At 45.8% G+C, this 143,430-nt stretch overlaps 2 protein-coding genes across 3 annotated transcripts; both read left to right on the plus strand.

Moving 5' to 3' along the window:
- Positions 1 to 2,917: 2,917 nt before the first annotated feature.
- Positions 2,918 to 23,757, plus strand: ARGLU1 (arginine and glutamate rich 1). Of its 2 annotated transcripts, none has more exons than XR_009246363.1 (4): positions 2,918 to 3,280; positions 10,043 to 10,268; positions 12,054 to 12,620; positions 22,927 to 22,964. XR_009246363.1 is itself a non-coding variant. In XM_004577359.3 (4 exons), exons 1-4 carry the CDS (start codon positions 2,934 to 2,936, stop codon positions 23,089 to 23,091), a joined length of 822 nt encoding a protein of 273 aa, XP_004577416.1. In that variant the 5' UTR covers positions 2,918 to 2,933; the 3' UTR covers positions 23,092 to 23,757. The 2 variants fall into 2 exon arrangements, 1 of the variants encoding a protein (XP_004577416.1); XM_004577359.3 differs by having other exon boundaries at positions 12,537 to 12,620; positions 22,927 to 23,757.
- Positions 23,758 to 30,897: 7,140 nt separating this feature from the next.
- On the plus strand, positions 30,898 to 73,711 carry EFNB2 (ephrin B2). Its single transcript, XM_004577360.2, has 5 exons — positions 30,898 to 31,157; positions 52,509 to 52,792; positions 70,199 to 70,291; positions 71,060 to 71,173; positions 72,477 to 73,711. Exons 1-5 carry the CDS (start codon positions 31,036 to 31,038, stop codon positions 72,860 to 72,862), a joined length of 999 nt encoding a protein of 332 aa, XP_004577417.1. The 5' UTR covers positions 30,898 to 31,035; the 3' UTR covers positions 72,863 to 73,711.
- The last annotated feature ends 69,719 nt before the right edge of the window (positions 73,712 to 143,430 follow it).

Consider the following 143,430-nt stretch of genomic DNA (forward strand, 5'->3'; position numbering starts at 1 on the left):
AAGTAAAATCGAACTACAGACCTGTGAATGACACAGCTTAGAAACCTGCCCCAAGGAGAAGAATCTGATAACCAGAAGTACAAAGACCAAGAGCAAAAGAAGACACAAAGGCAAAATGAATATCACTGAAGACTCCCCTGAAAAGGACCAAAAGCTCAGAGTTAACTGAGGAAGACATTGAGAAAATGGGGGACGCAAAGTTCAGAAAACTCATTATAAAGCTTCTGATCAACAATGAGAAGCACATACAATAGTTCAAAGAATTTTAAAAATGTTACACAAGAAACAATAGCAATAAAGCAAATCAAGGCTGATATATCAGAAATTAAGAACAGAGTAGAGCAAATTAAAAGCACAGTGGAGAGTCTCCAAAATAGAATGAAGCAAGCAGAAGAAAGAATCTCATAATTGGAAGGTAATTCTTGTCATAATGGTGAAACAATCAAATAGCTGAAAGCAAAGCTGGGGCAAGCTAAAAAAAAATATTCAAGAATTGAAAGACACTACTAAGAGGCCAAATATAAGAGTTATGGGAGTCCCAGAAGGTGCAGAAAGGGAAACTGGTTTTACAAATGTATTTAATGAAATAATAAGGGAAAATTTCCCTAATCTAGAGAAAGAATTAGGAAACAACATCCAGGAGGGGCACAAAACTCCCAGCAGGCTTGACCAAAAGTGATCTTCACCATGACACATGATAATCAAGCTCTCTTCAATTGAACATAAGGGAAAGATCCTTAATGTGCACGTGAAAAAAATCAACTGACATTTTAAGGAATGCCAATTAAACTCAAAGGAGACCTCTCACAGGAAACTCTATAGGCAAGAAGAGGATGGAGCAACATATTCCAGATTCTAAAACCAAAAAATTGTCAACTCAGGATAACATATCCATCAAAGCTTTCCTTTGCCTTTGAAAATGAGATAAAATTCTTCCACAGTAAAGAAAAGTTAAAAGAATTTGCCTCTTCCAAACTTGCCCTACAAGTGATACTTCAAGATGTTCTCTTGACAGAGAAGAGGAATAGCATCCAACAAAACTAAAGGCAAAGTGAAGAACACCCCAGTAAAATAACAACAGAAAACTAAATCAATGAACAACCCATTGCTAAATGACAGTACCGAATTACCACCCATACATATTAACCCTGAATGTAAATGGCTTAATCTCAATCAAACGTCATAGTAATATTAGTAGACTGGATTAAAACACAAAACTCATCTATTTGTTGTCTAGAAGAGACACATTTCACCAACAAAGATCAGCAGAAACTTTATCTCATGGATTTTGATGTTTTTGTTTTTGTTAGTTTCATCTCTTCAAAACACTTCCTTCTGATTAAATTATTCAGTGACTCATAGATCATACAGTAGCATCATTTTGTTCAAGAAGGTTCTTGATTTTCTTTCTCATTTCTTCAGCAACACATTAGTCATTCAGTAGCATGTTATTTAACTTCATGTGTTAATTTTTTTTCTTCCCGTTGATTTTGTTTTGTGGCTTTTCATTTAAGGGATGTATAGTAGCAGTGTAATGGAGACTCTCATATCTAACAGCATGTTATTTAACTTCATGGCATTGTAAATTTCTACTTTTCTGTCTATTGTTGATTTTGTATTGTGGCTTTTCATTTAAAGTTATGTACTGTAACTGTGAAATGGAGACTACCATACCCAGATGTGAGGATACAGTAAAGTATGCATCTGTACTTCCAGACAAAGATGGACTCCCAATGAAACTGTTCACCCAATCTTGACAATAGGATGCTGGCCTCTGCCATTGTGTATGCCTGCAGTGATGGACAAACAACTGTGTATGAGGAACTATACTTTAGTAATGATACAGGGGAACTCGGCGGTGGTGGGGCGGGGATTGGAGAGCGGATGAGGGAAACCCCAGAAGCCTATGCAATTGTGTCATAAAATAATAATGATAAAAACATTTTAAAAATAAAAAAGCCTGCTCCAGTTCTTGCACTTTATCCGTGATTCTATTTCGAATTCTTTACTGATCCAGAGATAAGAACTTGGAATAAACACAGCCCAGAGATCCACTCCCCACATCATTTTTTGGAAGAGGACAGTGACAGTCCCTTGTATGGGGTAGAACACCGCTTCTTCCCAGCTAGAGTTTCATGAGGTTCACGCCACGTCAACCTCGCCCTGACACCTACCAGGTGTTTGGCCTGGGCACCCCACCTCTGCATGGGTGCTCACTGCCCTCCTTAACCCAGGATGTCCCCTAGACTTGGCTACTAGGACATAAGGCGTTTAGAAAGCCCTACAGTTACATATACAGTTAATATGTATAGCCCTACAGTCAGCATTAGCCCATGTGAACCCGTGTGGGCTGCACCCTTCATCTCTCACGCCACAAGTGAAGAAATATTAGCTCCAACAAGCAAGGGATTCGCCAGGGTCATGCTAATAAAACTGAAGGCTGCCTGCCAAAACCAGCTCCTAGAAAATAATGCACCCGAGCAACCCCTGTCGACACGGGTCTCAGGTCGCACTCGGTCCTTCTCAACACGTGCGGCTGCCACCAGGACACCAACGAGCCCGGCGCCGAGGCGCCTGCGCGCGCACTCCCGCCCCAGCGGCGGAAAGGGCCGAGTGCGCTCGGGCGCGCCCGCCTACCTTCGGTCGCCGTCGTCGGGGGGCGGGCTCTCGCCTCGGCACGCTCCGCGCAGGGCACTGTGGGAAGGGCGGCCGGTGCAGCCGGATCTGCCATCTTAGGGCCTGCTCGCCTGGCGGCCTTCGCGCTGAGGAGCCGTCGGGGCTGCCGGAGAGCTCGAGCAGCGGCGGAGAGGCGGCTGGCCGGCAGCATCTCTCCCTCCGGCCTCGTCGGGAGCGGGCAGCCAGCGTCCGAGGGCCGGGGCGAAGCGAGAGGGGCCCGCGGCCGGCGGTGAGCAGTCGGATCCCCGGCCGGAAGGATGGGCCGGTCCCGCAGCAGGAGCTCGTCTCGCTCCAAGCACACCAAGAGCAGCAAGCACAACAAGAAGCGCAGCCGGTCGCGGTCGCGGTCGCGGGATAAGGAGCGCGTGCGGAAGCGCTCCAAGTCCCGGGAGAGCAAACGGACCCGGCGGCGGGAGTCGCGCTCGCGCTCGCGCTCCACCAACACGGCCGCGTCCCGGCGCGAGCGGGACCGGGAGCGCGCCTCGTCCCCGCCGGACCGCATCGACATCTTCGGGCGCACGGTGAGCAAGCGCAGCAGCCTGGACGAGAAGCAGAAGCGGGAGGAGGAGGAGAAGAAAGCCGAGTTCGAGCGGCAGCGGAAAATGTGAGCGCCCGCGGGGTGGGGGCGGGGAGGCGGGGAGGCCGGGGTGAGGGGTCCCGGGAGTGGGTGGGGTGCTGAGGACACCGGGGTGAGGGGTCCCGGGAGTGGGTGGGGTGCTGAGGACACCCGGGGTGAGGGGTCCCGGGAGTGGGTGGGGTGCTGAGGACACCCGGGGTGAGGGGTCCCGGGAGTGGGTGAGGGGTCCCGGGAGTGGGTGGGGTGCTGAGGACACCCGGGGTGAGGGGTCCCGGGAGTGGGTGGGGTGCTGAGGACACCCGGGGTGAGGGGTCCCGAGAGTGGGTGAGGGGTCCCGGGAGTGGGTGGGGTGCTCAGGGACACCCGGGGTGAGGGGTCCCGGGAGTGGGTGAGGGGTCCCGGGAGTGGGTGGGGTGCTCAGGACACCCGGGGTGAGGGGTCCCGGGAGTGGGTGGGGTGCTCAGGGACACCCGGGGTGAGGGGTCCCGGGAGTGGGTGGGGTGCTGAGGGGTCCCCGGCAGTGAGTGAGGGGTCCCCGGCAGTGAGGGGCCGTGGAGCGCCAGGGCAGAGTGTCTGAGGGGTGAGGCCGAGGTGGGAGGCGTGCGGGGCTGGAGCGCGCGGCCCGAGCAGGAAGCCGCAGGGACTGAGAGGATTTTGGCGCGAGCAGCGAGAGCCGGAAGTGGGGGCGGAGCCGGAAGCGGGTGGCCCCTGCGTGGCTGCAGGTGAGCGGTCTGGAGGTGACTTCTGCTTGGTTGAGTGGCGCTTTCCCAGCAGCCTTGCACTCTTAAGAGACAGAAGTGGACGGATACCTGAGTTCTGCTGCCTGAGCCCTGCCCCTCCCCTTCGTATTGCTTTAGGTGCTGATTCTTTGGAGAAACATGGACAGCCCTTCCTTGCTTGTCCTATAGTACATTCTTTAAGACACTGCAGTATGTGCTTACATTTTTGCGTTACCCATTTGTAGAATTTTTATACAGAGAGAATCAGAGTAAGAGTTTTTATTTGAATAAATCACGAGTTTAACGGACTTTTGTTTGTGCAGGATTTTGTTGTTGTTTTGCTTTACAGTCAGCATGGTCTGGTGTCCTCAGATGTGCTGTTTAACCACAGCCATCCTTGTGTGTTACTCTGGTGAGTGTTCAGAAAGTGCTCTTATGTTCCTGAAGTTAGGTGAACCAAATTGTCTGGATGTCTTGGTGATTTTTCTGCAGTTAGATTGGGGTTATGTATGTTCCTCAGTACACTTTGCTTCTTTTTAAAAAAAAGATTTATATATTTGAAAGGCAGAGTGAGAGAAAGATCTTCCATCTGCTGGTTCCCTTCCTGAATGTCAACACAGGGCTGGGGCGGAGTTGGGTCTGTCTGCCGCCTCTGGAGCCAGGAGCTTATTCCAGGTGTCTTGTGGGTGCAGAGGGCTAAAGATTTGACCCAGCCTCCACTGCTTTCCTACCACTTGCAGGGAGCTGAATTGAAGTGGAGCAGTGGGGACTCAAGACTGGTGCCCTTACAGAAACAAAGTTAGTAAGAGTTAGGGGGACTAGGGGTTGGGGTAAGCAGAACCTGTAGTTTCCTTGTTTTTGTTTTGCCTTACTTGAACTCAGTGGTGCTGGTACAAATGATTTAAGTAGTTGTTTCACAGTAGACTTTGTGTTGAGTCCAGCTTTTCGATTTGCAGCAAGGCAGTTGGCTGTAGAAGTGCTGAAAGATGAGCATATTACCTAAGGCATCACTGGGTTCATTTTTCCAGGTGACAACAAAGGAAACTTCCAGAGAGAAATAACTTGCCTTTTACTAGGAAGCTGAAACGGGGAGGTGAGATGCTAAAAATAATTAGAAGCATTTGTCAAGCTACACATAAATAGTGGAGAAGAAATCCAGAGGTGAAATGAAGGGAAACAGAGCAAAATGTCCTTGGTTAAGGGAATAAGCAGACTGCCATTAGCATGTGGGAGGGGTGGAAGGGCTTGCAGCCATGTGCTGCAGCTGTCACTGCTTCCTATCACCTAATGCCTTGGAAGAAAATGCAAAGGAAAGGGCCCGGCACGATGGCTTAGCAGCTAAAGTCCTCGCCCTGAACGTGCCAGGATCCCATAAGGGTGCCAGTTCTAATCCCGGCAGCTCCACTTCCCATTCAGTTCCTTGCTTGTGGCCTGGGAAAGCAGTTGAGGACGGCCCAATACTTTGGGACCCTGCACCCGCGTGGGAGACCCGGAAGAGGTTCCTGGTTCCCGGCTTTGGATCGGCGCAGCACTGGCCATTGCACGGTCACTTGGGGAGTGAATCATCGGACGGAAGATCTTCCTCTCTGTCTCTCCTGCTCTCTGTATATCTGCCTTTCCAATAAAAATAAATCTGAAAAAAAAATGCGAAGGAAAAACATGGGTGTTTGGACCCTTAGGAATGGTGGGGTAGAGGGAGTAGTGGTCTGAGTCCATGATGGTTAGTGTATTCATTTAGCTAATTTTAATTTTGAATTTTATCCAATTTGGCAGGGCACTGTGCAAGCTTCTGTTGGTAATGAAGATGCTCATCTCCCTCAAGGAGTTTTTTTCTTTTTTGAGACGGGGAGCTCTTTGATCTGCAGGTTCACTCCCAGGTCTAGATCAGGCCGAAGCTAGAGCTGTGACTAGGGCTAGGGCTCGCACAAAATACCAGAGACCCAAGGACTTTTCCCGTCTTCCAGATGCTTAAATGGGTCATGATACAGTATAGGCAATTCAGTGGCAGTGTTGTAACAATAGAAACTAGATCTCAAATGTTTAGAGTGGCTTTACACCAGGGCAGCAAGGGGAGTAACAAATAGTATCTGTTGTTAGTTAAAATGTTGGAAACTTGATTTGTGGATAAGGGTAAGGGAAAAGCCCCAGAGTTTCCATTTATTGCCCGTGTACTGTGGATTTCTGATATTGATTATGCTAAGTTTGTCCAGTGTCCATAATTGAGGACTGAAATCTAGGTTAGAGAGCCTCCTGTTAGTAAAACCTGGAGAGCAGATGGAACAGCCCTGAGAAAGCGTGGAGAGGGAGGAGCACTTAGTTCAAGGAAGTGAGCGACCTTACCGAATTATTGGTTGATTGCGTTTGAGCAGATAAAGAAAAGACCAAGACTGAAGCGTTGGAGATGCTGGGACAGGAATGGGGAAATTACACTTGTGAACGTTTTAAAAGTTGTTCATTTTATATGGCCCAGGAATTATAAGTGCCCAAATGGCTGTTGGCAGAAAGTTCTGTACTCCTGTAGGATCAAGTGTACTGTGGAAATGTCAGTAAAATAAGAATAATCAATTGAGTTTAACTGACTATGAAGTCTGTGATCCAATTGGAAAGCTGGTTACTTTATTGCTCATGATTTGGTGGTTGTTGCTTTTGCTTTTGAATTTTATACTATTTGAAAGAGCAGATACCTCTCAACTGCTGGTTCACTCCCTATATGCCTGTGACAGCTGGCTCTGGGCCATTCCAAAGCTAGGAGCTCGGTTCTCCCGCATCGGTGGCAGGCAGGGTTCCAGCTGCTGGAGACATCCCTGCCACGCACAGTGTGCAGTTAGCTGAAAGCTGAACCACAACTCAAACCTAGGCCCTCTGTTGAAGCCAATGTCCTAAGCATCATTTTCTTTTCTTTCTTTCTTTTTTTTTTTTTTTTTTTTTAGGATTTATTTATTTTCTCTTGGAAAGTCAGAATTACAGAGAGGAGAGAGAAAGATCTTTGATCTGCTGGTTCACTCCCCAAGTGGCCGTAAAGGGTGGAGCTAAGCTGATCTGAAGCTAAGAGCCTTTTCTGGGTCTCCACATGGGTTTAGGGTCCCAAGGCTTTGGGTCATCCTTTACTGCTTTCCCAGGCCACAGGCAGAGAGCTGGATGGGCAGCGGAGCAGCTGGGACATGAACCAGCACCCATATGGGATCCTGGAGCATGCAAGGCGAGCACTTTAGCCACTAGGCTACACCACCACGACCCCCAGCATCATTTGCATCAAAGCATTTAACCACTATACTTAAATTTTGAGGCTTCAATTTGAAGAAATTGACCCCTAAGTGTGTGTCCCTCTTTTACACGGACATGTTTGTCTGGCTTACTGTGAAGAATGGAGGAGGTGATATATACAAGGTACCTAGATAATGCTTGGCATATAATGGGTATCAAGTTAATGTAACTTACATGCTGGCAAACAGCCTGCTGGATATAAGAAGTACTCGTAGGAGTCATCTTACTGCAGTCAAAAGTCTTCGTTTTTTCTTTTTGAGTAGCTAGTTCATAAGATTCAGTACTCTAAGTTCTTATTCCTGCGTCTGGGTCACTGAAGGTTTCTCTTACCTCCTGCTCTAACTACTCTATTACCGTCTTCACAGGTGCTTGTGCAGGTGTTACGTATTGACTGAAGAGTCGCTGAGCATTCTCCTCTAATTACTGAGGAAGCAGTGTCATAGCCTTTCTCAGTTAACCTTGTTAACACTTGTAGGGAACAGTTCTGCTAGGCTGCTTGAGCGTTGGCCTCTTTACCCCACAGGACAAGGTTCGGTTGCAGTCATGGTGGGACCTAAAGGAGAAAAGCCGGAGAGACGGTCCTGGGCCCTTTGTCATCCTCCACTGTGAGTGGAGTGCAGAGCTGCGCATTTGCTCCCCTCTTTGTATTACAGAGCCCGCCGGGCACGGGAGGATTGACCCCTTGGCAGCAGAGCACCCTGCCTGTGTAGCTCACTGATCCTTAGCCCTGTGACGTGGTGGTGATGGTGCTAGACACACACACACGTAGCTGACACCAGGCCCGTGTAGCTTTTGCTGTAATTAATAAGTTTATTTGACTTATTTTGCCTTAGTGACCAAATCTGTGGAAATATATACCCTGTTGGTTATTGTGCTATTGCTTAAGGATGGTGCAAACGCCTGCTGAAAGCCCTGACTATAGGCCAGGTTTGCAGTTCACCACACTCCTACGCTGGAAACTGCTCTAGTGATAAGCCAACATATAGCCAATTCTTCCTCTTCCTGAGGAAAGCTGTGATTGGGAATGCTTTACATTATTATTTGGCAATAATCAGTGCTTTGGTTGCACTTTTAAGAGTTGGGCTTTTTTCCTTGAAACGTTTAGTGATTCATACAGGGGGAGTTGCACAGTGTCTTAACTATGGAGACGTGTTCGGAGGTAGAATGTTTCTGTACCCATCGAATTCAAGTAGCTGTGTCATCCTTACTTGCTTCATCTTGGTTGCCTCTTTTTGGATAAACTAGTGCAAAAACATTTTATATTGGAATGTGTGATTCCATTCAAGTTAAGGATTTCCTTTGGATGCTCCTTATTCAGTTTTTTAAAATTTTTATTACAGAGTTATTATAGATAAAGGCTTATACTAATGTGATTAGAAGTTTTTGAAAAGGTGGGGAAAGCAGACAAGTGCTAAATTTTGTTGGTGACTTTTTACAACATCATTGTTTTTGGTTTTAGGGGGGAAGAAAGGGAGATATTTAAGAAACAAATAATTGTGTTATCAGAATTGAAGTGAAAAATAATCCAGGACCCCAAGAGAATGTTTTCTTGACAGGTAAATGTGAAGGATGAAGAATTCCACATACAAATTAGTCAATGTGAATAAGTAATCTTGGAATTGAGGATGAGAGCCATGGGGTCGGAATTCCATCACCCCACCAACACTGAGTTGCAATGATTTAGCATACTTAGAGGTTCCTCAGAAACTGAAGGCTTGGAGCCAGTGTTATGGCACCCCTCATTAAGCTACTGCGCACAGTGCCAACGAGCAGGGCTTGCGTCTGATCTAGCTCGCTGCCGATTGGCTTGGGAAAGCAACAGAGGATGGTTCAAGTGCTCAGGACTCAACACCCCCCCGGGAGACCAAGATCCAGTTCCAGTGTCTTGGCTTCAGCCTGGCCCAGCCCTAGCAGCAGTCTGTGGAATGAGCTAGTGGTTGGAGTGTGTGTTTTTACCTTTTTCTCTGTGAACTTTGCCTTTCAAATGGATGTTGGGGACCAGCATTGTATTGTGGCTTAGCAAGTAAAAGCACGCAGACACGGTGCATCCCATATGGGCTCTAGTTTCTGTCCCAGCTGCTCCACTTCTGATCTAGGTCCCTGTTAACAGCCTGGGGAAAGCAGTGGCAGATGGCCCCTGTCCTGTGGGAGACCCGGAAGAAGCCTCTGGCTTCTGGCTGTTGCAACCATCTGGGATTCCAGCGAATGGAATCTTTCCCTCCTCCCTCTGTAACTTTTCAACTTAGAAAATAAATCTTTTTGTATACAAGTATAGTTTTTGTAAAACGTATCAGTTGAGTGATTGTAAATGCATTTCAAACCAGAAAAGGTAAGGTTTTGGGGATCTGCTTGCTTTTGTGGGTTGTGTGAGGAAGTTGAGGCATTAGGAAATAGATGCATGGAGAACTCTGGTCTCACCAAGCACAAGGTACTGTCCAGGCAGTCAAAACAAGTGCAGAATGTAACAAATAGACACTTTAAAAAATTTATTTACTTTCATTGGAAAGGTAAATCTGTGGAAAGAAGGAAAGCTTTGCCTTTGGAGCTGTTGGGGGAGTGAACCAGTGGGTGGAAATCTTTGTCTCTGTCTTTCCTGTTTCAAATTTGCTCTGCTGCCCCTTTTTAAATAATGAATTAGGTTGTTTGTCCACCCTAGGGTGTGTTTAGATAGCAGCAAGAAAATACTAACTTTATGCTTTTATTTTTTTTTAACTTAGCGATCCGTAAAATCAGGCTCTTGTTTGACAGACTTGTAAGTAGCTGAAATTCCTGTTTTTAAAAGTCATTGTTCTACTTTGTCTGCTAGTCGGCAGCAGGAAATAGAAGAAAAACTCATTGAAGAAGAAACAGCACGAAGGGTGGAAGAATTGGTGGCGAAAAGGGTGGAGGAAGAACTGGAGAAGAGGAAAGATGAAATCGAGCGAGAGGTTCTCCGCAGGGTGGAGGAAGCCAAACGCATCATGGAAAAGCAGTTGCTCGAAGAACTCGAGCGACAGAGACAAGCTGAGCTTGCAGCACAAAAAGCTAGAGAGGTAACGCTCGGTCGTTTGGAAAGTAGAGACAGTCCATGGCAAAACTTTCAGTGTTGGGTTGTGTCTCCTGCTCAGTTCAGAAAGAGATGGAATACAGACTATCTAATTCCTTTCTCATCTAAACTTACATTACTGGAAAGTTGATTTTTTTAGCCTATTTCAGAACTGCTGACTGATACTTTAAAGTTTACTTTTTCATAAAACTTATTCAAGGCTACTTTTTGATTTTCTGGAACTGACTTACATATTTGATAAGTGTTTGAAACTTTTGCCATGGCTGCAGGACTTAATCTTTTTTTTGGGAGGGTTGGGGAAGACCGGGAGCGGAGAAGGGAAAAGGTTAAACATCCACCTGTGGTTGTATATTCTTTCCTGTTGACACTCTTACCTAGACTGTGAGAGGCTTTTTGCCTTCAGTCAGGTTAAAAGAGCAGGGCCTCCCACTGAGTGACAGCACCTGCTTTGGATAAGTAGGCTTTCTCACCCTTCTTTTTGTCCTCCTTTTATCCTATATTCCCTTCCCCAAATCCTGCTTCAACACGATGGACTAATTCTAGCATTCTGATCATAAGGCCCTCCATTTCCTAATGTGTTTCAAAGAATCTTTTTAGGAAAAATGTCCAGATTATTCATCCACTTTTTTAGTATCTACTAACAACTCCTTTTTTTCTCTAGAGAGATATGAAGGAACAGGTTGTCCTTGTCTGGAGTCAAGCTAAACACATGATTTGTTTTATCAGCAGCTGGAGCAGAAGTTGAAAATGTCTTTCTGTGAGACAGTAATTTGCTACTGAAGCTTTATGGCTTGTTTGCACTGATTACTCCAGGATCCTAAAACTTGGGGAAAGTCACTGAAACACTCAAGGCAGATTACTGTACAGCGCTGAGTGTCCATCTACATAGTTGGCGTGACGAACATGATCCCGCTGGTGTGTGATACACAAAATTCTGTAGTTCTATTTTCTTGAACTGAAATATTGGCTCATTATGACTCATTGTCATTTTTTTGTCTTGTCATTATAATGGACAAGTTGGCATACTAAATCTCTTTCCAGTAAGCTTAGCTTTTAAAATGCATTTTCCCTTGTCCTGTTAACTAGATATACATGTCTATTATGGATTTCATAGACTGTGAAATTGAATGTATAAAATCTTTATATGCATGCTCTTATTAATGAAGATCTTTTTGGAGTAATGGTGCTGTCTTGTAGCGAGTTATTAATCATAGTAAGATTTTTTTCTCTTCATTTGCTTTTTGTTTCATATTAACAATTTTTTTTTTACACGGACACAACCCTGTGACAATCCTTCCAAATATTATAATCATTTGATTATGTATGCTGTGATCTCAACACTGCCCAATCCATCAAGCAATCTTCATACAGTTTGCATTATAAAATCATTAAATTCTCCAAGAAAAAAGAAATTACAGAATTTTATTTCCTGACCATGCATCCCCTGGATTCCTGAATTTCAGTTCAGACCGTAGCTGACAATATAAGCTGCCTTTAGAAATTGTCACCATCTGAATGTTAAGTCCATTTTCCCCATGGAAGAAGCCCTTAGCTCCATGAAGTATGGATTACCATTTGTATTTTTCACTAACAGTAAATGTATTTTTCTTATTAATTGTTTGCCTTAGGAATGATGAATTACATTTTTTGTTCCTTCTTACCATAAACATCTGCATTCCTCAGCTCAGCCTTCCTTGTATGTTGTTTCTTTATAAATGGTTGAGCTGCCGATGCAGGTATTGCCAAGCTAACAGTACAAATCATTTTAAAGAGGAAGCTGGCGCGTATGGCAGCCGAGGAGCACCCTCTGCAGGACACTGGACAAGACAGTAAATATCCAACTTTTAATGCTGATTAAAGGAGTATAGGTAAAGAATACGTAGGTATACATAATTGGTGAGACAAATATTCACTTTATTTGTATTTTATATATTATTTTTTAATTTGGTAAATACTATCCAGTTTTGTAGTTGTCCTTGTTGATTTGTGTGATATTAAAGTATTAGTAATAATTGGCAGGAAACTATCCTTAGGGAGGGTTTAGTCGGTTGCTGTTTGGACTGGGAGGGATGATTTGAATTTAGTGCTAGAAACCAATTGTAGTGGCTGCACAGTTTATCATTGTCAGACAGAAGGTAGCTGTAAAGCTGCCATGTAAGACAGATGAAAAAAGTTCAGAGGAAGATTAGTAACTATTTATCAGTAAAAATAAACATTTTATTTTTCTAATATCTTAACATGTCCTCCCCTTTAGGAGGAAGAACGTGCAAAACGTGAGGAGCTAGAACGAATACTGGAAGAGAATAACCGAAAAATTGCAGAAGCACAAGCCAAACTGGTGAGCGTGAAGCGTGGGCTGAAGCTGGGTCCGTTCTGTGTGATGCATTTCTGTCAGCCGCAAACCACAGGGGCGAGGGTCCAGGAAGGTCAGAACAGCTGGCGACTTGGTGTTTGAATTTACACCAGTATACTTTATGGAGTTCTCACAAGCAAATAACCTGTTTTCTCAGAACTTGTCCCTGAAAGTGACATAGCTATAGTTTTTGTTTTCCATCTCTTTTACATTTTATGCTAAAGTGACTCTATGATTTGACCTGATTTTTTTCAGAGTTCTCAAGACTATAGGTTTTAAGTAGTTGTCTATGTGTTTGATCTAGAGAGAATTGCAGTGGCTTTTAAAACGTGTGTTAGGAAATTACTGCAAATGAAGCCCGTTTGAGTATGCCGAAAAGCATGCCGAAAAGCATCGTGTTTTATAGCATTTTAGGAGTGCTAAACTTACTAAAAATTTTCAAAAGTACAAAATTCAAAAACTTGTGAAATCTTATATACTTCTGAAGAATTCCAGAGAAGGAATACTTAAACTGTGCCCCATCCCCTTTTTTGTTATCCTCAGCTTTGTTCACATTTTTCTCGAGTCTTTTAGAACTTAATAAACAAATTCTGCTGTTTCCTTTTGGTTTTCCTGGTTTGTAAATACAGACTTCAGTAATTGCAAGCTAAAGAAATATGTCAAAAATGAGTCAGAGTAATTTAAAAACTAATAAGCCAGTACAGCAGCATTGAGGGATTTTTTTTTTCATTAATGAAAAAACTCTTTTTACATTTCCCTCTGATTTTATTTTTGCCCTTTTTTATTAACATATCTAATTTGCTGATTAACCTCCGCACTCCCAGGTGATTACAACATCCAAGTTAGAACCAGCCCAAAGCCAGGACCTTGACCTGCCATTATTGCCAAGGCGCCAAGCATGTGGGCCACTGGCAGGGAGCTGGATTGAAAGCTGAGCAGACAGGGCCCAAACTGAAACTTGACCAGAAAAAATGAAATGTCAGCATTGAAACTGCCCACTTGACCCAGGAGGCAGCTGTTTATTAGCACGTGTTCTTGCTAAGAGACATGATTGAAACGTAGGGAGTGTGGTCTAGTGAATTCTGTGACTAACCATGTCCTGGTTCTTGTGAAGGCCTTAATAGAATCTGAGTTCGATTTCAGTGAAACACCCTGAAAATGCTGTGTGAATGAAAGTGGATGAAGCATTGTGTCTGAGTCCGTTTGAAATAATGCTTCTTCAGTGGTTCCATATGAGGAGAGAATTGCATTGCAGCTCAGGGGAAGTAACAGGAAGTATTAGTTTTGACTTTGGGGAGGCATGGCCATTGCAGAAGAGAAAAAACATAATAGTTAAGACACTGAAGTTAAATTACTGAGCAGATGAGGTTAGATTTCTTCTGAGGCCGTGAAAAGGGAGATTGGATAGTTGTGTTTGGGTTGTGAGCTGCGAGACCTTGACCCTTTTGACCTTGAGGTAGCTAGGACCGGCTTAGCTTGTTGTCATCCTTGACACAACCTTGTTTGTTTACCCTCATGAAAGATAAAAATGTAACTTCTTTGGGTTACTGCTGTGAAGAGATTGGTAAATATCCTCTGGAGGAATCTTTCTCAGTGGGAATAAAATAGCAAAGTACAGTTGAGAGGGAATGCGGAAAACAGGCGATCCTGTTATTTTCCATTATTTTGTTTCCGTTTGCAGACTCTTGTGTGTCAGTGATCTGTGCTTTAAATAAGCGTGTGCAAGAGCACACATTGAAGTTTGTTCTGACGCACTAGAGTGTGACACTGTTGTGACAGTGTGTTGTCTGTGCACTGCACTGTGTTGAAAAATACCTTGGGAAAAATTGATGCTTGAGTTTGCTGTGTTGGATGGTAGGATAGGACCTCTGCGTAGGCCTTGCTACACGAACATGGCCAAGTGTGCATCGAGGTTTGTTCGGTGTTTGTTACTCTTTTCCTTTCCTTCCTCTTAATTCTGAGCACATATCTTAAACATGTTTATTTGGTTATGTAAAGTAAGTAAAATTTATATATTTGTAAGTTATAATTATTAATACAAGAACTGCTTCAAGAAAAATTAGCTAATAACATGCAAGATTTTCTCAGTCATATGGGTGCTATAAAATAATTGACCAGATTGTCCTGGGTGGCCTGGGAAATCTTCAGTGGTTCCTGGAAGTGGACCTTGACAATTAGGAAATTGAAGTACGGCAGAGACAGACCTTTTTTGTGGCAGAACAAAGGAAAGAATCTCTTGAAATAGTGTACTAGGCAGTGGTGGATGTAATAATGAGTCATTATGTGTGGTGAGAAATTCGGATTTTGCAAGCAAATTGAAGAAAAGACAGATTGAAAAAGAAATTTCTGTGAAACTTGAGTGATAGATTTTTAAAATATAGCTGTGAAGAAATAACATGGTGATCTCTCTCAAAAAAACCAATAAAGAATGTCAACGTCCCAGTTCTTCCAGTGTGATTTTTTGAGAGAGGCCTAAGATCTGTTGGTTAATATACCAGATGCCTCCCAAAGCTGGGAATCATCCAGAGGTCTAACCGAGGTGGCGGAACCCAGCTACTGGAACTGTCACTTGGCTCCCACGGTGCGTGCACCAGGAGGAGTCTGGAGTCTGGTGCAGAGCCCAGGACTCAACCCATGTACTTGCAATGTTGTCTTAACCGTTACACCAAGTGCCCACTTTTCCAGCTTCCTGACTTACAAAAGGAAAAAGAAGTAAGAGATTGCTCACTAGAATAGAAAAATTATGCTTATAAGATTTATAAGGTCACCTCGAGAAATTGTTTTCAAATCTTTTATATACAGAAGTATTTTCTGTGTATTTAGAATGAAGATTGTCCAGATAGTGAAATAAATTTTAAAAACGATAGCTAGACTTTTCTGTAGTCACTACGTATTTGATAATTTAAGCGCGATAAATAGGTGATAATGCTAAACAGAAAATAGCTTTCTTATTGGTAGTCTTATGTGTGGTTATGCTTTGTATTTCTGTATCTCTTTCTGTAAGGTACATATATGACTTATATAACAAGAAAATACTTCTGAGTAAATTTCAGTCTAAGATTAAAAGGTAGAACTGAGAAATATGGTTTAAAAAGTTGAGCTGAATGGTAAGAACAGATAAGAACATGAGCTTTGTAGTCTGACTTGAGTTTCACACTGTACGTCTCGTGCTGGGTTTGTTCAGGAGACAGTGAAGTATGACCAGTGCATTGTAAGGTGGAGTGAAAATGGACCTAAATGTTGCTTGACATTTTGGCAGCTTGGTTCCTAGTTTTTGAGTTCAGATTGTTAACACACAATTATCCTTGTGTATTTCTAAGGTTATTATTTATACAATGGAGCCTTTTGGGTGATAGGCCTGAATAAATCCCAGTTGTTACTCTGAGCATATGCATCTTATTTATTTGGAGAGCGGAGCAGACTAAATACAAGGTGATAGATGTTGCTGTAAAATAAACTGTTCTTTCGGGAGATTGAGTTTGTAAGAACCCCCAGCTGAGTCTCCTGAAGAGGACAGTAGTAAGACACAAAGGAATAGGATCTGATTAGCTAATCTGCAGAGTCACACTGGCAGTTTTTAATAAAATTATAAATAAATTACATATTAGAGGAAGGACAGATACTTTCCTATTGAGAAGTTTCATCTTTATTAGAAAGGGAGCTGGAAGGGAAGTGGAGCAGCTGGGACAGAAACTGGTGCTCCTGTGGGTGTCGGTGCTTGTGGGCAGAGTAGCCAGTTGAGCTGCCATGCTTTTGTACTTCTCCTTTCCCAGTGAATCATTCATTACTACTATTGTACCTTGCTAGTTAGAGAAAAATAATAACATGTTTGTAAGTTGATTTTAAATGAAAATAGTTCTGAGGAAATGCATTTACATGGTAGAATGAAAATGACCTTCCCCAACGTTCTGTTGTAATTCCTATAGTTTGCCTCGTTTGTGGTACTGTTTCAACATCAAAATTGCTTGAGATGCTTATTAGCTGAAACACTGCCGAAGCGTACTGATGAGTATTTTGAGGATGTGATGAAGAAAGGTGGTCAGATTCGAGTGGAAACACAGCTGGGGGGTCACAGGAAGAAAGACCAAAAGAGATGGAAGGATATTGGTATTGAGAATCAGAGTGTTGAAGGTGCGGGGAACAGGTGTTTATAGTAGTGTGTAAGTTGAAACAGCACACTGCTTAGGATGACTAGTAGTGTATCCTAAGAAGTGAAAGTGAAAGACAGCAAATGAGAATGTCAGATACGATGGAGTAGTGGGTTATGTCGGTGAGAGGTAAGAATATCAGATACAATGGGGTGGTGGGTATGTCGGTGAGAATATTGGATACGATGGGGTAGTGGGTATGTCAGTTCAGGACTGAGTTGGTGTGAGAGGCGCTGATTCATTGCCCTGTGTCTGGGTTTTTGGAGCCACCTTAAATCTCTTTCTGTGGTCTGTGGTGTTCATCCTGACTTGGAGGATATAAACTGAAGACAAGATAACATTGAAAGCTAAATAATGGGCTTGAGTTGATAATAAACTTTAAAGAGAGTTGGTAACTTTGCTGAGGAAAGAGGAAGGGGAAAATGTATTACAAGAACCAAAGAAGACCTGCTGCGGGAGACGTTCCTGTGGAATGAATTTCAGAAGTCACCCGGCCTGAAGAACTGAGCACATGAGAAGGGAAAGAATGGCCCAAGATACATGAAGGAGGAGAGTGAGAGCACGTTATGTAGTGTGTTTTTGAGGAGTTTTCAAACGTGTGCAGAAGGTTCTGAGGGTTAGAGTTCTCATGCAGTAGTACAGGGTAGTTTGTCCCGAGCTTTAGAGAAGTAGTGATTTTTTTTGTCTCTGGTATCCTGTACCAAGCTTAATTGTCAGTTCCTTTTTGAAACAATGTCTCACTTATATTTAACTTGAAACTTTAAATATTACTTCAGGTGATGAAAGTAACAAGAGTGTTTGAGAAGAAGGGGGTGAGGCAGGAATGCCAGCAGGGTGGCTGCAGGCCACTTACCTTGGGGACGTGGGACATATTGTGATGAGGTTGCTCAGGCTCCCCAGCCCTTGCGATAGGTTTGGAATATTGTGTTCCTTAAGGAGGTAACCTGTCAGTAACTGCCTCAGGATAGAGAGTACCCCCTTGTGTTTTATCTTGCAATGCTGTTTAAACCTTATACATAAAGATTTGTTTGTTGAATACACTCTACTAATGGTCAGACTTAATTGCATCAGCCTAAAGCATTTGTTTGTAAGGCAGAGGGAGACATGATCATCAGTTCTGTGGTTCGTTTGCCAAATGTCACCGTGGCAGGAGCTGGGTCAGGTGTCCCGCTTGTAGGCAGGGGCCTAAGTACTTTTTACTGCTTTTCCAGGTACATTAGCAGGGAGCTAGCTAGACCAGACATGGTACAGCCAAAACTTGAACTGGCACATGTATGGGATGCAACAGCCTTACCCAGTTTGAAAAATATTTTCTTGCTGATTACCTAACCTGGAATAACCAGGAGTTATGGTAGAGTAGATAAGTTACAGATTTAAAATTACAATGACTGGGCTAGTTTGGATGTCTTTGAAATTGTGAAATGCAGAAACCAACATTTCTGAGTAGTTAGGGTTCCTAATTATGTTTGTCTTTCCATTTGACATGATTCTGCAGACACACCTTACAGAGTGGATTCTGATATCCCTGGGTGCTGCAGGAATGGTTGCGAAGGACACATTGACCACAGACAACATGGGAACTTGGAAGCTAAGCCAAGTAGTATTCACAAAATCAGTAGACCTTTTGGGGTGAGCAGTAGGCAGAGGTGCAGAAGGCCAGGCCTGTTTTCCCTCTTTCAGTTGGGGAGCATGATCTGAACCACAGCAGTTAGGAAGGCTGCCCACTGTACTGACTTCACTGTGCAGGTTTTAGCCTTCTGCTTGGTCTGCAGAATGTTCATGACACAGTCCTTACTGCCCTTACTCCCTAGCACAAGCCTGAGTGGAACAAAGGGACGGACAAGAGGAAGGACCAAGTTACTGCGGAGGAGGAGGCTAGGGCTTCAACAAGTACCTGGCATATGGCACGGTGCACTAACCTAGTGGCTAAATCCTTGCCGGGTGTGCGTCAGGATCCCATATGGGCACCAGTTCATATCTCAGCTGCTCCACTTCCCATCCAGCTCCCAGCTTGTGGCCTAGGAAAGCAGTAGAGGACGGCCCTGCACCCATGTAGGAGACCTGGAAGAAGCTCCTGGTTTCAGATCAGCTCAGCTCTGGCCGTTCTGGCCACTTGGGGAGTGAATCGGTGGTCAGAAGGTCTCTATATCTGCCATTGCAACAACAACAAAATACACTAAATCTTAAAAAAACCTGGCAAGTAAGTATAGGGTCCTAACTCCGTTAAAAGGGAGTTAAAAGGTCCTAACTCCGTTAAAAGGGTGGAGGGCAGGAAACCACTTTGTCATTATTAAATTAGGAGGAGACACATCTTGCTGATTGGTGTTGGAAAAGTCCTTTTTGGGAATGGGGAGGAGTTTCAGGTCTGAAGTACATTTATGTTTACTCTAAAGCGATAAGAACAAAACAAAGTTGTATGGGAAAGCATATTTGCTTGGTTCATTTTTTAAATAATTGCATTATTAAGAATTGTAAATCAGTGCTTGTCTATGTGGATGGATCTAAATGGGACAGTTGGGGTACGCAGTGTATTGTACACTGGTGTAGGCTGCTGGCAGTCTTGGCATCCCATTCCAGAGTGCAGTTCAAGTGCTGGCTGCTCTGATTTTAGTCCAGCTTCCTGCTAATGCACCTGAGAAAGCAGCTGGGAGTGCCCCAGGGCCCTGGGTGGCTGCCACTTCCCCCCCCCCCCCCAGTCCAGTGGTCACGTGGCCACAGCCGGCTGGGCACTGAAGCAGCAAGTGGAGACACTTCTGCCAGACTCTGCTTTAATTAATGATTTTTTCTTTTTTAAGTTTTAAACAGTTAATTTCTCTGCCCTAGCTAGTGATAATTTCATTGTAGTAGAATTGTAATGTATTTCATTTATGTAAAGAAAAGCCCCTTTTATTTAGTTTTATTTTTAGTCTTTAAGTGATACAAGCATATAATTGTATTTTGGAAAAAGTGAAGCCTCAGTTTTCCACCACCCACCACTCTATTTCTAGAAATCGCATTCAGTTGGTGTTTTTATTTTTGTAGAATTTTGAAAATACATCTTTCGCAGATATGTTACATCTTTTATTCTCTCTTTCATCTACCATAGTGGACACCCTTCCCCTCATTGATGTATCTGAGAGATGGACCTTCCCTCTGCTGGTTTGCTGCCCAGATGGCCACAGGTGGAAGTCAGGGTCAGAAGCGCATCACAGGCTCTCACAGCAGAGGCAGGAGCGGAGCCCAAGCACCTGGGCCATCTTCTAGAAAATAAGATTGCTACGTTATAGGCATTACAAAACTTGATACTTAATTGTATCAAAGTGCTCATTATACAGTGGTTCATACTATCACTTTTGTCATTATAAGAGAGTTAAAATTGTTAGTTTCTCAATTAGATTTCCCCTAGAAGCTGAGGTTGTGATGCTGTGCTCCTCTTACTCCTCAGGGTTCTAATAGTTTTCACAGAACTGAGGGACAACCTTTGGGAAGAGTGAGTCTTGGTATTGATTGTATTAACACACCCAGACAAAAAAAACTGGATGCATTGATGCAGTCGCATATACCAAGCACTCCAAAATATTAGAAATATAAATAAATCGACAAACATTAAAGATGATCAAAAGCAGATCATCGGTTTTGTTACCAGTGAAAGTATCAGGAAGTGGCTATTTGAGATAGCTTCTAAAGTACAGATAGGATTGAGTGAGGAAGGGGTGAAGACGGTGGAAAGCTGAGCAGAGCAGGCCAGCTTGGAAGTCTTAGTGAAGCACTACGGTGTAGCATCTTGAGCTGTGCTCTGTGGACAGTAGAGTCACTGGCCGCTGGAAGCCAAGGAGCCAGGTCAGGAAAGCCAACACGAGCAGTGTGATGTAGGAGATGAGAAATTTGAAGAATATGCTGGAAGCTGGGATATTATAGGCATGTGTGATGGATATGGCTCTAAACTATTATGATGACAAGAAAAAAATGAACTCCCAGTGAGAGAATCTAAAAGAATTAGATAACTTAGTGGTGAGTTTTGGGGCAAAAGAAGAGACTAGGACAGAGTTGGGGTGACAGTAGAGGTGGTGAAAACTAGATTTATTTGAAGGATTTGGTCTAAATATGTCAAACATTATAAAGGAACCACCAGGTTTCCTAGTTGGGTGCTTAGCAGTGAGCTATAAATGTATTGTAGAAAATGTTTTGAGACAGATAAGGTATACAGCCATGCATCACTTACCAATAGGGTTATGTTCTAAGAACTGCATCGTTAGGCAAGTTGATTGTGTTAACTGCCTTGGACACCATAGGCGTTGTAACAACAGTAGGTGTTTTCTGTTCTAAATGTATACAGTAAAATATGCTACCAAAGATTTTTAAAATGATGTGTCTGTATAGGGTCCTTGCATGAATGGACCTTACTTTGCTCTGGGTGAATCAGTGAGCCAGTGAGTGCATATGATGGCCAGGACATCACTGTATACAACTGTAGGCTTTATAAATACTGCATACTTAGACTATACGAAATGCATCAAACTTTGTTCCATAATTTAAATCTTTACTCCATAAGATTTTTCCTGTTTGCAAAATTAGGTTTTTACTCCTTAAGCTTTGGTGTTACAACAGGCAGAAACAACCCTGGTAGAATGATGGGTGCCTTTGTCTTCCCTGTCCACATTCTGTCCTTCTCACAGGTCAGCCCTGTCCATCTCCAATGGAACAACACCTCCTTCTAGAATAGTTCATGAAGGACTTACCTCAGATTATTTATACTTATTTAAAATTCACTCTAAAAAATTGAGACAAAAGAGATTTATTTTTTGTCTAAAATATTTCTAAAATCTTTGGTGGTACATAAATAATAGTAATTATCAATGCCAAGTAATAGGCACTATACATAATTTTATGTGATATACTTTCACATGACTGGTAACACAGTCGTTTGTTTAAGCTAGAATCACCACAGACACATAATATAAATTGTGGTACTGTTCTAGGAAGGCTGTGATGTCACTTGATGATAAGACTGTTGGATTCATCATAAAGTTTTTGTAGGGCCGTGGTTGTATGTGTATTGCATCCTTAGCTGCAGTGTCCTTTAGGTGGGACAAGACTGTTGGGCTTTCAACTGCTGGATTTTTTTTCCTCCCTGATTGCTAGGTAAAATTTGAGCGTTTGTTACATACATACCAGAGCTCACTCCCTTTGCCGTCTTTTGCTCTAAAGACAAACCCAACATTGCATTGTAATTAATACTGAAAAAAGGAGCGATTGCGTGGAGAAACCAAATGTTTTATAGTAGGGTCTGTATGGGAGGAAAGAAGTTTTTAAAAACCTTACTTGCACAGAAAGGTTTGAGTATAAAGAAAGGTTGCTGAGTTTCTTTTTGGTTGTCTAGGAAAAAAAAAAGATTTAATAGAATAATGGAAATGGAAATACTGAAATTTTGGCTTTGAATATAAATAGGAAAGACTGGAGGGAAAACAGCTTGATAATATCTGAAAATAAAAATCCAAAGTTTGTGACAAGATTTCCGAAATTGGATGCTGTTGATGTTTGGGGTTGGCTGAGTCGTGCTCTGGGATTGTCTTCTGCATTGCAGTCTGTCAGCAGCTGTCCTCGGTTTTGACAGTGTGGACATAGTGCCTAGTGTTCCCTGGCAGAAGCAAGATGATACCTGGCTGGGAAATAAGGAAGAGGATGTGGTGTTTGTGGGAGACTGATAAGAGTGCATGAAACTGACTTGAATTTTCTTGGTAAATGGGGAAATCATCTGTGGCTGAATGGGTAGAAAGTTGGGTTGCTTGCCACTTGCCTGTGTGCATGTGAAATTCAGTAGTCACCAAGCTCAGAAAAATCCTCTTTTTTTCTCTCAGTAATTGGGCTTGTAGGATTTCTCAGTGTATCTTCCTAGTTTGTTTATGTGTAGATAATTAATGTACTGGAGGTACAGATAATCAAAGATAATATGTAGGAATCCCCATTTTCATTTCCTGCAATTCATTTGTTTTTCATAAGAAAGTACAGAAAGTACAAAAATAATTGATCTTTTCTAACCTCAGTTGTTTCCCTGTACCAACCACTTTATGAAGCATGCTCTTACTAATTTTATCACCAGATACCAGAAATACGAACCAAACAGAATTCACATAAAGTTATAAACTTATACTTTTAATTTTCAGGCTGAAGAACAGTTGAGAATTGTTGAAGAACAAAGAAAGATCCATGAGGAAAGGATGAAACTAGAGCAGGAACGGCAGCGCCAACAAAAAGAAGAACAAAAAATTATCCTGGGCAAGGGGAAGTCCAGGCCGAAACTGTCGTTCTCGCTAAAAACCCAGGATTGAGTTGGAAACTGAACTTTTTACGAAGAAAATGGAAAAAAACTTTGTATGGTAGCTTCATGTTGAAGTGGTTTTTCAGTTTTTTTTCTTTTTCTTTTCTTTTTTATTTGGAAAATCTGGAAAGTTAGCTGTTCTAATAGGGGCTATGCTCTGCAATCCCCCTTCTCCTTCCGTGGAGTCAAGTCCTTATCAGATCATTGCTGTCTTCTAACACAACGTCTGCTGTTGGCCTGTGCGGGCTCTGTCCTGGTGGGCTGAGGGAGAGCAGGTGGCCTGCGTGCTCCGGGTGGTCTGATAAGGTTTTCACTGGTCCACTGACTTCAGAGGTAGACTCTGTTTACTACATACATCACAAAATGCTGGTTTTGCTGACTTTTTGTTTTTTTATATATTTATAAAAAAAGAAAAAGTTGGTAATTGCATTGGCAAATTCCCAGGGTGGTGATGGAGCTGTGTGCGTGTGTTGTTAGATCAGTGTCCTTGGGATTCTGTTGCTCTTGGTGTTCCTGATACAGGTAAGGAAACAGTCGGTCACCCTGATGACAAAATACAGATAACCTTTCAGTACATCTGTGTTCAGTTTGTTTTTATTTCATTGACAAAATTAAACCAGCATTCCCCATTGTGTAAATAAATGATTTTGCTGAATAAAGTCAAGTCTTAAATTCATATGTTTAAGTAATTTTTTTAAGTTGTGTTAAGTCTTAAAGAGGGTGGTTTACTTTTTGATGGTCAACAATTTAGAAGTCTTAGAATAATGCAATATTTCCTCTCATTTATACTTTAACATAAGATTGATGTGTACATTAGGCAAAATTGCATATTGGTATTTCATGGCTATTCTTTTTACAAATGCCTGCTTCATGCTGACTGAGCAGTCCTGGCATCAGGATGCCCTTTCTGAAAGCTGCACCGAGCTCGAGTCCCAAACTGCCTGTTGATCACCACAGCTTCTGCTTAAAGACTAGAAAAATGCTTAGAAAAATTGATAGAATCTTAGATCATTTCCAAAGTGGGCCATCAGAAGACTTAGCTTTGTACTTTCAACAAAGGTTTAGGTAATTATCATTTTCAGTGTAGTGTGCTTGTATGTTTATTTTTTGGAACAAATATTTTAACTTTCAGTAATTTGTTTTGGCGTGAAATCTTAGGGTTGACGCTTTCTTTGATTTTATGCGCTGGAATCTGCCTCATTTATCCTTATATTATGCTTAAGTCTGCTGGTGTTAAAACATTAATTCAAGAAAAGGACACAGATATAAAAACATCATCAACATAGAGAAAATACTCCCAGTATTTTGAGACAGTTGAATGGTTCTGTAAAGCTGACGCTGTAAGGTAGTGAGATGTCTTCTTCAATGGTAGATTATTTTGTATGTGCATGCTAAGAAAAGTGCTGTTTCTTTAGTTTGAGCTCTGCAATGAGTAATTGTAAGGAAAGATAAAATCAGCTTAAGCTTTAAAGATATATTTTAGACAGGCATGAAATGTAGTGAGAACTTTCAGTAAATATGCACTCTAAAAATGAGTGTTCATTTTATTTCCCTAAGGAATTTAAGTTACCTATGAATTTTTGTCCCAATACAGTTAAAAGTCATTATTCTTACACATTTTTCAATGTAATGTTTTGGGGGTACAGATTTTGTTCCTAAGTTCTGTATTCAGAATTTTAGAAATGATTATTTAAAAATTGTTCTGCTATAAAAGTATTCTAAATATTGTATCTAAAGAATTCTGGACTTAAATAAGCTCATGCGTGCTTTTACATTTTTTTAATTTCTTGCTGCCATATGCAGTGTGAAATCACAGCAAGTTGCTTAATCCCGTGCTGCACTGCGCGCCATTGGAGGCTCGCAGCGGACGGTGAAATTGTTCCTGTGCACTGTGCTGACTTCTCAGGCTGCAGGAAGCAGGATGTGGTTGGCGGTAATGCACACTCCATCTTTGTGCCGCAGCAATGTAGTGCTTTGTTTGCATCGGTTTCTGTTGCCTTTGTGTATAAGTTAAAATATCCACCCAATTTGCAGTTCAGATGTCCCCTAATTTAATTAATATGCTTTTTCCCCCAATTTCCTTTTTAGGTTATTCTTAATGCATTATAAATCTAATTGCTTGTTTTTATTGCAGTATTTAAAGTATGTAGTTACTTCCATTTATACTGTGGAGTTTGCAGAATTATCAGTTGTATAAGCTGTAAACCTTTCAAGTCGCTTGATGTGAGAACTCTGGTGCTTCAGGAGAAGGGATTTGTGGTTGAAGTACATTGTGTAGGTTTTCTTTATGAAGGCGCAGCCATTAGACTGTCCTTTGATAATTTACTCATTTAATCGTTCTTTTATTGCCACCTTTTCCAGAAAAGCAGCACCTGAAGAATTTTCAGAGGTTTTGTATTTCTTTGTAATTTTCCAAAGGAAAATAAGCACAGAATTCTGACTAATTGAACTTTGTGTGTCCTTTCTAATAACTCCTTTAAGGGGTCTTCGAGAAGTGCATGGAACTTTCCAGCACATTTTTGAGATCTCACATTATTAAATAGCCTTAGTTTTCCTCTGCAGGACAGTTCCTGTTGAGCTGTTACCATTGGAGACTCAGCACTGAGCCGTGTCAGCCTGCTTTACACCCCAACTGCCCATCATTTGGCACTGCTAGCTATAAATGCTGGAGACAGATTATCTTAACATTTGGGAATCTTGATTTTCTCCAGGAACCTTGTGAAATACTAGGAGCATTATTAGTTTCCTAAAGTACCTAAGGTAAAATCAAGGGCTTCAAGCTAGCAGTTTGGACTGGGGGACCGAAGCGCCTCAGCAGGCCATGTGTTTCAGTATGGTTTGGATTGCAGCAGCATCTTTGCTCTACAGAGTCGGGGAGGGTGCAGTCACTTAGAAAGTTTACCCTTTGCTAAGCGACTGCATCACACTCACTCCACTCAGCATTACTTACTCAGGAGGATTAGGTCATGTTTCCTGATAGGTGATTGCTACAGTTGGTGGTTTGGAGCTGGGAAATAATGGCAGAGGGTATAGAGACTTCAGGGAGAGTGTGTGGGAGGGGAGGGCGGGAGGTGGGGGTTGTCCCAGCCGCCTGCCCAGCAAATTTAATTCCTTGAAACTTTGTCCTGATTTTACAAAGTACTATATGTCAGATTGCTTGCTTTTTATATCTATTAGGCTGTACAACACATTCAGCAATAAGTGCTTTCAGACCTAAATTGTTACTGGGTTTTTAAGTTGAAGTGGACGCCATTAAATGATTGCAATTTTCTTGAGTTCCCAGGAAGGTGTAGTAATAATTCAATATTTTTGACTTAAAAAAACTTTACAGTGATTCAGCAGTTTCACTATGATATAGTTGTGTGCTTTTAATTGCATCAGTGTGTTTGCCAAGATGGATAGATTTCCTGGATTGTTAGAATAAAATAGTTTTTTCCACTTACCTGTTCGTTTGTTTCCTTCTCATTTGTCCACTTTCATTATGGATTAAATGACAGGTAAAGTAAGGAATTAAAAGATTATGTGGTTGCAGTTGGTTCCAAGAACCTCATTGTCAGATGGGATCAAGGGAGCAAGCATGTTACTCCCTTGGTGAAGGCCGTCTGGTCGTCCACCAGCATTTAGTTTCATATATGCTGTCTATTTTGAGTAAATCCAAAAGTGGAAATCCTTTCAGAGGTTCAATTAGAATAAATGATGGACTCCAGACACACAGCTTGAGGTCACCTGTCCTTTCATCCCTGCCACCCTGCCCGGTCCGGTTGGTGGTAAGGAGGGCTGGGCGGATGCTCCAAGCCTTTGCACCCCAGGTGCCCTAGTTCCTGGGAGCTTCGTGTGCCTGTCATGTGTACCATTTGCTTAAAAGGGACTGAAGTGACGAGTAGTGGAAAACGAGAGGACACAGCAGTGTGCCCTGAAGAGTATTTTGGTTTTAAAAAGCTCCGTAAGGTGAAGAGGCTGCATAAGGTATTTTGTTTCCATAAGGAATGCTGTGTGAACTGGAAGGGCTTTTCACCCAACTTCCAGAGGAGAAAATGATGCTCTTGCCCAAGATAACTTAGAAACAGGCTGGTGTGCAGTAGGTGGAATGCCAAGCAAACAGGAGCTTGCATGGCGAGCTTGATTGTAAGAAAGGGCTTTGATTTGTTTCCATTCTTCAGGATCATCCTCATGGAGGTAAATTGTTCAAAATGATTTGCTGGAGTTGTAAAAACTTGAATGACCCGAATGGAACAGCAAACACTGCCAAGGAACAGCATGTGGTTCCAGTAGAGACTCGCCAAAACATTCACAGCTCTGACACTGAGACAGCAGCAAACTTCCTGTGCTTACTGGTCATAAAATGTGGCAGGAGACCTTCCCGGGAACAAGCGAGCATCCTACGGCCAAAACCCGCCAGGCGTGCCAAGGACCTCGTGTGCCTTTTAGGAAATGACAAGTACCCAGCCAACTTGCGTACTTGCCACGTCGCTACAGCTAACTTCCAGAACTGACTTAGTGATTTCCAAATGCTCATTCATTTGATTACAGTTTAATCTCTTCCCATCCTAATGAAATTAGATTGAAGTCAAAATGCAAGGAAGTATATATTGTGATTAGTTCTTAGTGACTTACATTTTTGCTTGGTACATGGTGATGTGGCATATACATTGTTTGGCATATGTAGGAAAGAGATGGCTTCAGGGGATGTTTTTAATTACTGCAACTTGCAATGAAATAATAGGAAACATCTCAAAATCGTTTGCTGTTGCTGAAGCTATTATCTGACAGCAAATAGTTCACGTCCATCTACGCGTTCTTCAGTAGTAACCTGTGAAGGACTACTTTCGGTTATACACTTTGTTCTCAAAACAAGTGATTTTTTTTAAAGTATTTACATTTTCCCCAAGGTAAAATGCTTTGGATGACAGAGTACCTGCTCTGTAAACAGTGTTTTTGGAAGCTGGGCTATTTTCAGACAATGCAGATTTCCTTTATTTGCTCTGGTTTCCTTGCCGAGAGGATGTAGTGAGTTAAGAGGTCATAAATAAATTCCACAATACAAATTTTAAGTATGAAACCCTCTTCCAAAATCCCGTTAGTTCAGCTAACACGAGGATATCTTAGTACCAAAAAATAAAATTAAGCTGCTTTAGCTGCAAGTATATTTTAAGGGCATGCATAGCTTTTGTATAGTACACATTTGAGTTAACCGTAAACTCTCTCAGATATACGAATTTGAGCATTGTTTGCAATAAAGTTTGTCTTTGAATCCCATTCTCTAGAAAAAAAAGTTTAATTCGCTGGTATTAGATTTCAGTGAAGTTATATATATATATATATATATATATATATATATGTATATATATATATATATATATATACACGATGGAAGCGGTCCATTTGTCCTCCCATGAAGTTACAGATAATGGCGCCAGCCCCTTCCGGTTTCCTAAGTCTTATTGGAGATCTGCCGGTAAATTAGAATCGATATCCCGTCTCTCAGCTTTTTTTTTTTTTTCATTCCAAGACCTATTTGAATTTGAGTGCACTGCGCACTCCAGCCTTAGCTTGTTTTCGTGCTAATGAACCAGTCCGACACAGACTGCTAACACAGCGATGGAAACATTTAAGTTCTGTTAAAAACACACACTAAGGAAAGCAATACAAAGTATTACAAAGAAGGTGGGGAAACTAAGTTAATAAATTTAGTTTCGCTATAGGCTCCTTTATTGTCTCCCACCGAAAGAATAAACTGGTTACAGAAGCTGTAGGACTGCTCTGGGGTTCGTGCAGTTAGGCACACCAGGACACCGCGGTGTGGACCGTAACCCACAAGACGGGAACGTACCGCGTATTGCGAGTTGACTGATGGGACCCGAGCTTCGCGGGACGCCATGATCCGGTCGGGCAGGGCAGGGCCAGGAGTGCGGGCACCGCGGCCGGCCAGGGCAGGGAGGGCAGGGCCAGGCATGCGGGCACCGCGGCCGGCCAGGGTAGGGAGGGCAGAGCAGGCAGGGCCAGGAGTGCAGGCACCGCGGCTGGCCAGGGCAGGGCAGGTAGGGCCAGGAGTGCGGGCACCGCGGCCGGCCAGGGCAGGGAGGGCAGAGCAGACAGGGCCAGGAGTGCGGGCACCGCGGCCGGCGAGGGCAGGGCCAGGAGTGCGGGCACCGCGGCGAGGGCAGGGTAGGGCCAGGAGTGCGGGCACCGCGGCCAGGGCAGGGCAGGGCCAGGCGTGCGGGCACCGCGACCAGGGCAGGGAGGGCAGGGCAGGGCCAGGAGTGCGGGCACCGCGGCCAGGGCAGGGCAGGGCCAGGAGTGAGGGCACCCCGAGCTCGCAGGGCGCCGCGCGCCGCGGCCGGCCGCTAGTGGGTGCTGTGGGTCCGTGCAAGTGCCGGGAGCGGCGGATCCCGGAACGCGCAGTCCATGGCGAGAGGAATTCCAGCCACCTCTCCACCTGGGTCTTCGGGGCGCTGAGCAAGAAGCACGGGCGTGGACTTGAACCTCCGTGGACCCTGCAGAGGGGGAGTCTCCCCGCGCGTGCGTGGGCCTGGGCGCCGGCGGCGGGAGCGCAAAGCAAGCAGGCTGCAGGAGCGAGCCGGAGTTGCCGCTTCCCCCGCCGTCAGCCGCCGACTTGGGCCGCCTTCCCTGGCCCGTGGACTCTGCTAGCGCCTGAATGTCCGTGCGGGACCTCCGTTAAGTGAGGACCCCTCCATCCCCATCCTCCGCACCACCACCAGTGCCAGCGGGCGTCGGAGGGAGCGCGCGTGTGCTCTGTGCGACTCGCACCCCACAGACGAAAGCCCGAAGGAACCCCGGGTCTCCGACTGCACCCCGCGAGCCCTTCGCCCCCTCGACCGTCGGCTGCCTCTGAAGGCGCGCCGGAGGCCTTGCGGGCACAGGTGACCGTCGCGGCCTCGCACGTGGCCGTTCCCGAGCACTGGGGAGAGTGCCCGCAGCTCCGGGGCGTCCGCTGCTCCGGGGCGCTCTGCGCGCTCGCGGGGCCCCCTCTCCTTCCCGGGCGCCCGCTGCTCCGGGGCGCTCTGCGCGCTCGCGGGGCCCCCTCTCCTTCCCGGGCGCCCGCTCCACCACGCTCCCCTTGCGCCGCCCGCTCGGAGCCGGGGGCGGGGCTCACCTGTCAGCCCGTGCCCCGCCTCGCGGCGCCCAATGTCGGGCGGGGGCGGTGGACGGACGGGCTGGCCGTCCAACCGGCGCGCGGCTGTGGAGCGGCGGGCCAATGGACTGCGCGGCTCGGGGCGGGGCCCCGCGTTTATAGCGCTCTGACAGCGCGCCGGCCGCGCTGACTCTCCTCGGCGGGGACGGCTTCGCCCGCCGGATCGAGGAGCTGCTCGCGGAGCCGGTCCCGGCGCCCTCCCCGCACACAAAGGCCCGCGCGGGTTCGGCGCCCGCGGCGGGGACCGAGCGTCCTCCCACCTGCTCGGCGGGCAGGGAACCCGAGGACCGAGGCGCCCTTCACAGATCCGCGCTACGGGACATGGAAACGCGCCGACGCGCGCTCGGGCCGCTGCCGGCGCCCCTGGATCTATAGTCGGAGGCAGCCCCGCTCCGGGCGCAGCGCAGCGCCCGCCGTCCCGCGCCGAGTCGGGTCTCTGCTTCGGGCCTTTGTGTCCTGGCCCCGCGACCTCCCTGCCACCCCGCACCCGCTCGCCCTCCCGGCACGCTGGAGCCGCACGAGAGCCGTCCATCCGAGCTGCGTCCGGCGCGGCGCCCCGGAACCCCGAGCCCGCCAGGCCGCCGCGCCCCGCGCGTGCGCTCCCGCCTCGCGCCCTGAGGGCCCCGCAGGGCGAGCGCACACCTTGGCTCCAGCGACCCCGCGCGCTGCTCGGCGCGCCCCGGAGCCGCCTGCCTGCGGGCGCCTGCGGCCTCCCTCGTGTCTGCCCCGGAGGACTGCGGGTCCCGGCTCTCGTCTTGCCTCTCGGCTGCCCAGGGTGCCCGGACTGGGAGCGGCTTGGCCATGGCCGTGAGGAGGGACTCCGTGTGGAAGTACTGCTGGGGAGTTTTGATGGTTTTGTGCAGAACTGCGATTTCCAGATCGATAGTTTTAGAGCCTATCTATTGGAATTCCTCGAACTCCAAGTAAGTGGCCTCCGCGAGCCCTGGCGTTGCCCGCGCCGGGGCCGCCGCGCCGTCCGGGCGGGAGGAAGGGGTCGGGCCGCGGAGCCGATACTGGAGCCTCGGTCCGCTGCCTGCCGCCTGCTGCGCTTTTCGCTCGCACAGGTCGCCTGAGTTGGCTTCCCTGCCCGAGGACCGGCTCGAAGGGGCACCCTCTCCGGCTCTGGTCTTCCTGGTTCCCCTAGCGGCCCGGACCGCTGGGAAGCTCCCGTGGGGCTCGGGTGTCGCGTCCGGGGAGAGGCGCGTGGTGACCCTCGCCGCTCTCCGAAGATGGAGGACGGGGCCGCCAACGGCGCTGCGGGCGTGCGGGCACCGGCTGGCCCCGGAGCCTGGCGGGGATGCCGGTGTCGGCAGGGCGCAGGCGGCGCTGGAGCGTCCCTCGAGCCGGAGCCCGGCGCTGCCTTCAGCGCCCCGGAGCCCGGGCGCCTCCGCGCCGCCGGCCGAGGAAGCTCCGGGGAGCTCGGCGGCCGAAATCTGGCGGCGTGACGCGGGCTCCCGGCGCAGGAGACCGGCCTGGGGCCCCTCCCGGGCGGCTCCCGATGCGCCGGCCTCTGCCTTGCCTTCCTCTCTGAACCGGTGCCAGGAGCTCGGATTTTCGAGAACGGTTTCTGCTGCACCTCAGGGCCCTGCCTGCTTGGCGCCACTCCCGAGAGCTTTGCCTCGCATTGGGGGTACCCTGGGTGGGAGAGGGCACAAAAATCTGTGGCCCCGACTTGCTGGTACTAAAGGGTGCGTTAGGGAGAGCGTAGGGCGTTGTGGGGAGACACAATTGTCGGTATCGGCTTCCGAGTAGATTCAAGATTTGGAAAACGCCGCGCATCCCTAAATGTGTGTATGTGGTCCTGCCTGTGGTGGTTGTGCCTTTGGTATTGCGTATTACCTCGTCACCTCGTTCTCGGGGTGCATTTTGGATCCCAGCAAACAAATAACGCTCAAAATCGTGGGTTCTTAACCTGGAGAAACTTGGGTAAAGTGCGCAGATGGCGGCTGCCTTCCAGAGAGAGGCTTTGCACCCTCCTCCAAGCCCTGTCGGTGGTCTGATTGAAGTTCAGCAAGTTGGGGTGTGGGGGAATTAATGGAGAACGCATCTCAAAAGCGGTCGGTGTTACCAACATGTGAACCCCGAATTTCTCCACTAAAAGATCAGAAACATCGCGATTAGAGATGGCTTTGAACGAGCATCCTCTGGTGATGCTGGGTGGCACCTCCAAACCATGTTGCAATTTAGAAGTTACTCAGGCCAGCCGCCTGCCAGTTCTTCTGGTCTCGTAGCCGACCAAACTGTGGCGCTGGCGCCTTCCCAGCGACACCAGGGCCGGAGGCACCAGGTGGGGCGGCGGAGCGCAGGGCTGGGAGCGCGCGGAGCCGGCGCCGGCGGCCGCCTCGCCGAGCGCCTACAGAGGTCACTCTTGGACGCCGAAAGCGCGCCCGCCCGCCCCGCCCCCGGGCCGCGGCCCGCCGCCCGCCGCCTTCCACTTTCCCTTGGCACGGCCTAGGGCCCACCCTCCTCCCCATCCCCACGGGGACTTCATATCTATATTTAAATCTGCTTGCAAGACATTTACGTTAACCCCTTCAGCGTTCGGGTCAATACCTGTATCCTTGCATTCTGGTTAGCTAAGAGGAGGGTTAGAAAGACTTGCAGAAGGGGTAGAAAGTCGACTACAGCGCTTTCAGCCTGAGGTTTGGATAGGAAGACCTTTTTGTCCTGTGCTGGGGAATGCTGGAGGCTAGAGAGACTTTACCCGGGTCCTAAGGACTTGGGTTAACGTGCCCTTACCGGGCGAGGCCACCGGTTAGGGACCAGCGAGAGGCCCTTGGAGTAGGCGGCGGTGCACCCGCACTGTTCCCGGGGCTGTTGCTCCGCGCCCTCCATAGTGAAATTTCCTGGAGGATTGTGATGTAATGGCTTGCCCGCGGGCCTGGATGCCGCGGCCCTGGAAAAGGAGCTGCTTGGCAGAGTCCGCCGCCCAAGTGGCTGGCTTGAGAGACCAGGGAGGTTTCTGACTGGAGGGGTGAGACAGAAGAGTCTTTGCCAGGGTTCAGAGTGGGAACACACACACACCAGTCCTGGTGCCAGTGAGTTGCTTTACTTGGGGAAGTTACACGTTTGCTTCCAAAAGAAAGTTTCGGTCAGCAAGTAGGTGGCAGACAGGTAGTCCAAAGCGTTGAAGTTTCCCACCAGTTCATATGAACTGTGGACAGTCCGTTTATGATGAAGCCACCATCAGATGTTAGGTCTGTTTCTTTTGGGGGGTCAGCCTTTTCAGCAAGTGGTCCCCACGGGGAACACACAGCGGCTGTTTGAGTGAGAGAGAGGTTCAGAAACTCTCTTCCAAGTTCTGTGTCTCCATAACTACTTTCATCTTTTCATTGCTGCTCCGGGGCCCGAGTTTCTGGAACAATCTAAAGGAGTTGTGTGCACTGCCACACAGGCGGCTGTTCTGTTAGGTCACCCCTGGCACACGTGGGTCAGACACAGCCGCTTAGGTCAGGCTTTTTTTTCCCCCCCTCATTTGGGAGAGATTGGCAAAGCCTAGCTTCCATTTCTAATTGACAAAGTGACAATTTTTTGCCCAAGAATCATGTTTTTGTCAGTATAAAATAGTTGACTCCTCTAGAAAAATACTGACTTTGTTCTAGAGAGCGCGAATGAGTGTTGGGCTGATATTCTGGAAAGAGTGAAGAGAGTTTGCTGAAATAGCGGTCAGGCCTTCAAGGCTGTATGGAGGGTTGTTCCTGCTCCGTGGGCAGCATATGCTAGTTCACAAATGGCGGTCAGGCCTTCAAGGCTGTATGGAGGGTTGTTCCTGCTCCGTGGGCAGCATATGCTAGTTCACAAAGCGTTTGGCTTGCCCCGTGTAATTTTTCCCCCGACATAATACTGAATTCCTGGTATTGATTGACTTGATCCTAAAGAATGGCTGGAAAATATCCAGATAACCTCCAATGCAGGGGCTTCCCCAGAGCCAAGCTCTGAATAAATACAGGCCTGTCAGAGATTGATAAAATAAAGTACAATGGATAGTGCTGTTTAAACAGTGTGGTTCAATAACATATATAAGCCAGCCTGCCTTCCATTGTGTCTGAAATTCTTATTTTTGTAAGTAAACAAATGTACATTCACCACTGATTGAATAGCCCCTTGAACTATGCTCTGCAGTTTGTATTTGGGTTAATCTTGTCGGTTTTAATAGAAAGAGGGGAAAACGCACAAAGCACCAGGGCTGGAATTGTTAGTGCTTTCACATCCACATTCCTCACATTTTGTCAGGATGATTAACTGTAGGTAATAGACTGTCCTTGTTCCGCTGGAAGGCCGCGCCAGGCCAGGCACAAAGACGGAGCTGGAACGACACCTCCCACCGTGCTTGCCAGCCTGCTTCTCAGATGAGAAGTTACCTGGGAAGCCTGTGTCTCAGGACGGCACTTCTTAACCTTCAGCATTGCAGCCTGGAGCTTCAGGAGCCCGAACCGCAGGTGAAGATGGTTGGAGAAGCACTTGCTTCTGAATCTCAGGCCGAGCTGCTGACAAAGATGCAGATGGCCGCAGTGTTCCAAGGCTTTTCCAAGTCAGGTCTCTGCACAGGTGGCGCAGCCCTCAGCAGGGGGCCGCGTGGAAGCCGCGCGTGGGAATAGCCGAGGCGTGAGCGGTGTATTTATATTAATTATCCTAAAACCTTGTCTATACACTTACTGGGTGAGTCCTCAGGTTGGTGGGCCACATGATAATCACTTTCAGACATTGGAATCCTTGCTGTCTCTTTCCCTGTGATACTTTGGGTGGCACCCAGGAACTGAAGTGTGACACCCCAACTTTGAACACTGCTTGAGAGCACGTGCACCTGATGAGAGCCAGTTTGAGATCCCATGTGACTGCAGCCATGCATCAAAGCAGTGGGAGTGGCAGGGAACGGGAAAATACAATGTGGACCCTAATTTTTTAAGACATGTTTTAGAAAAGATGTTTCAGCATCTTAGAAAAACTCTTCAAATCTTTAGTGGCAGTGTAGAAAGAAGCACCCTTCTAAGGAAGCTGGTGAGGACGACCCTCAGCAGCCTACCTTGGCTGCTGATTCAGGAACCTGTTTTTCAGGCCACCTGCTTCTGCATCTACATGGGTTTGCTGATGAGCTCACCCTTTGTGTAGCAGAGCAGAACCTTAGAGAGGAATGTTGACTGTTTAAAATATTTTGATTGAAATATGCAGGACCCGCTGAGCTAAGGGCTCCTGGTCAGGAATTAGCTCCCTTGGACAGGAGCAGCTCCCCCTTTTCAGGGGGAAGGCTGGGAGGGATTAAAATGGAGCTGCGGGGAGGATACAAGCAAGGAGGGCTGGGTAGGGAACGGACGGAATGGACGGTTCCGAACAGCTTGGAAAAACTCCTGTGGCTTCATTGTCTCTCTAAGCCAACGAATACAAAGCATTTCAGCCCTTCTCCCGTGATGGAAACCGTAAACCCGTGACACGGCTCCCCTGTCTAACTTGTTTAATTCTCATTTTAAATTCAGCACTATACGGCCCGTGTGAACTCTGAAGATTTCTTTAGTAATCCATTTTGTAGTTCCGAATCAAAAACAAAGTGAAAGGGTCTGACACAATTTGCTTTTATTTTTAGGCAAATCAACCCTGGTCATAGTTAATAAGGGGATTACAACCCAGACTAGGTCTTTACAGATGTAATGTAATTCAAGGGCAGGACATAAAGAAACTGATCCCTTTTGATTGAAGTATGGTAAAAAGGCATAGAGAAACTAGCAGCAGTAAGCTGATTGTATGGCAATAAAACCACCATTTTCTGTCTTTCAGATAAAAATAATGTGGTAAATCCATGCAGTTCATGAGATGTAAAGGGGAAGCCATGGCAACATATAGATTAGCTTGATGTTAGAAATGACACGTCTCTGAAAAGGGTGCCAAGGCCAAGGCGCCCGTTCCAGGCTGCCGGGTATTATGTGAGAACCACACAGACTTGGTAACTGGGATTAGAAAGTGTCAAAGCTCCACTTGGGGTCTGGGAGGGGGAGGGCAGCAAAGAAAAGCTGCCCAGTTCTTGCTCATTGGTGGTGGATAATATGGCCAAGGTAGATTTCATTGGCTGCCTTTTTATAGCTTGTGATGGGCTGATGAAAACTTCAGATCACTGTAATTGTTAGGGCAAGGAAGATCTTTCCTTTTTAACTCCTGGCCTAACAGCGGCTGCCATTCTGTAGGATTAACCCCGCAATTTCTCAGTGCTTGCCTTAATCTATTTGGGCTTCAGGCAGGGACCTGCTGGGAAGGAACAGAGACCAGAGGGATAGGTAGGGCTGGGGTTATCTGAAAACAGAGACTTCAGCTTGCAGCATCTTTCAGACCTCTGCTTGGGGAGCAAAGGTACATCAGTGCTGCCCATGCTTCCTCCGGCAGAGAGCTCTGCTGTGAATTTTGTCATTTCCACCCTGGAAAAAAAAAAAAAAGAGAGATGATAAAGTTTTGAAAGGTGGGACAGAGAATTTGCCTTTCATTCAAATTAGCACTTGCCCTGTATGCCGGAGCCAGAAGGTTCTATCTAAAGAACAGGCTACACCTCAGTGCGAGGCTTAGCCTTTGAGGCGGATGGGACAGACCCCTCAGTGTAAACCAGAGGGTTATAAAGATGTTTGTGCTGCCCGGCTTGCAAGTGGAGAACATCTCCAGGCTGTTGAGTCCCACTGCTGTCTGTCTTCAACAATCTCGTAAATAAGCCAGCGTTTTGTTTTTGCTTTCCATGCTTCCCATCTTAGCCATTAAACAAAGTCAGCCATTGAGGCCAGGAAGGGGTTCCACACAGAGCGACATCCGCACTTGGGTCGAGCCAGAGAGGAAAGACGCTGCGTTATTGCCCGCTATTTGGCAATTGCAGAAAGGCCTTGGCCTTTCTTTAGGCGTCTGGACTCTTCAGCTGGAGAAAACAGCCAAGATTGCAAACACCCCAAGTGTCTGTTCTGATGGAGTGGGTCCTGGGGGGGTTGTTTTACAAAGGGGAATTCAGTCCTGTTTTTGTTTAACAACATGAGGCTTTTAGACTTCTGCTTCTGTAACTGAATGATGAAAGATTGCCATTAAATCCCAACTAATTCTTTTTTAAACCCATTTTGTTGATTGTGTTCCTGATTCTCAGCTGACCTGACCATCTGTTTGGGCTATAGATACGTTATTGCGTTTGTTGTCTGGTTTTCTCATTGCTATGAGAATGAGTAGAGTCATTACCATGTAGTTTTCATCAGCTAGGTTTCAGAATGACTATACAGGGACCTGCAGCATACCGGGGCCTGCTTGTCTCCTCTCTCTAGCGTAATTCGGTAACCTGTATCAAAGGATCTATTTCATCTGTCCAGATTCATCAAAAGAAGGGACCCCCGCCTAATTTACAAGCTGGTCACATCCTAGCACCTTGCATTCTGCATTTGACAATGATTGCTAATGGCCCATTCAACTAAAGTATTTGCTTGTTAACAGGGAACAGAACATGATAAATGTCCAGCAAGCTTGCGGGCCCCTTCAGCTTTTCAGATGCACACTGGTGCATATTTATGGCAGACATGGACAAAAGCAGCAGCTGAATTGCCCTGGCCTGCAGCTTTCTGTTAGGAACAGGGTTAAAGTGATTAAAGAAATGATGCGAGAAAGGCCTGCTATTTGTTTACTAACCCTCACCCAGCTTTTCGTTTTGCCTGCTACTTGGGTGAACATATTTGAGAAGTGTGCTAGGTAAGCCAGCCAGGGAAAGAGTAGGAATGCACACCCAGGCAACCTGCTTCTGTGATCCTGCCGGAGTATCAGCAGTGCCTCTAAGCCAGTAAAACATTCTCCTTTACAAATATAAATATGTAATCTTGATCCAAAGCACTTTGTGAGTGCATCCTTGCTGGTCCCCCCAACCCTTCTCCCTAAGAAGGCTCTATTCAAAGACAAATAGGTTGCTTCTGCCCTCGAGGATTCTCTACATAAAATAAGAGGAAGAAATTGGCTGAGGAGAAGTGTTCCTAGGTTGTTCTGTCCAGTCTGAATGTGGGCTCCATGAGGGGTGGGGCTTCAGAATCAGCTGGCCTTTTGTGAAGCTGTTTGCCCCTGTGCTACAGCGTTTCACACTACTGTAGAGTTGACTCGGTAGGAAGTGCTTAAACAATGCACATTCTTTAATTATGATTTGCATTCAGTTGTGTGCAGCTTTAATTACAGTATGACTGGTACCTGTGCCATTGTCCCAGCGTCCCAGTGCTTGCTAGTGATGTCCCCATGGCCACTGAGTCCTTAGTTGGGACCTTCCACGTACACCACTCCCACATCACCCAGAATCCAAGCAGTCATGAGCATTATCACATTTTTGAAACCAGAAGAGTCAGTGTGTTTGTGTTGCACAAAAGTAGGTGATTACAGCAACTGTGGGACCCAACTGCCTGCTGCTTCCCAGTCCACACCTTCTGCAGGCTGCTCGCGCACATGCGTGTCACAGGATTGTTCTCTCGAAGCCCAAAGTGGCTTTCCAGTGATCTCTTCCAGCCTGATCCAGTGCAGCTGAGGCATGGCGTGCTTTTGTGACCTGAAAAAACCTTCCAAATTTCAGTGCTTGCCCGTTCCACCAACCTCCTGAAACAGAACTGCAAATGAGTGAGTGTCAAGTTGAGAATCTGCCTGACTGGAAGAAGTTAGAAAATGTTTTTCACTGAACTGCCAAAATTATATTTGGGTGCATTTTAGATGAAAACAAAAAACGAGAAGCTTCCCCGGGCCTTGAGTCCTTTGTACTTTTTTAGGGGCAAATGGGTTACAATTTCTCCTAGCTGAGTTCTGTCTGTATGACATGAATCAAATGTGACTTTGTTGTGGGGTGCAAGCGAGATCACACCAGACATGTCTAAGATTTATTAAGGAGTCTTTCTTAATCAAGCTTGGTGCTAATAGAGCACAATAGCAAATCACAAGTCCATACGGCTATCCAACCAAACATAATCCCAAAAGGAACAAATGGTCATTACCCTTAAGTCCATCCATTAAGCTGAAGACCTATGTCCCGGCTTCTCCAACAATGTAAATCATCCTGAGAGACATGCAACGGACAACCTGGACACACTCACAAAGCTGCAGACATTCATCTTTTCCTGGCTTCTCTGCCCACATTCGACTACTGCTAGGCCTCACCTCTCCTGGAACTCCTGACAGCACACAAACCAGAAACAACATTATTATATCCATTGTCCCACCTAAGCAATACACAGGGACCATGCTCAGGGGATTACCTGTCCTGGGTCAGCCAAGATTCAAGGTGCCAGAGTAACGGATGCACCTGGCCAGAAAGAGAGAGAGCTCCTGCTTTATGGGCCTTTTAAAGGGGCTTATGAGGAGAGTGGTTACACAACAATGCAATACTGTCCCCTCTCAGTTGATAGGTGAGTCACAGGTGGGCTAAGGAGTTGATTAGTGCTCGTTGGGATGGCAGGAACAGGAGCTGGGCTTGTAGCTAAAAACACCTAGACTAATTGGACTTCCAATATCCTGGCTAATTTAGGATGTGGGGGGTGGTTGAGGATGGAATTAACATTCCATTGCTGTAAGGACCCACCTTCAGGACAGAGGGTAGAGAACACAGCCAAATTTCATCTGCCCACTGTCAACGGGTGCTGGCTGTCACTGACTGCACCCATAACACCTCTCCTCTTCCTTCTCTGTGGCGTTGCAGTTCAGCAGAAAGGGCAGAACTCGCTGGTGGGACAGCTGGTTCCTATCAAGTCTACACCAAACACAACTTCATCTCAGCAGGCTGGGGACATCAAACACACAGCCCAGGTCCAGGTGGCTGCCTACTCTCCACTGCCAGAGGTCTACCTTCCTCTTGAACTTCAGGATACACAGTCACCTGCCAGGCTTCTGCAAATATGGATTCTTGATTTCTGAAGTCTGAGGGCAGGTCTGGGGAATTTGCATTTCTAACAGCTCCTAGCTAGTGCACGTGCTGGGAGATCACACTTTGAAAACCATTGCCCTAGATCAACTTTTTTTTTTAAAGATTCATTTATTTTTATCACAAAGTCAGATATACAGAGAGGAGGAGAGACAGAGAGGAAGATCTTCCGTCTAATGATTCACTCCCCAAGTGATAGCAACGGCCGGTGCTGTACCGATCCGAAGCCGGGAACCTGGAACTTCTTTCAGGTCTCCCACTCGGATGCAGGGTCCCAAGGCTTTGGGCTGTCCTCAACTGCTTTCCCAGGCCACAAGCAGGGAACTGAATGGGAAGTGGAGCTGCCGGGATTAGAACCGGCACCCATATGGGATCCCGGTGCTTTCAAGGTGAGGACTTTTGCTGCTGGGGACAGCGCCGGGCCCCCTAGATCAACTTTTAAGGAAAACAATTCAATGTGAGGTCATCCCAGTTTTAAGAGCTGTTTGAGGGTCACTTGCTTTGCTGCTCCCTGTCCCGTTGTTGGTTTGCAGAGCCAGGAATAAGATACCTAGACTACTGAGGGGAGATAGTTTGACCTTGACTGTGTTAGGCCTTTACTACACTTTGAGAATATGTGGTATCTTCTATAAGTTTGTTGGAGATTGCATATTTTGAAAAAAAACTGTGCATGAACTGCAAACTTTTTTTCCCAAAGTTTTATTTATTTATTTATTTATTTTGGAGACTCAAATATACAGAGAGGAGGAGAGACAGAAAGGAAGATCTTCCGTGCACTGATTCACTCCCCAAGTGGCCGCAATGGCTGGAGCTGAGCCAAAGCCAAGAGCCAGGAGTTTCTTCTGGGTTTCCTATTGGGTGCAGGGTCACAAGGTTTTGGGCCATCCTCCACTGCTTTCCCAGGCCACAAGCAGGGAGCTGGATGGGAAATAGGGCAACTGGGACATGAACTGGTGCCCATATGGAACCTCAGCTCGTGCAAGGCAAGGACTTCAGCCGCTAGGCTAATGCACCAGATCCAAACTTTTTTTTTACTTGCCAGAAATATATACTTTTGAACTAAATTTTTGTGCACACTTTAAAAGTGCCCTTTTACAAAGCTCAACAATCTCTATACTCCAGAGATAAACTCTGAAACTTGTGGAGAGAAAGCCAGGCAGAATCCAGCACCATACAGACTCGGGGGCCTAGCCCAGGGCCATGGCAGTATACTGAGAGGAAGGGGTCAGGGGCAGGGCCAGGAGTGCCTGCTACTTATCTTAAAAAGGCTCCCATGAACAGCCAGGGAGGAGAAGGCATCTCTGAGCAAAGCAGAAGTAACTGAAAGAGAAACTAGTTAAGTCTTAGGCTCAGGGCAACATGTGTCCCTCAAGTGTCCGTATGCAAACAGCACCTCTGCTCCGTCCATCTGGCCAGAGCACAGAACAGAGCTGGCAGACAGGACAAGTAGGCCAGTGAGCTCACAGACCACTGCCTCACTGTGGGAATTATTGGGACCTGTCGCTTTTTTAAAATGAGTGTGATAACGGATAGGTTTGGCAGTTCAGTTTAGTACAGGCAGTGGGGCAGGGGCCCCTTCAGTTTAACCAGAAGCACATGCTCTAGAATTTGGCCGTGAGGGTCCAGGGCAGGTTGGCCTTTAACAAGCTGTGCATTTGGGGAATAATACTCTGTCTCTCCATTGTCCATCTCTAAAATAGAGATGACACTAAACAGTGCTGAGGAAAGAGTTGTGGAATTGGGCTGATGATTGAGTGTATTCAAAGAGTTTAGCTCTGTGCTTGATACAACAAGCTAATAAATGTCAGATATTATTAATAAAAATTAATTGGGTGTCTACTATGTGCCTGGCTTTGGTTCAATTTGCCTTCCACATCCAAAGAAGAAAGTAAAAATACTCCATTAACAAAGCCACTAACATGAAATTTTCAACTCTTTCGTTATGTTCTATGTTGTTACCTGCCACTGGCTCTTGAAGCCTTCCTGCTATATAAAGCATCTTTTTATTTCCCATCTGAATTAAACTTTCCTGTACATACCCATTCAGCTATCTAACCACACTCTCACATCTTGGAGTTCGTTGGTTTATTCTCATAAAAGGCATAGCAGACATTGGATTGTTGAATGAATACATGCACTTAAGCTGTAGGGATGAAAAGGTACCATTGTTGCATTAGTATCTTGTGTTTCTTGGGTACCTGGTAGACATCATTTATTCCAACTAGCAGCAATTGTGTAAGGCATTTACCAGGTACCAGCTGTTCTAAATGTTCCTGAAACTTCATGCTAACCATAAGCTCCTTTTATCATCCCCATGAAACCATCAAGGAGACTGAAGTCAAATGGCTTAATGAACTTAACTATATATAGTTAATGGATGGATTTGAACCCAGGTTTCTGGGTGCTGTGTCCCTCTTAATTCTCTACCATTTTATCCTGTGAAATAATGAAGTTAGGGTGTAAATAAATTAAATGTGTGCTTCCTCAAAGCAGCTGTTCACAAGATGGGTGAGAAGAAATATTGGGGTATAATTCTTCCCTTATCCATTTTGATTTGTAGTTGCTGTTACAATGGACATGCCATCTTAAGTAAATCTTTGAAAAAACAAGGTTGTGTGTATCCAATGGAAACAGAATAACGATCAGCCCACTTAAAAGAGACAGTTAATGCAGCATGTGTTATTTATGGTTTTCTTGAGTATTACTCCTTTGTTAATATTTTCCTCTTAAGAAATTTAAGCATTTGACTACTTCTAGCTGGGAGAAAAAGAGGTCTGATTTTGGAGGAGGGTTATTTTGGTTAGATACTGAGATGTCAGGCTGAGGGGAGAGTAAGACATCTTTTTCAGAGTCTAGTCACAATTAAATGCCATTTTATTTTGGATTTTGGGATCCATGCCAGCTTCCAGCTTGTCAGAGCTGAGAAGACTCAAATCAAGTCCAGGCCTATTTCTACAGCAAACTGGGATTCTGGCACCTTGCCTGCGGATTCATTCAGTACAGCCCATCTGGCTTTTGATGTTCTGCAAGTTTGGAGCAGTTTGTTTAAGGAAGCTGGGGCTGCGGGCGCTGGGGGCCTGAGGTGCTCTTGACTGGGTGGCGCCTCTTGCCCTGTGCTTCTGCTGTGCCCATTATCTGCTCACCTGGGAGCCACGTGGGCCGGAGTCGGCAGCTCCCAGCCGTCATGCCTTGGAGAACACGGGCCCCAGCACATCTCCTACTTCCCTTTCGTTCAGCCGCCCCCTGCCTGAATACCATAGAGCTTTTTAACTCCTGGTATTTCAGGTTTCTGGCCAGAATAATTTCAGACTGTGTGTGGTAACTGAGCAGGAAATAATGCTAACAGTGGCATGACATTCACATTTCTATAAAATGCCCAATTTTGGGGTGATCTGTACTGTAAGAAGGCCACAGCCCAAACCTGTCATACTCTTGAAGTTTCAATTTTGTAGCCTCCTCTCGCTCTCTGCTTCTCTGTCTTCCTCTCACCTCTCTGTTTCCTTTCTCTGTCTCATCTCTCTCCTTTTCTCTCTTTCTCTTCCTCTGCCTGGGCTGTAGCAAAGTCACAGAAGCTCAGGAAGATGTCACCTGTCATTTGTCTTTATCACTCTGGCACTCACGCCTCTCCTGCTCAGGTGAGGGGAGTGTCTGGGGGGCAGCCATTCACCTGCCTGGGAAGCACTTGCACCCAGTCTCCTGAACTGGGTTGAAGGCCTTGCAATGATAGCCTGGCAGGGAGAGGCCCGAGAGATTTTATCTCTCATGCTTTCCTTACTAATTTATTCACTTTCATCACACAAACAGCTACTGAGCTCCCAGTCTGAGGGGGAGGGGAGACAGGCAGCAGAGGTCCACAGTGCTGGAGCAGGCGGGCGTCTCCTCCGTGCAGACTCCCTCAGCGCTCTGCCCCAGCAGAGAGCAACACCTTCATTTTCACAAAATGTGAATGAATGGACAGCATTCCCTGAGATTGAAAACCAAGTGTGGCAGTAGGCGAGGAGGGCTGGGCAGGGCCGATCTGCAAGGCGCATGCTTCCTGACTCCGTGTGGTGATGTCGCTGTGCACCCAGCAAGAGGTTCATTGCATCTTTTCAGGTTTTTAAAATGCCACACCACTACCCGTATGATTTCCATATGCCTTTCATCTGTACGTGGTTTTCCCCTCTTGGGTAAATGCGCAAATGAATGTGAACGCCTGTTGTCTAAAACAACACAGAACCAGCCAGCAAGGAGCTCAGAGCTTCCTTCTCTGTGAAAGCCCTATAAATAACATGGGTCCCACCTTCCTTTATAGACTCTTGCAAAAAGCCTGGTTTGAAACAAGACTGTGCAGGTGCAGACAGATTACTGTTGGGAAAGGAGCCGGCAGTGTCTCTTGTCTCCAGGCTTATGAAACCCTCGCTTCGAGAGCGGAGCTTGCAGGACAGGGCCTGGCATCCGTGACATCACTCCCTGGCTCCGCTCTCCCACTGCATGGCCCAGCTTCAACTTTACAGGAGGGCTTGATACAGATTTTTTGTTTTGAGTTAGGTTGTTGACGATTAGTTTTAATTTCCTAACAGAAATCTGTCTGGTCTCTTTTAACCTGTGAACAGAAAGGCCAGAACAACAGCTGCGCATCACTGAAATTTGGCGTGTAGATCGTGGAAGTGTCCGCAGGAGGGCTGTGTTCCTGCAGATCAGGGAAGTGTCCGTACGAGGCGCCTGTTCATCCTCGCTTGTTACAGGCCTGCCCCTCTGTGAATGACCGCAGCAGTCAGGGTATAGATTAAAATGAAGTAAATATTTGTGTCATTTTCCTAGGGAAAAAATGCATAAACTATGAAGAATACTTTCCTAGAGCATTTTAAAATAAAATTCGCTTTAGTCACCACCAGTGTTTTGAGCATGATATCACAAATAAAAAAACCAGATTAACATCAAAAGGAGTCAGTTTTCATTCAATTGTGCAGCACTGTAGGCTGTGAAATTTAATATTATTTTGACTGGTACAGTAACTGTAGAGTGACAGAGGGAAATGGATGAAGTTTAAATGCAAGTGTGCCCACCAGCACACGGAGACTCAGTGCACGCTGAGGTCGTCGTGCCAAGAATTGGCCCTGAAGTTCTGTCGTTACAGATTAGTATTTGATAAATAAAACTTTCTGCGGACTGTGGTTTAATTACCCTTTTTGCTGCATATGTGCATGCGCAGGTGGCGAGACACACAATGGCCTCACCTTGCGGAGTTGTTTAACTGGTTTGTGCACTGTGGGCTCCCCAGGTATTTGGGTTTCTGTGCTTCTCATCTTGCTTTTTCTTGAAAAGATTGGCCTGTCATTGGTGTGAAGTTTGAAACCCACACGCCCACTGCCTGGCTCCTGGGCTAGAATACCGTAATGGGCCCCCATTGTGTGGCTCACTTTTAGGCCCCTCTGCTTGTCCCTGAATAAATGGGGTTCATGTTGCAGATGATATTTGTTTTAGAAAAAGTGTAAAAGAAGGGGCACCTGTGAAAACAGGCGATTGTTCCAACACACATATATATTCAAATTAAAGCCAGGAATGTCCATTGCAGCCTCCAGTTACTGCCTTATTTTGGGAGGCAGTTAAAGCCGCAGAGAAGATGGTGGTGCACTTGCTTCAAGTTTAATGGTAATTGCTTGTTACTCTAAGCCTTGGTGTCTGGTAACCTCATTCTCTATGAACCTGACACCCCCTTGCTACTCCCCACGATCTCTCCAGTTTCAAAATTAAGTCTGTGTAGAGACTTGTTCTGATGTTACAGTGCAAAAGGGGGCAGTAAAGTGCCATCCACCAAAAAAGGGAAAAAAATTTACCCAGCATTTCTTATGGGAGCTATTGCTCCTATCTTTCTGGGGCCTTGCTTTTATTTACTTACATTAAAACAAAGCTGTACTGTTTGGGACCTGTGAAGAGTATCCTACTCAGGTGCAGCGCCACCTGATGGTGTGTGCCATCGCATTCACGTGATGTGTGCCCTCAGCTGCACACGGCACTGTAGGGAGGAGCCAGTGCTGTTCTGGCTCCGCAGGGATACACAAGGTTGGCTCGCGCTGATCCAGGACAGGGCTCTCTCCTCCAGGAAGAGGGGACTGGAAAGACCCCGGCCGACTTTCTTCAGACTGTCCTCGGGCAGTGTCTTGCTCCCCAGTTCTCACACTGACTGCTCCTCTTCCCTGTTGGTGTTCACTAGAAGAAATAGAAGCATTTGATAGGGAAAGTGCCCCTTTTCCAGCGCATGATAAACTCAGATTGCTGTTAAATCACAACAGTGGCTTGGGAATACTCATGTGACTTGCTGACTGCTGGGAAGAGGCAGGGATTCAGGTTCCTTTAACCAGTAGCAACTCCCAGATTTAGGCATTGTGAGTAAACATAAAATACAACTATCCCACATTTTTTTTTTATTATTTGAGTAAATAGGTTGTATGTTGCTCTAGCTTTTGGAGTACTCATAAACTGATATCTTATATAGGCCCAGTTCAGACTGTGCTTCCTAAAGAATTGCATCAAAAGTTTAAAAGTCTAAAGGACTGAACTATTTGAAATGCTTCTTTATAAAGTCAGACTTAGGAAAACTACTTCAAGAAACTGGTACAATTTTTTTCCTTTGAAGCTGTACATTAAAATAATAATAATAATAATTTGACCTGCTCATAAAAGCATTGAAGGCTTATTGTTAAGAATTTTGAAAGCAAAAATGGTAAAATCTTACTCTAAACCCCCCATGCAGGGGCCGCAAAGCAGTTGCAGATGCAAACCCGTCTCTAAAGTTTGTCTCTGCAAGCAGTAACATGAGCTACATGCATGTGGCTGCTTTCTACCGAGTTAACACACACAGTCCTGTGTCAGTGACAGGTGCATTTTCTGAGATGCCTGGTCAAGGATTTCATCCTTCATTCAGCATCAGAGTGGATACACACAGACTGAGCTGCCTGTGATGTCACGGGGTGAGGTCAGCAACCCTTCCACAGTCCACATGTCCAGCACAGGCTGAAATGTCATCATGCCCTGCGGGGCTGTACTCTGAGGATTTATTCTGGAAGGAAAGACAGCATAAAATTAGTTCTCTGTGGAAAAGTAAAGTGCATTCTCCCCTGATTCATCATGTCGTCAGCTGTTTGCTGCACACAGAGCTTCCTGCCCCACCTCCTGCCCACCTCCCTCTTCCCCCCACCAGCTCCCCTTCATGTTCTATACATCATCACAGCACAGAAACCACCGTGTCCAATGTGCGAGTGGCTGGCCCTGTCTCCCAGGCACACGGCACCTGCTCAGATGATGCAGCAGCATTAAATATGTCATTCCCTTAGATTCTGCCTGCCCTATATCAGGTGGCAGTGGCTGTGCCTGAATTGACACTTAGTGGAAACTTTTACACAGCATTTCTGAGCGACACCTTCATCAGGCTGTCAAGAAGGGCTTCACCTGGCCCTGGTGTGTGTGTGGTCACAGACACTGCTTGTTGCTGTCTGTTCCTCTGTGTTCTGACCTATCTGTCTCAGCTTGACGTTTGCATTCGATTGCTGACATTTTTACCCGCTTTTGGATGGTAACTTGTCCACATGCATCCTTTGACCCCCCTCCAGCCCCACTGGAAGCACTGGAAGTGTGCGTCTGGCCAGAGAATAGTGCAGATGTGGCGTCACAGCGTGTAAAGGGCTGGGCACTGAGCTCCCATTGGCTGGGTTAGGGATCACTGCATCATGCCAGTATTTTAAACAAGCACTGATTTACAGTGGGAGTGAGAACTTCTGCTGAATTCTTCATTCTGCCATGTTCTAGTTGATTAAGAATGCTTTCTCACAGTATGACTGTGAAGAATTTTACAGTTATGAATGCAAAGTTGAAATGTTGAATTTTTCAGAGATCTAATTTAGATTACTAAAGACTAATGTCTAATTTAGATTATTAGATTTATCCACAGTATTCCACACAGAGGTATTACAGTCTAGTGAATAACCTTTTAAAACCAATGGGCTAAGTTCGATGGGTAGTCCATGGGTAAAAAATATGATTGTAGTATCAGATAATTTCACTGCAGGCCTGTTAGCTTTGGCAAGCCTGCTGCAGAATGTCTGGATTTTTTCCACATCCTATTGTCTCCATGTCGGATTCAAAGTCATGACATCTATTGTTGTGCTTCAGAATGATTAATTGGGAAACACCATAGGAGTTGCCTGTTTCTGCTCAGTGTAGCTCGCTTCCCATAGCATCAGCCCTGACTCCCAGAGCAGGCACCAGTGCCCCGGGGGCTGTCCTGTGGAGTGTGTCCCTTCTGACCTGGGAGCCTGGCCCCAGGCTGGCTGTGTTTCTTCTCTTCTCTGCAACCTGAAGCATTGTTGCTTGTCTTTGCTTTTCATTTGGGTTACATATCAACAGACTTTGGAACACCTGTCTCTAACCACCTTTTGTTTGGGTATTTTAGCAGTAGCCTTCCCATGTACGGGAGCCTGGCCCTATGCTCTCTTGGGTTGCAGGATGAATATTATCCCAACACCCAGAAGAAATCTATGTCTGCATGCACCATGAGCCAGTTGTCATCACACTGTTCTGCTCTGAAAACGTTTTCCATGCCCGCGTAGAGTAAGTGTGTTGAAGAGTACAAAACATTCAGGATGTAAGTATGCTATGTCATCTAACTTGTCCATGTTTCTAAACAATCTCAAAGGAACAACAAACAGACACTCCCTGGTTACAAAAGCAGAGCTCTGCTTACTGACTTGCTTGTAACATATAGGACTCACTGTGTGTCATTAAAAAAAAATGGCATTACTAAGAAACTCACCATGTTGGATTTTCATATACCTTCTTCTGTTTACATAAATTGTATGAAGTCCATCTGTAATTCTCAATGTAATACATAACATAAACATGTAGTTGGCCTGTTTCCTTCTTGTCTTCTGGTTCTTGGCCTCCTGGGGGCAAGGCGCAGACACCAGGTGGCCCCATCATGGGCCATGACCATTTCAGAAGCAGCCGGCCTCCTGTGGCACTCGCGTGCCTGCCTGCCTGCCTGCCTGGGTGTTGGCTTTCTCTTGATGTTCTTTCACTTCATGGCGTATCTGTGTAAAACTTGATTTAGAGAAACATGTGTTGCACAAAGCCATGTTTATGCTTTAATGTGATGCAGCGAGAACTGAACGTGTGCAGGAAAGGGGGGGTTTCCTGTCTTGCCCACAGGGCCCCAGCGTAGCATCATCTGTTTTGCGTGTTAAGTGCCACGTGTGGTGCTTACCCGAAGATAACATGATGGAAGGTGCTTTGATCCTGGCTTAACCAGTAAGGGCTTAAAAGCAGCAGTGTTCTGAATGCGGTCAATTCCTCTGCATCTTAAGCAGGGTGAGATTGTGGAAGGTTTGATACTAAGAAGTTCTTCAGGAAAGAGTTGGGCTGACCTGAAACACTACCATGCCATCTGAGGCCACTTCAAGGTCCTGGCCATTCCACCTCTGATCCAGCTCCCTGCTTCATGTCCTAAGAAAAGCAGCAGGAGGTGGCCAGTGTTCTTGGGTTCCTGCCACCCTATGGGAGACACAGATGAAGCCCCTGGCTTGAGCCTGGCCATTTGGAGGATGAATCGGCAGATGGAAGGCGTCTCCCATTCTCTCTCTCTCTCTCTCTGCCTTTCAAATAAATAAGTAAATCCTTAAAGAAGAAAGTAGTGTGAAACACTCCCTGCATAGCTCCTTGGTCTCTACTTCTCAGTACACACTGACCCCCAGCTCACAGTAATTCTCAGAGTTCTGTCAAGCCTGTGTTCAGTACTGAGTTGAGATTTCTGCAGATGTGAGGGTCCCCTTGTTTGAAACCTGCATGCTCTCAGAGAGCTGCATTGCTGATTCCTGCTGGTGGTCAGAGAGGCGGAGGCTGCACGCAGTGCTGCCCTGGGCAGGAGGCTTACAGCTGGGACTCTTGGCTCGGTCACATTCTGTCCACAGGGAAACCGTGATGTGCCATTCAAGTAAACGGTATGTTGCTTATAGATGCTTAAAACGTGGGTATGTAAGTAACCCTATAGGACCCTTTTACATGGACTTTCATAAAGAAGCCAAGATTTTCACAATTTCTTTCAACACTTGTCAGTGGCAAATGATGAAATTCTTATATAATTTTTTTTGTACTCTGAATTGTGAAAGGTGACTTGATAACTGTGACTCACTAGGAATAGTGCCTGTTGTCATGTTTACTTTTTACAAACATAGGGAATAAGCTTAGTTAGCTGCATGTTAGGCACAGGGGTAACCCTGAAGAGATAACAGCTTGGGAAGGGCTAGAGTGCGTTTTCTTCAAACAGGCAAATGGGTGGGAAAGGAAGTGGGTGCATCTGGCCAGGTCAGGATCCTGAATTCGGAGGCCTGGGAGGCTCCCAAAGAAGTTGGACAGCAAACCTGAGTACCCAAACGAGGAAGAAAAGGGGTTGCTTCAGCACCCTGACCACAGCCATGCGGTGTGTACCAAGCAGTCCTTGCTGTCGCCAAGACTCACCAGATGACATGTGAATGAGCAGACAGCATGGGAAATGTTGGGGCCGGAATTGCCCCCTGGATATTCTAAGCGCTGATGTCCTGAGAAGGCCAAGGAATGAGACCCACGAGAAGGGAAGTGTCAGGACGGGGAGGAGTTTCATGCTTCAGCAACTTAGTTTGTGCTTGTGTGCCTCAGTCCTGGCGTGTCCATCTCTGGCTGGGCAGGCGGGTCACTGAGGGCAGGGCAGCCACAGTTAGAGACAGCCACAGACTTTCTTGTGCGCCCTTCCTCGACAAACTGGCCTGTGTTTTCCTCATAATGTTGAGAGATTTCTAGAGACAAAGCTTGGCCAAGTTCATGAGGCTGAGCAAATGCCCTGGGGAAGAAGTTCAGATCCCAGGAGTTGAACTTTGGGAGTCTCTCTCCATAAAACTCTGACCAGAAGTGTTAGAGTGAGGCCCTTACGAGTGAGCAGTGATTGGCACCTGTCAAAAGTTCTAGAGAATTCAGCAGTACACATGTGAATGCTCTAAGTTTGCTGTTGTTGCTTTAAAATACTCATTTTGAGTTCTGTCTCAAAGATTTTTATGCGAAATGACTCCCCCCATTCAGTGCTTGTTCTTTTTGAACGAATGTTGTATCTTGATTTAAAAACCAACTCCCTCTCCATGGAGTTGTTCAGTAACATTCCCCAGAAAGAACAGCAGAACCGCAGAGACTGGCTTTTCAACATGAACCTACGATACAGTTTCTGGTAGGTTTTATCCCGCTTCAACCACTCTCATGCACTTTTCAGATAATTAATTCCATTCATTAGCATAAACCATAAGATCTTACCTTAGTATGGATTCAAAATTGGGGGTGCCTGTCCCCCAGGCTTTCTCTCTGGGGGTGAATTATGATCCGCAGTCTTCACGGCTGGTGGGCGTCCCCAGTAAAACCAAGCTTTGGGTTGGGAGGGGGTGTTTTGTTCTCCAGCTTTAGTGTTTTGATGAGCCTGCAGCTTGGCTGCTTGGGGGGAGCTGGGATTTCTGACAGTGTGAGTGTGTTCATCGGGAAGCTCTTGTTTCAGTTCGTCAGAGAAACTCCCCATTAAGAAGGATCTTTCAGCGGCTTGTGGAGCCAGGAAGAAAAGGAGGAGGGAAGCTCTCTGCCATAAGCACTAAGGGTATATTGTATCAGTAGTCTTCAGTTCTAAACATTTGCTTCTAAGAATTAATTGGAGCAAATACATCTCATGGGAGGGGGAAGAGGAAGAGTTGTGGAGCAAGGACAGTAGCTGTTGTCCCTGCAAGTCGAGGACTCTTCATTTTGCAGCTGAATCAATACTAAGACTAATTATTTCTGGTTATCCTTTATGAGTTTGTAAGACATTTCTTTTGTTCTTCGTAATAAAAAACCCATTGTTTGATCAGTGACTGACTAATTATGATAAGTAATTCGAAACATTCTTGATGAAACTTGTCTGTTAATTAACATCCACAGCAAATGGAAACTAACAGGACAACAACGTGTTATTAGTACCTCCCCTGTTCCCTGGAATTGACAAGATCTCTCTGTGGCATGCCCAATAAACTAGAGCTGCCAATGGTTAAAAAATAACAAACAGGTGGGAAGGGCTGACTCACCATGGAGGAAAAGTCATTGTAAAGTTACACAAAGGAGTACTGAAATATTACAAGCAAGGGGGCGGAAAAGAAATGTCAGCAGGTTGCCTGATCCTATTGCCTAGAGGGAGGAGAGCTGCTGCTTTCCTTACTTCTTTACAAGTCTGATTCCTGAATGCCGTCATGAGCCAAGAGAATTGGTAAATCAGTGTGGTGGTTGGGAATGCTGGCACTGTCTGTTGTCTGTGTTGTGACTGTCGTTACTACTGTGAATTTTTATCAACTCAATGGCGCTTTTTTTATGCTTTTAGATTTCTACCTGGACAAGGACTGGTACTATATCCACAGATAGGAGACAAATTGGATATTATATGCCCAAAGGTGGACTCTAAAACTGTCGGCCAATATGAATATTATAAAGTGTATATGGTTGATAAGGACCAAGCAGACAGATGCACTATTAAGAAGGAAAACACTCCTCTCCTCAACTGTGCCCGACCAGACCAAGACGTAAAGTTCACTATCAAGTTCCAGGAGTTCAGCCCTAACCTCTGGGGTCTTGAATTTCAGAAGAACAAAGATTACTACATTATATGTAAGTATAGTTCTGTTCATTAGTTCTATTGACATTAGGATAAACTAACTAGGTTTGTATGGTTTTTGTTTCCCTGAAATTATTGGTGGCAAGAATCTTTGATGAATAGTTGCCCATTTTTTGGTTGTTTTTCATTGAAACCTTGATAGATTTTAGGACTCTATATTAGTGATGTTGATTAAATATAAATACCCCAAAGCGGAAAAACTCTTAGAATTCTTGTAGTATTGAAATGAATGGATTATGTGAACATGCTTAGCATCTCTACTAACAAAACCATTTTTAAAGACCTTTGGTGAGATTTTCACAGGTGAATATTGAGCAATGCCTTTCTCTCCACCCACCCATCCATTCTTCATCTACTCATCCATCTATCCATCCATCCATCGTTGCACCGCCCAGTGTTGATTCTGTATCAGAAGCTGTGCCTTAGTGGGAGGGGTTCCACAGCAAGCAGTGGTAATGGGGTGTTTGTCTCATAGACTTACCTGTCCAGAGAGGATGGAGCCCAAGGGTTAGAAGGATGAGGGTTCCAGACAAAGCAGCATTGTACAGGGTCAGTTAAAACCACAATCAAAAGAAGGTAAAACTTGGGTTTGTTCAATGAATTATCCGCCCTCCCCCAACCAAATGATTTGATACATTGTTTCAGGACCAGATGATATGTAGCCATTGGGTGGAGTCTGAAGCTAATGTCAGGGCAGAAAAGGTCAATGGTGTGCACACCCCTGGGTGCCTACTGTGTGGTTACCACCTGCTGGTGCCAAACCAGGATTATTGGCAGGGCCCTGGGGTGTGTCAGAGTGAAGTCTGAAGGTCTGAGAAGTGCTTGTATCATCCCAGCAGTAGAAGCCTGCTTCTTAATTTTATTTTATTTTTTTTTCTTTTTGGTTTCTGGTTATGCTCATACTTTAGTTGGGATCTCTGTTGTTTCTGTAGACTTTAACTCATTAGGGAACTGCCAGCTGCCGGTCTGGCTCCCCTCCCCCTTGGTGTGCAGATTGCAAGTCTAGCTTTTTCAGTCAGCATAATTTACTGAATACTTACATGGTGCTCTGTATTCTAATAATATTTATAAACACATTAGCAATAGAAATAAAGGTAGTTATGGATACCTGGCTATCTGAAGGCATTTGAGATTTTATTTTGAAAGACAGAGTGGCAGAGAGTAGGGGGAAATGGAGAAGTCTTACCAACTGTTTTAATCCCTGAATGGCCACGGTGGTTAGGGCTGGTTCAGGTCAGAGCCAGAGGCCCAGAACTCCGTGAGGTCTCTCACGTGGGTAGCAGGGACCCAGATGTTCGGGCCGCATTCTATTGCCTTCCCAGAACATTAGCAGGGAAGCAGGGCAGCCTGAGCTTGAACTGGCTGGCTGATGAGAGCTGCCAGCATCGCAAGTAGCAGTGTAACGCAACGTGTCACCATGCTGACCCCTGAAAACTTAGGTGTACAGCCAGCCGACTTAATATATACAGACTAGTTTACTAAGAAAGAACGGGTTGATTATGTATTTAAAGGAACAATTATCATAAAACGAAAGTGAAAACGTTCTAAGATGAAATGGAGCATATGGGATAGTAAAGTATACAAAATAATATGACAATCGTTGAAAATGCAAAATAATTATGAGACAAAAAAAAATGAAGACCTTATGCTTTTGGGAACCAAACAATGTTTCTTCGTAAGACTTTTTTTATGGACATTAATGTTAACCATGACACTTAGAGAAAACCAAAACCAACCTCTTCTGAATGCCTCGGGAAGGGTTGGGGGAAGCTGAGGTGCCTGCAGAGTGGGCGCAGTGCAGATCACATGCCCTTGTAGTCTGTGACTTCATCAGGATGGCTTTGTGAATTCAGCATTCCCCTTGAGTCCAAATAGAATTTCAGTGAACAGAAAGGGTTAACCTTTATTCAGAAATACTGTGCAAGAAATACAAGTTGCTAAATGATTTACCAACATCACTGTCTACTGTAGTCAGCATTTAGTAACTATTCTGTCATTGCACGAGAGATTTGTGTTAGCAGCACAGTTTAAATTGTAATTACTACTAATCTAAACCTTAATGGCATTTCTTACAATTGGGGGAAACTTGTTGTACCACATGAACTGGCTCATTGCAGGTGGCTGAGCTGTTCTGTCCTCAAGAATTCGCCTTACCGTTAGGACTTACAGTGTAAAAGCCCACTGCAATAGCCTGGATGAAAAAAATCTTAAAACAGAGTTAAGGGCTTCCCTCTTGAGACAGCACAGAGCAGTGCTGGTTGGGAGACTTGCCCAGGGCTGGGTCAAATTTCCAGGGCTCAGACAACTGCTGGCAAGTCCAGAGAGGTGTGCAGCAGGGAGTTAGCACATGCGCCACATCAGGGGCTTAAGCCAGGTATTCAGATACTGGAAACATAGACACCAGATTCTCACCCTCCCTGCAGCAGAGGCCACAGACATACTGATTTCCCTTGAAAGGGAAAGGAAATGGAAAATGAGACACATTTTAAAGAGTTTTAAAGATTAATGTAGACTTTGCATTGCTTCTTCAGGAATCCCAAGGTACCGAAACAATTAAGTCACTAATTTCCATATCAAACAAATACACACACACAGTCACAGAAGAAGAGGACAGTTTGGAAGGGCAGTACATTCATAAAATACTGTAAGGTAGCATAATGGAAAGTAGCAGAAACACGTGCATTTTCAACACGTCAGAGCGTTGATTTTAAACAGTAGGTTATGTTGACGCTCGGGTTGCAGTGAGGCATACTTCTCATGCTTAATTCAGAGTCTTAGTGTCTAGTTGATTGGCACCTTCACACCTGTAATTATTAGGAAGTTAATGACTAGTATGTGTTGGTTTATTCCCAAGGGAAGGAAGAAAAAACATGAAGGTGTATAGTAGTGCTTGATCTATTGCAATGGAGAGTAATCCAAGCGGACTCAGTGTTGTGTATATTCCCTGCCTGAACAGCCTTTCAGACAAATTAGGCCAGGATCCCAGTTCTAGTTTCTAATTCTGCTGCCTAATGAGAAAGTCACCAGTTCTTGGAACGTGATTTCTGTGTCCTGAATCTTGTGTTGTTGCTGGTGTTCTGGCTCATGAGGCAGATCTGTGCAGCCAGTGTGGCTGAATGTGCACATGCAATAGAGGCCCACCTGCAGTGTGGTTCTCCAATTGCTGTACATTCTCCAAAGACAGCACATTTGATTTGTAGTGTTACCGGGCTTGAAAGATAGTCATCACAGTTTGAGTTTTAAAAGTAAGTATTAACTTTTCATTTCAGCTGTATTTTTAAGCCCCCTGAAAAGCCACTGAATTCCTTTAGGCAGTAACATGACATGACAATGGGCAACCTCATTAATCCTGCTCCTAGATGATTATTCGCCTTGACATGTGGTAAAATGATATAAATGGGCTTTCTTCATGTTTCAAGTTGACTTTTTTAAATGACCTATTTCAATAATTAGCCATGGGCCTAATTTGCATAAATAAGATCTCCCAATGTTGAGATAATGCTAATGAGCATATGGTCTGAAAGCCTCCTGTTTGCATTGTATTTAGATCGTTGATCCCCTTCGAACTGTGGGTAGGATCTTGTGTAACTGAGAGTCGTTATCCCTTCAGTAAGATTTCAGTGTTTGTGAAGCACCTGTGGTGAGGGTGCCCATTTCCAAGACAAGCGCATCTTAGACCTGGTCGGTCCTAGCTAAGAAAACGTGTCTGTGCTTACAGCCTGCGTCGTTGAAGCCCTTCCTGTGCTGGATTTACGGGAGTCAACAGGTGGTACGGAGGCACCTAGCTTCTGTGCTGAAGGTTCTGTAGGTGGGTTATCACACCTTAGCTTAAAGCCCCACGGAGCACTGAGAGAGGCATTTTGATCGCATAGGTCAGAGATGGAAGCAAAATGCATGCCATTGTGTAACTCATGTATTTATATATTTATTTATTTTGTTTATTTTTATTGGGAAGTCAGGTATACAGAAAGGAGAGACAGCGGAGAAGATCTTCCATCCATTGATTCACTCCCCAAGTGGCTGCAACGCCTAGAGCTGAGCTTATCTGAAGCCAGAACTTCCTCTTTGTCTCCCTCGTGGGTGCAGGGTCCCAGGTTTTGGGCCATCCTTGACTTTTCCCAGGCCACAAGCAGGGAGCTGGGTGGGAAGCGGGGCAGCTGGGACAGGAGCCGGTGCCCATATGGGATCCTGACGCATATAAGGTGAGGGCTTTAGCCACTAGGCTACTGCAACAGACCTTTTTTTGTTTAAGTACAAAGCTATTAAAGAAAGTGATATTCATAGAGCATTTTCCAGTTTTAGCCTATGGGATTTGCATTATTCTGCAGGTCTGTTGCCAAGATAAGGTCTTGTAGCATAGTCAAAAAGTCATGCTTTTCCAGTATTTTTTGACTAGAAGTTATTCTGCACAGCCATACTCCAGGGGGTCGCAGTGATCTGGCGGGATCCCTCACTTCCCATGTCTTGGCAAAGTTTTCTGAAGCAGGAATTACCATTTCTCAGGCTCCCTGTTGGCTTAGCTGTCTTGAATTCGTTTTTTGTTTTGTTTTTTTGTTTTTTTAAGCAAGAACCTGTAAAACTGGAAGGCTTGTCAGACAGCTTTGCTGTTTTGGAGGGTGTATAATTCCACTTCTAAGCAAAATCGTAGAGTAAAACACATATATGTCTAACAAAACAGTATTATTTAAGAAGCAGAACAGAACAACAGATTCTATATTTTTGCTAAGCATATGTGTTTTCTGTTTTTCTGCTTTGATTTATTTATTTCTGGGGTGTAGGTATGGCAAATGACAGTAAACTATACTGAATGTACTGTAATCTCTTTCCCTAGAAAAACAGTTAACGGCACTCTTCCAAGTGTGTGTTTCATATAGTTATCCTCTGGATTATCAAAGGGTCCATGGGTTCTACAAATGGACGATATACTTTAAGTATTTAATGGACTTTTTATGTGTGGTAAATATAACAAAAGCCAAATTTTCATCATTAATTATGATCAAGTTCAGCAGTGTGGCAGCATGGACGTGTTACTTCTTCACTTGGCGCACTGGTTGGTGTTGCCGACATTGCCAAGTTAAAGCATTTAAACAGTTACTTAAACTTTTTTTTTTCCATCCACAGTGGTAATTGTTGTGGTAACATGTTCATCAGAATCTTGCCAGAATGTACAGCCACACAGACATGGAGAACCACTTTGTATGTGTGTGTGTCTTTCACAATGCCAGCATCAAGCTGACCCAAAGCTGGGAGCCAGGAGCCTGGACTTGGGCCATCCTCCATTGCTTTCCCAGGCCACAAGCAGAGTGCTAGATCAAAAGTGGAGCAGCCAAGACAAGAACTGGTGCCCACATGGGCTGCCAGCAACACAGGACAGAGGATTAGCTTGCTGAGGCACCAGGCTGGCCCCTACAGAATTTTTTAAAATGTATTTATTTATTTATTTATTTATTTATTTATTTATTTATTTATTTGAAAGTCAAAATTACAGCACTAGATGGAGAAACAGAGAGAAAGTTTTCGGTAGTTTACTCCTCAGATTGCTGCAAGGGCCAGAGCTGGGCCAATCAGAATTTAGGAGCCAGGAGTTTTATCTGGGTCTCCCACAAGGGTGCAGGGGCCATCTGCTGCTGCTTTTCCCTGGCCATTAGCAGGGAGTTAGATTGAGAGTGGAGTAGCTCAAACATTAAGCAGCGCCTGTGTGGGAAGCTGGTTTGGCAGGCAAGAACTTGACCCAGTGGGCAGCTTTTACCTGAAGCTAGCCCTGAGAACCACAACTTAGCACAGGAACTAAGTCTGAGTTTGATAATGCTGGGTGATATTCTATACTTCAGTTTTTCCTTATTTTTATTTGAAAGGCAGAAATACAGACACATTATACAAACACACGCACACTCATACACACAGACCAACCTTCTGTCTGCTGGTTCACTACAGAATGATTCAACAATAAATGGATAGATTTACAGAGGGCATAAGCACTTCTGTCCACTGGTTCACTCCCCAAATACCTCCGAAGCCAGGGCTGGGCAAAGCAGAACGCAAGAACCTAAAACTCTGTGGAGGTCTCTCAGGTGGATGGCAAAACCCCTTGTACTTGAGCAGTTGTCCCCTGCCTCGCAGGGTATGCATTGGCAGGAAGCTGGGATCAGAAACAGAACCAGACTCAAACACAGGAGCTCCAATAGGAGAAGGAATCTTCTCAAGCCATGTATTTATCACAGTACCAGCTGATCAATCGAGTCATGAGTTCTTGAGTATCCATTTTGCACCTGCCCTGTGGAGTTGATTGAGTTTAAATGGCGTGGGATATGTGAAGTGCATACTGGCATGTTTCACAGAGCATATTAGAACAACTGAAAGTTGACTTTGAAGCACAGGGCAAGTGTGAGGTGGAAGGTGAGACATCCCTGGGCCGTGCTCCCAGTCGGAGGACTTGGAAAAGATAGCGGCAAGCATCCTTGATTTGAACTCGTGTCCTATAGTAAATCGCCAGAGTGTTTACAAGTTAGAAGATCTGCCTTCTTGGGTGTTACAAACATTCCTTTGTCCCTGGGCTGCTTTTCTCAAGAAACATGCATTGACAAATCTTTTTGTTCTTAGAATTGCCCACACTTGCTTGTTAACTGATCTTTTGTTTGTAAGACCCAAAAGAGACAGATGGGGGAGGAATTTTCAGATACATATAAACATTTTTCCCACTTTCCATTTCACCAGCCTTGCCAGGATTTTTTCTCAGTTCTCTGTGATGCAAACAGAATATTGCTTTTTTTATTATTGATAATTTCACTAGCAGCCTAACATAGTGAGTCTGCTACCCAAGGGAGAAAATGTCAGAATTCCCTTATCACCGAGAGTAGCTGTAAAAGCACGTCAGTTATTAGTTGATCACAAAAAAGTTGTTCCTTTTTTTTTTTTTTTAAATAATATGGGCTCTTTTGCCTATACTGAAAGTTCTCCCAGAGTATATCAGGAAAACTCCCCATTGAATTCAAAGAGAATAAAGCTGAGTTCTTTTCACTTAAGGAAAAAAAGGTCTGGTTGCTGCCTAATTTGAGGTTGTGATGAGAAACTTCTAGCTCTCAGGTCCAATGGAGTTAGAAAGAAATTTGTCCCAGGCCATTGTAAGATGATAAGGTTATTGTGGGTGGAGATTCTGTTTGCATTGAATGGTGTCATCTTTTGCAGTACTGATAGATTGTCTCATCTAAGGCTGGACAAATAATTGCATGAATACCATTCATTATTCCCCCCAAACCCAAGGAAAGGGTAGCATAACTGTGGCTATTAAAGCTAGGAGGAGTTGCTGTAGGAGGGCAAGACTTAAAGCCGTCTATGCAGAGTTCGTGTAAGAGCATATGAGAAACGAAGGAGATTGCTTAGCAGAAAGTAGGATGATTTAGGAATTGCCCAGAATAAAACTGCCTTTATTATTTCATAAAATGTATCTTAATATCTCTAGCCTCTGTATGTATAGCTTTTTAAAGGTTCACTTAGATTTATAAATAATTGAACAATACTGGAGACCTAGTACAAGCATAAAAGAGGACAAGTTCTTTCTTAACAGCCTTTAAATATTCATTATGAAGATAAAAATTTAAAGCCAAATAAAACACTTAAAAAAATAGCCGAGAGGCATAGACAGGCATAAAAAAGATTACTTTGAGAAAATTTATTTATACAGTTCTTACAAGTCACACATTTGTTCCTAAAATTCCAGTATCTCAAGCTAGGTGTTTGATCACTTAGGGAAGTGTGTGGCAGTCACATTCTCTTATCTCACTTTCAGGTCTAAAAACACAAGTGACAGAAAAGCTTTCGCTGCTGTAAGTTAGTGTGAGGTGCCTAGTGCATGTAAGAGGTGAAACTCAATCCGAAATGTAAGCGGTAAAGCCTTGTCCATGGCCGTTGGACCCTTTGACCAACATAGACAGTGTATGACAGTATCTCCCATGTCATGCATGTAGCATGTGTAACAATAGTTAAGATGATCTCATGGCATGCGTGACACCTACACCATGACAGAAAGAAAGAATACATACACACAGGTGCATATGTAACAAGCCTGAAGCTAATATACCAACACACACAGCACCACATTGTGATAATACAGAATATATAAATATGTACTACATACACAACAATAGTAAAGATATTTGCCAGCATACGTATAGTACCTATGTTGTGGTAATAAATAGCCACACACATGCTGCAGACACAGTAATGATCGAACTGATACATCTAACCTACATTATACCTGCGTTATGATAGTAAAGAGAGAATACATACAGACTAACCCATAGCAGTAATAAAGCTACTAAAGCAATATACAGAGTGACTATATTGGATAGTAAAGAGAAGATAACGACACACACCCTGCATACATACCAAGACTAAAGCAGCCCATGTCTTGGGAGCCATCAGCTGTCGTTTATATGCCTTCAAAGTTGAATAGGAAAATACTGCAGAGTAGTAGCAAAGGAAGAGGTCCATTGGGAGAATGTGATTAATCATAGCAATTTGTGACATGTTCTAAATTTTCTTTTTTTGTCAGCAATTAATTCCATTTGTTCAATAAAACTATACTCTTTTGTGTTTTTATGACATTAAAATACCTTGATCCCCTCAACTAAGTAGGAAATTGCTAGAAAAGTTATTTAAAATATACACAAAGAGAGGCAATAGGAAACTTCAGCTTTCCTTAGCCAAGTGCAAGTGCTGCAGTTGTTGGGTGGCTGCGTGGGCATGTGGGTGAGTGGACTGATGGACATTCCCAACCTTGAGAGGTGTGTAACTGATCTCATTAGGGAAGAGCCAAGCTATGTCCCTAAAACACACTGTGCTTTACAAGTGGCTGTTTGCATAAAGGTAGTCTCCTTTTGTTTTTTTCCCTGATGTAAGTCAGAAGATGAAAGTATTCTCTCACTGAAGCAAACGAATGGAACATTGCTCTGGATTGTCAGAATCCATGGGGCATGTCCCTGAACAGAAGAAGGTTCATGTGTGGGGCAGTGCGGACAGTGGCCCTCTCCGAGGTCAAAGCAGATACCATCATGTCCATCTGAACGTGTGAGATTCCCAGCTGTCTGCAGACATGAACTCAGTCACTGGTCAGGTCCCCCCTCCTAGGGATGAACTCCGCCTCCGAGGAACGTCCTGCACTTCAGTGGTGTTCCGTTCGCAGTTCCAGGTCATTAATATCATTGCATGCGACTAGCGATTAGTTGAAGGAGGTTGAGTTGGAAGTTTGGCAGTGTGCATCCTATCCTCATGGACCTTCAACTCGGGCCCCTTATTGATGAGACAATCCTGTATCGTCATAAGAATGTTTTAATGAGGAAGATGGTTCAAGCTAGAGAACAGGCGAAGTGGGGTTCGAGGAATAGTTCACCCCAGCACATGATGTTTCATAGTTAGAATGCTTTCGTTAGATATTATCATCATCCCTTGACTGGGAAGTTCCATTTTTAAAAATCTGTATGCTTAAATAAAACTAATAGACAATAGGGAATTATGTTTTATCTTTAGAACTCTGACATCATTCTTTAAAAAGAAAGCAGCATATGAGTTCAGTCATTACTATCAACGTGGTCATCTGGCCAACTATTTTTAAAACAATTCTTTCTAAGTGAGTTATGGCCATCTTAAAACTGACTGCTATGGAAAGGCAATGACTCTTGCACCACTGTTGATCAGATCCTCGCTATATTAACCTCACACAGAAGCTCCGTAAGAAAAGCTCTCTGGAAGCCTATGAGAGGAAAATGCTAATAGATAGAGATAGAGATATAGAGATATGTATGAATGACGTCATGCTGGATTTTTCTGCTAATGAGAGGTGCCACCTGCATAAACCATCATACCGTTTAGCAGTAAACTCTCAGGCTCAGAAAGTGGTGTTTTTCTTCAACAAAATTCATTAAAAACCAAGACAACAAGATGTTGAGAACAATGTTGTTGGCAGGTGGGGATGATATTTTGAAGTAACTTTGTTGCTTTAAGCTTGCTTCTGGTAAAGAAAGAGAAGTGGGGTAGGGTGGGTGGTTTATTGCCAGAATTGTTTAATCCTCCTCAGAAAGGGATGAGGGGATCGCACTGCACCTGGAGAGCCTCCCTTGGCACTTCCTGCTGGGCACACACATTTGCACACAGTGGGGGCTTGTGCACATGCCTGCGCTGCTTTGTCACTCTGGATGGATGGAGCCCTTTGGACTGCATTGTCAGAGGTTTGGCCTGTCACACGCAGTTGAATGTACACATCTGCACACATGGGTAGACGCCTTCTTGACCTTTGCAGGACTTTGCAGGACTGTTCTGAATGTTAACATTAGCCCTTAGCATGTCCAGTGACTCTCACTTGGTTTTCAGGGGCCAGGCTGGTATAGCAATAAACTGAAAGAATGTGTTACATATATGATGCTGATTGCTTTATCTTGTGACCTTAGCATGTAAATAATGCAATAGGCTAGTGTCTGGGCAGGCGCTCCCTGTTACATAGTATCCTCATGCCTCTCCCTTCCCAAGTAAAAGTGGCTATGGAATCTCTGTCATTAAAATGTTTTAAGTGCATACACCAGAAAAAGCTTTCAAAACGCTTAGCAGCCGACAGGCTGCCACACACTCAAAAGCTGCTTATTTCAGACCTGGCAATAGAATATCCTATCCTTGTTCTTGATGCTGAGCAAGCAAAACTATGCCATTTTATGAGGGGCATCCATTTATACTTGATCTTGGTATCTTGGCTCCTTTTTAATCCTAGGAAACGAGAGATGGTCTAAATTGTGACTACACGTTTTCCAGCTCATTTCTGTTTAGTGGAAAAACTGATCGTGTTGTGTAGAAGTCACAGAGGCTAAGCCAGTGATTACTTCTCCATGCGTGACTTGCTGCTTTAATTTTTCAAAACACAGCATAGCAATGTGGTTTTAACTCAAGTGATTCTTCCTCTCATCCTGGAACATTGTTTCCTTGGGTGAGAAATTCACACGTCCTACAGCACTGATAGTTTTACACTATTTGAGCTGTTCCCTGCATGCAAAATAGAAGTTAAACAAATGTCAGTAAGAGTTGGCTCATCTAGTCAAGTGGGAAGCTTCTTAAAAAGAATTTTCTGGTGAATATTTCAATGTGTGTGTTTTTTTCAATATAAAATTGCTGTGTATTTTTCTTTTATAAATGAACCCTTCAAATTAAAAGATAAATGTGGTGGCCCAGACCTGGCCATTTTACGCATTTGGGTAGGGAACCAGGGGCTAGATGGAAGATCCTGGTTCACCTGTCTTTGTCTTCTCCCCCACTCCGGCTTTCAAGTAAAGGGAAAAAATTGCAAGTTTGTTTAAAGATCTATTTATTTTTATTGGAGACTCAGGTATACAGAGAGGAGGAGAGACAGAGGGGAGGATCTTCCATCCATTGATTCACTCCCTAAGTGGCTGCAACAGCCAGCACTGAGCCGATCCGAAGCCAGGAGCTTCTCCTGGGTCTCCCACATGAGTGCAGGGTCTCAAGGCTTTGGGCCATCCTCGATTGCTTTCCCAGGCCACAAGCAGGGAGCTGGATGGGAAGTAGAGTAGCTGGCACAAGAATCAGCACCCATATGGGATCCCGGTATGCATGCAAGGCGAGGACTTTAGCCACTAGGCTGCCGACCGAGTTGGGCCCAGATTGTAAGATTTTTGACAAATTCTAATGTAAAACTACAGAAAATATACTCACAAAAGAAAAAATATTTTTTTCTTCTTTCCTCATATGATAGTTTCTATTTCAGAAGTTTTACTAAATAACTTTAAAGAAACACACATCTCTTTATGTTTAGTGTGAAGTGAACACTACTGTTTCCAAGTTTATAACCTTTCTGCTTCTGATTTCTTAAGGACTAACCATGGCAGTTGATGCATTAAAAACACTGCTCTGCATTCTAGGTATTTCACCCTTTGTACAATGTATCAGAACAGGCCTGACATTTTGAATTTAAGTTGATATCAGAATGTTAAGTAGCTATTCCCGGGTTGCATAGTCACATTAAGCAATTACATTTTTATCAACAACCTGTGATTTAACATTCCTTTTGTTGGTGGTGGTGATGGGGTTTTGGTTTATTGGGTTTTTTTTTTCTTTTTTTTTTAATTTTATTGTATTGTTGTTGACAATCTTTACGTATTTAATTGTGGTTAAAAAAAAAAAGGTTCAGGGGGTATAGGGAAGTGGGTAATACTGTTATGTCCATATTGTTTCCATGATGTATCTGAGGTAAAGGGGGATATTGAGGGAGAAGCCCCACCCGGTTTCCCGCCCACCCCAAGTCCCGGATGTGGGGCATGCTCTGAGATATGTGCTCAAGTGGTTATAATAGTTCTCCACTTATGAATCACTGCCAGTTTTGCTCGATGAGGTCATCCGCTGATTGATATGGTCCATCATAAAGTCTCCGTTTGCCCCATATTTCGCTGCCAAGATATAGCTGAGATGAATGATTGACCTGTTCTGTCTTCTGTCTTTTCTTGGTTAGAGTTCTGAGTCCAGCAGTTCGATTGGGAAGATCTCCAAAGAAACCTTGAGGTATTCCCAGACCAGGTTCTTGTATGTCCTAGCAAGCACAGGGCCCGGCACGGGAAAAGCCACTGTTCCTGCTAGGACAGGAGGTGAACTGAGTAGGGTTGGCTCAAGGACCTCCTGGTTTATTGTTATCATTTGTTTTTGCCATTCCAAGATTTGGTAGCCCTGGTAGAAGAAAGCAGTGACCTAGTTGGTGGACCACAGTGACTGTTTAAGTCTTGGTCCTGTTTTCCCTGTTTCTCACTGGATTAAGCTTTTCTAGCGCCTCTGTTGCCAGGTAACGGGATAGTCAAAAGCACTGCTTGAGCCTAAGACAGCCGACATGGGTTAGCCAGGCCTAGGAAACCATGGTGAGAGGGACCCGCCCCAGGATGGTTGGGTGGGAAGGCCCTGCCCAAAGCCAGTGTGATGTGGCAGAGGGCTTTTGGAAAATGCCGTTTGTTAAATGATCAAATGACAGTGAAGTGTGTCGAGCACAGCTGTAGGGAAGGGTGAAGTTTCCATCCTTGCTTCTCGCGCTTTCCCGACTCTCTGTGCTTATCCTCCGTCTGTCTGATGTGCTCATGCCTTCATCAGTTCCCTAGCCTATCCTGACACTAGCCCAATAAAGCTCTATTTTAAAATAATTTGAAATGTTCTCCATAGTATTAGTGGTGTTTCTTGAAGAACCTAAGATTTTCCCCGCACAGTTATGCTACTGTTCTGAATATTTTGTAGCACCTCATCTCGTAGAGGAGGCCGTGTATTGACATAGATGCGGCAGTTTGGTTCTCCATGGGGTGACATCTTAGTTCTGACCACAAGTGCAGAACTGGAAATTGCCCTGTGAGGTCTGTGTCCAGCCTTCTAGGGCCAAGCAGTTGACAAAGACAAGTTAAAATGTAACTTCCTCTCCTTGGAGATGAACTGGAAAATGCAGCCAGAAATATCCTGGCCCTGTGGTCTGCTTGACCGCTCATGACTGTCTGCTCCAGGTAGGAGCTGCAAACCTCCGGGAGGCCCCGCTGCTGGCCCTGCGCTTTTCATGTGCCCCCACTCACGCAGTGCCAACTCAGGGAACTTTTTTGCTGAGCAGTGGCCTCTGGCCAGTGGAAACCACACCCAGGAGGGGAGACAATGCAGTGATTTCTACATATTCACTATACGCAAGCAGGTCCTTGAAGCAAAAGCTTTTAAAAGCAGGACTTAAATGCCCATGTATCTTTATTAAGCCTATTTTCCGGCTGCTTAGAGAAACTTTTCTAGTGGTTTTTAATTTCATTAGGTCTGTTATTTCCCTGGGCCAAGGGGGAGAAATGCCTGGGCACTAAAAGCTTAGGTGCAACAATGTTATTTTTCTCTATCTCCCAGTGATTAAATGCAATTTCATCCATTTAGTAATACTGTGATTGTGGCTGCATTAGATAAAACTGGTAGAGAAATACAAAGCAAAACTGAGCATGAATGCGATAACAATTTATTTTTACTCTTTCTCTAAGTTAAAAATTACATGTACATTCAAATGAACAATAAAAACAATTGCAAAATTGTCTCCTGAAAAGGAAATAAATTTTATTCTCCAGCATTAACCCATTTCTGTTATTTTTCAAAATCAGCCGTTAAGCCTACTAAAGCTTCTGGGCGAAGGGCTGCTGCAGGAAAAGTTGAAATCTGAACCTTGTGGCTTTACCGCAGAGCCGACTGCCAGGAAAGACGCACAATCCGGATAGGACATTCTGGGCTGTGTCATTGTTCAAGGTCGGGTGTGGGGACCTTTAGACTGTGGTTCCCAAGGAGGGTGTGGTAGGGAAGAAGGAAGTGAGTTTTTCACTGTAGGAAATCGTATTTCTGTCAAACACAAAAGACCCTGAAGTCCTTCTGGATTGTTCTGCTGGCCTCAGGAGTCTCAGTCAGCACTGACATGTTAAAACACAGTTTCCTGTGACAGTCCTGTGACTGCCTAGATCATTGCTAATTCGTAAAGGACCCTCCATAGTAGAACACTTAGCAGGATTTCAAAGTTGAGCTCCTTTTGAAATCAGCCAAGCTAAGATGTGACTGGAAAAGGCCCTCAGGAGCTCGGAACCTTCTGGGCTCATAGCCCCATGCTGGCTGGCCCTGTACTGTCCCCAGACAAGCCATGGAAGACCTGGGAGAGGGGGCAACATCTGAATATCATCTCTGCCCCATTGAGGACTTTGCACATGTGTGTATGTATTCCACTTCCCAAAGGAATAAGCAAGTTTCAACTCTTTAAGGTTGAAAAGTAGATTTACTCCTAAGCAGCACCGTCTCTCCACTTCCATCTTGCAGTCTCTGGATGCTGACTTCCCTTCGCCACTGACACTGCCTGTCCCTGGAGTCCCCTGTGTCCTGGGGTCATGGGCCTGCAGGCTGAGTCACTCCTCTTGCCGGCATCCCATTTGCTTCTACTTTGGCAAAGGGTAGACAGGTAGTTGCCACCTCTGTAGACATGGTTGGGGTCATGTTTGCAACAGACTAAGCTTCACGTACCTGCATCAGCCTGGCTGGTATTCACTTAACACTGTTTTGTCTGTCTTCAAATTCTGATTCTTCCCTCCTCCCCCGCCGCTCCAAATGAAAATACACTAATCTTTGTTCTTTTTTTTTTTTTTTTCATTCAGTACTCTGGCCTCTAGGTCTTCTTTGCCCATCTACCAGCTCCACAGTCAAATCTTCAGTAAGAAAAGATTCATCATTTAACTTTAGCTTGGGGTCATCTTTTCATGGAGGGTGTGTGTGTGTGTGTGTGTGTGTGTGCGTGTGTGTGTGTGTTAAAACACTGCAGTTTCATTTGAGTTAAGTAAACTAAACATTTGAAACCATTAGGTAAATAACAGTATCAGATTTCTGCTTTTTTCTATATGAAGTCATGTCTTAATTTAAGGAAAAAGACACATCCTGTAAACACTGCATTGAAAATCTGAGTGCTATTGTGAAACTGTCCCAAAGTGGCGCCAGTTCCTGGACAGCCCCAGTGCCCGAGGTCCTTGGGGGAAAGGACCCTTCACGATTTAGGCACCCGTTTGGAGCAAGCAATGGAGGAGGGTCAAGAATTGCATTTAAATAGAGAAGAGCACTTGTTGTGGCACAGCAAGTTAATATTCTGTGACACCAACATCCCATACTCATTTGAGTACTGGCTGCTCCATTGCAGCTCCAGCTCCCTGCACCTCGGATAACAGCCAAAATGGCCCACGTCCTTGATTCCCAACCACCCACAGAGCACACCCCGGTAGAATCTGTGGCTCCTGGCTTTTGCTTGGCCCAGCCATTTGAAGAGTGAACTTGTGGAACAAAGATTTCATTCTGTCTCTTTCTCTCTGTCATTCTCTTTCAAATAAGTAAAATAATTATTTTTAAGTTAGTCCTTTTAGAGTCCCAGAAGCACCCAAGAATTTTATTTGTTGCCTAACTGCTGAGTATTTTGTCAACAATCCACAAGGCGAATCCTGTTGATTTCTTGTCACACACCCTTAAAAAAAAGGCATCCTTAGGGAGTCTGTTGTCCAGATTTCCCAGGAAAAGCTGAGTCAGCAACCCCAGAAGAATGAGCTGCAGTTGTGGGACTGGGCCTTTGAGAGAGCAGCAGAGTGGTTTAGGACAAGCAGCCTTTGTGTTTCAGAAGGACAACAGAAGCAAAAGTTGATTCTTCCCAATGACAAGTCACTAGGTGCCTTTTCCCAGGGGGTATAATCGGCAGGGCTTGTTTGCTGACCTACACTTTGGTAAGCAGCTTGGTTAAAAGAATGATTCGGCGATTTCTTTCTGCCAGAGCGGCTGTCCCTTTTTCAGGCCCTGTCAAAACACATGACTCTGATAAGCAGAGTAGGAAATGATTGAAGCAACAGAAATGTATATGAAACACTTCTGCTGCTTACCCCTTGAACCTTAGAGGACAGAAAGTGTCGAACGCTCCCTGCCACCTTTTTTCTCCTGGAGCGGGAACTGTAATTGAGAGCCTGTTCCTCATTCAGGCACCTGGCAGCCTGGCTCTCACCATGTTAGGGACAAAGCCATTCCGAGACAGAACTGTAATGTGGTTAACCAGAGAAGAGCATAGGCAACTGTGGAAAAATCCTGAAGGCTCCTGCTGCAGCCCCTCACTGCTGTGCTGGGGAGTTCTCACCCAGGCTGCCCGGAGGCCTGGCTGGGCAGGGCGTGTGGCCAAGCCCTCTCCCGAGCCGCCATCTTCTGCAGCCACGAGCTGTCCTGAAGACGGAAGACGGTGGCCAGGGTTGACAGTGGTGACCAACCCACATGCGTTCTTGTCTGTTTCACAAAATGGTGGGAAGTCAAGTTCTTTTAAAGGCCCGGACTTTCATGTGCACCCTAAGTATCTGTAAGGCTGGAGAAGGCAGAAAAGGGGGCGTGGGATCACGCTTCTCCCTCTGTTTGCACGACTTGGATGCTTGACAAGCAGAGCATCAGGCTAATTGTTCTGGAAGCAGGAAATCTGTAGCGAAGGAAGCAGGTGGCATGCAGCGATCACTACGTTTGAAGTCACCGTAGTAACTCTTCTGCTGTCCTGAACTTGTCCCCAGGGAACCCCTAGGCTTTTGGGGGAAATGCTGTGTTTTTTGACTAAAAAAGAAGGGGCAGGAGACTTGAGTGGATCTAGACCCAAAGGGCATACTTGGCAGCAGTGCCTCCACTATCCATTTTTCTGCATTTGTTTTTCTTTTTCTGTTCAGCTTTCAGCATCCCATATCTTCAGAAAACTTGTGACTAAAAGTGAATTCTTATTTTTCAAATTGTTTTCAGACATTTCATGTTCATGTAAACTTGGCTTATTGATTTCCTGATTTTTCTTTATTTTTTGTTTTGTCCATTTTATTTTTAATCAGCTACATCAAATGGGTCTTTGGAGGGCCTGGATAACCAGGAGGGAGGGGTGTGCCAGACAAGAGCCATGAAGATCCTCATGAAAGTTGGACAAGGTAAAGACCACCTGCTGCTTTGTGAAGCCACTGTGAGCCGGCTGAGCCCCCCCACCCCCCAGCTCATGTGGCACCAATGTTGGTGACACCCACCCTCATTTCTCCTCCTTTAAGTTTTTATGAAAGCGAGCCCTTGTCTGCACCTGAGCCAGTGACACATCTCTTCAAGTCTGTGTAAAAAACCAGCTTCTCCTATTGGAGATCCCTCGAAAAGCTAAGACTAGCCAGGTAGAATGTCTGCTGGCGTGTGTGTGTGTATATGTATATGTCTCTATACAGACATGCATATATATAAATATATACACATTGTTTTCAAAAGCAGAACCTTTGATTCAGAATCGCAGTGTCCAGAACGAAAGCTCTTGTTTTGCAGCTTTGCTCTTATCTGAAGCTTGTCTATAGCAGAGTTTTGTTCGTTGCACCTTTTCACATGTAGCTAGCCTATTGTGCAGTGATTCTTCTGATTAGAAATTGGTACAGTAGTCAATCAACTTGCATCATTAAATTGAAATGTCATCTACAATGCTTTGCCTGCCAAATGCAAGAATCCCTATAGTTTCCACAGATGGCCTCACAATCTAAACCTCTGAAATAACTAGTATAACCATTTTGTCTTAAAAGGAAAGTTGTATTCTTGTATTTCACAGCGCTTTGCATAAAGAATCTCATGTTCATTGCTATTCATGCTTGCTGAGATGTACACGCAGCTCCCAAAACCAGACGCCATGAGATGTCCCTGCTGTCAGTAACCACTGATCTTTCATATAGATGCGAGTTCTGCTGGATCAGCCAGGAATAATGATCCAACAAGACGACCAGAACTAGAAGCTGGTACAAATGGAAGAAGTTCAACAACAAGTCCCTTTGTAAAACCAAATCCAGGTATAGCCATGCGATTGCTTGTGTTGGTGGTACGTGTGTGCGAGAGCGCGAGCATGCATTGCATTCCAGTTATTTCTCAAGAGACAGAACAAAGAACTTCTGCACTGGTAGGATTAACTAGTTGTTACGGATGCCAGTAATCCTTGCTCTCAGTGAGTCTTTACTAATTACACTCAATGAGAACGACATAATTTATTCCCTTGAAAGTCTTAGGTTCAGAAGAGTAGAACTCATCAGCTACAAGTGCTCCGCTCTGTCAGACCCACGTTTTCATTGGTCGACACTTTATCGAGCTGGTTGTCAACACCGGCTTAAAGCTGATGTTAATGTATATATAATTAATGTTGTAATCCCTCATCTAATTACATCTAATCCACAAAGAGCCTAACTGATCCTCTTCTGAATTTTACAGAGTAACCCTGTAAAATATTGCACAGAACGACATTTTGCAGGTGGCATACATTTTTGTTTCTTTTCTTTCCTTTTTTTTTTTTTTCCAAATCTGTGCAAGGTAAAATATCACAGTTTAGAATGCCGGATAAAACTGGTTGTCATTGAAAAGTTCATGTTCGTTAGTCGTGAGCCACGTGGCCAGCTATTTACCATGCTAGTGAGTTTTTTACACAGTTGCACGGAAGTCAGCATTCTATGTTCGGGATCTCCGTGCACTGGCTTGTAGTTGTGAGCCGCTGCCTGTGCAGCAGCACCCGGCTCTTTCCAGGAGCAGAGAAGGGAAGTTGTTATTTCTAACTTTCAATGACAAGAGGTGTCAAAATCCCTGTGACAAACTGATAAATGGGTAATAGAATGATGCCAAGCCGTTTTTTAGTGCTTAACATTTGGGCTGGCAGTCTGTTCAGCATGAGAGCGTCTGATGTCTTCCAAATGTATTTTAAGCGCAAATCAAATAATACGCGGGCGAGTTGGGAGCTGAACATCTTCCCAGGCCTTCCCGCTCTTGCAGTGTTGCTTTTCAAGATAGCTGCCAAGAGTTCCAGGCTGCAGGAACGCCCAGGGGAGCGGCAGGGCCTACCTGAGTCTCATCCTACGCGCTCCCTGCCCTGAGCTGCAGCCCAGGAGCTCAGGTTAAGGGATGAGCACGCATGGGATCTTCCGTAGCTGGGAAAGGAATGGGTTTGGGTCGCAGAGGGGGACCCAGCTCCTTCTCTGCTTTTTCCTATTGAGTGCGCCTGCTGTTTGAGTTGTTCTACAGCTTGACCGTGTTTGTTTGCATCCGCGGGGGTCATGGGACTGGACAGTGACCGCCTCTGTTCTCTTCTTGTGTGCCCCGCGTCCCGTGCAGGGTCTAGCACAGACGGCAACAGCGCCGGACATTCGGGGAACATGCTCGGTTCCGAAGTGGCCTTATTCGCAGGGATTGCTTCAGGATGCATCATCTTCATCGTCATCATCATCACGCTGGTGGTGCTGCTGCTCAAATACCGGCGGAGACACCGGAAGCACTCGCCGCAGCACACGACCACCCTGTCGTTGAGCACGCTGGCCACGCCCAAGCGTGGCGCCAACAACAACGGCTCTGAGCCCAGTGACATTATCATCCCGCTGAGGACTGCCGACAGCGTCTTCTGCCCACACTACGAGAAAGTCAGCGGGGACTACGGGCACCCGGTGTACATCGTGCAGGAGATGCCGCCACAGAGCCCTGCTAATATTTACTACAAGGTCTGAGCACCGCGCGCACCTGTGTGCCGCACCCGCGCTCTCCCGAAGGGGACTGGCCGCCCTTGACGGCTCCGCGCCAGCCAGGTGGCTGGTGGATTGACTGCAGCCCAGGCTCTGGGAGAGGACCCCGCGGAGCTGGACAGCCAGGACACTCGCCAGAAGCTGCCCCTTGGACTGCTGTGCCGCTGCGGAGCCGCGGGCTGGCAGGGGCCCTGAGCGTCCTGGGAAGGCTGGTCTCAGCCCTGCCCATGGCTCTTCCCCAGGGGCACACCAGACTGGCCCCATGGACCGGGCCCGAGGGAAGGTTGGCAAAGCTCCCTCAATGCCTCACCTCTCCTGTGCCCTGGGGCCTGGAGCCCTGGCCTGAGAGCCCTCACTTGTGTTGCGTGCTCTTGGCTGCAACCCCTCTCCCTGGCAACATTATCTGTGCACCGCCCCCAGCCACACCCCGGGCTGTGCCATACAGGAAGACGAGGAGATGACCGGTGGTGGAGGGCAGTATGGCCATGACGGCTCAGGGCTGCTGCCTGGAAAACATAAAGCTGGGCAAGTACGAAAAGGAAGAAAAAAATTTTTAAAAACACAATTAGGTAGCACAGCACTTTGGCTTTATGGGATTGAAGAGATAAGCAGGAGACAGGCTAATTCGCTCAAGGGATGGCGGTGCATGGCTGGGGGGAGACAGCCACACGCAGGGAGGTGGGCGTGGGCACAGGCCAGGGTGAGAGGGCCCTGGTGGCAGCCAGGGAGAAACTGTGTGGTACTGGCAATGCAGGTGTCGGGGCGGAGATGTCAGTCTGCTCCAGCCAGAAAGGTCTGGAGCAGACCCAGCTGCTATACTTCATGTTATTAAACACAGGGAAAACACTGGGGGGAGCAGCAGACAGCGCAAGTCTTGACCAGAAATGGGAAAGCCAGAGGTCAGACAGGTTGTGATGCCATCCACGCCCTTGGCATGAGTGATGACGTCTGAGCATAGGGAGGTCAGGGTACCCATCCCTGTCCTGTGCCCCCCCCCACCCACTGAGCCTTAGAGACGCTTGGGTCAGTGAGTGCCAGTGGCCCGTATTTATAGTAGGTGTACAGAACACAGGGTGGGGAAGAGAAGAGCAGAGAGTTACTAATATATAGTTTTCAGTTGCACACAGAACACACACGCGAGAAGCTAGGAAATCCATTGTGGCAGAACAAAGCGATGCCCCAACTGTTTAGTGCTTTAAAAGGCATGATGATGATGATGGTCGTAAAATTGGACTGCTTACTTCTGGGAGCGACAGAGTCCTCAGAAGGTATCTCACAGAACCCTAAGGTCAAACACAGACCCCACCCCCAAATACCAGGCGCTCCCTGGGACCACATCGCAGAGTCCACAATGACAAGGCTTTTACCTTCCGTGTGGGGTCTGTCGCTGCCTTGTAGAGCCTCCAGTGGTTCCCCCCCCCCCCGAAGGGCTAGGGGTACAGGTTTAGCCTTGGCTCTCTCTCCCCACCCTACCCCTCTCTCCCTCCCTCCCTCCCTTCCTCCTGGCAAACAAGAAGTACCAACAGGAACCCTACATTTTATGTGCTATGCAAAACAGACATCTCTCACATGGTCCTGTTACTATGGTAACGCTGTGCTTTCCAAAGTGGGAGGTGGCGATGAGCGTGTGGAATGCAGCAGCAACAGCATTCGGAGGCCCTCAGGCCTCCAGTCGTCACAGAAATTCATATCCCCTGAACCTAAAATTCTTAATTCCTGGTCCTGAAAATGATGATGTTGGTCCAAAGTGTGTGAGTGTGTGTGCATGTGCGTGGCATATGTGTGTATATGTATAATATATATCCACAACATATATATTATATATATATATACCTCCTGTTTCTGCGGAGGGTTGCCATGGTGACCAGCCACGGTGCGTACATATGGGAGTCTTCCCAGCACCCCAACCTTCCCCGGAAGTGCACTCCTACAAGATTTCCTTGAAGCCATCACAAGTTCTCCGTTTAGAATGGGGGAGAGGGCCCAAGAAGGGAAAGGGGTGGGAGGAATAAGAAACAGGCTGATCTCAATGAAATCCAACATGTATTGTCATTGGCTGGCTACGTTTTGGTCCTGTGTTAAACTGTGAAAATGATGAATTGATGAAGAGTTACCTGCAACCAATCAAAAAGTGTTCTGTGCGTCTGTTTTGTGTCTGGTGCAGAATATGACAATCTACCAACTGTCCCTTTCTTTGAAGTTGGTTCGGCTTTGGAAAGTTACTGTAAATGCCTTGCTTGTAGTCTCACCTTAGTCACCTGACTTTGGAATTTGCACCATCCTGTTTAAGTGAAGATGCTGTATATAGGTTCAGATTTTACTGTATATGATTTGGGGTGTTACAGTAGCCTTATTCACCTTTTTAATAAATACACATGAAAACAAGACAGAAATGGCTTTTCTTACGCAGATTGTGTACATAGAGCAATGTTGGTTTTTTATAAAGTCTAAGCAAGATGTTTTGTATAAAATCTGAATTTTGCAATGTATTTCGCTACAGCTTGTCTAACGGCAGTGTCATTCCTTTTTGCACTGTAATGAGGAAAAAATGGTATCAAAGGTTGCCAAATTGCTGCATATTTGTGCCGTAATTATGTACCATGCATATTTATTTAAAATTTTGTTGTCCAATTTGTAAGTAACACAGTATTATGCTTGAGTTATAAATATTTTTTCCTTTCTTTGTTTTATTTTAATGGCCTGTCATAGGTTTTTAAATCTGCTTTAGTTCCACATCACAGTTAGCCCTCAGAAGGTGAAAGCCGTGAGGTCACAGTCCACGTCTGTTTCAAACTCAATTTGTTCTTTAAAAAATAAAATATTTTTTTCCTATGGAAAAAGTGCCTTCAAAGTACTTTCCTTTTTCAGTTTTTTTCCTTTTCCTTTTCCTGTTTTTAAGACATTTTGTTGTTGTTGTTGCTGTTGGTTGTTTTAATTTGCTTGCTTCTGGCACTCCTCCTTCAGACGACAGAGACTTATGGCCATGATCCTTGCTGTGCTGTTTTTCCAAGCAGGATAGGCATGGAATACGGGTATCAGTTTTGCTAAATCTGGGAGAACTTTGGTTTCCCAATAAAATGAATTCAACCTAAGCCAAACAGCATTTTGCCATGAGGTGTATAAGGTCCCAATCATCTAGTTGTATCACCAGGTCCAGAAAGTTTAAAAAGTTAGCTGTGAGAGCAAAGGAGAGCAAAGGTACTCACCTTGCACTGAATTCCACATGGATCTAGTTTTCAGCAAAGCAGTTGGGCATCAGCTGCTTCACTTGTCTTTACAGACTAATCTCAAGGGGAAAGAAAAAGTCAAATACTCTTAATAATAAGTCAGCATGGATGAAAGCACCCTTTCTGACTGTAGCTGAAGACAAGCCAGGGTGAGCGGTGAGGTGAACGTCTGTGCTCGCCTTCCTGGGGAAGGAGACCGTGCCCGAGAGTCAAGAAGCCTTTTCCCGACTTCTTGGCGTTGGGTGGTCTTAGGAGCCTTTAGGTCTCCACCTTCATGCTGCCCTCCCCGCCAACCTCCACCACCCCAGAAAGACTTTCACAGTCCTTACTTACCCTAGGGAGTGAGATGGTGCAGATAGAATGCGAACGGCCCCAGAAGGCAGCAAAGCAAGCCCGATTTGCACTCCCATGTAAGAGACAGGCAGCACATGCTGCAAAGCTCCTCAGGAGCTTCTGATCCCAGCCTGTAGGAACCAAGGATCTGGGCAGCTGTGCTTCCACACAGTCCTGGGACTGAGGAATGTTTATTGAGCAAACTGCTGGCCTTCACAAAAACAAAAGTTCCCCAAAGGCCCACAGTTGGAGCGGCTGCTGGAATTGCCTGTTACTCACCTCCAGGCTTGTCTTCTGCTGCACCATATAGCTCCTTAGTTCCAGAGCCAGCTGCAGGAGCACGGTTCTCAGCCAAGGCCCCAAAATGAATGCTTGATCCTGTCCACCAAGTTCAAGATTACTCATGGTTTAGTCTGGGTGAAAGGAGAAACAGCCGTGAGACATTTTCAACATTATGACCTTTATTATAAGATAATTACCAAATGCGCAGTCTTCTTCTCTATCTGCTTTTTTGAGACCACGTTTTCCATGTTGAGTTGGCCAAGCTCAAAGACTGAAGATGTGTCCAAGTGTTCTGTCAAGTGGGAGAAGTCTGAGGGTCAGCAGATGGGCTGTTCTCTTTTGGGCAGATCAGTTGCTCATTCAGCGTTGACAGAGGTTCACACAGAATGGAGAAATGAATGAATAAAATGCCTCATTGAGCTCACTGCCAAGCTCTGGAACCAATCCAGAAGACAGCAGAAAAGTCACTTTCCCAACATTTGCAGAAAAGGGCAGTTACCTGCTTTTTAGATGGGAATAGGTCTTCAATGAGTCAAAAGGGGACATGGTCGCTGGAGCAGCAGATCACTTACCTGGGGGCTCCCCAGCTTCTGCTTTTGCTTTCAATGTAGTTGGAGTGTTTGTTATGTTCACACCCTACATTGACTTGAAGGCAGGTGTTCAGTGTTTTATAAGGGAGAAGCTGTCTCCTACTCTTCATTGTTAGCTAGAGTCATTCAATGGTGATTATTCAAAACACTGTATGTACTTGTAATAAAACCTAGCAAACCAGGCAAAGGGTTCGTATTTTCTAGTGTTTATGCCTCCAAAAGAAAGCTGCATTTGGCTGGAGATCCTTGTACTGTGAAAATTGATTAACAGCATCTCTTAAAAATTCTTGCAGCAGGTATTTGATCCACTGGTCAAGACGCTTGTTAAGATACCTGCATCCCAGACCCGGTGTGGTAGCCTAGTGGCTAAAGTCCTCTCCTTGCACATCCAGGGTCCCATATGGACACCGGCTCATATCCAGGTGCTCTGCTTTCCTTCCAGATCTCTGCTTGTGGCCTAAGAAAGCAGTCAAGGGCAGCCCGAAGCTCTGGGACCCTGCACCCACATGGAAGACCCAGAAGAAGCTCCTGACTTCAGATCGGCTCAGTTCTGGCCATTGCAGCCAGTTGGGGCATGAGCCAACAGATAGATGATTTGTCTCTCTATAAATCTGACAATCTGACTTCCCAATAAAAATAAATAAATCTTTAAAAAAGGCTGTCCCATCCCACATTGTGGTGCCTGGGTTCAGGGCTGAGCTCTGGCTGCTGACACCCCCTCCTGCCATGAGGGCTCCTGGAGCAGCGATGGTGGCCCAGGTGATTAGCTTCTTGTCACCTGCACGCAGACCTGCACTGCATTCCTAGCGCCCAGCCTTCTCCACGCAGTCTGGCTATCTTCGGCATGTGACCAGTGAATCGGAAGCCCATTTTCTATCCCTGTTTTTCTCTCTCTACCTCTAGTAAATAACAAACCATACAATTCTTTATATAAATCAAGTATGTTTTTAAGAACAACCAACACAAGGTAACTGATAGTAATATCTACACTTTGCTACCAATTGTCGGTGACAGATGTGTCAAATGAGTGAATGGGGACGTCTGACTTCCAGCCTGTTAGCCTCACCCCGTGTGCTCTCGGCAGTTCCTGTGCGCTATTGGCATCAGTAGGCTTCCTGGGGAAGAGGGAGGGATGGATGCAGGACACTGATTTCAGCTGTGGCTCTTGCAGGCCATGAAGCCAATCGGCAGGATCTCGTAGAAGGATCTCGTAGTGGTGTGTGTGGGCTGATGTCCCCCCAGTGGAGCTCGGACGCCGACCCAGCCAACCGATATGAGCTGAGGTAGCGGGGTGCAGACCTCTTGTGCCGGGAGCCCTCACCCCTGGTTAGTAAGTAGATTCCTTCCTTGCTGAAAAACATATTTGGGTCCCTGCCAGCAGAGCCCTGACACTTCCAACACGTTCTGAACTATTTCACTCGGGCCACCAGCAGCCAGGTAGCGTGGTAGGTGGGATGTTCTCTTCCACCTGTTCCGTTGGCCTGGCGTCATTTCGGCCTCCATCTAGACCTGCCTCTGGTTTGCTGGTTTCTTTCAGGCTGCTGTCTGGACACACCCTGTTCACTCCTGCAGTAATTCTTCCTCTGAGTCCACCCTCTGTGGCAGAGCACTGTATAACTGAGAAATATCTTTTGGTAGATAATAGAGCTATTATTTCCTAAGTGTCACTCCTGCTTTATAAAGGGGAATTTTATTTTGTGTGTACTGTGTTTAAGGGCATAACAACTCTTTATCCTAAGAAGTCCAAGAGCAGTAAGGGAGAGAAATATCATCAAAGAAAATGTCTTACTAAATATGACAAGATTCCTCTTCAGGTAGTTAGTTCTGCATAGCGGCCCCATCAACACAGCTCAAAAAGAAGACAAAATAATTGTAGAAATTAATGTCTATCTCTAGGAAACAAGAAAAATGGTACAAGAAAAGCTCTGGGATGGGCACTAAGTTAAGCTGCCGCTTGAGATGTGCTCATGCCATGTTGGAGTGCCTGACTTAAGTCTTGGCTACTTCCCTTATGCTCCAGCTTCGTGCTAGTGTTCCTAGCAAAGCAGCGGAAGATGGCCCAAACACTTGAGCTCCTGCCGCCCACCACGTGGGAGGCCAGGATGCAATCCCAGGCTCCTTGCTCACCTAGCCCTGGATTTACATGTCATTGGGCGGTGAACCAGCAGAACCAAAATCTCATCTTTGGAGACAGGCATGAGAGAGCTTTCTGGAGACATCAGTCCAAATTCCTTTGCTTTAGAGGAATAATATCATGTGGTCTGGACTTCTTCATGCTCCACCAGTAAATGCAAGGTAACAGGGGCAAAGCCCAGACTTCCTAGGACCCCCCTGGCTCGGAGAACAATCTTGGCCAAGCGTGTGGCTGCTCCTCAGCTGTGCCGCCTCTGGGAGCCATAGAGACTTCCCAGGGTCTGATTCAGCCACAGACATCTCATGGCGAAGCACAGCTTCCAAAGCGCCATGTCCATGGGTGCTGTCTCCTTAGTTACCGGCAGGGAGTACTTGGAGGTGTGCTGAGAGCAGTAACGGAGGCCAGACACAGCACTGGGTATGGCCAGACTCAGCGGGGTCTGAGTCAGCCTCGTCCAAGATTCCCCAAACGAGCCTTTCCAGCAGATTCTTGCTTATTTCCAAGTCTAAAAGTTTCTATAGAGTGTTATCTGTATACACATGACACATACACATGCACATTAATTTACCCACTTACACATGCAGTCATTGAACAGTTATTATATGCCTGACGGTTGCTAAATGTTGGAGGCCATCACAAGATTCCTCCTATTAAGGAACCCACAGTCCTGCTAGCAACTCAAAAACTTCCATTAGGGCCCAGCATGGTAGCCTAGCAGCCAAAGTCCCTGCATGAGCCCCGGGACCCCAAATGGATACCAGTTCATACCCCAGCTGCTCTACTTCCATCTAGCTCCCTACCTGTGGCCTGAGAAAGCAGTGGATGATGACCCAAATCTTTGGGACCCTGCACCTGCGTGAGAGACTCAGAAAAAGTTCCTGGATCCTGGCTTCGGATTGGCTCAGCTTCAGTGGTTGTGGCTGCTTGTGGAGTGAACGAGCAGACAAAACATCTTTCTCTCTGTCTCTCCTTCTCTCTGTAGATCTGGCTTTCCAAAAAAACGAAATAATTCTTAGAAAAGCAAAACAAAAACCTTCCATCAGTGATAAACAGGCCTCTCAGAAAGGAAGTGGTACGGCTGGTCACCAGTGCATGTTTGTGTTCCTTGAGCATTTTTGAGAAATGTCTCTGTGTATCTGCCGCCTGCCCGCCGTCCACCTGTGTGTCCTGCTACTGTGGGTTGCACTGCTTTCCTTTGCAATCTTTCACTGCATCTCTGCCAACTGACTGGCTGGAAAGCTAAATTTAGTCAAGCTGTTCTGTTCTTGACAGCGTCTTAGGGCTTGGCCTTCAGTGCCTGCCTCTGTCCTTAAAGGGCAAATCAGAAAGTTCCCCATTTGTTTGCAGCCCACATTACAACGTGTGTGTGTGTGTGTGCGTGTGTGTGTGTGTGTAAGATTGATTCTTGGCTATAATTGGTAGTTTTCCTGTAGCTAGTTCCAAGCAAGGAATTGCAGAAAGCTTTATGTCTGCTAAAAGCAGTTAGCAGTGAGCTCGAAAACAGCAGGGGAAAAAATGAGGTGTGAGCATCTGGGAGTGATGCCAAGGTGGCCTCCTGGCTGGGAGCAGCACCAACATCCCCAGGAGTGGGCAGGGGGTGCCTTCCGTGGAAACCCAATCTCAACTCCTTGTAAATGGGGAGGGAAGACAGGGTCTCCTACCAGCCCTTTATTATTCCAGATAAAAATAATAATGGTGAAATCGCACTCACACTTTGACAAGCCTGTTCCTCCACACTGTTGGCTGTACTGTTAGCACAGGATGCAAAAACAGCCGTTTTCCAGGAGCACAGATGTCAGAAGTTCACATTGCACACAACACTTGTCCTGGGAGTTAGTGCAACGTCTCCCGGACTGGCCGAGGCGCTGCCCACTGTGTCCAGAGACGAAGCTGGGGGCTATTCCGTTCAACAGCGGAAGATGGATCTTGGTAGTACAGTCTCTCAAGCCCTCCAGACACGGGTATAGGACTTTTTACAAGATTGTTGGGAAAGTGGGAAACGCTAAAGCTTGTGTGCAACATGAAGACACAAGGCTCAACCCGTGTGTCCCAATCACAGACCACACGGGCGGCAGCTAGTGTCAGCTGTAGTGGCCTCGCACCTCCCTGGCCGCCCACGGATCCGGCAGGCTGGGCGGGAGGAACATATTTTGTCCTTGAGTCACCACCACCTCCAGGGCTCGGGAGAGAAGGGATTAAAACCATCCCTGCCCCAGGCATTGCTTTAAGAGTCTCATTTATGCTAATTTCAAGAACAGACATTGGGATTCCACAGCCAGCGGCCCAGGCCAGGCAGGTACCCCATGACAGGGAGGCAGCAGCCTGGAGAGGCTGGCAGTGTCTACGAGCTGGCCAGACTTCCACAGTCGCACAGAAGGCCTGCTGGAGCACTGCCTCTGTGGGGCCGCTGGGTTTCAGATGTCAGCGTCTGATTTGCCCTAGGCCCTCGTATGCGTCAGCCCCATGGTGGAAACCCAGAGAAGCTCACTTTGCAGCCAGTGTGCTTTCCGTGCTTTGCTGTCGATTTGTTTTTCCCTGCTCTTTCTTTGGAAACTTTGCCATAGATAGAAAATGTGACAGGAGAACAATGAATGTCTGTGGCTGTCCTGCGCAGACTCAACAGTGAGCATTCTGCCTGCAGCGCCTGCGCTGGGGTTCCAGCTCCATCAACGGACATGCATCTGTGTGTGTGCACACATTTATGGAAAGGCATGAGCAGAGTGTAGGCATGTGGAGGAGGGTAGAGTGTAGTGTGTAGCTACACATATGTGGACATTAATATGTATTTGAATGTGTTTACATATTCAAATCTGTTAGTGGCTAGATTGTACGAATGTACATGTGTGTAAATAGACATGCATAGACTTATATATATAAATAGGTATGTGGATTATATACATGTAAATATTGTTTGATGGCATTTATAGGTGTGTCTATGGCATGCAAGTGTGAATAGCTGGTTATAGATATGTGCATGCAAATAGATGTGTGTGAATCTATGTATATGTCAATACTAGGATGGAGTGAATAGGTATGTGTTAATGGACATGAATGTGTATAAGTAGGTGCGTACAGTGCATGTGAACACGTGTGTGTGTGTGTGGGGGGGATGTTTTCTGGAAACACAGACCTCAGGACATGTCCGCCTTAAACCTCACTATCTCAGAAGGAATCTGCCCCAAGGCCTCAGTGCCATGATCAATCCTGAAAACACTAGCAAGCACTTCCTTTTTTTTTTTTTTTAAGATTTATTTATTTTTATTGGAAAGGCAGATATACAGAGAGGAGAGACAGAAAGGAAGATCTTCCATCTGATGATTCACTCCCCAAGCTACCGCAGCGGCTGGAGCTGAGTCAATCTGAAGCCAGGAGCCAGGAGCCAGGAGCTTCTTCCCGGTCTCCTACATGGGTGCAGGGTCCCAAGGCTTTGGGCTGTCTTCGACTGTTTCCCCAGACCACAGCAGGGAGCTGGCTGGGAAGTGGGGCCGCCAGGATTAGAACTGGCACCCATATGGGATTCTGGCACATGCAAGGCCAGTACGTTAGCTGCTAAGTCAGCGCACCAGGCTTGTTAACAAGCATTTCTTGAGGAAGCCGAAGACGTACTTTGTCAATCTCATCTTCTAGATTGGAAAGAGCAGCTGAGACACAAACCAGTGCCCACCTGGGGTGCCAGCCCTACAGGTGGCAGCTTAAGCCTCTGTACCACAGTGTCAGCCCCTCTGATCTACTTTTTAAAAACCATGTGCAAGCTACTGCTTCCTTTCCTCATCACCTCCAAGCAGAATTTGGCTTGTCAACTCCTACATTTCACACCTCGGAGGAGGCAGACGTGGGGACGCTCACCAGGTGACTCCTCCTTTCTGGCCTTATTTGCGACTAGTTGGGGGCTTGATTGGAGTGCTGTGTGGAGGCACAGGTGCCGGACATGCAGAACTCCCCACCCCCACTTGTCACTGCTGAGTGCCTTTGGTTTCACAGCCCTGGACATGGAAGGGCTCTTGCACTGGCACACGTCCTATGTCATGATGTCTGCTGGCTGAGCCCATAATGCAAGCTCAGTTGAGTAGCCAGGAGCAAATGGAAATGCCACCTAGTGGGGCAGGATCAGTTGGTTAGGCCCCCCGCAGCAGAGCCACGCCCAGTGCAATCTCTGGTTAGTATCTCCATCCTGCGCCCCCACCCTCCACTGTCTGATCCAAATTACTTTTTCTAAGGGTTGGAAGACCTTGTTCAGGAAACATATGGCTTGCCTAACTCGGGTCTTTTGAAGACAATGCCCCTGTTTTTTCTTGTTTGTTGCAGTGAAATGTCAGCTCATAGCAAGTCAATACAAAAAATTTGTTTTGGCAATGAGAGCTTCTCTGTAGCTCTCAAACTACGCCTTTGCTGTGCAGATGTAAGCTTGGCAATGAATCCAGTTCCTAGAGCAGGAAGGGTAAGTAGAATTTGTTTTTCTTTTTTCTTCCTTCCTCTTTTTTTTTTTTCCTCAGCATGAGCATTCTTACTTTTTTTCTTATAGGAATTGAGAAACTGGGTGAGGCTTTTAATTATTTCAGCAAATGCATGCAAGCAATCTCTGGTGGTGATGACCAAGAAGAGAGAGAATGGAGCGTGCTTGTTTTCTTTTAAGCTCTTTCCCTTTCTTTGTGCCAATTTCCACAGGCAGGGAACCAGCCCCTGGGGTGTGTGCTCTGTGGAGCAGAGCTGCAGGCGGCTTCCATGGAGCATTAGGAAAACACCATTAGCAAAGAGAGCACTGCCAACAAGAGCAGGCTGGGCCAGCCGGTGGCATCTCCTCCTGCGTGGGAATCCAGAGGGTGAAGCGTGGAGGCTGGCTGGCCACCACCTCCACCTCGCACTCTGTGCTCTGCAAAACCCTCAAGGGTGGCTGTCAGGTGCACAGTGTGTTCATGAAGGACACTGGCTGGTCTTTTCTCGAGCAGAGGAATTCCACAGGAAGTGTTATCCTGCTGCAAGTTCTTGAGAAAGCTCCTGAACTTTCTGGACTGAAACCCGGTACTTCATCAATGACAGCAAGTCTCTTAACCTACCTTGAAGAGCTGTGGTGAAGAGAGTGGGAATATGCCATGTGGATGGCCTGAAAAATAACAGGCAGTCACTAACAATCTTGGAACCAGGGCTCAGTGCATGAGACAACTGAGCTCGGCACTTGGCTTGGCGCTGGGTTTACTCCCTAACACAAACAACCCCACGCTGTTGGATGTTTGGATCTGTACCTCTTTCAGCAGCTATTAGTGTTAAGCCTCAGTGTTAACAACATCCTTTATCCACACAACATCTTAAGATGCCTCGAAATGAAGGGAAACCCTTTGTAGCTTTCTCGAGGGTGGAGAAGAAACAGCCTCTGTACTTGACTGCTCTACCTCTGTCCACGAAGTCAATGCCAATATGTACTTCATCCTGAAGTGCTGCTCACCCAGACCTAAGGTAAAATCATGATTTTCCTGTTTTACAGAATAAACTGAAATACATGGTGACTGCAACAATGTAAATCAAGCTACAGAACATATCACTCTGGGACTCGCTTTCCCTGTGTAAGTGTTCTGCACTTGCTAACTGCTTGCGGAGAGCAGGGAATTGGCAAGTGCGAGCTGGGAAACTTGGGTTCCAGATCTAGCGGGATGGTGATCAGTGAGATTGGCTTCCAGCAGCAACATCTTCACAGGTTGAAAGAGAACCCGGCTGCCTGAACAGGGTATCCATTGGGTTCACACATTTCCCTAACCCAATGTTGGTAACCCCAAATTTATATGTCCTATTCACCCCCTCCCTACACACACAATGTATTCAGAGATAGATTCTTTGCAGAGATTAATTAAAATAAAACCCTCAAGTGGAACCTGATCTGGTATGACCAATGTTCTTGTATGATTTGGAAGTGGGCAGTGTGAGCACGCAAAAGGTGGCACAGGCAAGCCAGGGGACACTTACTCCCCAACACGGCACAACCAACCAGACCTGCTGACATCTTGATCATGAACTTGTAACCTCCAGTTCAGTCAGGAAAAAAACTTTTGTGTAAGACAGTTAGTCTCTGATACTGTGTTCGGTCAGTCTTAGCTAACTAACGCACTGAACAGTTCTCTGAGTTATTGATTGTTCTAGAAGAAATTCCTAGAGTCCTCATTGCCTGATTTGTGTAACATGACAAGTGCTGCATTTTAGCTGTGATCAAGGGAAACTTGTGCTCCAGTGGGAGACCAGCATTGTCTAGAGGAGGGGTTGGCAAACCACTGGTCAAGGGCCAACCAGGAAGCTCTGTCAGGGCACCCCAGTCCTGTGGTGGTGGGAGAACAGCTAAAGGCCATCAGGGTACAAATGGGACAGGCTGTGCTCCAATAAAACTTTTCTTGCAGGGACAAGTACTGGCTGGGGCACGGACTCTTTGCCCAGAGGAGACTCCGGTAAGCTGCCTGACTCATGCCTTCAAATGCCTTTGAACTCTTTTGTAACTTTGTGATTCCTAGAGGACTGGTAACGAACCAAAGTGTTGTCTAAAGATGTGGAAATGCACAGTGCAACTTTGTCCCCCATGGGGACAGAGCCGTGCCACCTCCCTTTGCACCTGGACTCTGAGTCCCAGGGCCAGGGTCCCACATGCTTCTTACATCGCATTTCTTTTGAAGCTGGTGGTTGCCTCTTGCCAGTTCCCTCATTACTGGGTTGAGTGGAATCTCACATTTACCTCTATGCCAAGGTCATGATTCTCACTATTTAGGGAAGATGGTCGTTCACCACTGGCCAAAGGGACTATTGTCCAGGCATGTTGTCAGAGAACAGGGTGGATGTGACTGTGTGAGGCTGTGAGCGGTGTATTGTCAATGTCCCAGGGTGTGTCCTTGCACCAGGAGGATGGGTTCCTCTGGGGAGCTTGTCAGCCAAGCAGGCAGAGCACTGCAGAGGTAAAACCTAAGCTCCTCATTTGCATTCCAGACCTATAGTTTCATTGTTTGGGACAATGGGCACATCTCATAAACCCTAACATTCCTGCTTTTTTTTTCCCACTATAAAATGGGTATGGTAGTTGGTCCTACCCCACAAGGTGTCCTAGGAATACAATGAAACAATGGTATGAAACATTTTGTACAGCGTGCAGCTCATTCTATGATAATGCGTTGAGTAATTCCTTCCATTTAATTGGCATCAATGAAGACATAACGTCTCAATGGACATGTGATAAGGGAAAGCGAAACAGTTTCAGCCTGTTCTTGATTGAATTTGGGGGCCAGTGCTCTAGAGTCAGAGCAAATGGTAAACAGCACCAATTCTGGTGATCAAGACCATCACCTTCCTGTCTTCCAACTTGGAGACAACCAGCCTTTTCCAGGGACATTTTCTGCCAACAAGACACACCGTACATTTTACCACACACCAGTAACACAAACACAGGGCACAGAAGCTCGTGTTACAGAGCAGACAGGGTTGGAAGCAGGCAGAGCCCACACCAGGCTCAGCACAGCCTGGGGGCCGGGCTTTCTGCGAGGCCAATGGATGGATGTGGGAAGAAAGCCAGGCGCCCTGTGTTCCTAAGGGTCACTTTGTATTTATTCACATCGCGCCGTCCTGAATCTACACCCTCCAATGCTTTACATGCATATTTAGCATACACATGTCTTTGAAGAAATTGTTGATTTTATTCTTGAAAATTCTCGTTTCAATCATTTCAACATGACTGTGCACCCCCAATGCAAGCCCCTCAAATTCAGCAGGTAAGCAGTGAGCTGAAACTACCGTCTCCTAAGCAAGAGGCATGAGAAAAGACAAGGATAGTCCATCACCAGGAGGTTTCTCATCTAGAGGAAGGTAGGCAAGGACCCCCTAATGACAGCTCAAGGGAGAGTGAAGGAGAGCCTTTTGGGGGGCCTCCAATAGCCTAGCTGGTTACTCTGGGTCAAAGGTTAATGCAGGCCCTGCTAGAGCAGGGAGGGGTGATTGGAGGACACCTTGCTATTGCGGCTCCGTTCTGACTTGTGTCATGAGTGCCTCCTGCTGTGGCTCCAGTTCCTAAGGTCTGTTTAGCTCCTGCCATCATGATGATGTGTTTCTCCTGCTCTCATGCTGAAAGAGATGCTGTCCCCGTGCTGCGGTAAAGCCACAGGCCACCTGCACTCAGCTACGGACAAGGAGCCCATTCAGGTCCATAGCTGGGCTCCAGTGGGTGCCCCAGCGGACGCCTGGAGCAGTGCAGGTGGGCGTGTTGTTTGCCAAGTCTTTCCACCACTACCACCCGCTATATGTTCCAGGCTACTTGTACACCCATTACACACACACACGATCCATGTAACATATACACACCACATACACATACACATATACACACACACACGTTGTATAAACATGAAATTCCATGAGACATCTATCTGTGGTGTAATCTGAATTCTTGCACACATTTTGTATCATATACCAATTCTGAAAGCAATCTGCTGCATTATGTATATTTCACAATGTTTCCCAACTTCACATAGATCAAAACTTACTTTGAAAAACACTGGGGCCAAAATTTTGTTTTGTTTTGTTTTTTTGATTCTCAAAAGGTGTGTCAGTGGGAATTACGTGAAGGCCCTTAAAGCCATTGATGAACATGAAGATATTCTGGCGTCTTCCTAGCTACATGGCTCTATTCCCGATACCAGTTAATGAATTCAGGTGCCTGAGTCCACGCCTCAGCATCCTCCTCTGTGATATGGGGAAGGTAGGAACACCTGTCCCATGGGGCTGGCGTGGTGGCTAACCCAGCTGTTACAGGAGACATGCTAAAGTAGTTTGTATTAGCTTTCCTGGCTGCATAGTAGTTGTTGCTTTTACATAGAGTTGATTAGGCCAATGGGTGAGTACAGGGTTTTAAAATGATTATTTATGTGTAAGACCCTAACTGAGGAGGAAGCATTTGCCTCCTCCATTCTCATTTCTAGGTGATCACTTAAATCGGGGATTGCAATGCGAAGGGGAGGAGCAGGAAGGGGGCTGAAACTGCAGCCCCCGGGGGTTTGCATTCTAATCTACAATGAACAACACCTGGGCATGATCTAGTACCTGCAGTGTGCCCAGGAAAAGAACCTTGGCAGCGCCTGTGAGTGCCTGTGGGGCCCTGGTGGCTTCGAGGAGCAGAGCTACTGCAGCTGGAACCCGCAGAGCAACCACACAGGGCTCCTCCTCCACAGCCACGTGGAGCCTTCCTGCAGACCAAGGGGAAGCCAGACACTTACAGGGCGGGCAAGAGCTGCTCCAAAGGTCCAGCTGTCTCTGGGAGGCTCTGCAGCGACAGCTCTCAGACTGTGGCCCGGCATCGGTGGCTGATTTTGTGGATGCTGTTCAGGGATCCCCTAAACTCAGGGAGAAATAGGAGAAAGGAAAGCAGAGAGCTGAAGCCCTCCATCTCTGTTTTCACCGACTAGCAGGTGACATTGTCTGGCACTCTCCTGCGGGAAAGCTGCTGCGTCTCCTCACACTGCCCTTTGCAGGAAGAGATCATATGTGACTCTTACTCTATGTTAATGTTAATTCACACTTACTTGTACCTAATGTAACAAGAACTTGTGACGTAATTCATTAATTAGCTGTCCACAAGAGGTAGGTTGTTTATCACCTGAGAGAGTCAGTGTCCACATATAACTGTTATTGGTACGGCCCATAAACAATGAAGGCCTAACCCTCACGGTACCTACATTAGGGCCCCAGGATACAAAAACTAACCTACAATGAAAAGTTACTCTCCTGCATGGCTGGGAGATACTCCAGTGGAAGCATGATGGGCTTGGGAAAATTCACGATGGACACACATTATGAACCTGGAGGGGAGAACAGAGGGGAGGGAGTTTGGAGGAGGGGAAGGGAGAGCCCACCGCCAACTAAACTGTATCAAAAAACAATTTTAAAAAGTAATAAAAAAGGAATGACTTGGTTCCACCTTCCTGTCTGCTGGCGATCAGGGCCCACGAAGCACACCCAGATGCTCTTGGCCAGGCAGCTCCATCCAGGAGCCGGCAGGGAGCCGCAGGCAGCAGGAGGCAGTTGGGTGTCAGGGCAGGACACCTCCAGGGTGAAAGGTCTCACAAGACCAGGCGACCCAAAGTCAGAGCTAGATAAGTGGACAGGTGCAGTTTGGTGAGTGTAGCAGGAAGGCCGGCTGCTGGCTGAGCAAAGGCTCAGCCTACTAATGTCCCTGGGGAGGCAGCGGCTGATGGCCCGAGGATCTGGGGCCCTGTCACCCACGTGACAGTGCAGGATGCAGTTATGGCTCCTGGCTTTCCTGGTCCAGACTGGGTTATGGAGGCCATTTGAAGAGTGAACCAGGAAGCTGAAAGATCTCTCCCTCTCTGCCACTCTGCCTTTCAAGAAGCAAATCAATGTTAAGAATTTAATTTCCATAGGCTTTTTGAGGCTCTCTGAGACCTAAGAGGAGCTGACCAAACTCTGCTACATCCCATGCTCAAGGCAGGAGCGTCAGCAGGGGACAAGTTCTTTCCAACACAGAATAAAAAGCTGAGGTGGGGGATGAAGAGCAGTGGTAGTGGGTCCTTGCTCAGCCCCAGCCCTCCAGGCACCACGGATCCTCAGAGACGGTGCAGAACCCGGGCCAGCACAGCAAAGCAGCATGGGAGAGAAGCTGCGGCAGGAGCTGGCATCCCTGCAGGTGAGAAGAAATGCTGCCTTTCACTGGTCCCCTGTTCTAGGGAACCAGGATGCTTGAAAAGATAATAACTTTAACCATCTCATCTTTACTTCAGCATATTCACAGCAAGAAGTATTCTTATTGCATTTCTTCAAAATAATTCTTATAGTAAAAAGAATGGCACACAAGCAGAAGGGAACTGACTCAGCGCCCCCTCTCCCCGATCCCCAGCTTTCGCCTTATTAATACCTGTGATAGCTGAGCCACATAACGGCAGAAACAGTATTAGCACTGGTGGGCTGAGGCCAGGTAGATGTGTTGGCGTTTATTTTAGGGTAGTTGATCAATAAGATCAACTGCCAGTTCTGAATCCGGAGATGTGGTGTAAAAAGAGCTTTTTTTTTTTTAATATAGACGGATGCGCCTTCCCTTGGAACGGCGAGAATTCCCTGCTTCTGCCCAGCCCAGCGGGGATCTCCACATTGTCCCCTTAGCCAAGCAGACGCACGTTTCAAAAGGCAGGAACTCACTTTATATGTGCCCAGGGTATCTAAAAGACAAAGGAAATTTTGTGGGGCCAAGGTAGTGGCACAACCAGTTAAGCCGCTGCTTGCAACACTGGCGCCCAGGCTCCTGACAGTCCTGGCCCAGCCCCAGCTGTTGTAGCCATTTGGAGAGTGACTCCACAGGCTGCCTGTCACTTCATTTTCCCAAGAAATAGATCTTTCAAAAGAAAAAGGAATCTGTATTCAGAACTCCTGTCTTCATTTAACAAGGGAATGTGTTTGTGGGCGAGCTCTCTCTCACCTGAGAAAGTAGCACTTCACTTGAGATTTTTCTCAGCTTGGGATTCTTTAGTCTGTGAGCCGGAAGTAGAATCGCAGTCATAGGAGTAACTTTGGTTAGGCTCAAAGTCAATGCTGGCCAACCCTGCCCTGCTTTCTAGGACTGTTCCTGATTCTTTAACCCATCATCTTCCCACGCCCCTCCAAGCCGTCCCCAGCAGCCTCAAAGACGGTCATAGAGAGGTGAGGAGAGAGTTCCAGAAGCCCTAATGCGTGCTACAGCAGATGGGTGAATCTTCTGCCTGGGTTTCCGGCACTGTCACCTGTAGGTCTCAGCAGCCCCGTGTCATCCAATGTGCCATGCCTGGTCCAAGGCCGGCTCTGCTGCGGCAGAGGACAGACCACCTCTGGCAGGTGGGTCTCAGTGGAGGAGTGGCCACCTTTCATGTGCCGCCAAGGACAAATCTGTGTGTCCAGATTTTATTTTTAGAAGCACCCGTGAACTGTGCCCACACACCTGCAGAAGACAGCGCTTTCCCTGATGGAGGCGCGAGGATTACCTGCGCTAAGCCAACATGCACATCTGCTCCCACACTGGCTGTGGTTTTCCAAAGAGGAACTGGAACAGTGTAAGGTGGTATCTCCCAGGCAACACACAAAAGGAAAGCTGAGAAGAACCACGACAGTGGTTGTTAGGATAATTTCTTTTCTAACAATTTGCCAATGTGTTTCCCTCTGCTGCCTATCTTGTCTTGGATCCCAGACTACAAAAAACTCTCTATGCGACAGTTTCAGACACAGCAGTGCGGGGAGCTGTTTGTAAGATGGAGACAGTGCTGGGAATTTCCAACTTTTAAAGAAAAATGAGGTCTAGACATTTTCTTGGAGGCTCCCTGCTACTTCCACCTGTCCCCTGAGGCTGGAGAGGTAAAGACAGGAATGTCGTCCCAGCAGAACCTCTATCCCTCTCCCCCATTCCCACCTGTTTTCCTGTCCCTTTCTCTGATTTGTCTTTGCTCACATGTCCAGACACCGTGAGAGGCAGCTGATAGTGGCCTCTGTGGCAACTGGCAGGCTGGCTGGTTGGGCAGGGCTCTGGGCTAATGGAATGGGGCCCCTCAGCACCTGCGGTCGTGCGTGGCCACCTCAGAGTGACTGACGCCTTGACAAGGTTATCAGCTGAGGCAGCAGGCCCAGGTCAGTGAGTGAGGGACACACAGACCCCACACCCCCAACTCCACTTTGGCAAGGGAGGCCTGGTCTGGCGTTTATCGCAATGCCGGGAGCTTGGCCCTGGGCTCAAAGCCACTGAAATTCTAGCATTTTTGCTTATGATCCAATTTTGATAGCTTCCTGAGGCAAGGAAAACATTAGGGTTGTGATCACTATCTTTCCTCTGAAGGCTTTGCCACGGGAGCTGGCCTGGTCTGCTTGGATAATTTAGGGGAAAGTTGAAAGAAGGAGTTCTCCATGCCTCACTCCTTGGCTCCCAACGCTCTCTTGTTTGACTTCTGAAAGCGCAGCTTTGGCAGGCCCCTAAAAGGCAGGAGAGGCTTAAGATGGGCCCCCCACCCTCCACCCTGCGGAGGGGAGATGCCGGCCAAGCAAAGGGCAGGTCAGAGGGCTTCCTGGAGGCAATGGACTTTCACAAACATGGTAAAGGAGCTGTGAGGCCCCGACATGCTGAGAGGTGAAGGAGCCATTCTCCCTGGCTGCTGATGTCCACGAGTGATGGAATGGGGAGTGTAACTCACACAGTGGTCCTGTCAGAAACCCTGGGGTCACCTCAGAGGGATCTTGGGACAGTCTCTTCCCTGGCCTTCGAAGTATCCATTTTCAGGTGCTAAGTGGTAATTAAAGCTAGCAGGCTAGACTCTCCTTTGCTGAAATCAGATCTCAGAGCCAGCAGCAGGGTCAGGATAACAGCCATTCGAGGGCCCGGGACAGTCCAGCCGTGTGCAGGCCTGTCACACCGGGGAGTGCTTCTAGTCTCCAATGCACAGGAACTTCAAGTTCTGATCCACATGCCCGCTCTTGCTGGCTGAAAGTCTGCTTTGGAAGAAGAATCTACTGTGTGTATCTGTAATAGTCACAGAAATAGATCATGGTTGTAAAACTTATTTCCTTGTTCAGTCTTTCTCAGGATATAAGAGCAGGATTTTTATGTCTCCAAGTGCTTGCATTTGTGTTTCCTTTATTTGAGAATTCAATCTTAAGCCTTGAAGTGACTCATGGCACTTCTACCTTTTGGTTTCTGCTTTTTGCCATAGTTGCTAGGAAGCTAGAACTGTCAGAAACACCATTGAAATTCCTATGGTATCATCGTAGATTTCTGGGGTGGGGGTAGGGAGCACAATTATTCCTACCCACTTCACTGGTTGGTTATTAGTAATTTTTATCTGCTTTTTTAAAAGGGGCAGACATTGTGGTGTAACCAGTTAAGCTGCCACCTGCAACACCGGCATCCTCTGTGGGTGCCTGTTCTAGTGTTGGCTGTTTCACTTCTAATTCAGCTCCTTCCTAACATGCCTGAGCAAGCAGCAGGAGACAGCCCAGTGTTTGGGCCCCTGCACCCCAGTGGGAGACCCGGAGGGAGCCTCAGGCTTCTGTCTTGTCTAGCCCTGGCTGATGCAGCCGTTTAGGAAGCAAAAACACCTCTCTGTCTCTCTCTTTCTCTCTCTCTCTCTCTCTCTCTCTGTAACTACCTTTCAAAGAAATTAAAAATATACCTGTACTTTTTCCATATATTTGTCTCAGAAAATAATTGAAAGTAGGCAAATTACACAGTAAATAACTAAATAAATTATGATGATCTTACAGAGAGGAAACTGGAGTCACAAAGCAAGCCGCCAGTTCCTGCCCTGGAGGTTCCTGCGGGGGACTGCTGCTGGGCGGAGCTGGGACTGGGACACCAGGATAGATGCTTTCCAGCAGGTTGCAGAAAGATGAAAGCCAGAGGCAGGCGGGGAGCTGGGTCACAGTTTCGGAGAAGGTGGCTCATGCATCACATTGGGATGACAAGGAAAGGTATAAACAGAGATTAGAGCAGGTGGGCGGTAGCGAGGAGGTGAAAGAAGTGGAAGGAGGAACCAGGTGCAAGGGAGGCGACATTTGACAGTGGGGACACTAAATCTTCCAGCATTAGGCCCCGGGTGGGCCTCTCTTTCATGTAGTTTGCAGTTTGTGTCATGGAGGACAGGAGAGAGCAGCTTCTTAGAGGAGCCAACCCATGCCAGATAACATCTGTGTAATGTCCTGCTGTAACCCATCAGAGCAGGGAGCCCCTGGGGCAGGCTGGTGGGATAGGCTGGGGCCGGAGCAACCACCCAGGCGTTGTTCACTGTGTGAGTCCAGTGGGTGGTGGATGAAGCAAGCCAGCCTCCACCTGCTGCAGTCACCAGTTAACTCTAGCCTGCTGGTGGCTTGAAGTTGCCAGAAATGTGTGTTCTCCTGGGAAGCATCCAGTGATTACATACGGCCTTGAATTCATGCATCCGTGCAAACCAAAATCATAACAGTAACAACAGGTGTGTGGCTGTAGGCCTACGCCACTGTGTAATCTGGGCCTCCACTGTGTAATTGTAGATCGCAGAGCTGCACTTTGAGAAACTCAAGTTCCAGGCTTTTCTCTGCCACTCACTGGTGGTTGAATCAGGACAGTAGGAGTCAGGCCACCTGTTCTTGGTCCTGTCAATAACTAATGAATTTCTAGGGCCTAACACATATGGGGATGACTTAGTATACATCTGATTTAACTCCCGGAAAGTGTGGTGTTTATTCATCCTCGCATCCCCTCAAGTGTATCAGAACTCACAAGCTGGAACAAATGGATGTAATTGTGCTTCAGCTTGAATATCTTATGAATATTAGATTGTTTTCTTGAATAATTCCATGCTGTGCATTCTGGTCCTTTTTGACTTTTTCATTTCTTTGGGTTTTCCAACTCTGTTTTGCCAAGAATAGAATTTTCAAAAGAAGCAATAAAATACCTTGCTACCCCCATTTATTACTTCCATTGTTTCACAAATGAATGCTCCTGTTTCACTTTAAGCTTTATTTATTTAATTGAGAGGCAAAGAGAGGCAGACGAAAAGATGCAGAGAGCTCCCAGTCACTGGTTAACTCCCAAAAAGTTCCTAAGGGGAGGGGTTAGGCTAGGACTGGAGCCAGGAGGCCAGAGGCAGGAACTTAACCCAGGTGTCTTCCGTGGTTGTCAGGAACCCTCACTGCTGTTTCCAGGTCTGCATCAGAAGCCGGAGCCCGGAGCTGGAGTTGGCAGTTGAACCTGGCTGCCTTCAGGCGGGGTGCAGGTGGCTTACCAGGTATGCTAGACCTCTGTTCAGAAAGATATTCAAAACTAAAAACTAACAAGAAGAATGATGTCTTAAAAACATTTCTTTTCAAAAGGACGTGTTAAAATTGAAAGAGTTCTAACTCCAGAAGTATTGGCTTCTGCCTACACATCAGAATATTCAAGTAGCTGTTGACTTAGCACTGGAGACTGACACAATTAAGAGGCACATCCAGGGGCCCAGCATGGTAGCCTAGCGGCTAAAGTCCTCACCTTGCTTGCGCCAGAATCTCATATGGGTGCTGGTTCTAATCCTGGCAGCTCCACTTCCCATCCAACTCCCTGCTTGTGGCCTGGGAAAGCAGTGGAGGACGGCCCAAAGCCTTGGGACCCTGCACCTGAGTGGGAGACCTGGCAGAAGTTCCTGGCTCCTGACTTCAAATCTTCCCAGCTCCAGCCATTGCGGTCACTTGGGGATGAATCTTTGGACGGAGGATCTTCCTCTGTGCCTCGCCTCCTCTCTGTATATCTGCCTTTCCAATAAAAAAATAAATAAACAGATTTTTAAAAAGAGGCACATTCAGTGTCTTTCTCCTTTTAAAATCGTATTAGTTAAAGTAGAAATACAAAATCCTGTGTGTGTGTTTAATTTTTCTCCAAAAGCAGATACACACAAAAGAATACGCCGTGACATTCTAGTATGATGGAACTCAGCATTTCTCTGGATCAGAGAATGCAAGTTTTGAGACAAAGAATTTAAGAATGGATGTTTTCCAACTATGCAAATCACTTTTCATTTTTCTCCTAATTTTGAGAGTTGCATGTTTCTTGCTTTCCTCTTTTATGTATTGTGGTTAAATAAGGAATCACAGGGGATGTAAATTTCTGATGAAAGAAACTAGATTTTGAAAAACTGAGCACTTAGTGTTTCCTTCCAACAGCAATCAGCAGAGCCCTGGAAACATCCTCTCTTAGAGCACAAAGTGTTTTATTCACTCTCTCCTTCATTTCACTACACCTGTGGTTGTGACTCCTGCTCGTCACCCCGTAAGGAGAGGTGAGGCTTGCAGCAATGACCATTAACACAGCCAGCCTTCCCCACCAGCGCCAGCTCCCATGGCAGCCCTGCTCTGTGGTCTCGGGGTTGACTCAAGCTCTGTCCTCTGCTGCTTGCCTTGTGACAGCAGCACTGAGCAGCCAAGACCCTGGGGAGCCACGGACCGACTCTTCCAAATTCAGAAGTGACACCTGGCCCTTGCTTGCAAAAGTGACTTGGGCCAGTGATGAGCAGTTCCCTGTGGTTCGGGTGAGGTGCCACGGGCAGGGCCCTGTGGAGGGGTCATCAGCTGAGCTAGGGTACAGTCCACAGTCAGTCCCAAGTCCCTGCTGCCTGGAGAGGGTTTGCTTCTTCTGCCCATCCTTCCAAAAACTCTGCCCTAAATCGTGAGGTATCTAAGGCCTGGATTACCCAAGTGCCAACTCTCCATTTAGTATCTTTAGGGACCAAACTGGCAATTAGTGTTAAATTTTAGATATATAGGCACATATTCTAGATAAAATCATACTGGTGATATGAATAAAGCATTCATGCAGCAGTGAGAGTGGAGAAACAAATGGTAATGTGCTATCACAGAATTCAAACACATGTAAATTAAACAGAGCTAGATCTTGCACAGTCATGCAGTAAAGTTGAAATTTGATATACAATCACTGAAATGAACCATGGATGTGTACCACCATGAATACATGTCAGAAACATGCTATTGAACCCCAAACAGTATGATGCAAAATTATACAGTAAAGTGCAAGGCTTGAATTGATATACACATACATTTCAAAAGACAGCAGCACGTAATTTATGTGTGAGAGACATGATTGGGAGCACAGATATTAACTTCCCATGACGGCTGTCCTCGGAGGGCAGGAAATGAGACCTGAGATGGTAAAAAAAGGGGCATTTGACTTTAACTGAAATGTTGTATTACTTTTCTTTTTTAAAAATGCAGAGTCAGCAAACATGGGGCCTTCTTGCCTGTGGCTAGTAGCTGTACAGGTGTCATTTCCTAAACTTTCTTATTTCTCCAATGTTGAAAACGAGGCCTTACATTTGCAGATGTTCTGTGTTTTAGTAAAACCATTCTTCCTGAGTGCTGTCTTGTCTAACTGAAGATTTTCCAAGCAGATGCTCACACTTCTCGCCACAATTTCAACTTTTCATCTGAGTAGCAGCCATGCATTCACACACATTCATCCTCAAGAACAAATCACCTGCCTTTTCTTGCCGACCACTTGAAATTTTATCTTCAGCCCACAGTCACGGCTGTCCAGCTCTGAGCCCTGCCTCTTCTTTCTGGAGTCTGCGTGTCGCCAGCATTTCCTTCTCAAATTGCAACGTTCACCTGCAGTTGCCCTGCTGTTCTTAGGCACTGGAATGGAATGTCAAGCATTGTCAGACACATTTGTCTGTGCCCCAAGTGAAGGGATGATTTCATCCTTTGATACCCAGCATCCTTCCACACGTGTAAACGATGCTTCTTTTCCACCTCCCTGCCAAGCACCTGGCTGGAAAGATTCTAGACTTCATACCAAGAAAGCATCCCCTGGCCTAAGACAAATGTAGCTTCCGCAGAATGCTCTTGGGGAGGTAGCCTCAGGGAGGTGGGTGGATGAGAACACAAGTTCATGGGTATTCAGCACTTGAATCATAAAAATCAGTGTGGTTTTTTTTTTCTTGCATTGAGGTTAGTTACTAGCACTCTATTCTTGATGCATTACTGGGTTTTTGCTTTCAATCTCCTGAACAAGGGTTCCTAGTAGCACAGCCCGGAGAAGGCGTGTCGTCTGATAATCCATCTGCTTTCCCTGCTGAGAACACTTAGTAGTGTATCAGCCCATTAAAGGCAGTGTCCACACCTGCAGGTAGTAATTTCAGACTCAAAGCAAAGAGAGAGGAGGGGCAAACCAACCAACCAACCAACCACCACCACCACCACCAACAACAACAACAAAGCAAGACAGATGCTCTGCTTTATAGAAGGTTAGAAATGGGAGCCATTGGCAGTTTTTCCTGCAAACCGTCCCAAGCGCCCTCATGAGCCAGCCCTGCATCCACAGTGTGTATCTCAGGTTACTGAAAACTGCCCCGGTTCCTTGAAGCTCCGGCGTGGCATCTACAGGCATGGGCCTGGTGAGTTACGCCGCAAAGCCTGGAGTGCCAGGGCCAAGTTCAGCCAGAGAACTCAAGCCAGAAGAATTCAGGTTTCTCTGTGCACCTTCCCAAAGCACTGTCTTCAACCTGCCCACGACCACCTCCAATCAAGGCCAAACTCCCAATCTTCTTGTTTTCCATCCCCACTGGTAGAAAGCAAAGCAAAAGAGGCAGAACTTGGCTCCACGTGGCATCTTCTATCGTGGTCAGTTTCACAAGCAGAAGACACCCTGTGCCCTGCCTCCCACATTCCAGCAAACTCGGAATGACTTCACTCTGTAACACCACCTCTCCATCCCTGTGTGCTGCAGGGCGTCAACATCCGACTCTGTTCCCCCGCCAATCATACTCCTCTGGTAACCATAGTGATTTAATTAAAGCTCAAATCTGTCCACATTGCGCCTTCTTCCCAGGGCCCCACTGCCTAGAGGCGAGAGTGTGTGGTCGTTCACATTTCATGAGACCCCTGGTGGGCTCCCACTTCTTCATATACCTCACCCCTTTCAGGGTGTGACCCCAAACCTTCCAGGCAGGGCATGGAAGGTTTTTTTCTTCTTCTTTTTTCTCCTTTTGTTCTCCCATAATTACATTCCCTTTCTTTGTTTCCCTTCAAATGTCTGTCTTCCATGTGGCTGAGTCCAGGAGCGGGTGCCATTGCTCTGATCTTAAACTCTCAGTACTGTTTAATGAGCTTGCTCGCTCATTCCTTCTTGAAGCAACTCCTAGCTGCAGTCTCATAAAATCCTCCTTTTTGGTTTTCTTCGTTTTTCTCTCTTTGACACTTCCCAGTGCACTGGCCAGCTCTTGATTCCTGTCTTGAACTTGGGAGAATGTCCCACAATTTGATCAGATGTCCTCTTTCCTGTTGGCACTCCTACTCTGCAAGGACAACTCACTCCTCTAAAGCTTGAAAACGACAGGGTTTGGGTCTTCCCTGAAGACTACTGTTTTAGCTCTAGTTGTTTTCTCGTGGTGCACCTGCTTTCTGTCTGATGTCTGTGTGATGGCGGGTCTCGCAGGTCGATGTGGTGAGACTACTGTCCTTCATTACAAATATCAATATAACATGATGTTGTAAAGTGATTGATAGGCGTGATTAACATCATTTCTCAGTTGACTTTAAGTGAACTCACCTGCTCAGTAATGAAAGCATGGTGGTCATGTTCAAGCAGCTGCAGGTGCTAGGAGCAGAAGCTGAAGAGTCCAGGAGCAAAATGAATTTGGTTTCAATGCTGTGCGGTCGAACTCTTTCCTGGGTTTCCAGAGCTGCTCACAGATCTATGCATCCTTGTGTCTCCCTCTGCACCTGCCTGGCTGGCTCTCTCTGCAGGGACTCTGCTGTCTCCCAGCGTCTCCGTCTGAGCCCACCCACAACTTCTCCATGTCTGCAGCGTGGCTCATCCCAGTCCAAGTGGGGTCATTCTGCCCTCCCTGACCTCTGGCCTGCATCCTCATCTGCCTGGCACCAGCCAAGTCTGGGCTGGCTAAGGGACACACCATTCGGTACAAGTGGACATGTGGACACGTCCCCAGGGTCGTGGACATTAAGGTCCTATTTCTGTCCCTTTCTCTCTATATTAAGCAGTGGGCACCTGCGCTCCATCAGTGAACCTGTAAGTATGAGAGAATGAAGGAAGTCACTACATTTTTCCCTCATGTATCAATTGACCTATGTCCTCCATGGGTGGAGAAAATTGATGAAAAAAAAATAAGCCAAAACTTTAAAAACCTGTCTGTATTTAGGGCAATGAGCTCTTTCCATCTTGAAGTCATGATCTTCTATCTGTGCCCCTATAATAAGCATGCCCCAAACCCTCATGTACCTGACACGTGTGGGTCTTGCATGCCTTGGGATTGCCAGACTCCCTAAACAGCAGAGAATTCCAAAACTTCAACATCTGATCCGGGCCAGGGTTCTTCACTCAGGTTAACTTAATTGTGGTGTAGTAACAGGCAGGGAGTGTCTTCCCTGTGTTCTGATTGGGCTGCCTAAGTGCCAGGGCCTTCAGAGGCAGAGGGAGGCTTAAACCGCTTCATTAGAGATAATTATCATGTTCTCAGGCTTTTGGGTCCTCATAACTTTTTGAAACCTGCTCAATTTTGCTTAGAATGTTTGTAAAGGAACAGAGGATGTATTCTCCCCAGTTTTCCCTGTAAATTGGGACTGAAAAGTCGACTGATTCTGGCCACTTTCAAGGCAATACCGCAGTGTCAGATTAAGGGGCTGTGTTGGTGGCATCCGTGAATGGGCCATGACTGTTGGCTTAGGCAGAGAGTGGAGGTGAGTTCTTGTGTCTTATTTATTTATTTATTTGAAAGGTAGAATTGGAGGGGAGAGAGGAAAGATGAGGCCTTTCATTTGCTGATTCACTCTCCAAATGATTGCAAAACAGGAGCCTAAAACTCCTTCGGGTCTCCCATGTGGATTCAGGACCCAAGGACTTGGGCCTTCTTCTGTTGCTTTCCTAGGTGTATTAGCAGGGAGCTAAATTGGAAGTAGAGAAGCAAGGACTCAAACCAGTATACAGGCAAGATATTAAGCTTTGCACACTCATTTTTTTTCTGTGTTCTTATCCTTTAAATAACCATTCATCCAAAGAAGTCAATAATGAATAGTGACGTGTTTATGAAAGCCTGCCCAAGTACGTGTACCCCTGGTTGTAGAAAGCGTATACATGAAGCCCCCCACCAAGCTGGCTGACCTTGCTCATGGACTTGGAACTCCTGGCTGGAAGGGAATGAAGCATTGTTCTACCTGGATGGGCAAGTAGGAGATGAACAGCTGACCTCTGCCATAGGAGGTTAAATGTCAGTCCACGTGGCATAATTTGCAAAATGACAGGTGTCTGCTTTGAACACCTCGTAATCTTTAGATGTGACACCTGTTATTTCATCACGAGGGTTTATATCATTGGGCTGAAATATTAGTTTTCCAAAACTTCAATGTGAATGTAAATTAGTTTCTCTGCAAGCAGAGGCTGATGTTAGGAAAGCTTCACACCAGAAATATGTGTTGCCTTTCAAAAGTACAGGTGTTCAATGCGTTTTGTTTTCTTATGATTTGTCCCCAACTTGTTTGGAATGGGCATTCCTGGCCTGCAGAAGCCTCGGGCTGCCTTACATCATCGTCGGGGAGTGCTCCTGTGTGCTTTCCTCATGTTTGTTGCTTCTGCTGTTGCTACCACCCAACTTGTCCCTGGGAAGCATCGGGAAGCCCAGGGCACTTCCAACAAGCACAAGCCTGTGTCATGGGCTGAAGAACCCTTGCCTTAAGCCTGCCACTTGAGACATGCTTAGGAAGAGGGACTTTTTAACCAAGTCAGGAGTGAGAGCATCAAGGTGGGTCCTGTATGCCAAAGAGACTGGTGTCTCTTACAAGAAGAGAAAAATACCTCGTGAAGACTGCGACCCAGAGAAAGCCATCTGATAATCTTGTCTATGGTAGTTGAAGGTTGGGTGTGTGACAGGACAACAGATAACTGGTTTTTCATTCTCTCAATGGAAATACCCCTGGTAGAAGTCAAACAATGGCAGGCATTTTGTCCATCATTTCTCCCTGCCTGCCTATCCTTTGAGAATGCAAGGTTTCAGTAGACAGAGAAGAGGAAGGAAGTGAGAAAAGGAAGTAAGTTAAGAAAGAACCTGCCCTTCAACAGGGCAGAGGGTGGGATCCTACAAGTGGAAAATGGCAAAATATACTAAGTGAAGGATTTGGTCAGCAGAACAGTAGGACTTGCAAAACTCAGCATTTCAAGACATTTGGCTTTTAGAGAGAGAACTTGGAAATATTCAGAGAAAGACGTGAGAAAATATTTCCAGCTGTCCCCAGTCAGAACATTTCCACCCGTGTTTACAAAAAGCAAATGCAGATGAAAAGGTTTTGATTTTTATATAAGTGTATATTCTTTCAATCTTTAAACTTGTTTAGTTATTTATTTTGAAGGGCAAAGAGATAGAGGAGGGGGGAGAGAGGGAGAGAGAGAGGGAGGGAGGGAGGGAGCGAGAGAGGGAGGGAGGGAGAGAGAGAAAGATCCTCCATGTGCTGCTTCACTCCCCAAATTCCCACAGTTGCTGGGTCTGGCTGGATGTCAGTCTAGGTTTCCACATTGGTGAGGGATGTCAGCTGCTGGAGCAGTCACCCGCTCCCTCCTGAGGCGCGCAGCAGCATGCCGTTGGGACAGGAGCAGACTCAAGACTGGAACCAAGTGCTTCAATGTGGCATTGCAAACACCGACTTTAATATCCTCAGACATTTTTAAGGTTGGAGTTAATTTTTTAAGAACAACTTTAAGTTCACAGTAAACTTGCAGAAGGAACAGAGTTCCCACGCATGCTGTCTCCCACCTGCCAGCATTTCCCAGAGTTGTCATGGAGGAGCCCACAGTGATAGGGCTTTATGACCCAGGGAACGGGGTTCACATTACGCTTCCCCCTCAGTGTGTTTTTTTGGGGTTTGGGCAGTTGTATAATGATTTGCATGCACCGTTACAGTATTGTACACAACAGTTTCACGATTCAGAAATTCCTCTGTACTCTAATCATTTGTGTGCTTCCATGCCAAACCTTGATTTTTTCCCCATCCCTCCATAGTTTTACCTTTTGCAGGATAACATATTTGAATCCTTTCAACAAGGTAGCAGAAAAGCAAAGTCAACCCCCCAAAGCAAAGTAAAATCATGGTAACCGCAGTAATTATGTTAAACTATTCACAATCAATGTTTGTAGTGAGGATAACAAATCCACTACACCACTTGAGAAATGGGTTGTGACCACAGTTTAAAATATATAAATATATTTGGCTAATAAGGATTTTCTTCTTTCTCAATTATTGAAAACAAATTGGCTTGTGAAAGTCATGTCTGGGATGCAGAAATGTTCAACCAGAGCTTGTGAACATCCAATTTTAAATTTTTGTGACTTTAATTCAAGACATTTGTCCATGTGGTTAATTTAGAGTCATTATACAAATATTACTTAATCTTATTGTTTTCTGGGTTTCTGCTCAAGATTTATTCTCAGATATCAACACAGATGTCGACTGCTTTCTAGCTACTTTCTACAAATTAAATTTAAAACTTGAGTGCCATGGTGGTTTCTTCTGTTTAGCAAACACGAAGGAAGTGCACTCTGCAAGTGAAAGCTTGATTTTAGGGAATGGCTGGCCAGAGGTGGCTCTGTGTCATGCTCTTCAAAGGGGAAATACCACTAATAAATGATTACTTTAAACTTCTTTCTTCTTTGTTGCAATGTTTGCTAAAAAACAAAAACAAAAACAAAAAGCCAAGTTCTAATGTTGTAGTTCCCGTTTTGGGGGAAAGTTTACTATATTATGTGTGCTTAGTAAAATCTAGTTTGATGATTAGCTACATCTGAAAGTCTAAATTTTAGATGCGAAATGGCAGGTAAACTAATTTTAGGTGTACATGAACTGTGTTTGAAATCATCCTCTCACTGAATGTAGATTTTCCCGGCATTTGTGGGGTACCTTTCACCGTTGTAAATATCACTGGGACGTATTTGGATTACTTCTATTATACATGCAACAGAGAGGCCAGAGCAACTGAATTACTTGGCGGTGGTCACAAAACTGCTGTGGGCAGCCACAGGAGTCTCGATTTTCACATGGCTATGCCAGAATGCTACGTGTTCCGCTTTCATTTCTTCTTATTCCTCGAAATATGCCCCTAGACACACCCGTGGCTTAACGCAGATCACTTCTCACAGAGTTCCTGAAGCTCCACAAAGCTCGAGGTGGGGTGTGTGCTGGAGGATGCCTTTTGCTAAAAGTTGCTAAAACATTCCTTAATTGTACTATTTTTCCATCTCCTAGTAATGTGTTTAATGGAAAATTATCAAATTAGAATGTTATCATAGAGATTGGCTAAAAAAATAAGTAAAATAATAAACAAAGTATTTAGTCATAAGGATATTTTCCAGCCTTTCAGCTGATAAAATAAGTAAGCCCGGAAAGTAGATTAAGAAAATAATCAAAGGCATAGACTAACAGCACACATGTGAGCACATTAAACCTGCCTGGGCCATTACCGACGCTGACAGTGACCACCGTGCAGCTTGAGAGAGCAACTGCTAAGCCGGTGAAGGGTGTGAACTGCTAGCTGTCCTTGCAAAATTGAGTTCTGTTGCAACAAAATCATTACATCTTGAAAAACAAGCCTGTCATTTTCTAGTGTAAACGCGCACTTCAGTTTAACCTTGCTCAGTGTGCATCTAATAGGGATTCACCGGCGCCTAGGGCAAGACGGATTAAGCATTCCGCAATTATCCCAAGTTCAGATATTTTGGTAGACCACTATTACCTAAGCACCTTTGAACAAATACTAATGGCCATTGAAATTATTATATGCTGGAAAACGTTTTACACTAGGAAGGAATGTTATAGCCTCCTATTATCTCCCCTAGGAGCCCTCTGACCCCGGGAGAAATGTCTGATCTCTGGGACAGCAGGGGAAGGTGGAGCTGAAGGAAGGTAGAGGCTCAGGAGCTGTGGCCTGAGAAGGCCTGCTCTGAAGGCGTGTCGGCGAGAGCCGCAGGCTGCTGACGCTGCGCTGCGAGGACCTCAGCGCTCCCCCAGCAGCATGCCGCTGCTGGGTTCCTCCTGCAGCTTTGCACTGGTGCTTTCCTGCGAATTTCGCTGCGCTGACTTCCGCCTCCAAATGCACCATTTGCAACAGTCACAGGCTTTTTTAGGTGAACATCCAGGGATGCTTTGGCAAACAGAACATCCAAACACAAGCTGTGAAGCAAGAAGCAGCACACCTTCCTTTAAGGCTTCTGGCTGAGCAGAAGACATGACTGCTGCAATCTGAGTGTCTGTGTGCCCCACCGTCACGTGCTGTGACCCCAACCCCTTAGGTGATGGCATTAACAGTTGGGGAGTTTGGGGAACAGACACTGTGAGGCTGTCATTAGCGGCTGAGGAGTCTACCAGGACCTACAGCTCAGAAGTGCCCATATCCAGGATGGTGAAAAAGACACTTCTGTTACAAACATCCAACATAAGCTATTTGTATTTTTCCTTATTGTTTTTTTTTTTTTCATTGTACTTATTCAGAGTTACCCTGTGTGATAATTTGATACATATATATTCACTGTAAAGACCCAATCAGGTTAGTTAGCATTTCTATTTCCTTAAACAGTTGAAAATTTGCTTGGGCCCGGCGCGCCGGCATGGCCTAGTGGCTAAAGTCCTCGCCTTGAAAGCCCCGGGATCCCATATGGGCGCCGGTTCTAATCCCGGCAGCTCCACTTCCCATCCAGCTCCCTGCTTGTGGCCTGGGAAAGCAGTTGAGGACGGCCCAAAGCTTTGGGACACTGCACCCGCGTGGGAGACCCGGAAGAGGTTCCAGGTTCCCGGCTTTGGATCGGCACAGCACCAGTCGTTGCGCACCACTCTCGTTGCGCTCACTTGGGGAGTGAATCATCGGACGGAAGATCTTCCTCTCTGTCTCTCCTCCTCTGTGTATATCTGGCTGTAATAAAATGAATAAATCTTTAAAAAAAAAAGAAAATTTGTTTGAATGACACTTAATAACTTTTTGTATTTAGATGTTACAGTGTGATCTTGCTAGCTGTATACTGTGTGCGCTGATCATATCAGGGGAATCTGCTCCCCAGTCCTCATCGCCATAGGACTGGAAACTGAGCTCCTCCCTGCCACTTGCTCACCAGCCTTGAAGCACATTACTACGAATGAGTGTGGGCACCTGTGCCTGGCCACCAGAGCTCATTCTTCCCCCCGACTTGGTCCTGCAGCTCGTGTCCCCTTGAGGGGTCATTGTTCTGAGTTCATGATGACTCTAACACACCAGGACAGTGGCATATGTCTGCTTTGGAGAGAGACTCACCAGGTCTTGCCAGGACCCCGGACAGAGGAGCCAGCCTGAGCCCGTGTGCTGTGCTGGGAGCTTCCAGGAGACATCTGGGCTTTGTCTCTGGTCTTCTGCCCATGGTGGGTGTGCCCTATGTGAATCTGTAGGGAAACTGTATGAGCGCTTTTCTCTGTGTAGAATTGTGAAAGTCCGTACAAACTTGCTGACTGGGCAAGTTAGCCACTTACTCAAGACTGCTGTGGTGCCTCCCGACTTAGCTAACCTGATTTCTACTTACTCATCTAACAACTTGAGCACCTATGGGGAGGTGTATTTTTCTGGATGCTGTGAAGAATTAAGCAGATTAAAATAGGATCCTGTGCCTTAGAAACTTGCATTCCAATTAGGAGAAGTAGACATACATGAAAACTGTAAGAGATAAACAGAAAAGCAAAATAGGATAGGTGACCAGGTAGAACTAACTCATATGAAAATACACAAGTAAGTATGTGGATTCACTTTTCCAAATCTGTGTGACTCTGACTTTTGTCCATCCTCATGCATGAAACTGGTGTGATATTGTAGTTGAAACAGTCTTGCTTGTCACCCATCTCATAAAGAAATGTTTGGATGCTGGCATAGTGAGTTAAGATGCTTCTCACAATGCTGGCATATCTTGTTGGTACCAGTTCAAGTCCTGGAGGATCCACTTCCAATCCAGCTCCCTGCTAATATGCCTAAGTCAACAGAGGATGGCTCAAGAGCTTTGAGCCATTTTGTGTGGAGACCCAAACGCAGCCCTGGCTTTGGCCGGACCCAGCCCTGACTGCTGCAGCTGTTTGCGTGGCAAATCAGAAGATGTAAGATCTCACTGTCTCTCTTTCTCTGTGTAGCCTTATCTTCCAAATAAATAAAATAAATATTTTCTTAAACACTTTTTTTTAAAAGAAAAGTATGACAAAGACCAAAAAGGCTCAGGTAAGCTCTGACTCAAGTGAGAGGCAGGCAACACTGCAATTGCCTCCTTCCAGCACTTTCCTGGTCTGTTGTCCTGGAGACAGGATGACAGCTGTTGGCTGCTCTGCGTTTCTGAGCGTGAGGATGAGGCACTTGAGTTGCGCTTGGGCTCTGGAGGGCCCTTCACACACAGTATGTCCAAAACAACTCCGAATCTCAGAGAAGGAGAAGAGCGACTTGTTCACCCTACAGTGCACAAACCTCAGCCAGCTTCGTACTAACTTCTCCGGCTGTGCTGTATCCAAATCATTGTTAAATCCCTTGATTTTAATTCCTGGACAACTCATGTTCCTGTTTCCTCTTCTCCTTTCCACCCACCACTGTCAGAGACTGACCATGGAATTGTCTTCTCGGCTCCTCACTGGGCGTCCTGTATGTTTGTTCCTTCTTGCTTCCTCTCCATGTGACACCAGGCTGATTGTGTCTCTCCTGCTCAAACCCCCGTTATCCTCCAAGAAGATACACCTCTTCTTTTGAGTATTTTTTTTAAAATTGTAATCCATGGCATTTCTTGTGGCTTGTTAGCATGTACATATGTGACCATAGGCCCACACCTGTTCTTTCATTAAACAGCAGGCTCTAAGAGGCTGGCATAGCATGTACTTTGTCACTTCTGTGAGCACAGTGCTTGGTGCATGTTGTGTGTTCAAGAGCTTTTGGCAGCTGGAGAGCCTAGTACATCGGATGGGCTAAGAAAGCTCAGAAAAGTGCTCTGAAACCAACATTATTTTTCCTTGCACCATTCCTGTGTCCCTTCAACCTCTCATCCTTCCCTCTCTCCTTGCTTTGCATTTGTAGTGAGATGGAGAGTTGGGGTTAGAGACAGTGTTAGGGATAGACACCCACTGACTCAGCTTGGGATGCTATGACAAAACATCCGGTACAGAATAATTTATACGAAAAAGGTATCAGTTCTGGGAGCGAAGGTGCAAGAGGGAAGCAGTGTTCAAAGTTTCCCAGGCAGTGTTCTGCTGAGCCTCACAAGGCAGAAGAAGGCACAGTTACCAAGAGCTGGTTCCCTCCATCTCTTGCAGGAGCACAAGAGCTCACTAATCCCATTCCAGAGAGCACTGCCCCGAGGTTCAACTCTCACTTGGAGGCTCTGCCTTCACACTGGGGTTCATGTGCCAGCACCAGCAACATATGGCCACTGACATTCAAACTATAGCAATCGTTTTCCCTCTGCTAAAAATTATTTATTTATTTGAGGGCGCGCCGGCGTGGCCTAGTGGCTAAAGTCTTCACCTTGAACGCCCCGGGATCCCATATTGGTGCCGGTTCTAATCCCGGCAGCTCCGCTTCCCATCCAGCTCCCTGCTTGTGGCCTGGGAAAGCAGTTGAGGACGGCCCAAGGCTTTGGGACCCTGCACCCGCGTGGGAGACCCGGAAGAGGTTCCTGGTTCCCGGCTTTGGATCGGCACAGAACCAGAAGTGAATCATCGGAGGGAAGATCTTCCTCTGTCTCACCTCCTCTCTGTATATCTGACTCTATAATAAAAATAAATAAATCTATAAAACAATTATTTATTTATATGAAAAGTGGAATATCAGAGGGGGAGGGGAGAGGAGAGAGAGAGAATGCTTCCATCTACTGATTTGCTTCCAAAATGGCCACATCTTCCAGGGCTGAACAAGGATTAAAGCCAGCAGCCAAGAACTCCATCTGGAACACGCATGCAGGTGGCAGGGGCTCAGACACTTGGCTCAAGTGCTGCCTGCCCATACTCATTAGCAGGGAGCTGGATCGGAAGTGGAGCAACCAGGTCTCCGACTAGCCTTCCAGCAAGGGAGTGTCAGCAGCAGCCTCACTGGCTTAGCTACAATATTGGCCCAATTTTTCCCTCCTTGTTGAGAAACTGTTTACTTTTAGACCCTGCCCAGCTGGCTGAGCCGGCAGGGGTGGCTTCGGGCTTGGCCTACTTGAAATCACCTTGAGCCTGTGTGCTCCTCAGGAGCACTGGGTGACTTTGGGGGCCTGCTGGGTTCTTGTAATCCCCACCCAGCTGGGGCTAGGCTATAACACCTGCTGGTTTGCAAGATCTGGGGATGGGAGCAGACTGAGCATGGTCAGATTGCAGTGCCCACCAGCAAGAGTTTGGACTAGGGGATAGCTGGGCCAGGCCAGGCTGCAGCATCCAAAGGCAAAGGCCAAGACAGGTAGGGGAGCTATGCCAAGCTGGGCCATGCACAAGAGCTGTGGCTGGGAGCAGGCCTGGTTGAAGAGCTAAGGGGACGTCCTGGCTTAGTTGTTCCCACTGGTGAGTGCGAGGGCCAGAGTGGGGGCTGTGGTCTGGACTGGACATGGCTCCTGTCTCCCTTGGCATAAATGTGGACTGGGTCTGGGTTGTGCCAGACTGGGCTGGACTCCTCCCCTGGAGCTCGTGAGAACCAGGATGGATGTAGGACTGGCTGGGCTAGGTCTCTGTCCCTACTGAGCTAAATGGGAGCTGTGTCTGGGTGTGGACCAGACTTGGCTGGACTGTGACACTCAACATTAAAATCGGAATGAGTGAAGGTAAGTCAGGAAAGACCACTGTTCCTGCCAGCATGTCCTTAGTAGGGCTGGCTCATGGACCTACCGGTGTGTGTGAGATCTGGCATTGGGAGAGGTTCTGATGGAGGAGCTTGGCAACTCCTCTGTTGGGACACAGTCCCTGAAGGTGAGTGCAAGAACTGAGACAGGGAGCAGTCTGGACCAGATCAGGAAACGGTACCCACCGGCATACATTTGGCTCAGATCTGGGGTGAGCCAGGCTAGGCCAGTTCATATCACCCATTGGCAAATCCGAGAACCAAGATGGTGTGTGGGTCGGGCCGGTTGGGCTGCAATACCAGCCAGCTTACATTAGGAGTGGGACTGGGGGCTGCCTGGACTGGGCTGGGCTAGGCTGCAGCCCCCACCGGTGTGAACTGGACTATGTCAGCCAGTGGATTCTGGAGAGATTTCATCGTGCTTGGAGTATTGAGATAGGCAGCAATTCAGAACTGTTGAACTATTGAAACAACTTGAACAGTGCCCTTGGAGAATGCCCCACATCAGGGACCCTGGGATGGGTGGGAGGCTGGGTGTGGTTTCTCCCCTTATTTCTTCTCCTCCCCCAGATACAAGAAGGAGAAAAAGAGAATGTGATAACAATGGTCTCACCCGCTTTCCTCTAGCCCTTGACCATTTGCACCTTAATCAAATATGTAAAGATTATTAACAAAATAAAAAAGAGAGAGAGAGAAAAAAACCAGTTGCTTAAATAATCGCTTGTTGACCTTTGAGCACATGTGGCTGCTACTCTGTTGGGGAAACAGATGAGTACAATGTTATGTCTGTCGCTTAATGGAGAGGGCTGCAGCAAACCTGCTAGCACAGTGGATGGCTTACTAAAAAATAAATAAATAAATTAGAGGCCAGGTGTGTCAGCAGTGAAGTGCAGAATGTGATCTTCCCAAAGAAGGTGAAAAGGGATGTGGGTTGCAGTGAGGGTGCAGGTGGATTGCAGGGAAGGAGGGGGAAAAGGAATAAAGATACAGGTAGCCTTCTTTGCTGTGCCCAGTGTAACCTAGTGTGTAAGAGGAAGCGCTGGGCAGGGTGGCCCTCTTCCACCTTGCCTGCCACACGGGGCTGGCAGTTCTCAAATACGTTGAATTGGAAAAGCCCTGCTGGATATTGTAAGGCTGTGTACACAGATACATTATTCAGTGTTAGAGCAGATACTGTTTGATCTAGAAAATTTTGAGAAAGACAAGTTGTAGCAGATGCCATTTAAGCTTTAAGAATAGCTTAAATCGGGCTTTTCCTCAGCTGGGGAGGGGGTGGTGGCCAGATTTTAGTCATCGCACCTGCTTGGGGGGCTGAGGTAACCATCCACTGGAGAGGTCTGGCCCGGCAGACACTGGCTTTGTGACTTCAGCGGCTGCAGCTCTTCCATCCAACCGTGCTGTGGCTTTAGGATGACGCCTTTGATTGTGGGATTGCTTACTTTGTCTCAGGGCTGTTTGACATCTGTGCGAATACAACCTTCTCCTCCCTCAGTGTAGCTGGCAGCCTGATTCCTAAGAGGATGCATATTTTTCTCATGGGCGGGAAGAAATATCTCAGAAAAAGACATTGGGGAATATGGTGATTGAGCAAGCTAGCTATGTTCAAAATGAAAGAGGAGGGGTGTTGCAGTGCAGTGGATTAGTTGTCTGCCCAGGCTGCTGGTATTTCACGTCAGAGTGTAAGTTTGCTTCCAACCTAGTTCCTGCTAATGCAGAGCCTGGGAGGGCCAGTGCTGGCTCAAGGGCCTGGGTCCCTGCTGCCCACGTGGGTGACTCAGAGGGAGCCCCTGGGCCGGGCTCAGCCCTGATTGTTGCAGGCAGTTAGAAAGTGAACCAGCAGATGGAAGGTTTCTCTCTCTCTGCCTGTTCACGTAGATGCACATAAATAACCATGACAATAATAAAGTATAATCCTTCTCAAGACAGTAAGAAAGGCACACGTTATGTAGTAGGGATAGACAAAATGATTGCTTTTTATTGCTTTTTTCTGATTACAAGGAAGCACACGGGTTGTTATAAAAGCTTAAAACACAGGCATTTGTAATAAAAAAGCATAACTTTCCCACACCAACTCCTCTCCAGAGATAATCATTAGTGGGTGTATTTTCTTCAGAGTAAAAAATAATTACTGATATAAATATTATAATATTTGAACCAATAAAGAATCTTTCAACTGTGTTTTTCCCTTTTATTAACCAAATTCCTTGGACAGTTTTACATGTCAGGACATAACAAGCAGCTCCGTGTCTTCTAAACACCACACACTTATTTCAACAGCCCTGCAGGCTAGGCAGTCTGAGATGAAGACCTCAGCACACTGGAGGCCTGGTGAGGGCTTCCAGGTTTGAGGGATGATACCTTCTTGTTCTGTCCTAACACCTCAGAAGTGTTGGGAGAAGTCCCTGGCGTCTGTTTTATAGTTGCATTCCTGAGGCCAGTGTCGTGGTCCAGTGTGTTAACCGCATTCTGTGTGAGCCCTGGGAGAAGTCCTGGCTGCTCCACTGCTGAGCCAGCTCCAAGCTCATGTGCCTGAGAACAGAGGATGGCTCAAATGTCTGGGTGCTTGCACCCACACTACCCGCAGTATTGGAAAACCCGGATCATGGCTGCTGCGTATGGAAGATCACTCTCTCTCCCTGTGTCTGTAGCGCTGCCTTTACCGTAAATACTTTCTAAAGGGAACGAGTGGGGGCTCTGCTCCCTGTGCCTTCTCACCTCCTACACGTCTTGTTTGCTGCTGCCCGCACGGGGGATTCAGTCTCAACCTGGGAATTTCAGGTGGACCCAATCAGTCAGGGCACGTGGCAAAGCACAACACTTTATAAGCCGTGCTGAGCGAAACGAGATGGGACAGAAGATATCCAGTGAGCGTGAGCGCACGTGCGTGAGCACACGGACGCGCTCAGTGCTGGACACTGTCTTCAGCGCACGCTTCTCAGCACTCCTTGGCTCTTCCATCCTTGTACATGTTGGCACATGCAGGCTTCGCCTCCTGACCTCGCTTTCTTCTGCGCTCATAGTCGGGGCTGGGTGAGATTGCCTCTGCTTCGTGCACCTTTGCCAACAGCCCAGGGGAACCCCCTTCGCAGATGGCAGCGAGCTTGTCAGCCACACTGGCAGACCTGCGCAGGGACTGTACCACTCCCGCCTGCCCGATGACCGTCATGGGAAAACACGAGGGAAGCTTGGTTTTGTCCGCCAAAGTAGGGATAATGATACCCGTCTCCTGCTCCCTCTTGGGCATGAAATAATTTCAAAAAGAACTTTGAATTCCTTGGAATAAATAAAAACAAAAGCTATTATTACAGAGCGGATTTAAACACGTTTCGTCTTTGAACCATACAATCAAGTTTAGCTAATGCCACCCTGTTTTCTCCCTAGGTGGTTTCGCAGTTTCTCAACTTGTTTTGTTTTTTAATGTGGTCTACTCTTATTTTTCATGACTTTATTTTGTAAAGATCTACTTGTAAACCTCATTAATGATGACCACCTCGTTGAGGATTCTGCATATGTTTATTTGGTGTGGTGTCAAAGTAACATTTTTTTTTGCATGGAATTTAGATGGAACATTTTCTGCGAGTAGTCTGAGCTGTCTTGAGTGCTGGTGAGTGTGTCTGGGACAGCGTGCTTGCTGGGCTCCATGCTGTGCACACGGTTCTAAGTCTGGATGGGCTATGGGGTCCAGACCCTGAGTCTGCAGTCAGATCAGAGCGTCATTTCAGCAGTCATGACACATGTGCTCGGTGCCTGTCTTGAGGTGAGGCACTGGCCTGGGTCCCCCTGGACGTTTTCCTTTGAGGCAAATGAATGCTGCACCTTGCTCTGACCAGGGTAGCAGACGCAGACAGGCTCCCACAGACTGCCCACTCAGAGATAACGTGGCCTTGGAGAGGGAGGGACATCCCGCACAAGGCTCTGACTCCCAGTGCCAATGTAGTTTTCCACAGCTGCTTGCTGCTCCTTATTAGGCAAGTTAATGACACTTTCTTCAACTGTAAAATGGAGGCAACATTTAAAATTTTTTTTTAAAATTTATTCATTTATTTAAAAGGCAGAGTTAGAGAGGAAGAGACAGGGAAACAGGAGGAGAGAGTTCACTGTCCATTCCCCAGATGGCTGCAGCAGGACCAGGCCGGGCTGGAGTCAGGACGCAGGGTCTTCACAGGTGGCGGGTGCCAAGCACTTGGGCCATTTGCTGCTGCCTTCTCAGTTGATCGGCAGTGAGCTGGATCAGCAGCAGGGCAGCTGGGGCTCCCACTGGTGCTCACACGAAATGCCCGCGTTGCAGGCCGGAGCTCCGACCTGCAGTACCACGGTGCTGGCCTGGAGACAGCACTTCTTTGATTTATTTATTCTGAGACAACACCATGTACATTACTTAGCTCATAGAAAAATTAAAGTAAATGGTGTTTCACACTGTGCCCAGGCTTGGGGAACTGCCTGGCATGACTGACACAGTAACCACTGGTGCAGCTTCCTGTACCAGCCGGTCACTTCCTGGGGTGGGCAGCAGAGAGGCGGCCCACACTGAACCCTGCCTTCTGGGCATTCACACCTTGGGAAGAATCCTCTCCCTTTGGTGGTGAACTGGGCCTCGAGACTCATTTCCTCCAAGGAGACAATGATGTGCCTTGTCGAAGTCTCTTCTGGGCCTGCGCGCATGGCTCCTCTCCTGGGGGTCCTGCCCGCTGGGATGACTCACCCGGGGAGGCTGGCATGATGGCAAGGAAAGGAGGATTGGCACTCCCTTTCTTCCCTCTCTTAGATCCCTTCAGTCCTGACTCCACTGCATCCCTGAGTCAGAGGCAACCCCTGTGCCCCTGCCCCAACCTATAGAAACTGAAATAAATGTTTAGTATTTAGGACACTAGTGTTTTTAGCAGCTTGTGGTACAGCCAGAGGTAACTTTTATAACCCTATAGATTTCCTCTCCTGTGGCTCACAAGGTACTGGCCTGGTCAGTGCTGCATGGAGCCATATGAAAAATACTACCAAAGGCTTCCTGTTTTATGTCTTTGAGGGGAGCGAAGCCTGGGGTCCTCTGGGCAGCTTCCTGTGCTGTGGCCCGTAGCCCCCTCCTCCGCAGTCATTCTGACTCCAGCCTACTCTGTGTCCTGCACCTCTGCCCACTGCAGTGTCATCATTTGCACCTATGCATAAGCCCTTTCTTCTCAGTGGAAGTTTCCTTTGCTTTCTCTGTAGGGGAACATGGGCATTATCTGAGCTTCCATCACATCTGCTGGACGGGGAGAGGGGGGGGAGCTGTGTGACGTAGAGTGCCATGCTGCTCATCACTGCGGCTTTTGTAGCACGCCTGGGCTTTGATTCCCTCCACAAGCTGAGTTTGTTTAAGGACTGTATTCCTCTAGGCATCTTAGTGTTTGGCCAAGTGCTTGGTAAGTGTTTTTCAGTGAATGAAGGGATGACCTCAGCTTTCAGCTGGTAGCATTGTTTCCTATACACAACCTCTTGTGAAGTGCAAATACGCTTTCCTTTATGCTCTTTGAATATGTGACTCAGGGGTTGTCCTCACAATGTAAACAGATCTGAAAGGCAAAGACACAAGCTCAGTTACCTGATTGGAAATAAATTCTGGCGAGGACCAGCTGATCTCTAGAGATCTTGCAGACTGTGCAAGGATGGGGGGGGGGCCACACTCTAAACCACACTCGCTAGAGGGGAGCGTGCTGGGGAGAACGGGGCTTAGAACTACCTATGTTTAATCCAGGACTAAAGATGGGAAAATGGTGGTGTTTATGTGATAATGTTTCTCTCTTCACTTTCCAAGAGTTTTTTTTTTTTTTTTTTAAGATTTATTTATTTATTACTTATTGAAAAGTGAGATATACAGAGAAGAGGAGAGGAAAAGAGATGTTCGGCCAATGATTCACTCCCCAAACAGCCGCAATGGCTGGAGTGGAGCCAGTCTGAAGCCAGGAGTCAGGAACTTCCTCCAGGTCTCCCACGCAGGGTGCAGAGTCCCAAGGCTTTGAGCCGTCCTTGACTGCTTTCCTAGGCCACAGGCAGAACTGGATGGGAAGTGTGGCAGCCAGAATTAGAACCGGCAGCCACATGGGATTCTGGCGCTTGCAAGGCGATAACTTTAACCATTAGGCAACTGTGCCAGGCCCTTCCCAAGAGGTTTAATATCTCCCTAGGTGAAGTGTGCAAGTTCCAGGAATGGCTGTGATGTTTGTAGCCTGGTTGGCTGTTGGTTTTGAATTGGTTTTGACCTAAAGAACTCTGATGCTAGACCCAGCAGTAAGATGGAGCCAATATACACCATGTTGATGGCTGCCATGTTCATGACGGTTCCACTGAAAGGCCCTTGGCAAATTTCCACATTTTGTCCTGAGCATAACATGTAAAATAGACTTAAAACATGGTCTAATCGACAAGAGTAATGCCAATGACAATTTTCTTTCTTATTTCCTTGTTCAGATGTGTGATATTGACAAAATGGCAGAACAATGAAGATGAAAATCACTATAAAAGCATCAGGAAGCCAAATGCCAGCATAGTTAGAGTCCTGATTTTCTAGAGTGAAGCCCAAGACACAAAAACACAAAAGTCAGTTTCCCAAGATGGCAAAGTGAAACTGACACCCAATCTATATCACAGAATGGAACCTGGAAATTGAGCAAGTATTATATAGCTTCTATGCCCAAGGACAGCTAGCCAATGATTTAGATTGATTAAGCCAATGGCATAATTTTAAAATATTGACTTTATTTTCATGGTTACAAAGCTCCTAAGGAGAGTAGTGAAGTGGGTAGGAGTGTGGGAAAGAAAAGAACTACAGGCTCTGTGCCTTATCCATCCTTAAATGGCATACATGGTAGGTGACCAAGAGGTCTCTTGAGTGCATGAACACAGGACCCAATGGCTGAAGCCCAAGGAAAGCTCCAAATTCACTTTCAATTGATTTAGAATTTAGAGCACACTTCACAGATCCTTTTTAGAATACCATTTGCAGTTTCTCTCATATGAAAGTATGGCATCAGATTTCACGGTCTTATCCTGTTGTTTGTGCGTGCTCCTTCGTTGCTGTAGTAACCAAGTTACCATGGCTTACCCTGCAGGAGTTGTAGGGGTCAGCACAGACCGGAGCCCTGCCACTCTCCATTCAAAGGCAATTGTCCCTGAAAAATGTGACTTGCTTCAATATTTAAGAGCTGGGCACTGATATTAAAGTAGAATAATACATCAGTTAAAAACCAATAATTAACCTCATCTTCATCTCTAGGTCACACTTTAATAGCGATTTCATAAAGCAGATACTCCTTTCTTTCATTCTTGTGGTCCTACGTAGGATTTAGAGTATATCTCCTGGAAAAGCACACAGGTAATCGATATAATTTATTTTATGTCATTATCTGGGTCCCTGGGACCTCACTGATCCAGCCTTCTCTTGGTAATTGTTTGCATCTTGGGAATATGTGAGATGATGTTAACATTCCAGACTCCATCTCTTTGAAAGGTTTCACAACTACAGGGATGCCTTTGCTACAAAATTGATTTTTAGGCAAGTGCAGAGTATCTCCTCTAAGAAAAAGAATACTCCTCAAAGCCACAGTCTTTGTGCCGTGGACTGAGGACATGTATCCTGGGTGGCAGTTTGAACTTCAGCATAGGCGTCCTGCAACTTGATTATGAGGGTGTCAATGGAGACTGTCTGGGAGGGACACAGGAGCCCATTTCCTTCTGACTGCTTCTCACTCCTTCTTGCTCGCTCACTCCCTGGAATGCCCGTCATGCCTCCCGCATGCAGGTGCAGGGCTTGCTGAGCAGTTGTTTCTTCCCTGTGTAACACTGGGTGTGTGGCATTACGGCAACGTGTAAAATGCAAAAAGAACGCTTGTCCTCCTTTAGCGCAGGATTTGATGTTTCTCAAGATTTCAGAGGATCTAAAATAGTTGTCTCAGAAAGTAGTAGAAGAATTGTAAGTTATTTTTGTAACAAGAATGAAGTTGGACTATGTGGAAATGTATGTTTATATATATTTCATTCATATATATAAATTCCAGCAGAATTATTTCCATAAACATGTTTGGAACTTTGTTATACTAAAAAGTGAGTTAGTTAAAATGTTTGTGATGTAAAATATAGCAATTTATTTCTCAATTTTCAAAAAGTCTTGCAAATGTCTAAGCAGGCTATGTGCAAATTCTTCAACATTTATTTTTTAAAAAGAATGAAAGTGCTGATTTTTATCTAAATTTGATTCTGGTGATCAATACAATTTTGTGATGCCACATCCATTAGAGTCAGACAAACAATCTTACTGATGTTAGGAAAGGAAATAATTCCAACTCGCTCAGCTATTAAATACAGGGATACCCTGACAGCATGTTGTTTTCTCTGAGAAAATGAAACTATTCTTTTCTATGGAGGCAGAGGAGCTTTGGCAAGAGATTTGATTTATTTGAGTGTCTAATTATGGTCATAAATGAAAATCTTGCAAGTGAGTTTTGCTGTTATTTTTCTAACTTTTGGGTTTGAAACTACATTTCAGCAAGAGTGTAGAACAGAGATAAACTTTGGAAAATGAATCTCGACTTCATTATAAAAAGATGGTCTCCGCCTGACCTGTCCCTCCTGCTGCTGTCCCCTTCCTCCATTCAGCAAGTTGGAATGAAGACAAACTGACTATATTCTGATTAATCACCTAAGGACCCCACTCATTATTTTGTCAAGATACTTTTTGCTCTGCATTGGTTTGGCTTCAGAGAATTAAAATAAGCCACAATTTGAAATGCATATATGCTAATATTATTTCCCACACCGTTGAAATACCCAGCTCTTACAGGGTTCGCTTTAACAGCTGGAAGACAGGAAGGCTGTCATATTTCCCCTTGATAGCTATGTATTTGCATGAAACTCACATTCATACTGCGTGTGCATTCTCCAGAAATTAGCTCCAGCAAATGTCGTCTTCACACGGCCGACCCTTCTGCTCCTCCTACTCTGTCCCTTGCAAATACCCCCTCCCTTTGGTGTCCACAGGAGCTCCTGAGGGCACAAGGAGATTATTTAGAGGCATGAAAAGAAAGAAAAGCGAATCAAAAGAGTTCACATCCATCAGCTGGGAGCAAACCGGGAGCGCGGCAACGATTTATTCATCACACCTACACACTGAGCAAACATGTGCTCCTACTTATTTTAATTTTGGGCGTTTTCATTTTATTATGACCCCTTCTTCATTTTAGGCATGAGCAAGCTTTCCAGACGCTGTGATCTCATTTTTTTTAAAACGTCAGTGAAGGAGAGATATTCAATGTATTTTTTTAAAAATTAGAAATTTCTTGAATGCCTTATTTAAAGGAGATAATTTGTAACTCAGGTTCCTAGGATACTTGGAATTAAATATTACTCTCTTTAAAGAAAAAAAAAATGGATGCTTTTGTCTTTCCACCATCTCTAATTCCCTGCCTCTCCTTTCTCTTTCTCTAGGCTGCTGGAGTGGCACTTCCTGAATGACATTTCAAGAGAACTTTCCAAATACAGCAGAAACAAAGAGATCAAGGCCTGCTGGGAAGGCAGGACAGAGTTTTTCCCTCCACAAAATGAATAGTTTTAATTATGTCTTTTCTACCTACTCCATACATTGTCCCAGCCTCCACCCGCACACCAAACAGAAAAACATTCAGACCATTTCTCACACCTTTTTACGCACAAGGTTTAAAATCAGTAGGGCCTCCTGGCAGCGGCATTCCTTCTGCATTGACTCAGCCTGCATCTCCTTTGCCAGTTCCTTGCTGACAGAGACACTTGGACCTCCCAGGGCTGCGTTATAATGTTGTTTTCAGCGTGCCCCCAGGATCCACAGTAATGCCAGCCACAGCTTGAAGAGTGGGCCTGTTGTCCAAGTAGAGCCAGCTGTGGCTGAGCCGATGACCTGGGCATTCAAGCTTCCAGAAGGGTCAGCCTTTCATTTCCAGCTAGTCTTTTCAGTATCTAGAAAACAGTTAGAAGCAGCTAGGTGAGTGTCAATTACACTACTTAAACTGCAAAGATAATCGCCAATTATCTCATAGGCATGCTACCTTCATGTTGCAAATGAGCTAATTTGAAAAGTCCTAAATCAAGGTATTTCTAACATTAAAGTTGCTTAAGTTCAGGGAAGGCATTTTTCATTGAGAGTGGCAAGCCCCAGTGGGTGGCTTAAAAATCCTGGTTTTAAAAATTAGAAATGAAATTACCTGGCATGTGAATTTGATCACGTGTAGTCACTGGGAAAGCAATTCTTTTGAAATCAATTTTTGATAGTGCCCAAACTTTTGGTGTAAATAAATATCTTATGGAAACAAGCCAATAAATATATTCCATTGAAATTCTGCGGGCTGCCCTCCAAATTCTCTTTTATTCAGCTCTTCCTTCCAAAGGCACAGCTTGCTCTTCTTGAGTCGATACTTATTAGCGTGCAGATGATTCTATATGAAGTAGAAGCACTGTCTTACTTTAGAATACTCCTTCAACTCTACCTCCAAGACTCTTGCTATTTAACCATTTCAACCATTTAACTGAGCAAGGCTGTGTTACTTGTTGGAAGGCATCTGAAATCTCCGGTATGCCTTTTTATGGTTCAGAAACTTGGTTCATCTAAATTTACTTTTTTTTAAAAAGACTTTTATTTTTATTGGAAAGTCAGATATACAGAGAGGAGGAGAGACAGAGAGAAAGATCTTCCATCCACCGCCTCCCCAAGTGGCTGTAATGCTGAAGCTGAGCTGATCCATCTGAAGCCAGGAGCCAGGAGCCTCTTCCAGATCTCCTACTTGGGTGCAGGGTCCTAAGTCTTTGGGTCATCCACTGCTTTCCCAGGCCACAAGCAGGGAACTGGATGGGAAGCAGGGCTGCCAGGTTTAGAACCAGTGCCCATATGGGATCCCGGTGCACACAAGGCAAGGACTTTAGCCACTAGGTACTGTGCTGGGCCCCTAAGCTTACTTTTCAAGTTGACATTTATAGAAGGACCCAGGGATATTTGTACCAGCAGAAATTTTCCAATGTTTTTTTTAATTTAAAGCACGATATAATGAATTTGTTAAATACTAAGATTAATGGTGAGTTGGACAAACAAGGCATGCATTTAACTAATAACTACCAAGGCCATCTGTGGGTCACCATTCCTGAATTCCTGCCTGCAGGGTTCTAGCAGTGTCCCTTGGAAGGAGAAGACAGACGTATTGTTCAAGTGGTAGTTTCGTCCCTCATGCCCATTTGCCGCTGTCTTCGCCTTTACGACTCTGCAGTTAACTCCAGTAGCCTGTCTCCCAGTTTCAATGCCCTATGCTCTGATATCGTCTTGGATTTCAGTTGCTTTGTAGTTACAAGCAGTGGAAATAGACTGCTTGTCCAGAAAGGGATTTCATTAATGAAATACTGGGTACCTGGCGCGATACCCCAGCGTCTAAATCCTTGCCTTGCATTTACCTGGATCCCGTATGCGTGCTGGTTTTTTCCCAGCTGCTCCACTTCCTTTCCAGATCCCTTCTTGTGCCCTGGGAAAGCAGTAGAGGATGACCCAAAACCTTGAGATTCTACACTTACATGGAAGACCTGGAAGAAGCTCCTGGCTCCTGGCTTCAGATTGGCTGAGCTCCAGCCATTGTGACCAGTTGGAATTGAACCACCTGATAAAAGATGTTTCTCTGTCTCTCCTTCTCTCTGTTTATCTGCCTTTCCAATGGAATACTGCGTAGATCATGGAAATCTCAGGAGGGCCACACAACCTAATTCAAGGGCAAACTGTGAAATAATGGTGCAAATCATATCTCAGAGGACTGTATCATTGCTGCTTGGCTGCCGGCATTACCATGTTCCTATTGTTCCTCTGCTCCAGGGACTCCACCTAGCATTGCTTTGAAATCACCAAACTTCTCCGAGGTCATCAGAGTCCAATCTGATGCTTCCATTCTTTGCAAAAACAGACACAGAACTGTTGCCTCATGTCCCGTTTCTCTGCATTCAAGTCTCGTGTGGGTCTGTAGGACTAGTGAAACTTAGATCTCATGCCTGTGTTCTATGCTTTATTTGGAAGAGTCAGAATCCTCAATGTTGCAAATGTCCTCACTTCAGCAAGAATTTTAAAGAAAGAGATGGGTGTGGTTGATGTTCTGCACAGGTGTTGATAAATGTTACAATGATGTCACTCCTTAATAGGTCATCTGTCCATTTGTTCAATAGTTCTTCCATCTACTCATTTATTCATTGCTTCTTTATTTTAATAAACCTTTATTGAACACCTGGGTAGCTTGTGGGAGTTGTGGATACAACAATAATAAGATACAAGCATAACTTTAAACCACTCCTCATCTAAAGAGGAAGAGATACAGGTAAGCAGATGCTTGCAATGGAGTGAGCTATGACTTCCATAGTGTATAGGGGTAATTCCAGTGAATGACAGTCTGCCTGGAAGCGAGATGGGGGCTAAGGTCCAGGTCCAGCCAATGGACCCTATGAAGGATGGGCCACACAGTGTGTTCTGCAACACTTTCTTCATCATGGACACCTGGGAGGCCTTTGTTGTTGCTGATGTGACCCCAAAGTGGGAAATGGCAACCAGGCTCATCCTGGGTTCTTGATAAGGAAGTGTGATCACTTTGTGTGAAGCCATTGGAAACCACAGTTGTCAAAGCCAGCACTGATCGTTCTAATTAAAATACAGGCCACATGGTAAATTAGAAAAGGTGGAGTTGTCCAGAAAAGAGGGACTAGAGAAAATGTCCTCTTTAAATAATTCCCAGTGGCTGGAGCCAGACAAATGAGTCTGGAGAGGAAATCAGAGGCGAGCTCTCAGAGGGCTTTGGTCTGTCTTACGAAGAATTTCTCTTTTTTTTCCTGATGCTCTGGGGAGACACTGAAGAATTTTAATACCTTTTCCACCTTTCCACCTGGGAAACAACTTACCAATATCCTTTGCAGAGCTCAGCTAATCTGATACACTGAAATCTGCTTTGGCTAATAAAAAATGATCAATCCCTCAGCCTTCCTGCCTTCAGTAGCTGAAATAGACAATGCTTGAAATAGCATGCAGCTCAGCCTTGAGGGCCAGACCTGTGCAGGGTCAAGGACAACTCCTGTGGAATCTCGAGACGCCCTTCAAGTCTTCTGCACCCCATTTGGAGGTGAGCTGATGGACAGGCCCAGCTTCGTACAGGAGTGGGGTGACAAGGACAGATTTACAGCCCTTTAAAAAAGGATGCAGAGAAACCTAGCCAACTCTCAGCGGGGTTCGCCTAGGTTTGAAAATGCTTCATAAAGCCCGTATGTTTTTCACATATAACACATGATCTATAGGGAATGAGTTTTCAACCTTGGGACGTGAGAGGAGGAAGAAACCTGCATTACTGCTACATATTGATGTATAGAAAATGAATAAATCTTAAAAATTCTGATGAAATATTAGAGGAAAAAGATGTAACTGGCAGAGTTTTATTTAGTACAGGAAAAACATCATAGAAGATAAAATTTGTCCTGATATGTTTATCTCAGTAAAAATCAATACCTGGATACTGCAACTTCTGCCTCGGTTTTAAAATTTATGTTCTAATACAAAAACAAATTGAAAGTCACAGAGACCGAAGCAGGTTTGATAGCCTAGGGATTTGCTACTCGACTCCATTTAGGACCCATCAGGAACTCTTTACATCTGCTTTCTTGCTGTCTTTGTGTAATGGTGGTCGAATGGAAGTGTGTATTAATTTGCCATAATCTGATGGCTTAGAATAGCAGAACATTTCTGGAGGCCAGAAATCTGATATCCAGGTGTCAGCAGGATTGCGTTTCTTCTGAAGACACTAGAGAAAGATCTGTTGGCTTAGAGATGGTCAATGGCCTCACAGGCCTGTTCACATTGCTCTTCGCACGCTGCCCTTTGTCTAAATATCCCCTCAGTAGCGGCAGCCTCACTGGAGGAGAGCCTGCACCAGTGGTTTCATCTTATCTTGAGAGAAAGGTGAGAACTCTGTTTCCAGACGAGGTCTCTTCTACAGTCACTGGGATTTGAACTCTAGCATCTTTTGATGGAGTGAGCACAATTCAGCATAATGTGTATATTATTCAATTCTTTCTGTTTTTTTTATTTTTTATTTTCAACAAAAATCCCAGAATCCCAAGCACGTACCATGAAGGCTCATGAGGGCTGCTGACCTCAGCTAGACAGTGGCATTGCCTGGCTCTGCTCTGGATGTCTTCTTCACTGAACCCTCGTTTGAAGGTGTCATCATTTCTGGGATGCGTGCACGTCAAGCTGAATGACCAAGCTTGGAAGACAGCAGAACAGAGCACTTCCAGTATAAGGACAGCAAAGAACTGCTGAGTATAACCTGCTATTATGTGTAAAGACATCATTTTAAAATGTGAAAGTAAATAGAATTTCTCTTTCTGCTTCTGCTTCCTCCGGTACTGCCTACCCTAACTTCTACTTCTGATTCTAATTTAGGAATTTGAACTGTTTAAACAGATATATCAAATGCCATGTACATTTAACACTTGATAGATTTTGTCAATGAAGTGCTAGAATTGGGTAGGAATCAAAAAATATTGATTGTAAAGACTTTGGAGGCAATAGGTAACTCTATCTGAAGGAAGTTCAATCCATCATTGGCCAGAGAGAGATACAGGGTGGTAACTGAAAATGCAGTTTCCAGAATCAAAGTACTGAGAAGCCAAGTTCCAGCTTGACTTTGTTCTTGGTGAGTGGCATAAGTCTTGGTGTCCTCACCTGTGAATTAGGATGCATGGCAGAGTCTGCTTATATTGAAACTACTTTGTATAAATGGTTAGACAGAGCTTAGCCGGTGTTCTTACAGATGTGGTGATTGCTTTTTTCCTAGTCATCATCCAACAAGTATTTATAGACCGCTTAGTGCCAGATGCCAGGCCCTCACTGAGGATACAGGTATGAAAGGCATGGACTCAGCCCTCAGGGCATTTCTAGTGTAAAGGAGAAAAGGCTGTGGCTGTGGAGTGATGGGCAGGAGGTGGGGGCAGGGAACACCAGATTTTGCTTGACAAGCAGAAAAAGAGAATTTGGGTAGGATTTTGAAAACAAAGCAGAGTAAAGAAAAGCATCTTTAGGATGACAGATCAAAACCCTTCTAGGCCAAGGGAAACACATTGTTAGAGAAAGGAATTTCAGACCTTGTGGGGTTTTATACTCTCAATGGTGAAGGGAGTGTTGTTGTTTTTAGGGTGCAGAGTTTCTGTCTGGCGTGATGTACAGCTCTCAAGGTAGAGGGTAATGACAGCTGCCCAGCAGTGTACAGGTGCATAAGGCCTTGAATTGTAGACTTAAAGATGATTGAGGTAATGACTTTTAGTTGTTTATGTTTTATCATCTTATAACAAAAACACAGGGAGAGACAAATGGCCTCAAAAAGAGACATGCTCTGAAAGGGACATGGCGTAAGAAGTTAACAGAGTCATTCATGTTCCTTGAGGTTAACTAAACAGAATTTGAGGTGTTTCGTGGCCAATGTTTTCTTATTTGAAAAGGAGACCAGATGGCTGGGTGGCTGTAGAGAGACTGGAGTAGACTGTAGGACTTGGAGGGCCAGAGAGAAAGGGGATCACTGAGAGGCAAGTCCTTCCCAGGATGATGTGGGTTGCCTGAACCCTGGAAGGCCCAGATGATGCCAAGACCGTGTCAAGGGCAAGATCCTCTATGCCCTCCATTGCTGTGTCTGCCCGCCCTCTCCACCAGTGGGAATGCGGAGACAAATACTAATTATGGGTTAGTCTAGAGCAACAGGCAAAGCGAAGTAGCACAGGTCCAACCTGTTTAGGAAATCCCAACAGCAATGCCATATTGCAGACAGGTTTTTACCATTAGCATGGGAGTCCTAGTTTTGGAAGACAGAAAACAGCAGTGTTCTAGATTTGGGCGAGCAATGACACCATCAACCGGCAATGAAGGACAATGGTCAATGAAATATGTGATTTTGAGCAACAGAATCCCACTCTTCTTGGGTGCTGAGAGGCCACGGGAACTGAGGCTGAAGGAAGCTCTTCTCAGGGTTACTTTCTCCAAATCCAAATCAGACTTACAAATGGGTGCTCAACCCAAAGAGGCATCATTCAGTACTAAATTGTACGCTCACATTGAGCTGGTGTGCATGTTGTACCTCCAGTGTAATGAATCAAAGTTGTGTTGTTTGGTGCTTTGTTCTATTTTTTAGCAGAGGGATAAGTGATGAAATCCAAAGACGCCTGAGTACTGCTCAAATCCGAACTGAAACATTGCAACAAATATAGTCCCAGACTGGGCTTCCATAAAAGTATGTTAAGTGATTTCTTAATGAAAATGATCATGTTTACAGTTCCTAAGGGGCTTTAATTTATGTTTTTTAAAGCTTTTATATTTACTTTCACTTAAAAGGCAGAGGGAGGGAGTGAGAGTGAGAACATTCCATCTTCTATTTCATCCTGCAAATGTACTCAGCATCCAGTGTTGAGCCAGGCTGAACCCAGAAGCCAGGAATCCCATCCTTATCTTCCACTTGGGTGGCAGGGCCCAAATACTGAAGCCATTACTGCATTACTGCTGCCTCCTACAGTATGCATCAGCAGGGAGCTGAGTTAGAAGCAAACTTAGTAGCTGGGTCTTGAATCATGATTTCTATTATGGGATGCAGGAGTCCTAAGTGGTAACACCAGCTGCTGTTCCAAACACCTGCCCCTCTATTTGTATTTTATGTCCAGATAGGGACTCAAAGTAGATTAGTGAAGGGCTGAGAGTCAAGGGTCATAATGAGGATGGAGGAGACTCTACAGGGTTGAGGGAGTAGTAGCTTGTACTAGTGGGAAGAATTTCTGAGTTAAAGATCTTCCAGGTGTGGCAGTCTCAGGCTGAGGTCCAAGGTGCAGCTGTGTAGGTGGATGCTGGACCAGAAGGCAGTTGAGGGGACTGGAGGTCATTGCAGTGGGGGCAGAACTTGGAAAGAGTCACCAAAATAAGCTGTCCCTGGGATAGCGACGTAATAAAGAGGAGAGAGCTGGACCAAACACTCGAATCTCCGGAGTAAGACAGATCAGGGGCTAACTGTGATAGGGATGGGAAAGAGCTGGCTGAATGGTGAACTTCAAAAGAGAGGAACTGGGCAAGAGAATAGGTGGAGGTCAAGAGGTGATGGTGGTTGACTTGCCTTATTTTGGACAAGTGTGAAATGGGATCTCTGAATTCCATTCAGATTAGTCAGAGAACAGATTATCAAAGGAAAGGGGCCATGTTTTTCCAGAGGCTGTTGACAGTAGAATAAAGATTCTTAAGGGGAAAATGATAGGGCAAGGACAAATACAAACAAACAAACAAACAAATTAAAGCCACTAAGAAGAGAAGGAAGGTGGTAGAAAATCCAATTTATGTAATTGATATGTTTGGGATGGGTAGCTTCCAGGCTGGCTAATTCGAAGTTACAGTCTTGTAACTCAAGTTCCATGCGTTGTCTCTTGCTACATTAACATCCAGCTTCCTTCTCAAGTTAGTTATCTTTACATACCAGAGAAGAAACTTGTGTAACAAATGCCCAGAAAACCTCCAGGAATTCTGAAAGGCCACTCCCAAAAGAGTAATGAGTGTCCCTTGCTTGTTTTCTGTCTCAACAAAAACACACTGACCAGCTGCCTTTAGATTTCTTCTTAATGTCACTGATGGCCTCCCCTGGATTGCAGGCTCATCCTACACCCACTCCTGGCCAGGAGGATGCGATCACTGCTCCTGGCTTTGTAGACAAGCTTCCCACGGGTGGACCAATGTTCTAGGAAAAAGCTGGGGTTCTTCCAGCAAGGAGAAATGGTTGGGTAGGCAACGTACAGCATGTGCTGTCTCATTCATCAAACAATCACACAAATATTGAATTTGCGCATAACACATATATAACAAATGGTATACATATATGATCTATTACAGCTTGGTATGTGCTCCCATTGAGCCACTACAATGACTCATAAAAATCATGCTCTCATTGTTAAAGTTACAGGGCCCTTCCCAGAACCTATCTTCATTGGCTTTCCTACAGCAACTTATGGGTTCGTTCCTGCTGAGAGTCGTCTTCAATTCTGATACATCACACCATTCTGATTTTGTTCATGCCCCTGAAGCTGCTCATTCTCCTTTTCTTTTGGCTGCTTTTTCCCCCATCTATACCAGTAGTTCCTGAGGAGGGGCTCTGAGGCACTGTGCCAAAAGCTCTCTCATGGTACTAAGTGAGACGGTGTTGTGGTCCTCTAGCAAGCAGAGCTGGAATGCTGCCAAGCATAGCTCAATACACAGAGTGGCCCCATAGCAAAGATTTAGCTGGCCCCCAAAGACAGCAGGACCAGGAGATCAGAAATTTGCAACTAAGCTTCCTCCTGTAGGGGCTCCTGAGGGTGAGTTTCAATTCTCTTTTCATTCTCCATTCTCTTTTGGATCATCTCTCCCTTTCCCAGGGTTTTAAATCACTTAAACAGAAACAGGTTCTGCTGTAAAAATTTCACACTAGGTCTCTTTTCTGGGTATTTAACTGTTCACGTAAAAATCACATTAAGCGATCTTACAAGAATCTCAAACTTTTGTTTTTAAAACACCATCTCCCTAAATGCAATTTTTCTTCCTCTGTTCTGTATTTCTGAAAGATCTAACACTGGTCACCTACTTGTGCAAGCTAGAGGTCTATATGCCCTTCCTGAAGCTGTCATTTCCACAGCCTGGTCCTTCACTGACAGCTGTCAGTTCTGTCTCCAGAATAATCCTGACCGGCTCACTTGCTGCCATCTGCCACCACTCTCTTCACAGTACTGTTCCTGCTTACATGGGTTCCTGAAATTGCTTTCTTTCTAGTCTGCAGGCATCCAAACCTCTTCTGTCTGATCTACTGCTAGAGTAAACTGGTGGCTCTTGCTGAAATCGAAATTGGACGACCGACCAATTTCAGTCTTGTTAAACTTATTAAAACAAACAAACTAGAACCCTCCGCTTGGCCTACAGCATTCCTCTCCAGCTGCTGTTCTTGGTATTCTGCACTTGTTTCCTGGAGCTGGTGGCTTCAACCTTCGTGATCCCAGGCCATTGTGCTAGAGTCTAGAAGCCTAGAGGTGCTGGCTGGGCTGGCTTCTCTGCCAGCCAGGGGGCACGGTCTGCTCCAGGCCTCCCTCCTTGCTTGCAGATCGGTTATCTTCATGGTGATAGATAGGCAGGGACCAGGGGGCTCCTCCCATTATCTGGAGATAAGAAATTCAAGCTGCCAGCTTCTGTGAGGGAGGTCAATGTCATAAGGCCGTCCTTACAATCAGGATTTCCACGCTGTTGCAACTGACCTAGGCAATGAGAATTCTATGCATCTGGCTAGGGTGGGGGGAGCAGTTTTCTGTGTTTTGTGTTGAGTCTGGATTGGAACCATCCAATCAGCCTATGAGAATGTGACCTTTGATAGCTTACAAAGCCTTGGACAACAAGCCTTCAGAATGGCTCCCTCTCTGTTGTCAGAACTGCTGTCTTTCTTTTCACTTTCGCTTTTCTTAGGGATCCCTTCTTAGTGCTGCTGAACTTTCCTTTTCACTATTGCCTTCTTAAATAAATCACCTCTGCTTTACACACCCTTCCTTGTCCAGGCTGCTCATTTTTTTCTGAACATGAGAGACACAGGAAAAATCTCCTCATGAGAAGTAATTGACAATTTTGAGAACCACATGGTGTTGTTCTCTCTAGCTATGGGCCTTTTTAAAAAAGGGTTACCAGTAATAGTGGGTCAGGAACGACCCTAATGATAATGATTCTGTCTAATTTATAAAGGCCCTGGTCACCCTCAAAGGTAGCAGGATTACCATTCCAATATAGGAACCTTGGGAAAACACACCGAGCTTGATGTTCCAGGCTGTTAGAGCCCCAGGGACACACACACACACACACACACACACATTCTTTCCCTCCTACTCACAATATTGTCTAGTGATGCATTTAGTCGGTGATTTTTTTTGTTTGTTCTTCCTGTTTGCCCCTCCTGAATGTGGCTGGATCTCATTTGCTCACCCTCTATTCCAGTGCCTGTGCAGTTGTCTGTGGAAAAGTACCAAAGACTTTATTGGGTGAGAGTGAGGAAGTGAGAAACCAAATCATCACTTTCTGAGTACTCTTTTATCTTTCTTTGGATACCATTTTCCCCCAGAGGAACAGTTTGATCGTTTTCTTCCTGGTGTTTCTAGAAAGACAACGGTAAGCACAGTGGACAGCCCTGGAGGAAAGCTGGGCGGTGGGCTCCTTTCCTGCTGATTTCCGCATCCCCGACTCCACCACCGCATCCCACGGTCTACGCTTGTTCTCCTAAAAGATCACCAATCACTATGTGCCTTGGACATTTATGGTGACTTTTCATTAATCCACAAAGGTTACATCTTTGAATATCAAGATTCTTGCTTTGAAAAGTTCATGAAAATTGCATGTTTGTTTGCATGAAGGCCAAAGCTTATATGAAAGACATAAATATATGTGTGTTTTCTTAGCCTTTTTAGATATTACAATCAACTCAGCTTGGTAATATAGCTTATTTCACACTAATTAGAAGAGAGGCTCTCTATTTTAGAAGACAACTATGTTATTACGAGTGAATTCAGGTGACTCAGAATACCTATTCAACCCCTGAGGTTCCTGGCAGGTGGCTGCTCTTTAGGCCTGAAGGTGGGATGAGAGAGTGAACGTGGGCAGATACAGCCTTACAAGCAGCAGCGTCTTCAGTTTGACTGAAAAAGTCAAGGAGAAAGAGTTGTACCTGTCTTTCAATAGCTTCCACGGATCCATTAAACTTAAAATAGATTAATCTCTAGAGACAGTCAACTTCCTGGACAAAGCAATTACAGTGAAAGATGGCAAGCCCAAGGCATCCATTTAGTGGAAACCTACTGCCCAATATAGCTGCCTCCATAATTCTAGCTCTCATCGTGTGAGCCTGGCGCCTCCATCCCTGCTGCCAAACCACTCAGTGCCAACTTGTTCCCTGGCCTTAAAAGGCAGAGAGGAATGATTTCTAAGCAGCGCAAAAGGCTCATCTGGAAAAGAGGCAGGCTCACGATGCCTTGAAAAATATTACATCAATTAAAAAAAAAAGCTAAAGTGAAACCCAGGAAAAGAAGATACGGCTTGGATGACACACACCATGGGAATTAACCCTTGGACAGTTTGAAGACATGGGAACAATGTATATATTAATCAGCTCAAGTTACTCAGGGGAGCCAGCAACGTAGCACAAGTATATGAACTTTTGAAGTTACCTTACAGGAAATAATATGGAAATAATAGTCTTACCCACTTTCCTGTAGCCCTTGAATCTTTTTACCATAATTAACTATGTAAAGATTGTTAAAAATATAATTAAAAATGGAAAAAAAAGTTACCTTACAGAAATGCATTCTGAAATCAAATCAATGAGATTTGATAATAGGAGGTATATTTATTTGTGTATATAGACTACAAAGAAATGTTCTGTGCCGCTTCAAAACTGGTGAGTATAACATATCCATTCGTTCTGCAAACTGATGCAGATGAATTGCTGCTTATAGGACAGACTGTCCTTAAAGACCCAAGGAATTTCAGAACTGAAGCAGCAACTTGGAGATGACCAGAGCCTATTGCTTGCCTGGAAACACCAAGATTGAGAAGAAGGGGCTTATTTTTTGTTCAGACCCTGTTAATGCGGCTACTAGAGTGTACTCTTCTCCACGGATTTTTTACGAAGTGTCCCATTGAGGTAGAAGCTCTATCCCGGGGAGTCTGGCCTCTGCTTCCAAAAACCATTTAACACTGTATGTAGTTTCAGCTGACTGCTGGGTGCAAAACTCTTCTGGAACATGTCAGTTTGTTATTCTTCGGGACATTGTGCAAGACCCATTGCTTAAGGTTCATAGTCCCAAATGTCTGGGGAGGGATTGGAATTCTCTGGTAGCTATAAAAGGGTATGTGTGTTTTGGTTCAATGCACTTAACAGTTAAATATTTTGTGAAAGGTGAAAATATTCTAAAGTATGTATATGTATGTGAATATTGTAATTAAACACAGTAGATAATTGCACATCATTTAAATTGAAAAATGCCTGACAGGCAAATCCAACATGATCTGCAATACTTTTTTACTTGATTTATAATTCTCAGTGCTCTTCCAATTCCTCATTCATAAGCCAAGTCCTTTACTTTTTGCCAATAGTTTATATCCTATATTCAACACATTTTATTTTGCTACAGCTATAAAACACCATTTGCAACTTTTCATAACTTACTTGGCTGTTTCCTATCAATGTTTGATCCATAATTGCATTCTCACACCTCTTGCTGGTTAATCAGAATCGATCTGCCTGCTGTAAGACTATTTTGTTATTATACTGAATTAACACAATTACATGCCTTGTGCACTAGAATTTTCACCTACATCTTGTATTTACAGTTCCCACAGCTTCCTTAATGCTTTTTCATTTTTATTTTTCCATTTAAAATGATTTTAAGAGACAGATAAAAGTATACATATTTATGGGATATTATGTGACGATTCGTTACATGCATACAGTATGCAATACCCATAAAAATAAACATTTTTATCCTTTCAAGAACTTAACATTTCTTTATAGTGAAAGAAAAAACCCTATCTTACAGGATTTTTCTTAAAAGAGAAATATATAGTATATAAACATGATCTATAGACACCCTACTGTGAAAGAGAACCCCAGGGCTTTCGTCCTCTCTAACTATAATCTACTGCCATCATTCCACTTCCCCCATCCCTGTTTCAACACTTCCCTTCCCAACCTGTTGTAATCACCATTGTATTTTTAACTTCTATGAGATCTTTCTCTTTAACGTCTCTTCATTTGAGAGCGTGCAGTACATATCCTTCGTGTTTGGTTTACTTAACGTGATCATATCCAGTTCCATCCTTATTGCTGAAAATGACAAAGTTTCACCTCCTTTTCACGGCTGAGTAATATTCCGTCGTGGATATGTACCACATTTTCTTTGTCTGTTCATCTGTGAGTGAGCAATTCACTTGTTGCTGTTTCTTGGCGACACTGACTAGTGCTTCAGTGAGCAGTAGGGTGCAAACAGCTCTTCCTCACATAGGTTTCTCTTTTGGATTTATATGCAGTAACAAGATTGCTGGATTATAATGACAGATCTATGTCTAATTTTCTTAGGCACTTCTATCCTGTTTTCCATTGAGGATGTAGTAATTTACATTTCCACCAATGGTGTGCAAGTGCGCCCTTTGTCCTCATCCTCACCAGCACATTGTATCTTTTATTGAGAATGAGGTGACAGCTCATTTCAATGTTCATTTGTGTTTTCTTTGTCACTAGTGGCATTGAGCCTGTTTTAATACACCTCATCTTTTGAGGAATGTCTACTTAGATCAGCTGTACTCTTTTTTTTATAAAGGTTTTTATTTATTTTTATTGCAAAGTCAGATATACAGAGAGGAGGAGAGACAGAGAGGAAGATTTTCTATTCGATGATTCACTCCCCAAGTGACCACAATGGCCGGTGCTGTGCTCATCTGAAGTCAGGAGCCTGGAGGTTCTTCTAGGTCTCCCACGTGGGTGCAGGGTCCCAAGGCTTTGGGCCGTCCTCGACTACTCTCCTAGGCCACAAGCAGGGAGCTGGATGGGAAGCAGAGGTGTCGGGATTAGAATCGGCTCCCATATGGGATCCTGGCATGTTCAATGTGGAGACTTTAGCTGCTGGGCCATTGCGCTGGGCTCTAGCTGCACTTGTTTTGGCTAGGCTATTGGATTTCTGACTGTTGACTTACTTGAGTTCCTTAAATATTCTGAATTCTGAATCCCTTGTCAGATGAGTAGTTTGTAATAGTTTTCCAATTCTATTGTTTGTATCTTCATTCTGTTGATTTTTTTTTTTTTGCTGTGTGAAAACTCTTTAGTTTCGTGAAATTCCACTTACCAATTTTTGCTTTTTCTTATTTTTATGTGAAAGGCAGAGTTACAGAAAGAGAGATGCAAAGAGAAAGAGAGAGAATCTGCTACCCACTGGCACATTTTCCAAATAGCAACAATAGCTGGAGCTGAGCCAATCTGAAGCCAGGAGTCAGGAACTTCTTCCAGGCTTCCCACATGGGTGCAGGGATCGAAGTACTTGGGCCATCTTCTTCTGCTTTCCCAGGCACAATGGCAGGGAGTTGGATCAGAAGTAGAGAAGTGACTGTAGCAGGTGATGACTTAACAAGGTGTACCAGGGTGCTGGCCCCAAGTTTGCTTCTTCGAACATCAAGTTGTAAACCTGTCACCATGTGACCTACAGCCTCCTGCTTTTGTCTTGCTCTCCTGAAGGGGTAAGATAGCTGATGAAGCAATAGTTCTTGCTTCTTTTCTCTGAATTTAAGCCTTATGGGACCTGGTTTGGAACCAAGTCAGTACTATTCTCACCTGGGGTGAGTGTGCAGAGTCATTCCTGTCATTAGGGGTGGTTTCCTGGGCATGTTTCTCCTATACTGGTGTTTATTTATCTATTTGTGGGTATTACAGTAAGCTTCTGACAGAACAACAGGCCCTTTGTGTCACTTGAGTTTGTATTTGCCTCCTAATCCAGGCCATTTTGCAAATTAAGTAGTTTGGATTCTTGTTAGTTTTATTGTTGTCATCAACAGCTGCACCCACGTGGTAACTGAGCTGTGGGGGAAGAGTATGTGGCAGCCACTCTGCGAGAGCAAAGCAGGGAGCTCAGGCATCTTCGTCTCTCCTTGGTCCTCCAGGAGTTGCTCTCTGTCCTACAGAGATGTCTGTGGTTTGCTAATCAGCCCAGGCCTGGTGCTGTTAGAGTTTCATACACTTTGTCCAAGGAGCCTACTGTTTGCCAGAAGTGTGCATGTGTGCGTACACACACACACACACAGGAAGAGTTCTTACAGTTCAGCAAAGCCTGGGACCTGGGAGGAGAGAACCAGATAAGAAGTTGGACCCAAGCTCTGTAGCCAAGGACACAGACACAGAACAGTCAAGAATGAGCTGTGTCTAGGGCTTGGAGAAAGCCCTCTGTTAGAGCTGCCAGTCTCCATGTTGCTAGGGTGAAGGACTCCTGCTGTGTGGACACTAACATGGGCTGTGTTAGTTTGCTAGGCCTTTCAAACAGAGCACCACAGAGTGGGTGCCTTCACCAATAGAAATTGATTTCTCACCATTCTGGACACTGACGTCCAAGGTCAGTGGGTGCAGGACTTGTGCTGCAGCTTCTCTCCTTGGCTTGGACATGCTTCATTCCCCTGTCACCTTCCTGTGGCCTTCTCTGTGTGTCTGTGTCCTCAGCTTTTCCAAGTAGGATGCTGCTCTTTGGGACAACAGGATCCAGCCAATGGTCTCTGCCAAAGCTAATGTCTGGGGATAATTATTTCACTTCTTGCTCGTAACCTTCCGTCAGGGAAAGTGGTATTATGGCCATTTGCAGAGGAAAACAAAAGTTGAGGCAGTAGGGTAGAAAAGTGCGAAGATCTGGGACTTTCTCAAAGGGCTAATTTTTTTCCCAAGCGCTTCTTTGTGATCTATGTGACCTTGGCTAACCTCTGAGCTTCATCACAGAAAAGAGGATGACTTCTGGTGGAAAATCATCCCTCCACAGCAACATAGTGCTCCCTGGTGACTTCAGATAAAGCAAGTTAAACCACCAATTAGCTAAATGATCCTTAAGCTTTGCTGTTGGATATGATGATTGACTATGTTCATCCAAGTTCATGAGCTAGAATCTTGTTTCTTACTGTGACAGTATTGAGAGGGAGGTTCTTGGCAGGGTGTCCAGGCCATGCAGATAGTCTCCTGAAGGGAGTGAGGTTGCTGTCACGAACTGCTCATAAAAGGGACCTGAGGCCTCTCTCTCTCTGGCTCTCCTGCTTGTCTGCTCTCGACTGCACTCTGCCTTCCATGCTGTGTCGCAGCAAGTTGGCTCTCACCAGCTGTAGCCCCTTGTCCTTCGACTGGCCTCTTGAATCATTGAGTCAAATAACCTTTGACTTGCTTATGAGCCCCCATTGGTTACATTCTGTTGTAACAGCACTGATGTACCAAGACAATGCCAATCACTTTGTAACCATGAAATTTCTTAGTGCTGGCACACTGACGTGCGTTTATCTCAAGCACTGTTAGCACACTCCTCAGATGCCCTCTGGAGCATTCTAACAGATGGGACAAAGCCTCTTCCCCGCTCCTCCCCTATTTCCAGGTTTCTTCTCATGCCGCTGTGTCAAGGGACATAGCCTTCCCTGGGAATTGTTTCCTGGAGGGATTAGCTGATGAAACTCGCCTTGGAAGAGTAACAGTCTGAGGTGCAAGGCTCTGAGCTGTGAGCACCTTCCCCTTTCCCTTCTGTTTGCTTGTCTTCAGAATTGTAATTTCTCCTGGATTCTGAGAATGGGCTTACTTTAGCAGCAACATTCTTGGGCCTGTTGTACTACTGCCTAAATGGATATAGCAACTGGCCAGGGACTGTCATTTTTCTGTAGGTTACTTAATTTGTGTTTTAACAACGAGGCTGAATGTCTGCCTCCTCAAGGTTTTTAAGTCTGCGATTGGAGAGGGAAAGCAGCTGGTATCCCAGGATCTAATCTCTAGCTTCTATGAGAGTCCTTGCGTTTCAGAGTCAAGAACTTTTCATAGTTGCTGTTGCTAAGGTCCTATTATGTCTAAAACAATGAGAGTTAAAATATAACAGCAGTGACAATTTAATGTGATAACCCTATTTCTTAATAAATATCGAACACAGAAATATTAAGATTCATAATAAGGCTCATTATTCTGTAAGTCTTTTAATATCTGATTCAAACAAGGCATCCTGAGACTGATTATTCCCTGAAAAAAAAAAAGGTAAGGCTAACATACATACTGGAGTTAGTTCTTTCTGGCATCCACCTTATAAAAAGGGAATGTGTTGTGTTTGTGTATAAACAGCTTTCTTGGAGCTGACAGCCTTGTTTCATCTTGTTTCCTTCTGGGAGCTGGGTTTGGTCATGTCCGGGCCTTGCAGGAGGAGGCAGCTGGTTTGTTGCAGCTCTGCACTCAGCTGAGAGGAGGTGAGTGGCTTCCCAGAGCTCTTCAGAACTGGTTCTGGTGCTCAGGTGGGCAGGCAGCATGGGCAGGGTGCAGGCAAGGTTGCCTCAAGGGGAATCGCTGTAAGCTCTGGGGGCCATCTTGCTTTTCACTCTCAGGAAGTTACAAGGCCCGTCTTGCTACCCCACTACAAGTGACCATCTCAAGCAACTTTTCTGGAGGTCAGAAGGGCCAGAAACACTCTCAGAAAGTTCTTGCTCCCAGGCCTGGCATAATGGTTTGATTGGCTAATGTTCCACTTTCAAGTGCCAGGATCTCATATGGGCACTGGTTCATACCCTGGCTGCTCTACTTCCTATGCAGCTTTCTCCTTGTGGCCTGGGAGAGCAGTAGAGGACAACCCAAAGCTTTGTGATCCTGTACCTGTGTGGAAGACCCAAAAGAAGCTCCTGGCTTTGAATTGGCTCAGCTCAAGCATTTGTCGCCATTTGTGGAGCGAACCAGCAGCTAGAAGGGCATTCCCTCTGTAGAGTTGTCGCCGACCCGCAGCAACACTACCTACGAGGTGCACTCTTGAGGGTCTGGGAAAACAGGAACCACGACCGGACCCCTTATTGCCAAAAGTGGCTGCTTTTATACCCCTCTTTCCGCTGCCTTCTCCCCCGTAGGTCTTAGTTTCCCCCCCCCCCCCCGTTCTTCTCCTTAGCTTTTCTCCCCGTTCTTCTCCTTAGCTTTTCTCCCTGTAGGTCTCATTGCTTCTGTACCCCACTTTCTGCTGCTTTTCTCCCCGTTCTTCTCCCTGATGTTCTTACTGCTTTTAGTGGCTGCTTTTATACCGCTCTCCACCAATCACTTCTCCCCATCGGTCTACTCGGAGCTACCTGATAGGCCAGTAACAATGACATAATCACAGCGAGGGCATCAGCCTATCCCTGTGACTTCCTGTTTATCTGCTGGTGAGACAAACCCCACCTCCTGGCCCTGGGCCAGCTGCCATCCTGCGACGGCCTTTTATATTCATGGGGCAGCTCTGGCGCCCTGCTCCCCACAAGATTTATCTTGCCAATAAAAATAAGTAAATCTTAAAAAAAAATAAATAAAGGAAAGAAAGTTCTCCTTCCTGCTCCTCTTGGTGAGGAGGGGGAGTGGTCAGTGTATCTTTGTTTTGAGTTTGGCAACCTCTCCCGCTGGGATCTATGAGTGGGCTCTGAATTGGTGAACTTGTGTTTGTCCCATTCCATGTGTGCAATGCACACCACTTGGCCTCGGAGTCACTGCCTCTCATCGTGGCTGAGCCCTGTGGCAGACAACTGGACTAACACTGTATTTTCATATGTTTCTGTGGAGTACATGATGTGCCAGGTATCCTCCTTATGTGAATTAACAAATTGCTTCAAATTCCCAGGCTTCCAATGTGCAAGATCTTCCACATCAGGGCAATTTGCATCATAAGTTCAACCATGAGTCACTGGTGTCTGGGTCATGGACCTTCCAGTTTCCACTAAAAGGAGGCTGGAGGGGTCAGGGCTATAGAGAAGCCTATCACAAGGCAGCATTCTCAGAGTGGCTGCCAGGAGCATGGCTTGTGTTACGCCATGAGTGTATGTGGCAGAAGGGTCAAAAGGGAGCCAGGGGAGGGGTATGGAAATTGAGAGGTAACACACCATCAGAAGAGAGACAGCTACAGGGGAGCCAGGAGCAGCGCTCGGAAGCGGGCTAGTGGAGAATGAGCCTTGGGTGAGAGGGGAGGGGAGGGGAGGGGATCCTTTGAGAATGGCACTGAGTTAGGGGTAGGCTGAAGATAACTCCATCCTGTACCAGAATGCCTGAGTCCAGTTTCTGACTTTACTCATAATTCCGGCTTCCTGCCTTTGCACACCCTAAGAGGCTGCAAGTGAAGGCTCAAGTCACTGGCTGGATTCACATCTTTCCCATGGAAGACTTTGGCTGAGCTTTCTGGAAGGTGTTTAAGGAAAGAACCAGCAGACGGGAGCACTCTGCCTCTGTCTTTGTTTCTATTGACAGAGTGCGATGTGAGGAGGAACAGGTGTGTGTGATTCTGCAAATGAAGATGCCTAGCTGGCTTTGGGCATGTTGTATTTTTACCGGGCATAGGGACTTGGACTCAGTAGGCAGACTAAGCTAGGAACCTGCCTATCAAAGTCTTACTGCACGTAGTAAACCCGGCCTGTCCACTCTATTATGTTTATACTATCAATAGTAATAGACGATACTATTCCTGTCACTCCTGCGGAGGTCTGTGTCATGACAGCACCTTCACTGTTTTCTCCAGTATGTGGATGTGGAAAAAAATGCTTGGGGCCATTAGCTTTTAATAACATATATATAAAATTATAACGCTAATTATGAGGGTACTTGAAAACATTTGTGGAGAGATTAAATTAAGAGATAAGCTTATATTAGTACAAAATGTGTCTGGGATCCATGCACAGGCTTTTCCTATTCTTTCTTTTTTTTTTTTATGAACTGTTTGGCGATCCCTCAGACAATAGAATGTAGAAGACGCAACAGCCTAGTCCGTAGACCTAAGCACTGAGTTTTTCTCCACCCATGATGTTTTTGAAGGTGTAAGTTTGTAATTGTATTATAAATGCTTGTTTGCCATTAAATCTAGTTGGTAAATCAGCTGTTCTCTTCATTCCCTGAGGAATCATCACCCATCGAAGAGTTTTAGGGGATTCAGAAAAAAAATCACAGTAAGAAAGGAAATATGACCGGTAGGGTTTTACTCTAGTTTTGGGCAATCCCCACAGCAGATTTGATTTACTGCTTTGCAATTTTCCAATGTTTGTGCATCTATTAACTTAAACAGATTACAGTACTTACTTCTGTTTGTTTATCTTTGGGTGTTTATCTTCAGAATTGTCAGTACATTCATAACGCCCATCAGAGCAATGTGTAGCCCCAGACACTAACCAAAGCATGTATAGTTTGCTGCAATTCCATATTCAGATCCTATGTGCATTGGAAAATAGATTTTTCATCAAGCGTATGTAACCAAGTGTGTAGAGGAAATACTTGCAGCTTCTGTGTCTAAGGAAGGAGAGGTTTAGAAGAGACCAGCTCGAAGAAACCGTCACGAGGGAAGACACAGGTTCTCTCTGCTGTCTTCTCTGGTCTTAGCCAAAGAGAAGCACATACGTTTCTCTTCAGCTTGTTGATGTTAGAGGGAAGCTGAGATCGGAAGCCCTGGGGGTCAGGCCAGCACCGAGCACACCTGCCAAGACTGTTTCTGGGACAATTTCCATCCTGGAGGAAGCTAATCTGGTGGGCCTCCATGTCTTCCCTCAACTCGGCAGGCTTCTTTCTGTCCTGGAAAGCATCCCAAAGGAATGGGCTCCAAGGGACATTCTCAACAAGCCACCTACGAAAGCTCGTTCCCTACGGTGCCAGGAGTGGCATTTTGTCCCAAATAGCCAGATTTCAGCCCTCCAAAGAGCTGGACTCACTTAAGAAGTGTGTCCATGCAAGGCTTTTACATTCTGCAGTGTTTTCCTGATGCAGAGGTCAGACACACGAACAATCTGAGAGTTAGGTTTGATGCATGAGAAATCCATGTTCTAACGCCCTGTCTGTATGTCCTGAGATAAGAATGGGCTGCTCAGTCCTGCAGCACGGCAGCTGGGGGTTGGATGCTGTTGACAACAGCATTGTCTACAAATGATGTGTGTGAAGACCGCATAGGCAGGAATGACTGTGGTTTTTCAAGTTTCATAAATACCAAATTCATCATTTAGCATAAAAACTAAAACCATCCTCATGCTTTTTGTAAGTCATTGCTTTTTGTGAAATATTTGAAGATAATGCCAGGAACCTTTTGTATTCCTTGGCAGCGCCTATATTTAAATAATACTCTCCCTATTTAATATCGGAGCTGAAACGTGTGCAGACAGCATGTCATCCCAGGTGGAGGTTCACTATAGCACGGTGTCCATGGTGAACACAGTGACCCCAGCGTTTCCTGTGTGGGACAGTTGGGCTGGCCGCTGGGGCGGCTGGGCACAGGAACAGAGAGGGTGCCGCAGCTCTAGAGGTGACCACTCTCAAGGAGGAAGAGGGCGATGCTGAAGGGCTGCATTTTGTAAACGATCCCCTTGAATTTGCTCTCTAGAGGAAGTTTCCAGCTGAACAAGCTCTAGTCTCCTGCTGGTTTTGGGTGAGCAGATGGGCTTCAAGGGCACCAAGGATCCAGGCTGGCTCTCCACTTTGGAAAGGGACCATCGTTCATATGCTCACTTCATTGACTTTAATGGAGGTCAGTGGCTCAGTTCATCATTTTGTTGAAACCCCACCAACCAAGAGCAGAAGTAAGACTCTTCGTTCCACTGAGGATGGAAAAATATGTGCCATTTTAAGTGAAATCTCAGAGAAAACCGCCCTAAGAATGACATGTGGGGACCAGGATCACAGGTTTGTTGACAAGATGTTAGGAGGAAGTACACCTTCAGATACAGACATGCAGTGACACTCAGCAATGGCTCAGAAATGCAGAAATTATTGGGCGTGATAGGAGTAGCTGCTTTGTATTTACGCTTGTCTGCTGGGCTCTTATCTGCATTTTATGGAATTGAATTTCCACAATAGTTATCCTAGGTAGGATTTACTGCTGGCATGGGGAAGTTGAGAAGATAGAAGTTAGAATGTGGCCAGTTTGAGGGGCGGGGCAGGAGGAGCCCTGACTGGGGTCCCTGTTTGCTCCTCACCAGGGGTTCCTCCCTTCCCTGACCACCACCTCTGCCCCCAGGGTTATCTGAGCCAATACAAACAACTGGATGCAGAATAGGTAGAGTTTCTGTACATTGAGTTTCTTTAAAGCAACCTCTTTTGAATTTTTTGCTATAAATCCTGTATTTCAAGCATAATACCTATTCCTTTTTTTTAAGATTTGTTTTTATTGAAAAGACAGATATATAGAAAGAAGGAAAGACAGATTTTCCTTCCGCTGATTCACTGCCCAAGTGGCCACAACGGGAACTGAGCTGATCCAAAGCCAGGAGCCAGCAGTTTCTTCCAGGTCTCCCATGTGGGCACAGGGTCCTCAGGCTTTGCGCCATCCTCTACTACTTTCCCAGGCCACAAGTAGGGAGCCGGATTGGAAATGGAGAAGCTGGGATATGAATCAGCACACCTATGAGATCCTGGCACATGCAAGGCAAAGCTGCTTGGGAAAAGCAAGACCCCAGCAGCTTGGCACAAGGTTACAGACTTTCAGTCTGTATTTGATTGGTTTGTATCTGATCAATCAATCCTACTACATAGGCACCCAAGGGCCAACTGCCAGCCTCGTTATCAATCAAAGGTGAGGCCTCATCCTGGATTTCAGGGGTCATAGGAATCTCCGTGACGTTGACCCATTATCACTCAAAACAGCTAATGAGTTTGCAGCTTTCGTGAAATCAGCTCTTCTCCTGGGAGAAGTAAAGACAGAGTGAGATGCTGGCACCCCAAGAAAGGTCACGAGCACCTGTCTGTCCCACCAGCGACTTGCCTTTTGTTTTAATCAATGACAAATTGATCTGTGCTTGGCGTGGAAGTCCAAGGTCAGAACTGGCGTAAGGTCAGAACTGCTGAAACCTCAGTGCTTTCTGAATAGACAAAAATATTCACAAAACAATATCCTTGTAACAGCTCTTACAAGTTTATCATTGTCTTCATGTGGAGAGTGATTTAGAGCAATTAAATATAGTAGTCAGAAGGGCAGGAAATGGAAAATTCCTAGAATAAGTGGGATAGGCTTTCTCATTTGGCGAAGCAAGCAGACACCTTGAGTGATTAGGACCCACTGTCTTCAAAAAGAGACAATTAGCTCGTTTGCAATTTGTTTCCAAAAAAAGATATCTACTGATGTAGTCCCCATGTTGCAATTCACCATAGAGCTGTTTGTCAATCGTCTGATTTAATGACAGCTGTTTAAACTTAATGGCAGTGCAGAACAAACTTTGTGAAAAAGCCTACAAACCAGATGTTCTCTGGGTTGTCATTTCAAGGGGCGGGTGGGGGAGCCATTTCCACATTGCCATGGGCTACAAGAAAATCTGTCTCAGAAGGCAAAGAAGCACAGAACTAGTAAGAAGGGTTCCTACGATATTTGTGTTTGAGAACTGAAAGCTGACACAGCACCATCAAGGGTTTCCTGCAAATTCAATACATCAGGTTCACTTTTCTTATGGCTTCCATCTTGTTTGGAGTGAGTGAAATGTGAGTGTTCTGTGTTCACAACACAGATACGCTGCATAAGCCCAGCATTTACAGCTGTGAAGGCAGCAGGTGTCAGAGAGCTAAGGGGCCTCAGCCCTTTTCATCTTCAGCCACACCTGCTTCTCTTGCCGGGCCCTCAGGTAAAGCAGGCGGCTATAACCCTGTCACCTGCGGTCTGGACCAGCCGGCAACAGGTAGGGGAAATGTGAAGTCACAGCTGTTACTTACACAAAATCAAAGTTCTGAAATTCATGTTGGTGTAACAAGGATATAAATTCCAGGTACCTGCGACTACCTCACTGAATTCAGCTGGCCACTTTGCTTCCCCTGCTCTTTCTTCTTCAAAGCAACTTCTGCAGCTCACGTTCGCCAGAATTCTCTTGTAAAACAGAAGGCAGATGGCGACAGGGGACTCTTGGCCCCGGCCCTTGGCCCATCGAAGCTCCAGGTGTTCCCAGG

This window comes from Ochotona princeps, chromosome 12 (assembly GCF_030435755.1).
Source record: "Ochotona princeps isolate mOchPri1 chromosome 12, mOchPri1.hap1, whole genome shotgun sequence".
In the NCBI taxonomy this organism is placed as follows: Eukaryota; Metazoa; Chordata; class Mammalia; order Lagomorpha; family Ochotonidae; genus Ochotona; species Ochotona princeps.

Coding starts and splice junctions, on each gene's coding strand:
- ARGLU1 (XM_004577359.3), top strand. CDS start 2,934: ATGGGCCGGTCCCGCAGCAGGAGCTCGTCTCGCTCCAAGCACACCAAG. Junction 3,281..10,042: donor TTCGAGCGGCAGCGGAAAAT/GTGAGCGCCCGC, acceptor TTTGTCTGCTAG/TCGGCAGCAGGAAATAGAAG. Junction 12,621..22,926: donor CAGAAGCACAAGCCAAACTG/GTGAGCGTGAAG, acceptor TTTAATTTTCAG/GCTGAAGAACAGTTGAGAAT.
- EFNB2 (XM_004577360.2), top strand. CDS start 31,036: ATGGCCGTGAGGAGGGACTCCGTGTGGAAGTACTGCTGGGGAGTTTTG. Junction 31,158..52,508: donor TGGAATTCCTCGAACTCCAA/GTAAGTGGCCTC, acceptor TTATGCTTTTAG/ATTTCTACCTGGACAAGGAC. Junction 70,292..71,059: donor CCTCATGAAAGTTGGACAAG/GTAAAGACCACC, acceptor TCTTTCATATAG/ATGCGAGTTCTGCTGGATCA.